The sequence below is a fragment of the Pavona decussata genome, unplaced genomic scaffold (assembly GCF_977016875.1).
Source record: "Pavona decussata unplaced genomic scaffold, jaPavDecu1.1 SCAFFOLD_107, whole genome shotgun sequence".
Classification (NCBI taxonomy): Eukaryota; Metazoa; Cnidaria; class Anthozoa; order Scleractinia; family Agariciidae; genus Pavona; species Pavona decussata.
In genome coordinates, this window is record NW_028145521.1 from 1,050,298 (window position 1) to 1,185,000 (window position 134,703).

A 134,703-nucleotide genomic window follows, 5' to 3' on the forward strand; every position below is an offset into this window, starting at 1 on the left:
CCTGTTCATAAATCATTTTCAATGTGAAATCTGTTTGAAAACTATTCCTACTACTACTGAGATATTCAACAAAATAATCTAATTCGTTACCTCTGAAGTTGGCAAACGATATTGTGGTTAGAAATCTGAAAAAGGAAAATGGGTTCACCGGGTTGGTTTTGCAGATATTTTACAAAGCAGTGGTAAATCGAGCTTCCAAACTGGTTTTCTCCGCGAAGAGACTGGGTCGAGTCTTATGAAAACACCTTAATTTCCGCGCAAAATGCAAATTAAGAATTTTCATGTTAGATGCAAGTCAGATTGAGTGATACTCAGTAGTTAACTAGAAATGGGCGTAATTTTTTTTCTTTTGCCATTGTGCGCAGTACAGTTGCGCACTGCAAAACAGGGACATGACCTTAAATGCAGGCATTTTACAGTCCATTGTAAACCTGTGTCATTGCGAAGATCGTACCACCAAGGGAAGGGCACCAAACCTATCGAGGGGTCTGGAGTGAGGAGAGAAAAGCTTAGGTTACTAGTTCCACGTCCCACACCCTACACCCTATACAACCCGACGAGGGGCCCCCTCAGTAGGTAATTGGCGGTCTATCCAAGCCGTGTTCGGTATTATTAAAAAACCAAGATGGTTGGCGTTCGCAATCCGCCTACTAAGGAATTCATTTCATGGAGTTCGACTTCAGGAGAGGGGGAAGAACAGACGATGTCGCGTGCCACGCGCAGACCAACTTTCATGCAAGCTTGCGTGTTCCTTTTACGAATAGCCCTAAGCCAAAAAAGGGACTCAGTGCTGCAGATTGTTGAGATAGACATCCACAAAGAGGGACGGGTGACTCAGATGTAATAATCTTCTTCTTGGGTCCTTTCAATAGACGTTTGTTCATACGTAATATTATAAATCACATCAAAATGTTTCCTCTCTTGTTTTGGTTCTTGATATTGCAACATTGCAGGCTTCTCCACTTTCCCTGGCACATGCAAAGAGCCCTGAGGGCCAGTTGTGCGCTGATACGAGGCATGTGCGTCAATGGATGGTAAATCAATATTTTGTCTGGCACCGGTTCACTAAAAACACGTCAACAAAATACTTACTCTTAAAAAGGTGAGAACACACCGAACTTCGTTCATATCATCACATCAGAGGTAAACGTTCTTGTGTTTATCAAACCATGGCAAGGTACTCTGTAGCTTTGTTGGTTCTCTGTTTATTAGTGGGCACACAGGCCACCACTACGAAACCTCAACAACAGGAAACCGCCGCTTCGAAAGACTTGTGTGAGGTGAGTACACGGGTATTAAAGTTTTCTTATTTGATTGCAACGGGGCGGTCGACCCGCTCTAAGACTATTTGGGATATGAAGATGTAATAAAAATCAGGGCGCTCAGTAAATCGGAAACAACAAGGCTAGTTTGCATTACATCTTAGGCCGTCAAGCATGGGAATTTGTTTTCTTAGATAATTATTATGTTCTCATAAATATTACCTTTCCAGTAGCTAATCTTAAATATCGGTATGTCCTCATTTCCACGAGGTAAATCTTAACTAGTGTTAGGCTGCTAGGATTGCCTCAGTGTTCGAACGTTAAACTGCGATCGCGGAGTATTGACTTAAAATGTTAGGTTTGCTGAGGGGTTTACTGATAATTGCGCGCCATGCAAGACTATACTTCTTTTGCCACCGGAAGCTGAAAAGGAAGACGCCTAGACGCGCCCATTTTAATGACGCCGAGTCGGAATATGTACGGTTAACAGTGCTTCAGAAGCGTAATGACCTTTTTTTCGAAGAGTGGCAAATTTTGAGATTCAGAAAGTAAATGCTGAAGAAATTAAAACTCGTTTTACAGTAGAAATGAAACATCTATGTTGTCTGCGGCCGGTACCGAGAAGATGCTACAATGCTAGATTTGCGCAATACTTAAGGATGCTTTCTTAAGACTCTGCTTTTAAGACACCTGACAAAAAATGTAATGTATCTTCAAGCTACTCAAACTGAAATGTGACAACACAAAATCATCCTCGTTTATTGTTTTCGTTGTGTGACCAATTTTCTAAATGCTAGGTAGGCGTCGCGAAATGCTTAAATTTTAGCTGCTTCTCAAACTTCATTGCAATTTGGTAGGCTGAGCAGACCTTCCCTTTGAAACTTTTATCACATAATTTACATTTTTAAGTCAGGCAGTTTCCTGAGATAAAGCTTGGTTCAAAAGGTTATCTTCGCTGAAAGAGCCATCTTTCAGAAGACCAAGACATAATTAGAAGCTCACTTTGATTACTTAGACACTAAATTGCTTGTTTAATTTTTCTTTATAAGTTGTTCAGTTTACCGCGACAAAGCCAGGTTCATAAGGTTATCTCCGTGAGCAGAACCACCTCAATCACATTGACCATTGATTTAAATTAACACATAATTGAAAACTAATGGATTTTACTAAGATTATCTAACTGAAACTTTACGAGAGCTGCTAAATTGCACGGTTTTTCTTGAAGGTAATTAAGTGGGCGCCGAGGAATACTGAATCTTTGGCTGCTATCTCAAACTATATCACTGTTTACTGGCTCCCTGGAAGCTTTAACACATATTTTACATTCTTAAGTCATCGTGTTTCCTGAGATTGAGCCAAGCTCATAAGGTTATCTTTGTTCATTAAGCCATCTCAATTAATCGCGCTGACCCATAGACCGGCTAAAATTGATTTATTGAACAGATATTAGAGCGTAATTGGAAGCAGCTTGTTTTTTCTATTAAGGTGTCCAGAAACGATTAATCTTTGGCTGCTTCTTAAAATCTATTATAATGCCTGGTATTAGTTGCACAGAATAAAATAAGAAAAATTAACCGCTTCCCCAAAATGAATTCGCCCACAAAGCAAAACGCGCCATTTTTCCATCATTGAAATGGGAGGAGTGGTGCATGTCTCAATTTTTCATTTCATTTTTCCAAGATTGTAGCTGCAAGCCTTAAGACATATTTTACATCTGTTTCCTGCAATCGAGCCTGGTTCAAAAGGTTATCTTCATTGACAAATCCATTTAAATTAACACATAATTGAAAACTAATGGATTTTACTAAGATTATCTAACTGAAACTTTACGAGAGCTGCTAGATTACCCGATTTTATTAAAGGTAATTCATTAGTAGGGGTCGAAGAATACTGAATCTCTGGTTGATATATCAAACTTTATTACTGTTTGCTGACTCCCTAAAAGCTTTGACAAATATTTTACATTCTTAAATCATCGTGTTTCCTGGGATTGAGCCAAGCTAATAAGGTTATCTTTGTTTATTAAGCCATCTCAATTAATCGCCCTGGCCCATTGACCGGCTAAAATTAATGAATTTATTGAAGAGATAACTACATAATAGGAAACAGCTTTTGATTTTTAAGATGTCCGGCAATGATTAATCTTTGGTTGGTTCTCAAAATCTATTATAATGCTTGGTATTAGTTGCACATAATAGAAAAAAGAAAAATAAATGAACTCGCCAGAATTCGCCCGGAAAGCAAAACGTGCTATTTTTCCATCATTGAAATGGGAGGAGTGGTGCAGGTCTCTATTTTTCATTTCAATTTTCCAAGATGGTAGCTGCGCATCTGGAAGCTTCAGACATATTTTACATCTTTTTCCTGCAATTAACTCTGGTTCATAAGGTTATCTTCATTGACAGAGCCATCGAAATCGCACTGATCCTTGATTAATTAAAATTAGTTTTTTATAAAGATTACCGTATAATTAGAAGTTTTGTATTTATTAAGAGCAAGTTAGAGAGGAACCTTCTCTTGCATCTGCATCTAATAATTAGAAATATGGTGTAGAAAATTAGCTTGCAGAAAAATACTCCACATCTCCACCTTAGAGGATCAGACGATGCGCGATCACATCAAGGTGGCATATTTATCTTATGGTTCGTCGAATTTAGGGCCATCTAACGCGCAAATTAGATTGGCGGGAAAACGAAAACCTTTAGAAAGCTACTTTTTCCGTTTCCGTTCGTTTCTGATGGTCGATGTTTAGCCAGGTTCCTGGAAAGATCAGAGGATTTTTCGCTTCCAATTAACTGAGTGTTTCTACAGACGGCAAGTTTCTAGTCAGAAAGACTTCATTACTAAACGACAATAGACAGCGGATAGAAATTGGCCTTTTACTATACTGTTGAAAGATTGCCGCTTTAAAACCGAGGAATTCGATTAAAGCTACCGTCGCTTAACCTAATTAATTTTAACACCTCTACAACGCTTCTCGTATTTTCATGTCATTGACTGTATCTATACCGAATTTATTGTCTGTCTTCAATTGCCGGGAGGAGGAGATTGGGCGGAATCCGATCTTTATACATAACTCTAAGAATAATAAAGCTATAGCTATGACGCTGACCCTAAGAGGAGAAATAGTTTGTCCAAAGAGGTTTCCTTTGAAGTAATGATTTGCTCATATTGGACTATTCACGAATGATCCAATTCTGAATTTTGAAACGTGTCTGTCGAGATTTGGTTGCCATGTCAACGTTCAATGTACACTTACCCACCACACCAGATTTTGTACAGAGACTTTCCCGAAAAAGTCACAAAGTTAAGTGGCATTTGCTCAAATATTAAGATAGTCATAACTGTGGAAAGCTCGCACTAGCCGAGTTCGCCCACGCATAGATGTTTGACAGATTATAATAGAAGAACATTAATAGCACTTACGATTCATTATTTTTGGCCTTACTCTCTTGTTCTGAGTGTTGCTATCTTATGAACACTATATTTTAATCCTAGAAAGCCATGATTGGCCATGGCTTCCCAGGCATACCAGGATCTAATGGCATGCCGGGAATGCCAGGTGTCCCAGGGTCGCAAGGGCCACAGGGAAGAGAAGGAGCTAAAGGACAAGTTGGTAACAAGGGCGCTCAAGGAATGATGGGTCCAAAAGGGGACAGAGGTACCGAAGGGCCTCGTGGGAAGAGTGGGCTACCAGGAATGACGGGAATGAAAGGAGAGCGGGGAGTGATGGGAACTCAAGGAAGAAAAGGAGACAAAGGAGAAAAAGGAGAAAGTGTGAAAGGAAGTCCAGCAAGTGGACTGCCACAAACAAACTGGAAACAGTGCGTGTGGAGAAACGGCAACGACGACACTGATAACGGGAAGATTAAGGTAACTAAACACGCTAAAATCGATAGTGAAGACGCGCCTTAAATAAGACGCGAACTGTACCGTTTATACGATCGCGTCCTGCGTAAGACATGAAAATCACGTATAAACGATCCGCGTCTTATTTTTGATACAGCCTCGTTTACATGCGACGTTACCATTAGCAACCATGCTAATTAGCAATGATTTGCGACAACTTTTCATCTGTACCAATTGCGAAAGGATAAACGTTGAATGTAAACAAGAGTGACAACAGAAGTAACTTACACCGGCGCCTGTAACACAATTGTCCAGCTCTTCGGCAATTGCCCTCTCTTTGCAAATAAGCAGAAACTCCTTCTCTTCCGTGGTAGTCCACGTATTTCTTTTTTTGCTGCCGGTGTTGCTGGTGTTTTTGAACACTGCAAAGCGGACTGTGAACACTGCGAAGCCATTTTGCAGAACTGAGAGCGGTCAGTGACGTGTGTCATGACGCGTCACTCGCTCTTACGCATGCTCATTTGTAGTTCACGTCTTATTTAAGACGCGTGTACTATTTATACGAGGAAGTTCACGTCTTATTTAAGACGCGACCAAGACAAGAACAGCTCAAGCTCCTGTTCCAGAGTTAGACGCGTCTTATTTTAGTCGCGTCTAAAATAAGACACGAACGCTTATTTTGTGCCGTTTATACGATCAGCTCGCGTCTTATTTGAGACGCGTCTTGGATAAGACGCGTCTTATTTTTCCCCGTATAAATGGCCCTAATATGACATGTTCACATTATTATATCAAATGAATGTAAGTTTACTTATAATTGACGAGCAGGTTCGCGCTGATTTACGTAGATTTATTTTAAGTTGGTGTAAATTGTACGTGCCCTTTTCGTAGAAAATCATTGCTTTGTTTTTTATATGGTTGTTCAACAGTGATACTTTTTTAATTATTGAATATTAGATTGTTATTAACGTATTTTAAGGCTAGTGCTTTGCACGATTTATGGAACCATTCTTGTTTATGATCGTTTTTCATTTTTTTTTTCTGACTCTGTTTATTTTCGAGTGCGGACTATTTCCCGCTGCAGTTTATTGCTAACGGTAACATTTATGTTTGTTTTGTTTTGCGAGTTCGTTTGTATTTGTTTGTGTCAACATCCGATATACGAGCGTAATGCACAACTTATTTTGAACACAGGCAGCCCAAGCTCGCGTTACTAGAGAGCGCGTAATAATTGCGTTTGACGTTAGGTGAACACATACTATTCGTGTCGGTTCTTTCTAGATGCTATGCGATTTCAGGGCTTGGGCACAATCTTGGACTGGCTGACCACTTGCCTCGATTTCATGCGAGAGCTTTGAATCCCGCTGGCTAAGTGAAGTCCCGCGGGTTGATTCACTTCGGTGTGGATGCCATGCAATTTTCAATATAAAAAATATATTACTTCACTACAGATCGAACGCACTTTATTAATACATGATTATACTAGTTAATAACTGGTGGGTCGATCACCTTTGAGCGGACGCGGTATTGGGTTACAGGTGGGAATTTAAACTCGTCATCAATAAGACTTTCTATGGGGAATAAAATATTGTCGATTCCAAACTTTAAACAATGTTAAATTTTAATAACTTTCGTTCAATAAAATGAAATAACCTGACTCACCTCTGGTATATTCTTATGCGTTTTGGAGGTTACTTTACCGTTTTGGACATTCTTTATAATCACTGTTATTCCCTTCATAAGACGTAATCAAGGCTGCACATTTGTATTTCGACCGTAATCTGCTCAGTGGTGTTTGCGCCTCGAAAGTCCATGCAAATGGCGATTTTTTTCATCTCAGTTTAAGCCTCGTGATTTGCTTGGTCGTTAAAAATCCCGACGCACTTGGCTGGAAATAACTATTTTTTTTTTTTTTTTTTTTTTTTTTTTTTTTTTGCTTCCGATTCCGCGATCGCTTATTTCTGCGAGTGACGGTAAATTTGAAACTGGACACGGGGCTTTGGTCCAGGTCAAACTAGCTCTCTACCCGAATCAGCTCAGTCATTTTTCATGTGAAGTACTTACTCCATCAAAGCGGTATATCAATCAATCAATCAATCAATCAATTATTATAATATTAACAAAAAGTTGAGGGACAGTACAGTTCCCTCCCGAAAGTAGCGTAGCTCCACTGTCCCGTGTCACCAATGGCATTGTGATGCGACAGACAGGAGGTCAACAGACGGCAACATTTTTTAATATTCTGCGAAGTTCTTAGCGAGCTCCTAAATTATGTTATCAGATGTAAAGGGACCAGTCGAAAATGAACATGGTTCCGTTCCGAAAGGGACTAAACACCGCAATGGTCCTAGATATACGCCGTAATAGAAAAAAAACCTCAGTTGACTTGACAAAAATGTATTTTTTTGATGTAGTGCGAAGAGTCACCGCAAATGAGCTAAAATAAGCAACATAGGATTAATTGTTGAGAATAAAATTTAGCTCTACCTTCATTGCATGTTTTTTTTATTATCTTTATCTTTATCGAGCTCTAGTATTTCGAGTTTTCGCACCGGACAATGGAGCTGGCAGAGAGACCGCTGTGGGGATGGGGCAAGTATTTAAAGTTCACAATCGACAATATTTTTTTCCCCAAACAAAGTCTTATAACGTATTAAAAATTAAATTCCAAACAGCTTCCTGTAACCCAATACCGCATGCACTGAAAGGTCATCGACCCACCAGTAATTAACTCTTAAACACTCTACACACTCTAGTGACACGATCTTGGGCTGCCTGTAGTTTGAACATTCAATCCATATCTCTTTTTGCATTTATCTACTGGGTGGTATGCCCTGAAACATTTGAACCGGATTGTGATGTGTCCAGATGTAAACGTTCAGAGTTACAAATTATTGGGTCAAAAGACGAGGTTCAGTATTCAGACGTAAACTTGATCGTAGGGTGAAAATTGCTATCTTGCACCATTAAGGAAGCTCGCAGCAGTTTTTCTGGCCTTAAGGTGGAAGTTTTAAAATTGCAATCTCGCATAGAAGATAAACTTCGATCTCCCTCATACTAGATCATCATTTCAACCTATGGTCAAAGTTAATTTTCTCATCGGTTTCCAAGCAACAGTAGCGCACCTCGTCTCATTTGAAACATTGTCGATTATCTCGAAATCTAGTCAGACACTTTGCAACGAAACTTTAGGGATTTAAACTACTCAATTTAGACAAATTGTAGGCGAAATTAGAAAAAAATCTGTAAGAGAGTTTTCGAGAAAATAGTGAATCAATTTCTACGGGGTGATTTGGTTTATTGCCGCATTTTCACCAATATAACTGGAAAAATAAAACTTGACACTTTGTCCAAGTTTCTGTTAAAAGGTCTTTCCTCATAGAAAAAATATTCTAAACGTGTATTGAGCTTCATGGGTGTCTCGATTTTACGATATTTATGTTTAAAAACAGTTAAAATAAAGTGCAAATGAATGAAAAAGTTCCTACTTTGCATAAACCGAGATATCTTGAAAATGCGTTATAGATTTTTCTGTTAAATTACAAGCGGTTAGGGTAATAATTCTGTTCGATATCCACGCAAGTTCTATGCTCAAGAACCGAAACTGGTGTTAAACAAGAAGGCTGAATCTTGGTCAAGTTCCAGTCGTTATTTACTTTCTTCGAATAAGAGTTTCATTTTGTTTGTCCGTATCTTTTTCACTGCTGTTCACATCCCGTGAATATTTATGATTACGTGAAGTCGTGCAAAAGGTACAATTTACATAAATATATGTTTAATTTCTGCTTCTCAAGTCTGCCCAAAATGCCAATTTTTCGGCCAAATAACAACACCAAAAATTACACTTTTTTATCGTCAAATTTTAATCCAAATAATTTGTTCAAAAATGAAAAGTCTGCATTTACAGCAAACGTCAAGACCAGACCTTGGTATCTGACTGGAAGTTTTCCTCTCAACGCTTTCCGAGGGCTATACTCCGAGGATACTTTCCGAGGACACCCTAAGTCCAGTAAAACTGCAGTGAGTCTCCTTAACAGCTCAATTTCCTATTTCCCTTTATTATTATTATTATTATTATTATTATTATTATTATTATTATTATTATTATTATTATTATTATTATTATTATTATTATTATTATTATATTTTTTTTTTTTTTTTGAAAACTGAGTCTTAATGAAGAGAAGCCATTTTGCGATTTAATGAGGGGAAAAATTGCTGTAATAACCTTTCGAATTACAACACAGTTGCACTGAATTTTATTGTAATTTAAGTGTTGTGTCAACCAGTGACATGAGCGATAACTTTATTATGTGCTGTTGGATCTTTTTTCCAGGACTGCTCTTTGAACAAGCTCCAATCTGACACAGCACTGAAAGTCTCTTTCCAGGGAAACATGAGAGTATCTGGCTCAAGTGATAAGTGCAACCGCTGGTTTTTCAAGTTTAATGGTAACGAATGCAGTGGACCAATGACGATTGAAGCTGTTGTGTACAACTATTGGCCATCAGGGAATCCCAATCTGCTTCATCACCGATCATTTGAGGGCTACTGTGTGAACATCCCACAAGGCGCGGTAACAGTGCAGTTATGGGTAGGAACGTGTAGTGGATATTCGGCCGTGGTGGGTGATGCTTACACTGGATGGAATTCAGTGTCCCGGATAATCATCGAAGAAGTATCTAGGCCCCAGTCCTAAAGGACAACTGCTGAAACTATTCTTGTTAAGCTAATGTTTTCAGTGGTAAAAGTAATCTTCAGTTGGTCAATAAAACTGTTGTCTGCAACATGCTGCATTAAAGGATTTTCTCTCTTGTAGAATTGAAGAGCAGATCCAATTAGGTGAGCAATTTGTAAAGAATAAAGGAAGCTGGCAATGTCATACCTGCATCTTTAATTATTAGACAGTAATACGTGTAATCAACAAATATTCCACGAGTGGGCGTTGGATATGAGATCATAGATAGGCAACGAGGAACGTAGAGCCGAGTCGGCTATAATCGTCTCATATCCAACAAGCGTGAGAGAAATAATTGTTTTATTAAAAACAATAAAAAATTATTGCAAGATCTTGCTTATTCGCTTTTCCAAAAAAACAACCAGAAGACAATTTAATGGTCTCTATTTCTTGGGCGCATGTTGAAATGGCTCATATACCAGGGCCGCTAAGCCAATCAAATCCCTGGAATTGCCTTATACAATGATCCAGTTTTGAATAATTAACAATTATTCACCGAAGTGGAGGTGAATAGTGGTGGATATTTACCACTTTCACCGGCCCCGAGGTGAATAATTGTTTTAGTATATACCACACAAGCTGAATAACTAGCGGGCCAAAATTCCTATATTTGTGAGTGTATACCAACAAATGGTGGGAATTTTTAAAAACTCGCGCGCCGCGCGGTAAGCGATTTCTTGTTGTGATTTCTTGTTACGAACAATTATTAAAAACTGGATAATTGTATAATGCAATTCCAGGGATTTGATTGGCTTAGCGGCCATGGTATATGAGCTATTATACCATACCCGAGAATAGGGATCATTAAAATGGTCTTATGGTTGTTCTTGCTAAGCAAAACCAGCCATAACTTACATTATTATATAAACACCAATGAATACCAGGTGAGCTTTCGCGCGAAAACGTGATATCTTCACACGTGAAAATAACATGTTATCTTCCCACGTGAAAAGATCACCGCTGATATGGTTACATAATAAATCGCGCGTTTTGCAATCGATTTCGTATTTCATTGGTGTTTATATAATAAACAGAACATTACATGGCCGCTTGGTGGTACGAAATTTCTCTTCTTGTGATGAAAAATATTTCACTCGTTCGCTGCGATCACACGTGAAATATTTTTCAGCACTCGAAGAGAAATTTCGTATCTCCGCGCGGTCATGTAATATCTTCTATATATTTCTTTAATGTTTTTAATAAAACAATTATTCCACTCGCGCTCGTTGGATATGAGATGATTTTAGCCAACTCGGCGCCTCGGGCCTCGTTGGCTATCTATCATCTCATATCCAACGCTCGTGGAATAATTGTTAAATAGCTGATATTCCATGGCCTTTACGCCAATAAAAACTCTGGAATTACATTATTTAATGATGCATTACATTTTAATGGTAACGAATGCAGTTGATTAACTGTTATTATAAAAACCTGGCCATGGATCTTTGGAGAATGCAATTCCAGGGATTTGATTGGCTAAGCGGCCATGGTATATCAGCCATTATACCATGGCTGAGAAATAGCGACCATTAAATTATTTTACTCTACTTGCGTTTGTTGGATATGATATGATTATAGCTTAGCAGGAGTATCGAATGGCCCATTGAAATCATCTTGTGCTCGCAAAATTTGGCCTTTGCTCGATTTGCTCGCAAAATTTAGCCAAATATTCGCAATTGCTCGCATGCTCCTGCTTTAATTTGTAGGTTTTTTGGTAGAAAAATACATCTATCTCTACGTGAACTTCTATGAATCTGGCTGTCAAGGTCAGTTGAAAGTACACGACAAAAACACAAGTTAACATATACTATCCTTAAGGTGTAAAAGTGTTGTGTATTATGAAGGTGTCACTCAGCCTACAAGGCGTATTCTAATAAAAACAACAACAACAACGTGCGAAATAAAAAAATGCCACAAAAGGAAAATTTTCGTGTTTTTTTCTAAAATGCTAGCTGCTCGCACTGACAAGTTTGATCACTGCTCGTGCTCGCAATAAAAACCACAATGCTTGCGTGCTCGCGAATGCTTGCAAAGACCACTCGATACCCCTCTTAGCCAGCTCAGCGCTGCGCGCGTCGTTGGCCTCAAGTCATCTATCGACTCATATCCAACGCGCGCTCGGGGAAAAAATTGTCATTAACTAACAGAAAAAATATCAGACATCATAGCAATTATTTTAGAAAACCGTGTTGTCTAAGTAACTGATTGAAGTAAAAAAAAAATAAAGTCCCAGTTCTAGTATAAATTCGACTGTTACGGCCTCTCTCTTAGTATGGACATCCCGTTATTACGGAGCGAAAATTTAACGCAAAAGGCGATTGATCCACGAAATGTAGTCACTATAGTAATTATAGTTAACTTTATGTGTCCAAGGGATAACGATTTTCTGATTGTGTGAGAGGTTTCTGACACCGGGAAACAACTGTGTAAACGTAGTTATCAAAATTTCCCGTTTTTATAGGTTATTTGTTTGTAAACAATAAGCAAGGGACCGCAAACGAAAATGCTGCAAATATACGCAAGATCTGTAAAAGATCAAAAATATAAATGACTCAAATTTCTGCAAGGCTAATCGGACTGCGTAAAAAACTCAACACATGTCTGAATTTGGGCCCATCCGAAACCACTACCACGTGCATTTGGTAGACCACTGGACTCGCGTTGGTAGTTCTACTTTTTGCTGTGCTTCACCGGGCTGAGGAGAGCCAACCAGATCGAAACAGCTGTCTATGGTTGCCGCATTCTGTTGATTCTCGAATGAACTCTATCATGTCACTGTCGTGTTAAGGTTTCTACGCAGTCCGATCAGCCTTGCAGAAATTTGAGTTGTTTAATTAAATGGTTTCTAAATCTTTAGAAATGTTTACCGACTGGAAATTTCCATTTTGAATCCACATGAAAGACCTCTTTTAGCTGGAGTTTGGTTCAAACAGTATTTTTTGTTGATGTTTAAAGTTTCAAGAGGAGCTACCCTAGGCAGTGAACGGAGTTTGAGATTACTTTAAATAACAGGTTGCACTCGATTTCCACGATAATGATAAAGAGAGCAACTTGATAAACAGCAGCAACAGTATTTAACACAGTTTTTCCGAAATACAGGGCTTAGAAGGGCATATACGGTGGGATTTAAACACGAACTTGATGCCTGCGCTATGAAACACAAGATTTGTTATATGAGATTGTTTTCACTAGAAAGATTGTCAAGAACTCCGAACACTCGGATCAAATCCACAATAAAATATAATCCCTAGCATACGGCAAAGACAAGGAGCGTCATGACCATCAAGCGAATTGTTCTTACTTTAAACTTAGCAACAGCGCCACGAATTTCTCCAGTCTTGCTTCTTTTCCATAAACTAGCTGCACTTTTTATGTAAGTTACCAACATGTACATGAAAGGAACAAGAAAAGCCGTGATGAAAAAAAACGTTTTTGACATCCGTGTTTTCCAGGTCGAAGACCAGTGACAGGAAGTGTATTTACGACACTTTTCGGTTGCCGCGTTGTTCTCTTTCCAGCATATTTCTTGAGAATTTGATTCAAAGCTGAAAATAAAAGGCATAGCGGTCACGAAAGCTTACAACCAAACACTCGCAATTAAAAGAAGGTAGGCTTTCAAATACTGAGGCGCAAGACTCTTGAAAGGTTGTGAACTGTTTCTGTGTTGATCCCAAGCAATGGCGACCAAACTGCTGAAAATTTCAGCGGCACATGAAAGTTCAATGAACACGAAGGCTTTGCATGATGATTGTGGCGAATCGTCCAATCCGATTATTCTCAACAATGGTACTCCCACATGATAAAGAACATGAGTCAGCGATAAATGAAAGATTAGAAAACTTGAAATACTTGTCCGTATCTTTCGGCTTCGTAGCATAACGTAGATGACGAGAAGATTGAGTAAGTCTTCACAGCCAATCAGAACATAGTAAGTTATATTCCACAAAAACACGAAGTTTCCTAAGGACACGTCCAGGTCCAAAGAGGAAGCGTTTGTGGTACTGTCGTTTGTCCAATTTCCTTATATTTCGCTCATTTTTACGTACACAATGCTTCAGCGGACACCTTCTCTGCATGAGAGTAGTAAGTAGGTTGACTAAGTTGACTTTAAGGACCCTTGAGCCATTGAGCCAAGTGCAGTACTGATGTGACTCTACCATTGAGTTTGTCAGTCAAATCCTGAATAGTCACCGTTCAACTACGGTTACTGAGCAGCACTTTCCTGTGGTGCTGTTTATTATGTTTTACAAGGTGTTGTATCTTTTGAGCCAGTGAGCGAGCACCAACTTTCTGTCCTGCTGTTTGCCTCGCAACATTCTGCGGAATTTTAGAATTTGGAGTTGAGCGAGCCGAAATCTTACCGAGCCGTTTTGGTCTCGTAAAATTTCATTTAATTCGCAGAGCCGAAGAGCAAGGGTGTTTATGTACATTGAGAAGTAATTAATTTCTAGCACCGCAAAGTAATTGGCAAAACAGCTAAGTAAATACAGTCGACTCCCGATAACTCGAATCCTCGCTAACTCGAACCTTGCGCTAACTCGAACCAGTTTTTATTTCTCGTCAGGTCATTTTCTATATAATTTTACCCTCGATAACTTGAACTCCCGATAACTCGAACCTTTTTCAATTTCCCTTGAAGGTTTGAGTTATCGGGAGTCGACTGTAGAGACAACTTCAAACAGTGAAAGACAGGAACCAAAGTGGAGGGCTTAGCTTAAACGCAAGGACGAGCGTTTAATCTAGCAGAAGAAAAAAAGTAATTTAAATGTCGCGGAGGCTTTTTTTTGCCCTACAGCAAAAGAAATAGAAACAGATCTGATAAAAGTTTCTTAAATAAGTCAACCGCGGATATTGTTGTTATTTTTGTGCTAAAAACAGAAATTGTAGTTAATGTATAAAACAAGGCCAGCCCTTTTTTTTTTTTTCATTAAAAAGTAGAAAGATTTTAATTATTTCTGAAATACCTGCCTGTCAACAGTTGTTGCCATGGTAACATGAAATTAATGAGTCATGATCACAATAATGACTAACCAGCTATAATTAACTCCTGAAAGTTTTACGGCATTTACACAAATGTTGAGAAAAAAAAGTTCTTAACGTTCAACGTTAGTGCGAGCAGAACCCACTTCCCTCCCTCCGCTTTTTATGAGGTTACAGTACTCTTTACATCCTGTACCTGTAGCTATAGATCGCCCAAAATGAGAGCTATTTTTATTTTATTTCATTATTATTATTATTATTATTATTATTATTATTATTATTATTGTTATTGTTATTGTTATTGTTATTGTTATTGTTATTATTATTATTATTATTATTATTATTATTATTATTATTATTATTATTATTTTAATCCTGGCTCATTGAAGACGGTATGAGGTGTTCTGGTGAAGCATAAAATTGTCAAGCGAACGCAAAAATAGCTCCGTGTTATAAAAAAATAGCATATCAAGGAAACAGCGAAAAGATAAGAGTATGTAAATAACCTAGTAGGTGACTAGCAGCCCCGTTTTCCGCTCGTGAAGTGGATTCCCCATACAACAAAGTACCAAGGGCCTGGGAATATATGTTTGTGATATTGGTTTCAAATCCCGTTGTAAAAGATTTGTGGGGAGACGGGTAAAATCGATATTATACTGCGTATCGTTTCGACTAAGAAGGAAAGCGAAAACAATAGGCCTAATTAACGAGCTGCGTCACGTTTCATCTCTTAGGGAGATGGAATTAGCAGCAGCGCATATGTTATCATGATGTCCTCTTGTAGCATATGTTGAGCTGAATTTCAATCCCTTTTGATTTGTTTCCCGTTCAACATCAGTCATTAATGACATTTTTACGTTATAGCGGGATAAATTTTGCATGGTAGAAGTTACTGGTTCTGGGTTGTGTTCGTTATAACAGAGATTTCATTGTACCGAATTTCCTTAGATGTAGGCATTTTACAGTCCTTTTTAACCCCGTGTCATTAGGAAAATCGTATTTGCTCGAATTAATATTACATGTACCATCATAAAAAAGCACCAAACCTACTGAGGGGGTCCTGAGTGAGAAGAGAAACTTCATTTTACCCGCCTGGCCTCCCCTACGCTCTACAACCCGACGAGAGGCCGAAGTTTTGGCGGTCTTCGCGATCTCTACTATGACACGGGAAAATAGGGGGCTGTAAACAGTTCACTTTAAATCGGAGCTTCGTTCCATACTTCAATGTAAATTTTGCTGGGCTGAAGAATATTTAACAATTAGGCGGCGAGCTCGAGGTTTCTATCGGCTGATAGTTGGCGAAGGGCGAAGCCCCGAGCCAACTATCAAAGGCGATAGAAACCGAGAGCGAGCCGTCTAATTGTTTTAGCATACCTCAGTGATCTATATATCAGGCCAAAAAATATTTTTATTTCATAAATTTTGATACATTTGTGCAATGATGCATGTTAAATCCCGCGCGCTCTGACAAACTGGCGCATTTGCAAAGTTCATTCATCAAAGTTCATTCATCAATTAAAACAAAGCTACACACTGATCTCGCCATACATTGCGCAGTCTCAGAAACTTGCAAACCGTAGAAGAAAAAATGATGTTAAGCTCAAACTAAGCTTAATTTTAAAGTCCTTTTCATTTTCAAATTCTGGAAAAGAGTTGACAAACATTTTGCCGTCTGCTTCGTCGATGTTGTCGTTTACGCCGCCTTGATGGTTTTGTGTTGACAAAACCGCCCCTGGAAACTCTTCGCAGCTCAAAATATCGTCTACGCTGGGGTGTTTGGCGGATTATAAACATCTTTGGAGTGAGATTGCGTTGGTTTTCTTTTCCTCTCCTCCCAAAATACAGGTATGTGTGAAACTGTAATTGTTTAGGATCTTTTGTATCTGCATTTCCCAGTTGACTACTTTCAAAAAGCTTTTGCAATTGCTCGCTTGTGATGGGAGTTTTATGAACAACTGGACGAACTTTTCCCTCTTTCATCAGATTTTTACAGACTGCATTTTATAGCGTATCATTTGCCTTCTTAAATTCATAATCACCGACGATAGATCCCGGCTTGTTAATAGGTGCTTGCTTCAAACATAGTTAGTAGAACTGTGCTTCAAAAATCTATCAGTGGCCGCTCGGATGGCTTTAAGTGAAGAAACTTTAAACGGTTCACCATTTGTTCACGGTCTCACTGACACATAAAACCTCTGCGAACACCTGTTTAATTCGGCTTTGGTTTGTTGTTCAATGGGTGTTGTAATTTCTTTTTGGGTTGCAAACCAGTCTAAAACAAAACAAGAACCTCAATTGTTACTTTTCTTTGACCACGTTGTTTTGTTTACTTACGAACTTAAATTTGTTTTTGGTTTTAAATAAAGCATTTTATTTCGGAAATTGCTCTGCACTTACCTTTAAAAATCTTTATTCCATACTTTGTAACTTTTTTTTTTTTTTTCTGGAATCGCACTTTGCAAAACGTTTTGTACATCTTCACAAACTTCACGAAAACGCGAAGGGGAAGCCATTTTCAACAGCTCCAGGTGCCGTCTATCGATCGATAGACGGCACATGTGTAGCCAATCAGATTGCGCGTTTACGTGACAGTCGGTCACTGAGGTATGCTAATGTTCGTTATACCAGGGACTTTGTTACAAAGGAGTTCATTGCATGGGTGTTTCACTTCAGTAGAGCGGGAAGAACAAGCATGCGTGTTCAGTCCTATAACGAGTAGCCCTGAGCCAAAGGAGGGACTCAGCAGACTGCTGAGCTGAGATGGATATCCGCAGGGAGGGACGGGTGACTTAGATATACCAATCTCCTTGTTGAGTCCTTTCAATAGATGCTTGTCCATACGTGATTTGTTATACCTCACACAGAAAAGGTTTCTTTATTTCTTTGTTTTGGTTCTTGATATTAGAGCATTACAGGCCCGGGGGGGGGGGGGGGGGAGAGGGGGTACTTCAGCGAATTTTGGATAGGGGTGTGCCGCAAAGTTTCTTGAAGCCTAACCCTATTTAAGGACTGCGAAGGCGAAAACTGATACTCTTTTTAAGGCCCAAACCCGGAAAATGACACCCTATTACGCGGGCGTTTTCACACTCCATTTTTAGAAAATACAATTTTGCTACGCTATCAAAGAACCACACCAGGAAAACCGTAACAAAAGGGTAAGAAAAGATACTCTATGTAAGGACCAAGAACCTCAAAACCATGCCCTATTCCGAGGCGCGTACCTATATAGCCCATATATGGGAATGCCCCCCCCCCCCCCCCTGGATTACAGGTTTTTCCACTTTCCCTGGCACAGACCCTGAGGTCTTGATCTGCGCTGATATGAAACATGTGTGTCAATGGATGGTAAATTAATATTTTGTCTGGCACCGGTTCACTAAACAAAAGACTTACTCTTAAAAGGTGAGAACACACCCAGCTTCGTTCATATCATCACAGCAGAGGTAAAGGTCTTGTGCTTTTCACATCATGGCAAGGTACTCCGTAGCTTTGTTGATTCTCTGTTTATTAGTGGGCACACACGCCACCACTACGAAACCTCAACAACAGGAAACGGCCGCCTCGAAAGACTTGTGTGAGGTGAGTACATGGGTATTACAGTTTTCTTATTTGATTGCAACGGGGCGGTCGGATCGCTCTAAGACTAGTGTGAAATTTTGGTTGGGATCTGAAGATATAATAAAAATTAGGGCGCTCAGTAAATCGGAAACAACAAGGTTAGTTTGCAGTTAATCTTAGGACATATTTGTTTTCTTAGAAAAGTATTGTGATCCTCATAAATATTAACATTCCAGGCGGATAATCTTAAATATCAGTATGCCCTAATTTCTACGAGGTATATCTCAACTAGTGTTAAGCTGCTAGGATTGTCTCAGTGTTCGTAGGTTAAACTGCGATAGCGTAGTATTGTCTTAAAATGTAAGCTTTGCTGAGGGTTCCACTGATAATTGCGTGCCATGCAAGACTATACTTTTATTTTGCCACTGAAGTTGAAAAGGAAGACGCGCCCATTTTAATGACGCCGCGTCGGAATTAATTCATTCTAATTAGTACGGTAAACACTGTTTCAGAAGCGAAATGACCTTTTTTTCGACTAGAAGAGTGGCGCATTTTGAGATTGAGAAAGCAAATGCTGAAGAAACTAAAACTGTTCTTACAGTAAAAATAAAACTTGTTGTCTGCGGGTACCGAGAAGGTGCTACAATGCTAGATTTCCCCAATGCTAAACGATGCTTTCTACAGACTGTGCGATCCAAAGAACCTGACAAAAAAAAATGTAATGTAACTTCAAGCCCCTCAAACTGAAATATGGCAACACAAAATCAGCGTTGTTTATTGTTTTCGTTGCTTGACTAATTTACTGAATGGTATGTAAGCGTCGCAAAAAGGAACAAACTTTAGCTGCTTCTCAAACTCCATTTTAATGCTATCTGCTACCTTCGTAGACCTTCCCTTTGAATTTAGCACATATTTTACATTTTTAAGTCTGACAGTTTCCTGAGATAAAGCTAAGTTCAAAAGGTTATCTTCGCTGAAGAAGTCGCATCTTTCAGAAGAGATCAAGACATAATTAGAAGCTCACTGTGTTTACTGAAGTTTCTTGGACCTAAGCCATTGTCCTCCTAAACATTGCCTTGTAATTTATGAGAGGTGCTAGTAATGTTGAATGTTTGTCTGGTTAACAAATTTATTTATAATACTTGTTTAATTTTCCTTTTTAAGTTATTCAGTTTACCGTGACAAAGCCAGGTTCATGAGGTTATCTCCGTTAACAGAGCCACCTCAATCGCACTGACCATTGATTTAAATTAACACATAATTGAAAACTAATGGATTTTACTAAGATTATCTAACTGAAACTTTACGAGAGCTGCTACTTTAGACAATTAAGAAGGCAACGAGGAATACTGAATCTTTGGCTGCTGTATTACTGTTTGCTGGCAATTCCTAGACGCTTTAACGCATATTTCACATTCTTAAGTCATCGTGTTTCCTGGGATTGATCCAAGCTCACAATTAAGGTTATCTTTGTCCATTAAGCCATCTCAATTGATCGCGCTGACCCATTCACCGGCTAAAATTAATTTATTAAAGAGATAACTACATAAAAGGAAACAGCTTCTGATTTCTAATTAAGGTGTCCGGAAATGATGAATCTTTGGCTGGTTCTCAAAATCTATTATAATTCTTGGTATTAGTTGCACAGAATAAAATAAGAAAAATTAACCTCCTCCCAAAAATGAATTCGCCCACAAAGGAAAACGCGCCATTTTTTCATCATTGTGCAGGTCTCAATTTTTTATTTCGATTTTCCAAGATTATAGCTGCACATCTGGAAGGCTTTTAGACATATTTTACATCTGTTTCCTGCAACTAAGCCTGGTTCATAAGGTTATCTTCAAAGACAGAGCCATCTTAATAGCACTGATCATTGATTAAATAACAATTATTCCATGAGACCGCGATGGATATGAAGTGATGAATAACCAACGAGCGCGTAGCGCGAGTGGGTTATGATCACTTCATATCCAACAAGGTCGAATGGAATAATTGTTTTAGTATATTCTCAAATCGGGTTTTTCCCGCCAATTTTTATGTCAACAATTTTACAAAGCGGTCAAAAGAGCATACAACTTCCGGTCACACGCGCTCCGTGGTCACCTGATTACTACATCACTGGATGAGCTGAATGAAATTTGACAGCTACACAAACGACAAACTTTGGTCAACTGTTAACGAAAATCAACCTTGAAATATTCAACCGTTCATACAAGGAAAAAAGACGGCTTCGGAAGCTTTCAAGTGGTTAAGTGGCACTTTCCCTAAGAACGGTCCTCTGCGTTTCGGGTCGAAAAAAAGTTTGCCTTCAAACTTTGTCCACTAAATCATCTTGGGTCATAAGTAAATGAAATGACTTTAGTTTTCGGAAATACGTTAAAATATATTTTTTACAGGCCACAACAGTCAGAGCGTTCGAGGACCTAAATTTGAGCGTGGCGAAAGTAGGAAGTTGCATAAAATTGAAGAGCTCGCTGCTCGAAAACCAGGAAACGCCACAAAAATTCATTATAATTCCTAAGTCAAGTGTTCCTTCAAAGGTAGGAAATGCATGTTTATTTTGATTTGTTTTAATTTTTACAGTCACAAAAACTAAGATTATTAACCCTCGTTAGAACGCTTCCTGAAAACCGGTGAAAGTACCCTGTCTTTCGGTGAGGGTAAAAGGGGGAAAGAGTTTGCGGAATGGTATGTGGAATGGCGTGCGGAATGGCATAATTATGCGAAATACGATTTACGCGGGAAATAAATTAACTGAAGAGCGCGTCATGTTTTCGCGCCAATTTTATAAGAGCAGCAGCTTTTTTGATGCTGCGGACTCTTACTAAATATTAACAACAATTCGAGGATTTGATCGTCTGATTGTTGATTTGGAAGAAGTGAGGGTAAAGAAAGCGATGAAAACTGTTTATAGTTTTCGCATTCAAGGAACTATGAGTAAATCCGTAGTAAATTAAATTTCATGTTCACTTTACTCCATGCGACTTCGGTTGACAAAAATAACGTGGCAGCGTGAAGTCTTCTCAGGAAAAAGATTGATCCTTTACTGAGGGCAAATAATAAACCTTTTTTTCTTTTTTTTGTTAAACCCTCGGTAAAAGATCAATTCTCATACCCTGTATGCTCGATGATTCATTTATCATGAGCGGGAAAATGAACAACAATTTGACCAAAATGCATTTGTGATAAGAATAGTTTCACAACCTTTCAAAGAACCAGTGTCGATAATTAGACACCATACTTGTCATCTGCTGTTTTGCTCTAGGGCTTTTTCGCTTTACTGAAAGACCTTAATTAAAGACGGATATGTTTAGTTCGATAACGCGTAACTGAACTATAGCTACCTGAATCGCCGTATTAAATAGCTAGGTAGCTAGCTCAGCAGCTCAACAGTGACTCAGTTGCGTACTCGTCGCTCGATGAAAATGTAAGGTGAGAAAAAGTACTTAGAACCTATTTTTCCCATGAGTTGTACAAATTGTAACCGTCAAAGAGTCTGATAAAATGACCGAGTTTAAATTTAAAATTTCTCACATAATAGTTTTGGCCTTAGACTGATGTTATTTCTCCAGTCTGGTGTTGCTTTTTGTCTAGGCTACTCGCTGCCACGTTCTTTTTGTCAACTAGAAATTTAATTTATTCTTAGTTCCTTGAATGCGAAACTTCATCGATTTCCTCACTGTCACTTCCTAACCAGCGATCAGACATGTTCTATCCCAGGCGTATATTTTCTAATCCTCGATCTGTTGTTTGGTTGTTTAATAGTCCGCAACATCGAGAAAACTGCTGCTCTTATAAAATTGGCGCGAAAACAGGATGCGCTCTTCAGTTAATTTATTCCCCACGTAAATCGTATTTCGCATAATTATGCCATTCCGCACGCCATTCCACATACCATTCCGCAAACTCTTTCCGCCTCTTACCCTCACCGCCTGTCTTTGCCGGCATTTATTTCACAAGTCCAGACCGACCCATTCTAAATTCCATTTGAACTTTGCTAAACAGATGTTAGGAAGCATAGAAAAATAAAAATACGTTGCGCTTTTTATCTTCCTTGACCACAGCGACTTCGCACTAATTTGGTGCTTTTTCGAATGTGAAACCCGCATTATGCAAATGAGGTTGTCGATCAAATCCAAATTGTTGTAAATCAAAACATTCTTAATCGCTAAACTTCACCATTCTAAATTCACTACACCAAAAAGCACACAAATATAAATGCAAAAACGGTTTTACCCGTTTAAAAATGCCTAAAACCTGATGAATTATTAAGTCCTGATCTCTGAATGCTATGCAGAAAAAATTGTAAACATTGAATATGCTAATTGCGTTGTGTGGGACACTTTTTAGTCCTATATAAAGAAATCTTTCTTCTCGCTGTTTTCTACTGTCGATTTTCATTTTTTTGAAAAGTGCTATTGAAAATTTGTACACGTTTTTAGTATCAAAAACTTGAAGAAATAATTCAGCTTTAAATGAATGAGCACACACTGTGACATGGCCTGCATTGAAATCGACAACACGAGACTTTTTTTTAAATCAATGTTGTGTTACACTCTTGGTTATTTCTTGATTGCCTTTTTATTTGGTAAATGGCTACTAAAAGGACAATGCTAACAAGACCATATTATTTTTCCCTGATCTACGACCAACGTACAGAATGATTTGATGAAGAAAGTTTTGTTTTGCCGGATATGGCATTTTAACGACATAACTCCCGCACTGAAGTAGGTCATAGGTCAAGGTCTTTTGAACTTCTCAGTTTACTTCCTAATTTTCTCTAAAATGATTCCATTCACCTCCGCTATGAATACATTGTTACGTTTATATTCTCATACAAAACAAGCAATATTCAACACCTTACAATCTAAGCTTACTGGCGTGTAACTACTAACTTCTGGAATCTGAGATCTGAATTTGACTTGCTCAATTTACATGAGCAATGACGCCGCCCAACAATAACACCATCCTACCTTGTAACAGTGAAAAAGCGAGAGATACAAGGAAATAAAATATCTTGGTTTCTGTTCTTGTCGAGTTTAAAATATGGACATCCAATGAAGTAGATGGCTTTTTCGGTATTTTTGGTCTCAAATTACCTCATTAATGAGAAGTTGTTCTCTTTCACTTTCGAAGCTTTATTTATGAACAGCCATATTGATAGTCAATTTATATTTGGCCTGGCGAATACAAGGACCTACAAACTTGGACAAAATAAAGGAAAATTTAGTCCCCCATCCTCCCCTCTAAATCAATCAGTACGAATTCGCGTTCAAAGCAAAACGCGTCGTGTTTCCATCACTGAAAAAAAAGGGGAGAAAGGCTGGTTGTCCAAGATTGTAGCTATCAATATGTTTGTTGAGACTCGCAATGCGTGCCAAACAAAAACCACCAAAAGCAGACACTGAAAATGCCGCTCAATTTGATGCAATAGCCATTTTTTTTAACGCGATAGCCATTTATACACAGACCGGCGTAAATGGGGCCTGCAGTATGGAGTAAAAGATTCTTGACACAATGGCAGGGCCGTCCGTCATGTTGTTATTATGATTTATCTTATGACGAATATCATCAGACATGGTAATGTTCATCATATTGCGGTGATTGCTTTCCTGTAACAAATTATAAACCAGGTTGAAATCATAATTATCAGGATTTTAATAGGTGCGCGCGCCAAGTTCTTTTCTCTATACGAAAGGTTAAAAACGATCTTATAGACCGGTCTTGCTCTATATACCTACATTTGTTGGTGGATATTTCACAAAATAACTCACCTCGCACCTGGATTGGATATTTGTACAGATTCCTTTTCCGAAGTTGCATGTAAGATCTAAGGCGTATCTTTCACAGAAGCAAATATCGTATTTGGTCAAAAAGAAAGTCAAATTACTCAAGGAAAGTTCTAGCCTGCCACGCAGTCGTTTTTAGGGGACTCGTATTACCTCCTCCCCTTCTTCTCCCCTTTTCCCCCTCCTCCTCCTCCTTCGAGTCCCCTAAAAACGACTGCGTGGAGGCTAGGACAGTTCTAGAACTGACTTATTTCTCATGTTCGGGCTACTGCGCTACGCAATCTAAGTAGCATATGTGAAAATACCTCATGAAAAGTCTTATCGGGGGATTTTGCAGTACAATTTCGTTTTGATACGCAATTTTTTTTAGGGGGGGGGGGAGGTGGCCTTAGCCCCCCTAAGACGATAAAATTGGACATTTTTTATTATAATCACAGAGAACTTCGCGTATTCGAGAGGGAGCACTTATTTGAGGATTTATGGCATTTTAGTGGACTGCCTGTCAACTAGCTTGGAGTAGTTTTAAAATTACACTTACACAAAAACAACACAGCAACAATATACTTTACTGATGCTCCTTAATGCATGTGGGATTTGATTCTCCTTCACTAGGGGGAGAGCTCGTGTTGAATTTCCAGTAATAATGACTTTAAAATAATTACAGAAACAATGAGGCATTACACTAGAAATATCATCTACAACAAAAAGTGCAAGTTAGAAGCTTTAGCATTTGCGGCAAAGGGCCTGGAGTGAAACTCTCAGAGCAAGCTCTACCTATGACCCGAGTCCACCGGGGTTGCAACCGGAACGCATCGCGACGGACGGATTCTCCTTCCCTCGCTTCCTATATAATCTTTCTTTTTCTGTACAGTTTTTTCCTTCCGACTTTCATGCGCAAGTTCCTATCAATTCACTTTGAGCAACATATTGATAATGCCCAGCTTAAGAAAATTAATATATCACATGTTTTACAAAAGCGAATTCAAGTTTTTCATATTACTACATGGGATTTTTCTTTCGTTCTGTATTAAAATAACAACTTGCACTTCAACAGATAAATGGCTCAAACAACTTCTAGTCGACCAATCATTTTTTTCGTGGTTCAGTAGTTTATATTATCTATGTATTGAGAAAGGCACTTTATGTAGACGGATGTACAGGCATCCTCCTTCTAGTCGGCTTGTGAATTTCAGTGTTTTGTGATTTCAGATGGCAGTATGCCAAACTCAGCGAAATATTTTATTATTTAAAGGACCTTCAAGCTATGAATACCAACTGAATGGCGTCAGCAAAGCAGGGAAATGTAATAATAAACGAAAAATTTAGTAATGAAAATAGGTCTCTTAAAACCTAAATACTGTTTGGCAGACTGAGACTAATTTGCACAAAAATTCCCCGCAAAGTATCTCAAAATCGGGACCGAACAAGTTTTAGGCACTTTAAAACTATTAAAACCGTTTATCCGTTTTATTCTGTGTGATTTTCGGTGTAGTTAATTTAGAATGGTGAAGTTTAGCGATTAAGGATGTTTTGATTCGTAACTGAATGAAATCATTTTAGAGAAAATTAGGAAGTAAACTGAGAAGTTTAAAAGACCTTGACCTATGACCTACTTCAGTGCGGGAGTTATGTCGTTAAAATGCCATATCCGGCAAAACAAAACTTTCTTCATCAAATCATTCTCTATGTTGGTCGTAGATCAGGGAAGAATAATATGGTCTTGTTAGCATTATCCTTTTAGTAGCCATTTACCAAATAAAAAGGCAATCAAGAAATAACCAAGAGTGTAACACAACATTGATTTAAAAAAGTCTCGTGTTGTCGATTTCAATGCAGGTCATGTCACAGTGTGTGCTCATCCATTTAAAGCTGAATTATTTCTTCAAGTTTTTGATACTAAAACTCCCAGATACGTACCATTAAATATGTTCATGCCGGACTTTGTGGCTCTCTTCGTTTTTTCTAGAACAGCATTGTCTAGTATCTCTTGAAGTTTAGTGGCAGACAGCTCTTGAAACCTGCCAGTATCGGCCACTATGGAGAGCTGAAGTTAAAAACTTCGTGCGGAAAATTTTTAAACTTGGCGCACTATTTTCCATATTAGGTAAAACTCCGACTAATGGCTCATAGTCGGAGTTTTTGAGCCAATTAGAGAGCTAGAAATGCAATAGTCGGAGCTGAGAATATACTAAATAACAATTATTCCATGAGACCGCGTTGGATATGAAGTGATGAATAACCAACGAGCGCGTAGCGCGAGTGGGTTATGATCACTTCATATCCAACAAGGTCGAATGGAATAATTGTTTTTGTATATTCTCAAATCGGGTTTTTGTCGCCAATTTTTATTTCAACAATTTTACAAAGCGGTCAAAAGAGCATACAACTTTCGGTCACATGCGCGCCGTCGTCACCTGATTATTACATCACTGGATGAGCTGAATGAAATTTGACAGCTACGCAAACGACAAACTGTGGTCAACTGTTAACGAAAATCAACCTTGAAATATTCAACCGTTCAAATGCAAGGAAAAAAGACGGCTTCGGAAGCTTTCAAGTGGTTAAATAGTGTTCAAAGTTCAGGAAGATTTTCCTAATTCTCCGCTTCCGTAATAGTTGTGAACTTGGACATTGCAGTTGAAGAAAACTTGTGGAAAGCTTCTTCGCTCGCTTTGCCGAACCTCAGTATTTACGAGCATTCCAGGGTTCAACTGCCGCAGATTTTCTCTTCCTCGTCGTCCGAAGAAAAGGGTGAGATAAAGCCATGCCGTTCTCTGCAGTTGGGCTGGATTTTGACTGTCGGCCGGCCCAAGTTCGCCGCTTTCAAAGAGCCTCTGGATTTGATCTTTTGACACTGCTTTCTTGTGGACAATTCCAGCTATTTTACACGTCTTTCTGAGATCCTTTACAAAGGCATCGAAAATTTTATTGCCTCAGTTCGGTAAACACAGCGTCGGAGATGATAGAAAAAGACCTGTTGTTTGGTGGCGAGCGAAGAAAGCGATCTATGGCGGCTCGAATGGACTTCATGGATGTGTTTTGTAATACGTGCCGTCTTTCTTCCTTGCGGAGGTGTAGATTCATTTAGCTCCTCTTTGGACATGTCTTCAATTCGTTTCGAAAATTTTGAGGCAACAGGACTTGACAGCCATTCTGTAAATAACAAGGTGAGAATTTTGTCGTTGTTGCGCAGTTATAAAATTATCAAAATATCGACAGTGAACGTAAACAATTGTTGCTAGTTTTTAAGTAAAACTCCCAGATACGTACCATTAAATATGTTCATGCCGAACTTGGTGGCTTTCTTCGTTTTTTCTGGAACAGCATTGTCTAGTATTTCTTGAAGTTTAGTGGGAGACAGCTCCTGAAACCTGCCAGTATCGGTCATTATGGAGAGCTGAAGTTAAAAACTTCGTGCGGAAAATTTTTAAACTTGGCGCACTATTTTCCACATTAGGTAAAACTCCGACTAATGGCTCATAGTCGGAGTTTTTGAGCCAATTAGAGAGCTAGAAATGCAATAGTCGGAGCTGAGAATATTCTAAATAAAATTAGTTTATTGAAGAGATCATCACATAATCAGAAACTGTTTGTACATGCTTAAAATTAGTTTCTTGAAGAGATTACCGCATAATTAAAATTTTTTGTACTTAGTAAGGTGAGCTGGCAAGTGTTCTTCTAAACATTTCCATAAGATTGATAAAGAGAGTTGATAAAATTCTTGATTCCCTGCAAACAAATCAGGTAGGTGTCGTAAAATGCTGAAGGTTTGTCTCCTTCTCTTAATTATTAAATTATGACGCTTTTATTATTTGCTACATAAGCAAACTTTTTAACACTTGTCATACACTATAATATCAATTAGTTTACAGTGATAGAGCTGATTTCAGAACGTTATCATTGTTAACGGAAACATATTAATCCTGATGACCACTAATTTAGTTCCTTGAAGATCTTAGGAAAAAAAAACTTCTTGTGCTCCGATAAAAAAGAGATGGACTACAAAAAACAAAATGAGGAACATAATTACGTGAATGTCGTCTTGCTTTATGTAGTAGAAAATAAATTTGATGTTTCCAAATATAACACACCAAATTTACACGAAAGAATGTTGACAACCTGTATGAAAGCGTTGGGGAAAACTTTCAATTTTCAATTTGTTAATACCTTGGGACGCGACCTATAATTTTGTTATCATATTAGCCTGCAAACTAGTATTTAACCCCCGGTCCTCTTTTTAAGGCGAATCACGAAAATATATACACACTTACAAAATAACATGCAAAACACACCAGGCGTTTTATTAATGGAAACTCTCAGTTTAGAGTGACTTAGCTTCCAACCGGCTGAGGGGAAATTAGCTGAGAATAATAAGGTAAATTTCCAAAGGAAGAAACTCAAAAGAAACCCGGTTGAAAAGTTTCGCTCACCGTAGCGCCAACAGCCAGAAAACACACCGAAACGAATCCAGCACTCGATACACGTAACTTTTGTTCAAAGGCAGAGAGAGAAAGTGAACAATACACATTGGCTTATATAACGTGGCAGAACTTTCTACAATCACAACCTGCCAAACTGCTTTAACCGGTAATTTCCCGCCTTGAGAACATCACAGTACGCTCACAATAGCTTCTGGAAACTTCTGGAAACCTAGACAGCTCATGAAAGCGTAAATAGTCTCTAAACAGTGTCCAAATCCATTGAGGAAGAACGTACATGTATTTCCAACATTAGTATGTTTAAATTTATGACCACCTTTGGTGATCGTTCTTTTATGTGCATAAGTAGCACCTAAGCTGTGGAAATCGTTGCTGTTATCAATTAGAAGTTCCGAGTCAGGTCGGTTAAGCCTAATGTCTCATCTTTTCACTTTGATGACATCCAGCATCAATCAGTTAAATTAACTTAATTGACAAAGTTGTAATTAGTTAATTGGTTGATTAAGTGGCACTTTTCTGATAACTTCATTAGCTGGAGATTGTAATATTCTATTTAGTATTTTTACGCGCATTTGAGCATCAGTTCTCAAGGAATTTGCGCAATATAAATTACTAATTGATTGTTCACGCCTAAACGATTGCCTTTCTTACAAGATTTACTTTCTTGCAGCCAGTGGCAAATAGATGTCCGCCTTTGATCTATAGAAAAACGGAAACAAAATTTTGTTTCAGAATGTTCTTACTGACAGAAAATTTATCAAAATTTTCTCAGTTAAATTCCCAGCCGTGCAAGTTGCTTGAGGTTTCCTTTGAAACCAATCATGATTGGATCAACGATATTGGACTATTCAGGAATGATCCAATTCTGAATTTGAAACGTGTCTGTCGAAATTTGATTGCCATGTCAACATTCATTGTACACTAACCCACCACACCACACCAGCGGCATTTGCTCAAATGTTAAGATAGTCATAACTGTGAAAAGCTCGAGCGGGCCGAATTCGCCCACTTACAGATGTTTGACAGATCCTAATGGAGGAACATAAGTAGCACTAAAGATTCTTTATTTTTGGCCTTACTCTCTTGTTCTGAGTGTAGCTATCTTATGAACACTATACTTTAATCCTAGAAAGCCATGATTGGCCATGGTTTCCCAGGCATACCAGGATCAAATGGCCTGCCGGGAATGCCAGGTGTCCCAGGGTCTCAAGGGCCACAGGGAAGAGAGGGAGCTAAAGGACGAATTGGTAACAAGGGCGCTCAAGGAATGATGGGTCCAAAAGGGCACAGAGGCACTGAAGGGCCTCGTGGAAAGAGTGGGCTTCCAGGAATGACGGGAATGAAAGGAGAGCAGGGAGTGATGGGAACTCAAGGAAGAAAAGGAGACAAGGGTGAGAAAGGAGAAAGTGTGAAAGGAAGTCCAGCAAGTGGAGTGCCACAAACAAACTGGAAACAGTGCGTGTGGAAACACGGCGACAACAGAGATACCGGGAAGATTAAGGTAGTTAAAAAGCAAGCTGAATGAGTGAGTAGAAATATATGACGTGTTCACTTTATTATATCAAATGAATGTAATTGAACTTATTATTGACGGCAGGTTTGCAAGGATTTACGTAAATTTTATTTCCAAGTTTTGTGTAAACTTTATTTACCTTTTCGTAGGAAATATAATTGCTTTCTTATATATGGTTGCTCAAAAGGGTTACTTTTTTTGATTATTAAATATCAAATTGTTATTAAATTAAGGCTAGTGCTTTGCACGATTTATGGAACCATCCTTGTTTAAGATCGTTTTTCATCTTTTTTCTGTATCTGTTTATTTTCGAGTGCGGACTATTTTCCGCTGCAGTTTACTTCTAACGGTAACATTTGTATTTTTTGTTTTGTTTTGTTGGTTCGTTTGTTTGCCTTTGTGTCTACATCCGATATCCGAGGGTAATGCGTAACTAAGTTTGAACACAGGCAGCCCGAGCTTGCGTCACTAAAGAGCGCGTAATAATTGCGTTCGACGCTAGGAGAACGCATACTATTCGTGTCGCCTCTTTCTGTGTGCTGTGCGATTTCAGGGTTTGGACGCCATCTTGGACTGGCTGACCACTCGCCTCAATTTCAAACGGGAGCTTTGAATCCTGCTGGCTAAGTGAAGTCCCGTGGATTGACTCGCTTCAGTCTGGATGCAGGATGCCGTGCGATTTTCAAAAAAAATATTACTTTTCTAGAGATCGAACGCACTTAACTAATACATAATTATTCTAGATAATTAACAATTATTGCATGAGCGCGCGTTGGATATGAGATGGTAAATAGCCAACGAGGCGCGAAGCGCCGAGTTGGCTATAACTAATCTCTTATTTCATGAATCACACATTTTCTTTTGTTATTCAACATCCTTTATTTAACTTACACACTTCATGAATATTAAACTAACTGAAACGAGGGATTTATACAGATAAATCCCTCATTTACTGTATAAATCCCTCATTTACATTAGCAGTACTGCAAGAAACGCACACATCAGGTTGCTTCTATTGTTCTCCGTTTCTCACTAAGTGTGACGGTACTAATTAGCCGGCGTTTGTCCCCTTGAACAAAGGAATAATTTCATGAAATAAGTCAGATAAATACCTCGAACATCGGTATTAATCCATATACATCCCGAGGGCCGTTGGGCCTCGGGATGTATATAGATTAATACCTCCGTTCGAGGTATTTATCTCTTACATATCCAACAAGCGCGAATGGAAAAATTGTTTTATTAAATTCTCCGAGTTTGGACATTGCTGTTGAAGTTTACTGAATTTTTACATTTTAAGAAAAAATTTCTTTCAAATTTAAACGACCGGATGTTGAGGCAACCTCCGACCAAAGCGCGCGAAACGTAATGATCGCATGACACGCGCAGCGCTTTGCAAACGGAGTTGAACGAAAAATCGAAAGCGAAGAAAATCGGACATAGTCGGACACCTAAAATTCAAGAAACGTTTAACTGTACGAATTATAACCTTTCTGAGACTAGCATTCAAGTGCTTTTGAAGTTCCAGCTCATCGAGAAGCGTAATAGTTGTGCACATTTAAGCAAATGTTCTGCTGTGTGGTGCCGAGCGAAGGAAGAGATCAAGGCAAGGACGGCTTTTTTCATGCTGAACTGAATTCCTAGCGGACAATTTAAAACTTCAGGCAAGTCAAAGTGTACGAGGTACAACCTCACTGAGACAAGCATTCAGTGCAAGTTTTTAAACTTCAAGCTTATTTCAGAAGCCTAAGAGCTGTGCACATTAGTGCAAATGTTTTGCTGAGTGGTGCCGAGCGACGGAAACGAACATTATGGCCGCTGTTCGTACGGATTTCATAGATGAACCATCTGAAGTCTTCATAAATTCGTAAAAACATAAAGGCAGGCATGAAGCTCTTCCTGAGAAATTTCTTCAATTAGCTTTAACCTCTTCCCGTCAGGATTTGCAAGCCATCCTGAAATTTTTGAAGGTAGCCGGCTGTTATTGTTGTAATTGTTTTGTGATCTAAAAAATCGTAAAATCTTGCAATTTTGAAGATTTTAAATGAAACTTCATTAAATAATGTCATTACGAACTTTGTGGCTTTTATTGATGTTATATTGAGATGGCATTGTTTGGTATTTCTTTCTTTTCCTTTTTTTTTCCCACATTTTTCCGAAGAAACTTTTGCTTCCCGCCGAAAAAAAATTTAGCTTAGCGACACCTGGGGCTTTCGTTTTCCATATAAGGTCAAACTACGGTATATGAGCGGATAACCGAGATTTAGTGAACCAATCAGAACGCTGGAAATGCAATATCCGAGGCTGAGAATTTAAGAGTGCCTGACCGTAACTTTCGAGAATCGCTGGCCAAGCTTGAAAATTCGAAACTCCTGATAATTTGCCTGAAGTTTACTTTTGGGGAACTATCTTCGAAAATATTATTTGAATGTTCTGGAAATTTAAAGTTTTCGAGAATTTTGGAGAAAACGAAATTACTGGTTTTACCTCATTAATTATGCAAAAATCTCATTCAAAATTAGCCAAGTTCAATACGCTTGTGTTGAAACAGTACGCAACGCTAGAAAACGAGGTCGGTTTTGAGTAAGAGCATTACTCACCTACTTTCTACCAATGGGACCTATATAAACTTTTGTTGAACTTTGGAGGGTCTTATGGCTCTTTGAAAAATTGACATTTTGAGGACTTCGCGTTGAGGTGAAAATTGAGTAAGTTTGAAGGTTTAAAATGCATCTTGGTATGTCAGGTATCGACTCGAGAGGAGCATTCTGATGAAGCTTGGGTCTTCGTCTTTAATAATACGAAATAAAAAATCTGGGCAATCAATGCACGCGCTGACGAAAACCAAAGGTAGTGAGGCTTCGTTAACAAATTTGCATAATTCGCAACTGTTGAGAAAATGCTTTGTCGTAGTGACTCGGTGAAAACATTTACCCAAGCTATCTTCAAATGGTCATTTTATCTCATATTGCATTTGTCTGTTTCTCTTACTTGTTTAATAACGTGGTAGAAAATATCTGGACAAAAAAATGGTGTGTGATCGGAAAAGAAAATATTCGCCAAATTGTGGTGGGAAATTTGCATAATGCAAATCTCCCAATAAATCTTTCTGCGAAGGAATCTAATCGGGAAGGTTTCGTTAAGAGTCTATTATAAAAGGAGTCAAAACAACGTTTAATTATCTGATTTCAACAAATAATTGTCGAATCTTAACCTTTAAATTTATATAGTGCCAAACTGATGCTCGCTATTGCGTTACCTGCGTCACGTCAATAGCTGTCGATATTGCCCACAAACTTTTTTAACTTGTGCTGCAAAATTGCCATTAACAACAATTACAGCAATTAGGAAAAAGACCTTTATTTACTGGCATATAAGCGGTTTTGCTAAAAATTCAACGTTCACATGAAACTGGAATCACGTTTAAAAAATAAATACTTGTCAAATGAGTGCGAAAGTTAGACATAGAGTCCGTCAAAGTGAATATTATTAATTAAATCAAGTTTGTTTACTGGAATTCTTTTTCAAATAGCTTGTCCAACCTTTTTCGGTGGCCTTCCAAATAATAATCACCCAGAAGCGGGTCAGTAAAAAAAACCCCTCTCTGTTCGTGCTGTTTGATACTGAAAAACAATGTCGGCACGCCATATTTTAACGTAATTACTGGTATGAAGTAACGCACATGTACGGATACACGCTTGAAAACCTGTGTGCCAGTTTCCGTTTAACAAAATAACACTCATTTCTTCCTACAGTCCACATTGGCCGTAGGGCATGCATTTATCTTTGTCGAATGCCAACAACAGAAACACGGCAATCTCAGTGACACTGTATACACGCAAAGTCTACTGCGTACATCACTGGTAGTCCAAGCTCTATGAGCGTTCAAGAGACCTTTGTTTGACCTTTGTATTGTCACGTTGTAATTCGAGTGTCTCGATGAGTGTTACACAATGGCGTAAATTATAAGGGTTTGTATGGGAATTTACGAGAGTGTTTTGGAGTCGAAAATAAAGGGCATAAATGTCTCGGCTAGTGTTTGTGTGCCATATTAAAGGTTTGCTGAACATTTTCCTCAATCTATATCCTGCTCTATATGTTCCCAAAAGGTTGGTCACTTCAGTAGCAATAGTGTTTGAAATGATTGCAACGGAACAAGGAGGACAGTATAAAAGACTGAAGAGTCGCGGACAAAGGACTGCGGACCGCGGACTGGGTATAGGTGGACTATGGACTACGGGGGTTTAAAGGAGAACTGAAGTATGACAATCATATCTTTCTTGTATTCATTTTCATTAAGTTTAAGATGTATAAAATCAAGTTTCGGTAGTTCATTTTGTCCCTTTATTGTTGTTTTTGAGAAACAAAACAAGGACTGGGAATAAAATAGTGAGGATCGACAGTGCAAAGATAAAATCTTGCTTTATCTCAGCGAAACAGCTGGATTTTTAATACGCGCTGAAGAGAGTCCGGCATTTTAGTTTTTTAGCATTCATCTCAGGGTTCGATATGATGAAAACTTGCTCTTGCAGTGCAGATTAAATGCGCAAAAGGATGTTTGATGATCATTGACCGTGATCAACCAATGAGTCCACTTGCACAATCATGTAGATGTCGTACATAGACATTTATGACCCATATATGCAGTAGACATTGCTGAGATACCCGTATTTCTGTTATTGACATTCGACAAAGATAAATGCATGCCCTACAGCCAATGTGCACTGTAGGGCATGCAGTCAGTCCATAGTCCGTAGTCCATAGTCCCCCTACGTTAGTACCTCTCTAATACCCAGTCCGTGGTCCACAGTTCTTCGTCTTTATACCGACCACGTTTTTAACGTTGCAATTTATTTCAAAGAATACTATTGCTACCGAGGTGACCAAGATTTTGGGGGAATATATATATAGTAGGATACCGTATAGAGAGAGGAAAATTTTCAGCGAACCTAAAACCCACTGGAATCGTACTGAAATGACCAAAATATGGCACACAATACCTGGCAAGATATACCAAGGAGACAAGGTAAGCCATTTTTGTTCAATTCATGCCCTTTACTTTTGGACTCCAAAACACGTTCGTAAATTCCCATACGAACCCTTATAATTTACGCCATTGTGTAACACTCATCGTGACATGACGATACAAAGGTCAAACAAAGGTCATAGACCTTGTGATGTATGCAGTAGACATTGCGCATATACAGTGTCACTGAGATACCCGTGTTTCTGTTGTTGACATTCGTCAAAGATAAATACATGCCCTACAGCCAATGTGAACTATAGGTATAAACTGAGTTATTATTTTGTGAAACGGAAACACAGGTTTTGAAGCTCTGATATTTTATACCAGTAATTACGTTAAAATATGGCGTGCCGGCTGACATTGTTTTTCAGTCGCTTGCCAAAGTACAGTATCAAACAGCACGAACGATAGTTTTTTTTACTGACCCGCTTCTGGGTGATTATTATTTGGAAGGCCACTGAAAAAGGTTGGACAAGCTATTTGAAAAAGCATTCCAGTAAACAAACTTGATTTAATTAATAATATTCACTTTGACCGACTCTATGTCTAACTTTCGCACTCATTTGACAAGCGTGTATTTTTTAAAGGTGATTCCAGTGTCATGTGAACGTTTAATTTTTAGCAAAACCGCTTATATGCCAGTAAATAAAGCCAGGTGAGGTCTTTTTTCTAGTTGTTGTAAATGGCAATTTTGCAGCACAAGTTAGTTTGTGGGCACTATCGACAGCTATTGACGTGACGCAGGTAACGCAATAGCGAGCATCAGTTTGGCACTATTATTTAAAAGTTTTGATTCGACAATTATTTGTGAAATCGGATTATTAAACGTTGTTTTGGCTTCTTTTATATGGAGGGTTTTGCTCAAATAGACTCTTAACGAAACCTTCCCAATCAGATTCCTTTGCAGAAAGATTTATTGGGAGATTTGCATTATGCAAATTTCCCACCACAATTTGGCGAATATTTTCTTTTCCGATCACACACTTTTTTTGTCCAGACCTTTTCTACCACGTTATTAAACAAGAAAGAGTAACAGACAAACGCAATATGAGATAAAATGACCATTTGAAGATAGCTTGGGTAAATGTTTTCACCGAGTCGCCACAACAAAGCATTTTCTCAACAGTTGCGAATTATGCAAATTTGTTAACGAAGCCTCACTACCTTTGGTTTTCGTCAGCGCGTGCATTGATTGCCCAGATTTTTTATTTCGTATTATTAAAGACGAAGACCCGAGCTTCATCGCAATGTTCCTCTCGAGTCGATATCTGACATACCAAGATGCATTTTAAACCTTCAAACTTACTCATTTTTCACCTCATCGCGAAGTCCTCAAAATGTCAATTTTTCAAAGAGCCACAAGACCCTCCAAAGTTCAACAAAAGTTTACATAGGTCCCATTGGTAGAAAGTAGGTGAGTAATGCTCTTACTCAAAACCGACCTCGTTTTCTAGCGTTGCGTACTGTTTTAACACAAGCGTATTGAACTTGGCTAATTTTGAATGAGATTTTTGCATAATTAATGAGGCAAAACCAGTAATTTCGTTTTCTCCAAAATTCTCGAAAACTATAAATTTCCAGAACATTCAAATAATATTTTCGAAGATAGTTCCCCAAAAGTAAACTTCAGGCAAATTATCAGGAGTTTCGATTTTTCAAGCTTGGCCAGCGATTCTCGAAAGTTACAGTCAGGCACTCTTAATAATGACTGTTAGTGCGAATAGTCACCGGAAATGAGCTATTGATTATTGCGAATACAATTTAGAGCTACACTTATTGGTCGTTATTGCAACGTTTTTACTGTCTTCATCTTTATAGTGCTTTAGTACTGATTCGAGTTTTCTTTCGCACGGGAAAATGGAGCTGGCGGAGATACCGCTGCGGGGATGGGGTAAGTATTTAAAGATCGGAATCGACAACATTTTATTCCCCATACAAAGTCTTATAACGAGCTAAGAAATTAAATTCCAAACGGTCGCTTGTAACCCAATACTGCTTGCACTCAAAGGTCATTGATCCACCAGCAGTTAATTATTTCACGCTCTCTGGTGACGAGGAGCTTGGGCTGTCTGTGGTCTGAACATTCAATTCAAATCTCTTCCTGCGTTTAGTGGGTGGCGTACCCGGCTAAGAGGTTTAATTTGAGACGGATTGTGATGTGTGCAGATGTGAATTCATTATTGAAATGTTCAGCGTTACAAATTATTGTGTCAAGAGACGTAGTTTAGTGCTCACACATAAACTTGATCTAGGGTGAAAATTGTCATCATTTACCATTAACAGCCGGCATTTTTTTTTTTTTGAAACTTATAATTAGTCTTAGTGAAGACAAACCATTTAGCGATTTAATGAGGGGCAAACATTGCTGGAAGAACCCGCTTTCGAATTACAACATTAATAACTTAGTCAACCCCAACCAGAAAAAATCAAAACTGTACATGTGTCGGCTCTTACGGTATCTTGCGAGTAGAAGAACCAGATCAATTGCTGTATAAGTAGGAACATTTGACAGCCCCATCAAATGAAGATCTATGAAGACCTTCCAAGGCCCTTTTGAAAAAGGAATTGTTTAACATTGTTCCAAAAACCTTGTGTTATGTAACAGTGCAGAAAAAGATGAATAATAGTTTCTGTTTCTTGTTCACAGAAGCAGCATTTATCTGATTGAACAAGGTTGATTTTCTTTAGAAAATCATTCGTTGCAATCCTTCGATGTAAGAACTTAAAATGGAAGGTTCTTAATTTGGTAGAAAGCGTACAGTTAAAGGCAATTGTGTATGCTATCTTCCAATTAACATCACAGTCATTATGACCACGCAGGTCTCTGCGCCACTTTTCTTGGCTCCGGATGGGTGGGGGAGTTTTTTTCCTTCAAAAGAGAAGTATGGATAAAATTATTGACCTTACGTTCAGTTAAAGTCACTCCTTTCACAGTTTCATTGGCAGGCATTGGAGTACTATGAAGCTTCCTCATAAATGTTTTTACAGATGATAGAACTCCATAGAATTCTAATCATTTCAGTTCTTGAGAAGCGGTCCTCAATTCGTCATACCTAAGGAGGGTACCATTCTCGGCTTGTAAGTGAGAAATTTTGCTGATGCCTTGGCTTGACCAATGGTTATAGAAAACGGGCCGGTCATTTATTCGAATTAGGGAATTGTACCAGATGATCTGATCACCAATGTTTCATTATTAATAGTCGCGACGTCAGAGAAATGTAGCTCCGCCGAGGTTTCTAGGACCTCACGGACAAATGGGTTACTTATCCCTAATATAGGGATGTCTTCTTTATGGATGTTATATGAGAAAATTGCCTCACCTCCATGTTCAGTTTCTTTACACTGTCATCAAAAATAAATTTCCCTTTTCTCTTATTTGTCTGATCAAGGTTGTTTGATCCAGGAGACTTTAAGAGATTGATTGAACACGTTAATATCGATCATCTTCAGGCCACCCTTAACGTAGTCCTTGGTTATGACAGTTCTTTCAATCTTGTCGCCTTTACCGTTCCAAAGAAAATCGAAAAGGAGTTTATTGACCTTTCGTAATGCCTCCGTGGAGGTGGGTAGAGGTGTTAGAATATAGACAAATTGGGAAACCAGAAGACTTTTAATGAGAGTTATTCTGCCAATCAAAGTAAGCCTTCTGAACTGCCATAATTCGTTTAGAATTAGTGATTATATTAGTGATCAAGTGTATCCAAACTCCTTCTTCTTCGATCCTGTCACTTCTTTTGAAATTGAATCTGAGGTATTATCATCACCTCTGAACAAAGCATATGGGCTTGTACTCTTGCCCTATTCGTATTTTAAAAGGTGCCAAACACATCTTATCTGACATCCTAGCTACTATAATAAACTTGTCGGTGCAAACCGGTGATTATCCTTCCAAATTAAAGCATGCGAAAATAATTCCAGTGTTCAAGACAGGTGACGAAACTGAGCCAGGCAATTATCGGCTGATCTCATTACTCTCTGTGTTTAATCGTCTATTTCAAAGACTCATGCATAAGCGACTCACGTCTTTCATTGAAAAACACCACATCTTATTCAAATCACAGTATGGTTTCCGAGAAAATTTCTCTACCCAACATGCAATCCTCCATATTGTCAGTAAGATACAAAACATTATGGACAAAGGATTGTATTCGTGTGGCGTCTCTGTTGATTTAAAAAAGGCCTTTGACACCCTTGATCACAGCATTTTATTGTGCAGATTGCATCACTATGGTATACGCGGGATTATCAATGACTGGTTTTCTTCGTATCTATCTGATAGGACTCAGACAACTCAAATTGGTTCTGATATTTCTGGCAAAGATAAAATATTATTTGGAGTTTCTCAAGGCTCTGTCCTAGGGCCACTGATTACTTTTCCTCATTTATATAAATGACATTTATCAAGCTTCTCATGAACTCAACTTTTACTTATCCGCTGATGATACTAATCTTTTATACGCAGATAAAAATCTTAGATTACTTGAGCTAGTCGTTAATGCTGAATTGATTAAAGTTTGCGAGTGGCTTAACGCAAATAAACTATCGCTAAACACTGGCAAATCCAACTTTGTTATTTTTCACCCTTATCAACGCAAGGTTGATTACGACGCAAACTTAATATTATCTGATAACGATTTAAAGAAAAGGACCTCTCTCGAACATAAAAACTACGTAAAATATTTAGGTATTCTGGTTGACAGTAACCTCTCCTGGCGATACTACATGGACTATATTTCATCGAAAATAAGTCAAGGTGTTGGGATCATTTCGAGGCTTAGGCATTTTCTGCCTACAAGTACCCTTTTCAGAATCTATCGTTTCTTAATTGAACCTTACATCTCTTATGAATTAGCTGCCTGGGGACAAGCTGCCGCTTCTCATCTAAACAAATTTCTTCTGCTGCAAAAACGAGCCCTTCGTCTGATGTACTTTTCTGATAGTAGAACTCACGCCATCCCTCTGTTTGTCAGTTCCGGTCTTTTGCCTCTGAATATGCTCTATTTTAAACATATTGCTACTCTAATGCATGATATTTTTAGCCATTGGGCTCCTCCAAATATCTCTGAACTGTTCACTCGTTCTGACCAGATCCATTCTCACTACACTAGATTTTCAGCGTCGCGTAATTTTCATGTCCAACTTTCAAGACTCAACCAACAGCTGCTGATTGGAACGAGAATTTGGAATAAAATTCCTCCTCAACTACGTGAGTTACGTAAAACACTTTTCAAGCGTAAACTGCATGAATTGCTCTTAAAGGTTTTGGAGACTGAGGAGGTGTATGTTGATATAAACGCTGTTACTCGTATCAATCTTATGTCACTACTCAGGTAGCTTACATTTAACTTTCTAAATAATAATTAGTCATTTAGGTGATTTATTTATTCATGTATTTTCCTATTTAATTCTTTTTCTCTTTGTTTAATGAATCTATTTTGTGTCGTTAACCCACCTGGAATAGCCCTTGCTAATTGTGGGTAACTAATATTGTAAAAAGTGTCTTCTCTTATAATAAATTGTTGTTGTTTCAGTTGTTGTTGTTGTTGTTGTTGTACAACACAGTTACACTGTATTTTATTGTAATTTAAGTGTTATGTCAACCAGTGACATGAGGGATAACTTTACTATGTGCTGTTGGATCTTAATTCCAGGACTGCTCTTTTAACAAGCTACAATCTGACTCAGCACTGAAAGTCTCATTCCAGGGAAACATAAGAGTTTATAACTCTGGTTCTAAGTGCAACCGCTGGTTTTTCAAGTTTAATGGTAACGAATGCAGTGGACCAATGACGATTGAAGCTGTCGTGCACAACAGCTGGCCATCATCTGTTGGGAGTCCTAATCTGCTTCATCACTGTTCATTTGAGGGCTATTGTGTGAACATCCCACAGGGCGCGGTAACAGTGCAGTTATGGGTAGGAAAGTGTAGTGGTGAAACCTTGGGTGATGCTTACACTGGATGGAATTCAGTGTCCCGGATAATCATCGAAGAAGTATCTAGGCCCCAGTCCTAAAGGACAACTGTTGAAACTATTCTTGTTAAACTAGTGTTCTCAGTGGTAGAAGTGATCGTCAGTTGGTCAGTAAAACTATTGTCTGTAAAAAGCTGCATTAAAAGATTGCATATTTGTCTCTCTTTTGTAGAATTGAAGAGTGGATCCAATTAGGTGGGCAATTTGTAAGCTGGCAATGTCATACTAGGATCTTAAATTATTAGACAGTTATAAGTGTAATTGCAGATTTAACTGTATTCGTTACCAATAAAATGTAATGTATCATTGGATAATGTAATTACACTGAGAGTTTTTATTGATATAGCGGTTACACCAAGTTGTTACCGATATAGCGGCCACAGAATAGTCAGCTATTATTAAAAACTGTTTTGTAATTCAATTCCAGGGATTTGATCAGTGGCTTATCCGCCATGATATATCGAGCCATTATACCATGCTCTAAAAACGCGACCATTAAATTGTCGAAACCAGTAAGGTCTACAAATATTTTTTTATTGCTTTTAATAAAACAATTACGCCACTCGCGCTTGTTGGATATGAGCCTCTTTGGCTATCTATCATCTCATATCCAACATGTACATGCGGAGGAAGCAAGGACCCTTGAGCCAATTGCTGTACTGATGTGACTCTACCATTGAGTCTGCCAGTCAAATCCTGAAGAGTCCCGTTCAACTAAAAGTTACTGAGCATTCCTTTCCTGTGGTGCTACATAAACAATAGCCGGCCGCCATTTGGCGCGAAAATATGCTCAGATATTTGTGCGCGGACATTATCTATTCCGAGAAGCGAACAGTTTTCCGACGCGGAGCGAAGCTCGAGGAAAACTGTGAGCTTCGAGGAGCAGATAATGTCCAAGGACAAATATCTGAGCATATTTTTAAAGCCAAATGGAGGCCATTGTGGTTATTATCCTTCAAATATTTTTCGCAAAATGTAGCAGCCTGCTTGAGTATTTGAATATTTCGTTTAAGAACAGTTTACCGTCAAAAACGTTTAGAGCGTATGCTGTTTTCTGATACTGCTTTATCGACCATCAGGTTTATCTTTCCTTCTGTCACAAAAGCAAACCGTTCTCCCATCTTGACATTAGTTTTAATTGTAAACAAGACGCGCCTTGAAGTTTTTGAAATTGGGGAATATCACTTGGGGAATATCATCGGATATTCCCCAGTTTTAGCTGGGGTATATTCGGTCACGTGAGGCGTTTAGACCAATCACGCGCGAGCGAAAATATTTGATGGATTATAAGTATTATTATTCGGTACAACGTGTTGGAACTTTTGAGCCAGTGAGTGAACACCATCTTTATGTCCTGTTGTTTACTTCGCAATATTCTGCGGTATTTTAGAGTTCGGAGTTGAACGAATCGAAGTACCGAGCCGTTTTGGTCTCGTAGAATTTCATTTAATTCGCAGAGCCGAAGAGCAAGGGTTTTTTATGTAAATTGCGAAGTAATTAATTTCTAGCCGGCATCCCAAAGCATTGGCAAAACAGCAAAGTCATATCAAGCTTATCTCCCACGAACGTGAACATTTGCTTAAATTTGCGTCCAGTCTGGCGCGGCCAAAATTTTTCGGTATTGCGCAAGCGCAAGAGGTTAGATGAAGACAAATAACATGGCAGCGATGGCGGCAGGGAGAGTTAAGAGGGAGATCATAGCATCAAAACGATACGCGGAATAAGTCTTTTCATCAGAGCTTTACCGGAAAAAGACAAGAGAAAAAACAAGCGACCGTAAACTACATGTACTATATTCTGTGGACAAAGTCGGGAAGCGAAATTGCGTTGGCTACAATGAACGCTACGACAGTGGCGAGCATGTGAATCTGAAGACAACAATCTTTTCCAGCGGATGGAACTTCGTGTTCGTTTCTTCCCTCGCAAATCCTGATTTTTCTTTTCAATAACGTATTTGTCAAGTTCGTGGCAAAATACTATCACCTCATATTAAAGTTTGGTCACGCCATTTGCTTATGATCCTTTTGACAACGAAACCTTCACTTTTCTTCTTAACTCTTTTGAGCTCGGCACACAGAGACCCAATCTTTTTTCGAAAGGCATTTATGATTCGGTTGTTCACAACAACACTGCGAATGCCCTTTTCTTGAAAGACTTTCTCCACGATTGCAGCGAAGGCAGACTCGCCACTACCATCTTCATTCAATTTTGGCAATTGTGTAGAGGAGATAGCTGAAAGTTAGATAAAAACGACCGGGATAAGAAATATGCGAGACTATCAGCAATGAAAATTTAATTCATTATTTCGTGTCCAAAAAAAATCGAGACAGTTGATTTATTTAAGTTCTTATGAATAGCTCACTTGTAGATACTGCATGTAGGTGGCGGATAGCTCGCAAATCCATTATTTTGATCGTCCGATCCATCTTCCACAGCATTCACGGATCCGCAGAACGAAAATAATAGGAACAGCGGAAGTCCTCCAACTTTAACGGCGATTTGATCCACCCAAAATAGTCGAAAACAAGCCGAATTATATACCAAAATAAAGGAAATTTTTCGATCGAAGCATGCGTAGAAGAGTACGGACCCATTGTTTTCACACTGGCGTGAAATGACCTTTGATCGTCTTTAAATATATTTCGCAAACTCGATTTCTAAACTTGGATTTTGACCCATTAAATCTTAAGATTTTGTATTTCAAAACGTGTTATACAATAGCTTTAATATTTTTTATTTTTAAAATTCGTTGGTAAAACTGATCGCCGTTAAAATGTTTTTGAGCAATCTTGTAAAATGTTTCAAATCTTAGGTGTTCTTGAGTCAGACACTGGTGGGGGCGTGATCGCCGGAACTTGATATAAGCTTTTGTTAACACTGAGTTCGATATGAAACGGGCAACTTCAAACAATGAAAGACAGGAACTAAAGAGGAGGGTTTTAGCTTAAACACAAGGACTAGCGTTTTATCTAGCAGAAGGAAAAATTAATTTAAATGTTGCGGAGACTTTTTCTTGACCTACTGTATAGCAAAAGAAAAACAAACAGATCTGATAAAAGTTGTGTAAATTTATAAGTCAACCGCGGATAAGTTGCCATTATTTTTGTGCTATTATTTCTGAAATACCTGCCATGGTAACATTAAATTCAAGAAATAATGAGTCCTAATCACAATAATGACTAACCAGCTCAAATTAATTAAGTTTTATGGTACTTTTATGCCACTTATTGAGAAAAAAAAAACTGAATGTTCAACGTGGGTGTGAGCAGAACCCACTTCCCCTCGCTCTTTACGAGGTTAGAGTACTTTCTACATCCTGTACCTGTAGCTAAGGATAGCCCGAACTGTTGGGGAAAATAATTAATAATTTCCCAAAACTTGACGCCATTGTGTTATTTTATTTTTTAATTCAGGCTCAGTGTAGATGGTCTGAGCATGATGTTCCGGTTAAGCCTAAAAATATCAAGCGAACGCAAAAATAACCCCAGTTTATAAAGGAAATAGCGAAAAGATAAGAGTATGTAAATAACCTAGTATTTGGCTAGCAGCCCCGTTTTCCGACAAAAATACGTGCAGTGATACCTGGATATAACGAAGTACCAAGGGACTGGAGCAAATGTGTTCGTGATAAATGGTTTCAAATCCCGATATCACAGAGTGGTGGGGAGAGGACCAAAATCGTGCGGAGGAGGGAGCCAAACTATCGAGGGTCCCGAGTGAGGAGAGAAAAGCTCAATTTTACCGGCCCGGATTCCCCCACGCAATACAACCTGACGAGGGGCCCCCTCAGTAGTTTTGGAGGTTTCTTAAAGCTGCGCTCGCCATTGCAAATCAAGATGGCAGCAGTTCGCGATCTGTACAATGAAACGGGAAAATAGGGGACAATAAAGAGTCTGCTTTAAATCTGGGATGAAAAGTATTGTTTTTTATTTTGGGGACTTCGTTGCAAAGGAGTTTATTTATCCTTATTTATCCTTTAGTAGGGGGGAGGGGAGAAGAGCAGACGAGGTTGCGTTCTACGTGGAAATTGATTTTTATGCAAGCTTGCGTGTTCCTGAGACAAGAACGGTACTTGCCGCAGACTACTGAGATGAACATCCGCGGGGAGTGACGGGTGACTCAGATACACAAATCTCTTTGTTGATTCCTTTCAATAGATGCTTCTCCATACGTAATGTTATATCCAAAATCCAACCGTTTCATTTCTCTTTGGTTTGGTTCTTGATATTAAAGCATTACATGCCAATCCACTTTCACTGGCACAGAGCCCTGAGGTCTTGTGCGCTGATATGAAACATGTATGTCAATGGGTATTTTGTCTGGCAGCGGTGCAATAAAAAGAAAGTCATCAAAAGACTTACTCTTAAAAGGTGACAACACACCCAGCCTCTTTCATCTTATCAAAGTAGCAGCAAAGTTCTTGAATCTGTTTTTCATAACATGGCGAAGTATTTCGCAGCTTTGTTGGTTCTCTGTTTATTAGTGGGCTCACACGGCACCACTACGAAACCTCAACAACAGGAAACGGCCGCTTCGAAAGACTTGTGTGAGGTAAGTACATGGGTATTACAGGTTTCTTATTTGGCTTGGGGCGGTCGACCCGGTATAAGACCACGGTGAAATTTTGTTTGGGATCTGGAGATATAATAAGAAAGTCAGGGCGCTAAGTAAAATATTCCACAGAAACATCAAGGCTACTTTGCAGTTAATCAAAGGGCATTTAAAAACACGAAGATTTGTTTTCGTTAATAGAATCGTGATCCTCATAAATATTAATATTATATCGACTAATGTTCAGTTGCTAGGATTGACAAGCAGTTTTCGTCCTTTAAAGCGATCGGAGAGCCGAATAAATTAAAATGTAGGTTTTTCTGAGTGATCTGTAAATTGTCTTGGCGTGCAAGACTATACTTTCTCTACCCGAGCTGATCGGCAAGAGGCACCCATTTTAGACACTCTTTATTGACTCCGAGTCTGAATTAGTTCATTTCAATTAGTGCCGTTAAAGTGCTACTACGATCAAATTTTCGAATACCTTTTATTTGCGGTTGATTGGTAGTTTATGTCCTAAAGTACATGATCTCCAAGTTATATCCTCATAAGATGAGGGAAAGTGCGATTTTTTTGCGCTCAAACTCCACGAATTTTCATCCGCCATTGAACCGCCATGTTCCTGCGGCCTGGTTACCAAAGGCAGATGGTGTCCAATGACAACAGAGGCCGGGTCACCCGGGAAAAACAAGTGACGTCAGACTCTCAACTCGAAGCCCAGGCAAGCCTTACGAGGCTAACTTCTCATACGGTTTCGAACACGTTTTCGAAAAATGTTTCGTTCTTTCAATGGTGGGAAGTCGCTGTGTTGTTCAGTGGTATAACAACTGCTCTAATCGAGCGGCAGGAATTGCGCTGCATGCGAGTCCGGCCGACAGAACGAGAGATGTGTGGGTCCAGTTTGTTGTCTTGCACGTTTTGCTATTTTCTCGGTTTAGTTCGAGGGACACTTGGGCATTCCACCCAAGTCAGTGAACACAAATTAAACCTGATCTTTTGAAAAGGGTAAGCGATCAGGAGATCGTGAACCTGAAAAAAATCTCCGAAGGGGAAGGCGCGGCAAAAGATAAGCTTATGTAGAGTGGGCGAAATGTGTGAATATTGTTTTTTATCTTTGGTGATTCCTCGATACCTTGTGCAGCACCCATACAAATAGCAGTCACAAATTTTTATACACATTTTATATTGCGTTTCTAAAGTACGAAACTTTGATTGAACGAGTAAATAATGTAAGTGCAACTAGCTCCCGAAACTAGCTTTTCCCTCCGAAGCATTTCCAAAACATCTCAGTGCGATAAGAGTAAGCTTGTGTTTACTTTGCTTGTGCAAAAGCTTGTGGCAAAAACTGTGCAAACAAACGCGAAGAAAACCACTTTAATTATCCATTTTCACTCAGCTTTCGATAAGGTGGTCTTTGGCGTTTACAAAAGGGTTCCTTCTTTCTTTTAAGTGGTTTTCTTGAAGAAATAGTTTGAATTTTTAATTTAAGAAAGGTTTTAAGAAAACCTCACATTCAGTTGTTTCTTATCAATTAGATTCAACTGGTAATGTATTTTAAATTTTGATTTATTTTTCAGACGCTGAGTTGCAACAACGTCAAAACCCAGCTCTTACTATTAAATACAGGCCAAAACAAGCCTTGCCGAGCACAACACGTGAAAAATGTGGACAGCCAAGAAAAGGCCAGTGCTCCTCTTTAAAGTGCCCTTAACCCTTCAATTTGTTTTCTTTTGGTAGATTTGCATTTCTGTGAAGAACTCATTTTCGAAAATTTTTTTCAGAAATATTGAATCCTTTTTTTTTTACGAGCGCTTAAAGTTACTAAAATTTTTAAATGTTTGCGCGCTTTAAGCCCCGCTGGACAAATTTTTGTCTCGTGGGCTCATTAGGAACCAGCCAATGAGAAGCGACACTTTCTTCGCTGTGACGTAAGAAAAGGCCTCGGATCGTTATCAGAAGGAATCTTATGCATGCTGATTCCTTTCTCTACATTTCGAGAGTTGCTGCATCCAAAAACCACACATTTTCCAACCATTTTCTCTGTTTACAATTGAAGCAGTACCGCGAATCTTCGGATATTTTTGCACGATGTCCTTTTCTTACGTCACGTTCCATATTTGGCCGAGTGGGGGACTAATGCGAACGATAGGTGAAAATATCGACAAGACTGCCTTTACTTCAAGCGCTTGTAAAAACAGAAGGATTCAATATTTCTCAAATTTTTTTTTCGAAAATGAGTTCTTAAAAAGTTATGGAAATCTACCGAAAGAAAACAAATTGAAGGGTTAGGGGCACTTTAAACTAGCAGTTGAAGAGCACTGACCTTTCTCAAGGGCTTTTCTTGATCTTTTGTCATCAACCACCAGTTGACAAATAGAATCAATAAAAGAACTGTTTTCTTTTCATTCATCATGCCTCCTCATTGTAACTCTTTCCATTACATAGGCTTCTGTTTTAGGGAATGGTCAGAAATTAGTGGGGAGGGGGGGGGGGGGGGGGGAGTGAGGTAGAGATTTTGCAAATGAAATTTCATGACCCTCCCCCTGAACAGGTAATACAATGTAGCTCAAATACCAGAAAAAGAAAACAAGAATGGATGCAAACTGTAAGTTACTTACTGGAACCATTTTGCCCCAACATAATTCAAATCATCTATAGAGCCCATTGGCATCACATAACTCCGTTATGCTACACATTTCCTTTACATTAATATTTTAATACTTGCTTTTGTTAAATAATGACTTAAATTAACAAATTTTATTTTGTCTTTTGTATATAACTCGCTCTCCCTGTCATACTATAAATTATGATTGCAAGAGCATAAATTTATGTGACCCTCTGTTTTCACTGCTTATTCTTTCATGACACTCCACCTCCCCCCCTCCCCACCCCCTGCTCCCTGCTAATAGGGAGCTGAAGTACAGACATTCCTGAGCCATGTATAGCAACAAGAACACAAATGTTTTCTCTTTTGGTGTGGTTTTAAATAAATACTAATTTGAATATAAACAATATTAATATGATAGCCATTTTGGAATAAGGTTTATGGTTCATTGTCTGCAGTACATTAATAATTTTATTTTTATGTTCATTTGAAAAAGAGTGCCAGAATCTTGTTTCACCAATAAATTTGTTGTTGTACAAATGAAATTGAATCTACATTTTCTAAGAATAACCACTGATCAAGAAGAACAACCTTGAGAAAAAAATCAAAGGTGGCTCACAACAGTCTCGACTTTACTTCATTTTGGTAGCATGCATTTGCCCATCTCTCACCGCACCAAAAGTGAAAGTAACGAGAACTGTTACCACAGCAACAATGTATCAGACTCATCAACACTTGCTTGGGGGTTTGCCCTTAGACATGTAGGACAAAGGATGTTTGTTGTGAGGTTGATTTGACCCTTCATTAGAATAAGCAAAAAAATTTCAATTAATACCTGAATCACAAACTTTAACTCCCAAGATTATTGTTTTCAATGTATATTTGCAAAATTCCTACTTTTCCTCCCCTCATTTGCCTAGGTAGATGCTTGTTACCAGAAAGCATGCCTTAATACATTTTCATTTATAAACCTAGTCATTTCTTCAGTGCGTTAAAGCATCCAGTGCAGTGGTGTTTAACCTGATGTGAGCCACCTTAAAAAAATATATATGTGCACAGAAAAGACTGTTAATACTATTACATTGTTCATGATGGTGCAAGGGAAGAAAACAAATCATTGCAAATTGTTGTTGCCTTGCAAATTTATTTGTTTATTGATTACTGTACTTATTCAAATCTGGATACAATGATGTCCATGCAGCACCAGCACTCTCCAGGCTTGGTAAGTCGCTCAAGGGAGCAATTTGAACATTTGCACCTGAGAAAATATTGAACCAAGAGGAAACTTAGCATCAATTACAAGGGAACGATCAGCTTAAATTCAAGCCATTGTACAGAGCTTTTCACTTCAATATATATTCTTTTTCCATGGTAAAAAAGTGCAAAAACAGTAAGCTTACTCGGAACCGAAACTTAACTGTGCACTCTAATTTAACACCAAGGCAAACTTTCGAAAGCAAAGCTAAAAACCTAAACTTGACTTCGATTTCAATTCAACTGAGTCTCCGGTAGCCTCCCTCCGGGGAATGAACTGGCTAGTAGTCAAGAGAAATTGTTGAGGATTCCCAGGCACTACACTTTTAAAGCTTGCCTGTTTTGTTAATACAGCGAATAACACATCTAAATATCAATCTCTATCTCTAATATCTTACCCGAGAGATGAACGACTCAGCAAAGTCTGCTCTTCCTTCTCTTGTAGCAAAAGCGCTAGCTGCTGAACTTATTCGGCTGCCTCTTCTTCAGACGGAACTAGCTCTACAGAGTCAAGACTTCTTCATTTCCATTGCCTATATCATGCGAAGACGATCCAGGAGAGCTTTCTGTGGTCAAAACAGCTCTGAAATTCGTCGCCAGAAGGAGGACTACAGTACTCGCTCGATCAGTGAGTTGAGAGTATTACGTCACGACAAAAACACGATAGGTTTGAATAAAAATACCGCAACTCCAATCACTTTCATACCGCGGGCTCACTGGAACATAAATTCATAATGGCGGACTCGAAAACACCAGTTTTCAAGGCTCAATATTTTCAATTTACGGGGCCCAAACTTCATTTCAGTGACCAAGACAGGTACAGCCACATCGGATAAGCTGTAAAGAACGTATTTTTGTTTCATACGTGACATGAAGTTTTGATCGTAGAAGCACTTTAACACTATTTTATGAGGCGAAATAACTTTTATATTCGAAGAGAGGCATATTTTAGGTTCAGAAAGTTAACGCTCACTGAAGAAATTTCTCGGTAACGTTCAACTTGCTGTTGGAATAATATTTGTTGTCTAGGAAGTTGAAGGATACTTTCTACAACTAAAACAGTGTTGTCGGAGTATCCCATAAAAATATAATGTGCTTTTAAACCACTGCTTCTGAAATGGGAAAACAAAAATTGCCCTCATAAACTTTCTATGTAAATTTCCATTTGCTAAATTTTTCAGTCTCTATGTACCTAGAGTTCGTAACTAACAGCTTGCTTGGTTTTCACTTCAAGCCTGGGCGCACCGAGCCGTTTTTGTTGTTTGACGGATTTCCTGAATGCTAGGTAAGCGTCGTGAAGTATTTAAAACTTTGGTTGCTTTAATGCCGTTTGCTAACTGCGCAGACCTTTCCTTTGAAACTCTAACACGTATTTTGCATTTTTATGTCAGTCACTTTCCTGAGAATTAAACCCATGTTCCGACCTCGTCCACTGAGTCATCTTTCTGAAGAGATCACGAAATAATTGGAAACTCATGGTGTTTACCAACGTTTCCTGCACTTAAGCCAGTTGTTTTCTTAAAAATTGCCTTGCGACTTACTGTGAGAGTTTCTGGTAATTTGGATTCTTTGGCTGCTTCTCAAACTTTTCTATAATGCTTTGTTTTATTGCTTGCAGCCTGCGCAGGTCTCTGACTCAAGCTCTAGAAGCTTGAAAACATATATTCTACTTTAATCTACTGCGACAGAACCAGGTTCATAAGCTTATCTCCGTTCACAGAGCCATCTTAATCCTTCCGACCAGACTTTTGTAATTAAAATTAGTTTGTGAAAGAGATTAACACATTATTAATTAAGTCATTATGTTTCCTGCGATAGAGCCAGGCTTATAAGGTTATGTTTTGCTCACAGACCAAAATAATCGTGCTGCCCATTGGCAAAATTAGTTTCTTGAAGAGATAACCACATAATTGGAACACCTTAAGGTGTCTCAATTGAGGCAATTAGGTTGACGTCTTCACATCATTGCATGCTTGAATCGAGAAATGAACTTCCCTCCTCTCCCCCCCCCCCCCCTTCCCCCTCCACACGCACACACCTTTCCTCCCCTCTTCTCAAATTAATTCGGGTGCAAAGCAAAAGCACTATTTTCCATCATTGAAAAGAAGGTCGTGGCTGTCTCAATTTTTCATTTCAATTTTGCAAGATAATGTAGCTGCGTATCTGGAGGCTTTAAGGCATATTTTAAAGCTGTTTCCTGCACTAGAGCTGGCAAATAAGGTCATTTTCACTGACAGAGCCATGTTAATAACACTCAATTCCTTGATTTAATTTAGTTAAAATTAGTTTCTTTAAGAAAATACCACATAATTAGAAACTGTTTGTAATTACTTAAATTCTTGCAGATGGCAACTGTTCTTTTAAGCATTGCCATAAAATTTTAATAAGAGCTAATAGAATGCCTAATTTCCTGAAAGCTGATTGGTAGGCGTCGTGGAATCCTGAAACTTTAGCCCCTTCTCCCACTTTACTACGGCGTTTGGTATTATAATTTCCTACCTGTATAAATCTCTTAATACATATTCTATATTATACAATCAATTAGTTCACTGTTCTGAGAGCGGAGTTCAGAAGGCGGAACCATCTTAATCGCGTTGATCATTAATTAATTTTCTTAATTAATTTTCTTAAAGATATTAGCGAATCAACGGCAAAAGGGAAAATAAGCCCCGATAAATGAGATAGATGACAACAAAAACAATCTTTAGTTTAAACCCAGAGGCTAAGGGTTAATAGATTGATGCCTTCAAAATCAAATGATACTTTTACGATAGTCACCCTCAAAAGCAGACTATTGTACAAAAGACTATTTTAGAATTTAAGAACATTATGATCGTAATTTATATGCCAGATACAGGTGTTCCCCTATCCTCAGCACGCTCCAACCAATTTTTAGCTGGCTACGTCTGCCAAAAAAAGAAGAAGCGAGATTTGACTTGCTGTAAAATAACATTGGGTGGGATAATCATAGATAATGTCAATAGTAGTATAGTTAAATTTTTGTTCATTGCATTAGTTGTCTTTTGTCAGAAATTGTCGCGATTGTAATTCAGTGTCCTCTATGCTGTAAAGTATTTCTATTGTATTATGCCACAAAATACTAGTATTATCCCGGCATAATGCTCGATGTTCCTTTATTGACTGTCTGCCAGGCCTTTTGTAGGAGTTCATACATTACGATGGCAAAATTTCAAGTTTAATCAAACCACCAATATGGGTTTGCAACACAACATTATATACAAGGAAACCGGTAAACGGGTGAGAAATGAACCAATCACAGGGTACATAATAACTGACACCCCGTGCATAGTAATGTGGCAGTGAACTGATTTGAAAAAGGTTTTGGTTTGTGTTCTTTTTGGTTGGTTTTGGTTTTTTGGAATTTGTGTTTTTGTTTTATTTTCATTTTGCTTCTTTCTTAATCTCGATCAGTATGGACTCTGGAATGCGTTTGTAAAAGATCCGTTTTCAGTTATCGTTAGTGTCGTTCTAGTGCGTATGGAGGTACATGCTTCGAATTCTCCTGGTACAAATGCTAATGTCACTGAAATGCTCGTTAGCCGCTGAACTCAGACCAGTCACGAACCGAGATTTTCAAAATTTTCGCTTCATTCGAAGGAATGACGGAAGGGATCGACAAAAGTAAACATATTGATTAACATTCAACGTATTTTCAAGGTTGATAGCAGCAAACTTATGCTCGGGTTTTTGAGAGCGAAAATTTCACTTCAGCCGGTGAGACTGATTGAGAACTGAAATGAAATTCCGCATAAAAATCGATTATCCGTTGACTGAGGCCAACAATCCTAGACAACCCTTGCAACAAAAGCCTGGTAAAAAGACTGGTAAGCCTGGTGAAGTCTGGTTCAACCAGGCTTACCAGGCTTTTGGTTTGAACTCAAGTCTGGTTAAGAGCCTGGTATGCCTGGTTTTACCAGACTTTCCTGGTTAGCTTGGTCAAAAGTTACCTAAAAAGCCTGGTAAAGCTGGTTTCGGCGCGCAAACTAGAACCTGAAAAGCCAGGTAACCTTGGTTTTACCAGGCTTTCAGGGTGAGTGTGGTTAAAACACCGTACCTGAAAAGCAGGGTTAGACGGGTTTTCCCAGACTTTCAGGGTAAGTGTGGTGGGAAAGCATAACCTGGAAAGCCAGGTTGGCCTGGTTTCCCCAGGCTTTCAGGTTAGGTATGGTTGGCAAATATTACCTGGAAAGCAAGGTTTAGCCTGGTTTTCTCAGTAAAACGGTGCATACTCAGCTGTAGTAGGAAAACAAACTAGAAAAACAGAGTAACCTAGCTTATCCAGGCGTTTTTTCACGTTTGCTTTGGCTATGGTTTTACTTTACTACGTTCTGTGATTGGGTAGCAAAATGTACGCAAATTTCTCAACCAATCAGAAACAAAATCATAAATCACAATAATAACAAAATTCCCATTCAAGTTCAGGTAGATTGTAACAACTTTTATTGCAAACTCTTGTGCAATTTGTTACACTTTCCTTGGAATTTAAAATGGAGAATGTACATGTACACATGCTGAGAAGATAAATTCTTGACAGCTACAACCATAAACTTTGTAAAGAAATTGATGTACAACTTTCTGAAAAAAAAATCCTTTTTACAACAATGCCTCATTGGTGTCAGGAAAATAATACATGTATCATAAATGATCTGATGTTTACTTCATTGAAATTGCACATGTTGCATTATACAACTCTTATCTGATTTTGATGTCAATGATTGCTCTGTTTCTGCTGCTTGGAAATTTATTTTTCTTCTTCAGGAATGGACCTGGAAAAAAGGTGAGGAAATACATGTGCAAATATTAATTTAAAGTTACACAATTATTCAGTGGCTCTTAGAGGATGGGAGAGCCTACAAAAAAAGTTTAAAATGCATTAAAATACAACTGTAGTTACTTGCACCTTCATTTTCATGATCTCAAACTTAATGGCATTTGAGCATGATTACAAACTGCATAATACACAAAATTTGGTTCAAAGTTTTTTTTTTTTTAACGGTATTTCTTTCCCCAAGGTTCAATGCTTCATAACTTGCAATTCACAACAAAGTTGAATACAATGTTCTAACAATACAGTGTATAATGATAGGTACATGTATTTTCAATCACTAAAATAAATTGTAACAAGGCGGATAAGGACTTGTTACCCACCCCAATGGTTAAAATGCCTGTTTTGCCTACATATACATATTGCTAACAAGAAAGAAAAATTTTCTCCACCAACAATGTCAATAGTTGTCAAGCAAAACAAGGGAAACAGTTAAATAAATATTAATTAAATTGACATTAAAATTATAGCTGAACTGGTCTGCACTGAAAAGGAGCCATCTGATTGGCTCCCTGAGTGGTGCAAATTTGTCTATACACACCAATAAGATGGGCCACTTTTGGTACAATGTATGTTTGAAAGGAACAAAGTGTTTCAATTTTGACAAAAATGTTCTATCTATTCTAAGCTTATGAAATACAAACTGTTGAAACTGTCATGTCACAGTATTATTACAACATAAAAGCAAAACATTTCATCATCCAGACAAAGAACATAAACAAGTTCCGTGCAGACTTGAAAGCAACAACGGGAAAGCATAAAAAATAAAACCTTACTAATTAACTGCATGTAACTTGTTCGGTCGGTATTGGAAAGATAACGGTCTCATCCTTTTTTCACTTGACCAATACATGTATTTTCCCAGAACAGACCTCATGCTAGCTCTAGTTTTGTGACTATGCTTCTTACACCACATAAATGTACTGTAGGTTTGCTTTGGCCCATTAAATATGTGATATTTCTTTTAGCCAATGTAGAACAACTCAAGAATTACTGTGTATTAACTCCTGCCAGCATACTGCACTCAGTTTGTCTATGTTGACACTGAACGTCAGTGTAGGGGCCACTTCATTAAACATTGCCAAAGTAAACTTCTGAATTACCCCACTACAGTATGTCTCTTGGTTGACAGGGAAACAACTGACCAGAACATCACCACATGTGAAATCCAGCACTCAGATGACTGTGTCTCGTGAATAAGGTTTACCGGTAAGTTACATTGTACATTGAATTTACATGCATATGGGGTTATTGATTTTGTGTCACCAACTGTGTGTCAAGAGGGTGAAGAAACAGACCTCGAATTCACATACAGTACAATAACTTGCGTCGAAGTTATTGAGCTACAGCTGTACAATCCATTCCTTTATGCAAAGTGCAATACAGTAGATGGTACATGTAATTCTAAGTTTTGGCCCGGAGGGTATACATCGGGTATGCTTCATGTAAAAGTCCTTTTAAAGTGTGTACGTACATGTATACATTCAAGAATATATTTCGATATATACAATCTAGGACAGCTTCACGTACGTTGAAGTTACAAAGTGGCAAGAGAAGGGGGCACTCATAAAATTATTAATACCCATGACTCAACATAGCAAATGTTTTCTCTCTGTGACAGAGCCATAGCCAGACTTTTAGGAAAGGTGAGGTGAGCATTGAAAATGAAAAAGACTTGAGCTTCAAGGGGGAATTTGGGGGTACACGTATGCTCCCCCAGAAAAGAGTGAAATGCAGAAGCTCTGGAATGCTATTTAGAGCTCTTCTTCATGGATACAATGTTCAAAAAAATATTCTTGTTCAAATGTGAAATAGCAACTTTTTGGTTTCTTGCAAGTCAACATTATTATTTTAGCATTGCTCCTGGCATGGCCCCTATATATGGGACAAGTGTCACGAGGAGATAGTTTACTTTATAAATGGTATAAGGCCTGCGTGTCTTAGACTTTCTTTACATGTATATTGGCTGCTTCTCCTCACCATTTCTTGACTAGTTTAGTTTCCTGTGTACATTCATAGCTCAAAGGTCATATCTTTGTAATGCGTTCTGCACATGGCTTTTGCCTAATCTCTATATTTTGTAAATTTACTTATTGTTTTGTCTGTTTTGTGACTATGCTTCTTACATCACATACATGTAGATTTGGTTTGGCCCATTAAATATATCTTTCAGCCAATGTGCATGAATAGCCTTTCTTGTAAGCTGAGAATGATGAATTATTCCAGAAAGTGACACAGGCATACACTGTACTCAGAAAAAAGAAATCTGAGTGCTCCTATCAGGAGTCCAACCTACATGTAAGACCTTCCGATTATTAGTTCGGATGCTCTACCACTGAGCTACAGGAGACTCGTGGGAGCTGAGGCCATGACACTACGTGTAGGTTCATGGGACAAACATCCTGCATGCTGCTAGGATTTCAATAATCGAACGCGTTATCTTGGAACGCACTGTATTTTGTAATAGTGGCTGTCTTTTCCATCACCTTGCCTTGCTTTGTTTGTTTCACAGGAGTTTAACACCTTGCCATCTTTTTACCATAAAATTATGCGAGTCACTGACTGTGCTTTGAGTACGCATGATATGAAGAGGCAGGACAAAACTTTAGATTATCCTTTGAAGATCTCATCCCTTTCCGGGATGAGTTGCTCTTAATGCAATGATCTCATGATTCTTGCAGGATAAGAAGCATAGTGGCAAAACAAACTGAATTATGGTAGACATTAAATTCAAAATAACGAGAAAGCCAAAGCCACAGAATTCATAGGAAAGAAACGACCTTTGCACTCCTATAAATTTGAAACAAGTGAACACAGGGCTTTGTTCAGTCAGTATCAAATCCTCTCCGTACATTGTATAATGGTAAGCGCACTTTAAGTGTACACAAAAAAGTTAATTAATCAGAAGGCAGAGAGTAAAAGTGGCCATCCCACCAGAGAAATCAGAAGTTTTGGCTGTTATTTAACATGCATAACAAAGCAAATTGTGACTTTACCAGGGCCAGTTTTGGATGTCTGCAAACTCACCATTCAGTCGCATTGGATGAATTTGTGATGACTCTCACTTGTAATTTTGAACAAATTGCCCTCTAGAATCAGTGGAGTTTTACCTAAGCTTGATAAGCTTATGAGGGTTAATCCCGGGGATTAAGCTTTGAGGATGCAATCTAAAATGCTTATTGGGGAACTGATTACTTTTCAACTTCAATGTAATAGTAGTTTTTCTACTTCGAAAGGCAAGGCAAGTGCCTCTCGATCGTTCGTCTTGCTCATGTTAGCTAGGCCCTGCCTAGATGTAAACAAATAATTTGTATTATATCAATATGAGACATCAGCGAACTGGCTTAGCCGTTAGTTGCCTGGCCGTTGGAGAAACAACTCGTAGGCGCGAATTGAAACGACACGTTACCGTTTTGCTTTTAAGCTTATGTAGAGTTACAGCCGGCCTCACAGAGGAAATAAAGATTTGTGACCTGTTTCTCGTGGAGTCAAAACGTCAAACTTGCTTAAATTCAAACCAACAGCTTTCAATGCCGAATATTGCATTGAGGGCAGAAATCAGTTAAGTTTGAGCTTACATGTACATGAAAATTTCAAACAAAATGGCCGCCAAAGCAAAGTTATATTACATCGCGTACAGTTGAGTTCATGAAATTAAAGATCACTACTGCATCTTACCGTTATAGCGTCATTTGGACCACACCTCCTTGGAATCCTGAAGCTGAAATTAGGCTGCTCAGAGTTTCCACAGCAATCATTCACAGACAACTTTACATTCCTCTACATTCCGACGAATCGATATTATTTTTGTTTACGCCAGCCAGCAGATGTCAGAGTCACATGACTTTAGGAGGCGCGGTCCCACGGCTGGAGCAACAGGCGGTCATTTTGAAGAAAGAGGTACCAGTTACTGGTTGGTAACCGTTTTCTCGGCAAACGAACTCGCTCTCATCGTGTGCAAAAATAGCCTATATGGTAACGGATGAAAATATAGACTATTTTTGCTAACGATAACTAAGGTCAAGGCTTTATCGTGCTCGAAGATGACTGTGAGACGATCATTTGTAGTAAGCGGAGCGATCAAAGGACGTGGTGATTTCAATGCAAGGTCAGTAACATATCGATATGCTCCTTCCCTTCTTGGCTGGTTACATTTCATGACGTTTCCATTTATTACAGAGTATTATCACCTTCTTAACATACGTTACATACATCTTATTTCGTGAAATCTCGAAGTGAATTTGGAACAGAGGCCATTTCATTTGTTTAACTTCAGTCGATTGCGGCATGTCTTGTATCGATCGGTTAAAAATTAATGGGCTTGGAAGGCCCGAACGAAACCACATCAGCCAACTTTTCATCGGATTTTCGACAAAATGTACTTTTTTTTCTGTAGTACGTTAACTTCATTTTAGAGGAGGCTCGATTGCAACTCAATCGAGCCCTTTTCCGGCGCATGTTTCTCATTTTGATCTCAAAAGTAATTTCTGTGCTAAAATGCCATAGTGCTCATAACACAGAAGTGACCTTTGAGACTGCATGGCTTAAAACAGGGCTCTATTACAAACAAGATACTACTATGCACAATGTAATCTGGTCACAGAAGACTTAAACAAAAGGTGGCAAACATGAGGATTAGTTTGCATGTACTGTAGTTTTTAAGTCGAGCCTGTATTACACTGCACTGCACTGTCACCCTCTGGCGGTCAATTGTCAAAATCCAAAATTTCTTTCCTTTATAACTGTAACATTTTGACCTTTTTTAAATGGTCACCTCTTTTAAGCGGTAGTGGTCATCCTTTACTAAATCCCAACAAGCTGTTTTTATACTGTGTTGACCTGTTTTAAACTGTCACTTAATAAAAGGAATCCACTCCAATATTGCAACAAATGGCATTCCAGGCAATTGAATTTGTTGCAACCTACCTGAATGCTGGCTATAGGATCTTGGCATTAATGTTTTATTAAACCATGTTTTTATTTGTCAAAGCATTTTATTGCTGCAGTTTTTTTCTGAGCAACCAAGTGATTTGTACATGGGTGGTGGTGATGTGGGATGGTATAAGACAGCAAGACATGGCTGTACAGTGTAAATTTTGTGAGGGGATTCGGGTGGCCTGATTTTTACTGGGTCTTTTTGGACTCATACAATATGATTCCCAGAAGTAATAATTATTGTTTATGTTTCATGTTCAGTCTAAAGCAATTGGTTGAGATTTAGGTGACTTATGCCTATTGCTCTAGGTTGCACTGACTGTAATGCTGGCAAAATTAAGTGTCTGTGCTTGACACTGATTTGCAGGTGATTTCGTGCCATCAACAGTGTTATAATATGAACATTTCACATACCGTCTGTAAAGTCTGGTAAACTGCTAAACCCACTACATGTAGATGCAAAATGCAACCTGATAAAACTCAGCCTCACAGATTGTGTATTGCTTTGTATTTTTTTCTTTGTACATGGAAATTTGCGGTCACATGTACATGTACTTAATCTGACTAACAATAAAATTGTTTGTAATTTTTTTTTACAGATTACCATCTTCATGTATTCCCATGTTGGGAACACCATTCTTGATCAGGTACAATACATGCAAGCTATATTTCAGTGTAAATGAAATCATGTTGTGGTTTTTGTTTGAAATACATGTACACTGTAGTTTAAAGCCATTTAATTCTAATAGTTTAATTGTTCCAGCTCAGTCAACATTAGGTTTTTGTTTAATTTCCTGCCCATTTGAGTTTCCTGGACTCGCGGGCCAGTTTTTCAAATTAAGTAATGTTCAAGGTCCATTGCTGAACTGCGGAAATTTTTGAAAGTATGAATACACTGTAGTGTATTTTGTTTTTCCTGGCGCAGTCATTTACATACATTTATCCCATGCCATAGAGAATACAGCCAATCAGAAAGTTAGAAACCCATTGCATATTTTGTGGTATGCAACTGAAAAAATCCTGGTGTTCCTCGCAGCCTAAAAATTTTTCCCGCCAAAAGATTGATTGAAGAGCCTTTGACAACTCAAAATTTTCATTCAGAAAAAAATACTGCCAACGCCGACTAAAACATGGAAGAAGAATACCCCAGTTTTGACCTTAATTTTGAATTCCTGGAACCAGACGTGAAACAGGAAAGTTACAGTGCAGATCAGAAATAAGCGAACCAAAATATGCCCCTAAAATGCATGTAATGCCCGTATGCATATATACGCATACGCGTATTGACATGTCATTACTGTAAATGAGTGGCATGGGATAAATTACTGTAGTTATGCAGTGCTTTCTCGTGGTACATGTAAATCAAGTCACTCATAGGATAATTCACGGTACTTGTATACCACTCGAAAGCATTGCATAACCAGCATGTAATAATGGGAACTGACTTACAGTACATGTACAGTGTTACATGTACATATTAATCACTAAAATGATATACATGTAGCAGTTCTTGAACTGACTGCAGTGTGCACTGTACATGTACTGTAGGTGTGAATGCTCTATTACAGTATACCAATCTTCATCAATTCATCAAAAAATAATTCCTATTTGGTAAGCCTAAGTGAACGGGTATTGTTGCCCGCTTCTGTTCATTTACCCGGTCTCCCCATGAAAGCTGCATCTGAGTAATAACCACAGAAATTATGTAATGTCATGATGTAATTTCTACATATACCAGGATCTGGGTGGTTAATCTGATTGGTTGAAGAAAATTTCCTAAAGGAACTTGCCCATGGCTTTTTGTTGTGGTGTGTCAAACTGCTAGAAAAATATAATTTGAAGATAAGAATATTATTTTGAATTGTCCTCCAATCTACAGTGTACTAAGTGAAAGGTTTTTTACCATTTTAAGGTGTGTCAATGTTTGAGTTTGAAAAAGGCCTGCAGGGAACTTGCCAGCAATATTTCTTATAGTTCTTCTAGTTTGTCTACCAAATTGCTATTTTCCAACAATGCAGTGTACAAATAAAAAAATTAAGATTCTGTTTCTTCCTGTTTTCTTGTTTGTGGAGATGATACTAATTGTCTTGTTGGTGTTGAACTATACCGTAAACACCATGCCAAGAGCAAATTATCTTTATTCAAAAATAAAGACTGACTCATTGAACCGACAAAAAGCTTTAATTCAGTAAACAAGAGGGTACATGTATTTTACTGATTCCAATCTTTGGAGTTTAATTGTTTTAGCAGCCATTTAGTGGCAAGGCTCAACATACATTTGTAAAGATGTGGCTGATTTTGTTTCGGTGATCTTGAAAACTGACATGATGGTTATAATTATTGATTCTGTGGTGCCTGATCTGCCATACTGGCCTTTTTAATTTTCTGCTCTTGTGGAGCAACCGCTGCAACGTCTGTAATTGATCTTTCCTTGAGACACACTACATGTATAAATCATTTTCTTGAAACTATAAAAAACATAGCCTGTGAACAGGTTGCCAAGTGGGGTATAGGGCGAAGACAAAAATGGTGCTTGGAGAGGGAGTAATAAAGGAGGGGAGTGAGCTTCTGGACATTCTTGTCATGCCATGGAAACAAAGCAGCTGAATTCTACTGGAAGTTAATGGTCAAAGGCTGTCAAATCATACTTTCTGTAAACTTGGAGCTTTACAAGGTTAATGGTTTTGAAACCTCTCTTTAGCCATTGGCAGTCAGTAGGTTTACTTTACAGCTGTATGTCTCATTTCTTTGCCAATTACATGTACTACAAAATTCCACAGCTTTGAACTGTTTTGATACCATTCAGAAGAATGGGAGCTATTCTCTGCTACACTGTAGGCATGTGATACTGAAGAAGGGCTATAACGTTTTGACTCCTTGCATGTCGAAAAAAAGGTTTCACGTGTAGCTTTTCTCTGCTAGGCATGTAATATTGATAAAGGGCTTTAAGGTTTTGACTGCTTGTATGTCAAAAAATGGTGCACCTGAAGCTACATGTACATGTACATGTTTTCTCTGCTTGGCATGTAATATTAATAAGGACTTTAGTGGTTTGTCTGCTGGCTAGTTTTGCTTTGAATAGTGTCCTTTAATGGTTTTCAATTTAGTGCTGAAAACCTGAGAGTGTATTATTATTCTGACCATTCATACCAGACATAGACAGCATTTGGTTTGGCTTCCCATTGTTGAAGAACAATAATAATTGTCAGTGATGTGAACTTTGCCACCAAATCATAGAGCACAGCTGGTGTAAAGCAAAATCAAGGCAAACATGAAATTGCTTTGGACACTCACTTGAAAACTGCTAGAAAAATATTGCCTGTATTCATATGTCACTTGTCACTAGGACCAAAGAGCACAACCTGTGGGTGCATCAAGCCAAAAACAAACTCTGAACCCTCCACAATCCATACATGTATAAAGTACATGTAATCCCAGAAGTTAAACTCTCTTGTTTATTATTACTAGATACTCCATGGTACAGGTACATGAACAAAGCAAATGGAAGTTGAAGTGAAAAGGCAGGTGAAAAAGAGCACCACAAGCAGATAAGTCAATGCTGTATAATGTAATGTTAAAGGGACACAGTCACCTTTGTGACCACGCTGACCTGGACACTAGTTTTGTCAGTTTGAAAAGCGTCTACCTCAACCGTCTGCGTCGACTAAAATAACAAGAGAAATCAATCGAAAACATTGGAGAGCAAATCACCATGATATACATGTATATTTGGAAAATCGCATTTTCTCAACCTGACGAAAGGTTCGTGCGGAGAGAATCTTCGTAAATGATTCGAACTTCGCGTCATGACTGCATGGTTTGGAGCTCTGACGAAGACAAGCTTCGGTACACAGTCGATTATCTCCTCGACAAGGACAACCTGTAGTAGAGCCTTGTTTTCTACGGGTCAAGCAAGCGTTCTTGCAATGACATGGGTTTGGTTCCTAAATTTATATAGTGGAGAAGCTGTCAAAACGAAATTATAAAAGCAAAATATATGATTGAAAGCAGAAATAAAGCTTACCGGTCGTTTCGCTACAAAGTAGTTTTGTTACACTGCAGTTCAGTTGATTCGCTACATTTTAAAATTGACATATTCTGTAATGTTTGAAGTCAACTTGCTTGTCATGCAAAAACATAGAAACAGCTACATGTAAGATAATTTTTCACACAACTGGATACCGAAATAACAATTAAATGATTCTTTGACTTTAGAGGTATTCATTGACTTTTTGCTTTCCCTAGACAAGTCCATCAGTAAATTATTCCATGGTATCAAAGAAATGAGTTTCCTAATAATTATGACATTAGGTCTATAATCACTATAATAATTTTGACTGGCAAATACTTCGACTCAACAAGATTTGACTGTTTCAATTTTTCAAGGGATGCGTTTCTCAGCACAAGGACTTACCAGGGTTACCAGGGTTAGCCCGGTTGACCAAGACTTCTGGGAGCCTGGTTATACCCAGGTAACCCTGGTTATTTGCAAGACCAGGGTTACCAGACTTACCTGGAATACCAGGGTTAACCAGACTTTTTGCACGTAGGGTTCAAGCCTGGTAAGTCTGGTTCACGAACCAGGATACCCCGGTTTTTTTACCAGGCTTGAACCAGGGTATAACCCTGGTTTTACCAGGCTTTTGTTGCCAGGGAAAAGAAAAAGCAACCTGCTCTTCCAGTTTCGCAAACATTCTGTCACCAAGTTTGCCCAGATTTGCGAAGCATTGTTAACGGGAGTTTGACAATGAAATTAACTTTCCTCGTTAATCATTCAGCTTAAGGCCAATCGAGGAACGAAATGAGCGGAAAATTTCGTGTAAAAGCCCATCGTTGTCTGAAGCCATTTCGGAAGGAGATGAAACAATAGGGCCATTTATACGGGAGAAAATAAGACGCTTCTTTTTTAAGACGCGAACGCGAACTGTACCGTTTATACCGTGATCGCGTCCTCAATAAGACGCGAAAATCACGTATAAACGAACCGCGTCTTATTTTTCACATAGCCTCGTTTACATGCGACGTTACCATTAGCAACCATGCTAATTAGCAACGATTTGCAACAATCCAAGATGACGTGCAGTAGCAAAAGACAAAAGCGTTCGGTGATTTCAAGAAGGAGGAGGCTTTTTCAGAAATTTTGTTTCAATTTTGAGAAGTATGTAACCAGTTACGTCCCCTGATCACGAAGGAAGAAACTTTTGTAGCGCTGAGAGCGGTCAGTGACGCGTGTCGTGACGCATCACTCGTTCTTATGCATGCGCATTTGTAGTTCACGTCTTATTTAAGACGCGTGTACCATTTATACGAGAAAGTTCATGTCTTTTTTAAGATGCAACCAAGACAAGAACAGATCCAGATTCTGTTCCAGAGTTAGCCGCGTCTTATTTTAGTCGCGTCTAAAGTAAGACACGAACACTTATTTTGTGCCGTGTATACGATCAGCTCGCGTCTTATTTTCTCCCGTATAAATGGCTCTAATAAGTTAGTCAGATGTCAGACGGTGTGTACAACTTATTTTTCTTTTTAGTTTCTTGCGTACCCAGAATAGGTTGTTCATCCTATATGTTTCCATGACTTAATGGGTTGTCCGTAGCGTAATTGTTTGTGAAATTTCCTGTACCGAAACCTTTCACATAAACTCTTACCGATGTTTCACCCTCGATTTTGAACTGAGCTTCAGTTAACATTGATATCGTAAAGACGCTGCATTGGCTTAGCATAATTCTGAACTGCTCAGTTTTGGCGGCTTCTTCAACCAAAGCTAAGTAAATGTTCTCCTCATAGGCTTTGAAATGACCGGAGAAAAGAAGATGCGGTCCGAAATTTATCAGGACATGCGGGTGAATACAATGAATTAAAACGGGAAACATGGATTTCCTTCATTCTAAGACCATCACACTCACCGCATACGCAACGTCAGCAACTGCGGAAAGCTTGAAATAGTGTTTTCAAACTTATAAATAATTCAAAAGCCAAAGACAAAGAGAAATTATGCACCGTGACGTGTTTGGATATCTGATGAAAAACAACTCGTATTTGCATCCTTGATTTCCCCTTCAAAATCAGCTTGTTTGAGAAGTTATATCAAACACTCGTCACAGTGTTTCATCACAATATCAAAAACCTCGAAGATCGTCAAAAATATTCCGCTACGCGTCGTATTTTCAACTCTCTACTCGGTGTTTGATATGTGGAGTGAAACACTGTGTCTCGTGTTTGACATATTACTTCAGGCTTTAAGGCATTCAAACCCATGACCTCGGCGATATGTATGCAATGTCCAATCGACTTAACTATTAAGCCATGTAGGTGCTCCTCGTTTTGTGAAAAGGAAGCCACGCATGGATGTTTGATACATCCTAATGGATGAACATAAAGAAAAACTTCTAGATTTTTTGTTTGGCTTTACACTTTGGCTTCGTGCGTAGTTACCTACTTCATCATACTTCCTTCCTAGAAAGCCATAATTGGTCATGGTTTCCCAGGCATACCAGGATCAAATGGCATGCCAGGAATGCCTGGTATTCCAGGACCGCAAGGTCCACAGGGAAGAGAAGGAGTTAAAGGACAAATTGGTAACAAGGGCGCTCAAAGAATCATAGGTCCAAAAGGGGACAAAGGTCTCGAAGGGCCTCGCGGGAAGAGTGGGCTACAAGGAATGATGGGAATGAAAGGAGAGCGGGGAGTGATGGGAACTGAGGGAAGAAAAGGAGACAAGGGAGAGAAAGGAGAAAGTGTGAAAGGAAGTCCAGCAAGTGGAGTGCCACAAACAAACTGGAAACAGTGCGTGTGGAAAAGCAACATCGAAACCGACAACGGAAAGATTAAGGTGAGTTAAATTAAAGTGAGAAGAATAACTGGTTTTCGATTAAAACAAATCCAAGAAAACAAGACATCCCGGGGAAAACCTAAGCACCTTGGCTTACACCAGTCATCTCTCGATTTGCACGTTACTGATTTGTAAATGCAGCTGACTCGTATCAATTGTCCTCGGGAAAATAAGAACATGTGTATTGGATTAACCACCAGCTATATGATTAGTCACGTTATATGTACCGTATTAGTATCCTCGGTATTGAACTGAACTAGCTCGTATACTAGCCTCCAGTTCAATACCGAGAATACGAATGTGGTCTGTTATAAAGAAAGAGGAAGTCGATCAGAAACGGATACATTCAAAAAGGTTGAAGACACTGTAGCTGCACAGTGCAGAATATTATATGTAGGATTCAGACGAAATTGTTTACTAAGGTTAACAACTCCACTGAGTGAACGAGAAAAAATGCTGTTCCAAAAATATAGTTATGTAGTAAACAACCTACATTCACAACAACAGGTTTCAGATTTCTTACCACGAAAGGATTTAATACCGTTCACTGCAAAGAATGTCAATTTACATTACGGATTTTCGTTTGCGTTGCTTGAGATAGCTAACGCCTTTCCAGGCAATTGTTTTACCTATGAAAGAAAAGCTGTTTTGAAAGCGTCTGTTCTCACAGGCTGTTTACATTGACAAATCATAAACACAGCACCACAAACGACAAAATCTCGCCTAGGCTTAATGTATGTTTAAATAAAACAACTTGGATGACAATATTTAGGCCAGCCATTACAAAAACAACAAGCTTAAGCTTCTGGGGTCGTGTCCCTTCCTACCCTACCCTCATCTATAACTCCAAGACGATTAAAACTATGTCAAGAACACTTGAAGAATTGGTATAGTACGTCAAAAGATATCCTTTTTGATTTAGAACGGCAAGGTCTATGACTTAGGACATTTATCATGGTTGCCAAATCATTTATTATGGTTGCCATCTTAGATACTCTATCTTCAAAATTAATTAATTAATTAACAATTAATTTTGTTCACTAAAAAAGAGGAAAATTCCGCTTTTTAAAAAAGTGAAAGTCAAAATTCGGTTGTTTCGATCGGTTGTTTTACTGTTCAGTTCGAAGAGCAAAGTGTTTGCACTGATGAATGAGGGCGTGATATTTGATCGCCGCAAAATCATGCCAGCTTTTGGTGTTTATTCCACAATTTTAAACGCTAGTTGTAATAAATAAAGCTACAAGAAAAGTGTCAAAAAATAGTGATATCTACATGACGGCAATTCCTTTATTTAGATTAGCAAGGTCAGCGTTTGTGAAATTCTTTTAATCGTTGTCTAAAGCGGATGCAAAATTGGCCGCTTTAGGAAATGAATTAAACAAGTTCAGTAAAAGAAACACATACAAACGTACCGTTCGTTAAATGGACCAGAACAGGTCCATTTCAACCATTCCATGTATTAATAACGATTTGCTTTTAACAATGTCGGAATATCTTCGTGGCGTAGCTCTACTACAAAGCGATTTTTAGTATTATTTGGCTCAAACAATTTTGGAGCCAATCTGAGTACACTAAGAGGGGGAATTTTTCCTCATCTCAGTTGTACGCTGACGCGTTCATTGGCCATATTTGGCCGCCATTGGACAACAAACCTCGGAGCAAGGGTATTGGTAAAATGGAACATTTTAGGCAACTGGTTAGGTATGCTTGAGGCTGAACGATTTTCTTTAAGAATCATTTGAGCCTTTGAGAGCAACTGTGAAATTGTAAGGAAAATCCATTACCATCTGATATACCATCAAACCATTATAACTACTGGAAGCACGCACCGTCTACAAAAGTCAGAGGATTGCTGGCAAATGAATGTAAGCTGACTACCCCACTCGATCTAACCACAAATAACGAATAAACAAGATTTCCTTTCTGTTTTTCTCTTGTCGAAAATAGTAAGCCACCGATATTAAATTGCACGTCCAATCTTCTACCGCGAGACGCGTTTGGTTCAATGAAAGCGTGCGACATAATTAAGCGACGGGTCAAGGCGACGATCATGCTGTGTTTCACCTACGAAAGAGCTGTACATCCAGTCACAGTATTCCTAATCTTGTATTATTTCGTTGCCTTGTTATGTGTATTATCTCTATTGATTACTTGAATTTTAATTTATTGCAGGACTGCTCTTTCAACAAGCTGCAATCTGATACAGCACTCAAAGTGTCATTCCAGGGAGTTATGAGAGTTCATGGCAGTAGCAGCAAGTGCAACCGATGGTTTTTTAAGTTTAATGGCAATGAATGCAGTGGGCCAATGACGATTGAAGCTGTCATGTACACCAATTGGCCATCATCTGCTGGGAGTCCCAATCTGCTTCATCACCGATCATTTGAGGGGTACTGTGTGAACATCCCACAAGGCGCGGTAACAGTGGCATTATGGGTAGGAAAGTGTGCAAGCTTTACCTTGGGTAATGCCAACACTGGTTGGATTTATGTGTCCCGGATAATCATCGAAGAAGTGGCTAGACCCCAGTCTTAAAACGGCACTCTTCAAACTTTTCTTTTTTCTCATATATGGCAGTGGCAATTTTATTCAGTTTCAATTTTTTGTAGACATTTGCAGATAACTTTCAAGCAGATAGACCTATTCGGCTGACGCAATGTTGTACCCAATTCAAACCCTTTCGGCATAAAATGTTTTGTTCTAAGTATTTCCATATCATTTAAATGTGAATGCTACATTATAACGCAGATGCAATAAACAAAGAATCTTAACCCCGGGGGGTCTGAATTGGGTACAACATTGGGTTAGCCGAATAGGTCTATTGATCATTAATTGTTAGAACACAGTGCTGCCTGTGATTTCATGTATACTTAATAAACTATATAGCAGTGTTTAGGTGAGCTACAAGTTATAGATAGGTAAATAAATAAATAAATAAATAAATAAAAAAATAAATAAAAATAAATAAATAAAATAAATAAATAAATAAAACATTTACCTCACTTCCAGTCCTATGGAGTTACTATGAACCTTTATCACGGTATTTGATATGATATGATGATATGATATGATAATCTTTATTTACCGTGGATAAATAAAGATTATCATATCATATCATCATATCATATCATTTTTAATTTTGAAGTTGGCCAGGAAATCCCAAACAACTGACCCTGCTAGAAAAGGAACCTTAAAATCAGTAAAAAGGCAAAGTTTGAGAGTCTTGAAAAATATATCTATTTATAAAATTTTATAAATTCATGAATTTATGAAGACCTTTATATAAAGACGGAAAAACTTGCCTTTTTCTGTACAGTTGGGTTCGATTTCCTGAGCAGTTTTGTCCGCCTGTGTTCCTCCCCACGGCAGTAGGTTTTGATTTGTAACTGAGAATACTGCAAGGAAACGGAAATTAATTTAAAATACAATCACCATTGAGTCTCCTTTTTTTTTTCAGAACTCTCAGTAGATAAGCTGGACTGCGATAGTCGTTTTTCACAACGCTTGCATTCCTCGCATTGAAAACTTGCAACAGGGGGTCTACCTATTATTGCTGCAACCTCTAATTGTTATTTCTATTCAACAGCGTGGTACGTCAAGTATGCCCAGTTCATATTTTGTGCCATTTTCGTGTCGAAAGCAATTGGATTAATCTTGATTGTAGCACGACCGTTGATTCAAATACCAAACGATAGAAGGTTCAAAAGGGTTTTTCGGTCGCAGGAAACCTTTCTTTTATGTCGAAATTTTGCCGGTGGCCTTTCTTGTGTTTTTGCATGCATGCAACATTCAGTATGCCACTTCAAATAGAAACGTTTGGGAGAAAGTCATCAAGAAGAATTTTCTATAAATGAAAAAAATGCCTATTTGAAATAACACAGGATCCTTTCCCTAATAATGTACTAAGTATTTCTTTAAAGAGAATACACGAACCGTGGCCACTGATTTCGAACTTTCTGAAAAAAAAAAAAACTGGCTGTCTTAAAATGTTGCCATGGTAACACCGAATATCAATGAAAAAGAGACTTACGAGTTCAAATTAATCCCAGATACATTTTTGAAAGGTTGATTACGTTTCCTCAAATATTAAAAAAAAAGTTGTAAACTTTCAAAGTCGGCACGGGCAGAATCCGCCTCCTTCCCTTCGCTGTTAATAGGGTTAAACCACTCTTTACATCCTGTATATAACCGTTTCCCGAAATATAGGGACTAAGGATTTTACCGCTTGTTTAATTTCCTAAAAGCTTATAGCCTTTGCTTTTGTTTTGTTTTAAGTCGGGCTTAAGGATTGCCTGAGGTGTTCAGGTTAACAATTTCACAGTGGCTTTGCGTGGTTCAGGGGAAGTGTTGCCAGGCATCCTGTAGAAATACACACTGTGACTGCAAGCTAAAGTGTAAAGCCGCCGTTACACGTTGAAACTTTTAGCTGAAACTTGTGTGCAACGGCGCTGCGAAACAAGTTTCAGCAGGCCTTGTACCGTGTAACATGGTCGGTTTTTTTGACACTTTTTCGAACTTCGTTGCGAGACAAGTTTCACGAAAAGTGAAACGGTTTTCTACTTCTGCAACCGCTCGCAACGGTTGCCGTGGTGAAAAAAAGAAGAGTTTCACCGTGTAACACCACGTCGTGAAACTGGTCCCGTTGGTCGTTGCACACAAGTTTCACCCAGCTAAAAGTTTCAACGTGTAACGGCGGCTTAACTGCTATGCGCTAATTAGAATTCTGGTTAAGCAGCAAGACCAGCTACCCTGTCTAAAAGGAACGATTGTGGTTGATCATATCGCTAAGTTTGTGGAAGTAACAAAAGTTGCTGCTGTTCCTCTACAGTGCATTGTGCAAAAGTGCATGTTGGTAGCAACTTCAAACGAAAGTTCTGTTTACCATTTGGCAAACTGAATTGAAAGAGAACTAAAAATCCACCGCACCGAAAAGGATGGCGACTGGTACATTTACCCACAATTCCTAGCGAACGAAAACCCTAAAAACGTTCACGAATACCCAAAGAAAAGTTCTACAGATTTCGAACCTAGCAAAAACAGTGTTGTTTGTTTTGGGACGTATTTCGCAAAAAAATATTTGGCTATGTACATATTGGTTGTGTTAGCTTTGCAAGGTATTGGGGTAAAATGTACAGCCGCCATGTTTTTCGTACAGTGGATTAACCCAAGCACAGTTTGAAAAAAAAAAGAGATTATTTAATTACAAAGCAGCGAAAACAAATGATTTTCTACATCATCCATTATGAGACCAACAGCCCCCATCCTCCGCTCAAAGATAGGTGAGGTTTTGTTAAATACTAGACTTTTTCCAGTCCCTTATTTTCCCAAGACGGTTGTCAAGTTCGTATGCTTCGATCGAACTGCCGCCATCTTGGTTTGTAGCGGCGAGCACAACCTGGGCATGTTAGTGTCCATATTTTCCCGCCCCACTACTCCAACGTTATACAATCAGACACGAGAGGGCCCCACAGTAGTTTTCCCGCTCTCCACGGGTTGCGCTCGAAAATACAAACTATGATGTCGGCATATCTGTTTTAATTATTTTACCACACGAAGAAATTACAAAGAATAAACAACAAAAAATTAAATTAAGTTATAAAGAAAAAAGTGGTGGGGTGAAACTAAAAAGCTTATGCGTAATTCGGCCTCCCCAATTCAACTAAATCAGTTGGCTTCAAATATAAAATCAAGTTAGTTACATGGCGTACGGACGTTGAACAGTTAAAAGCAATAACCTAGTGATTGTTGTTCATAGTTTTTAGTAATGGAATTCTTAAGGTCTTTCTAAAAATAGCAGATTGAATTAGAGGTGATGATTTCGTTGTTAAGCGAGTTATACAATTTGGGTCCTTGAAAAAACACAGACAATTTCTTAATATTTGTACGACAGTAAGGGTGTCAGTAAAACGCGGGGTCAGGGTCGGGGTCGGGGTCGGAGTCATTTTTTTTTCCCTTTCTTTTTTTCTTTTTTTTTTTTTTTTCAACATCACAGGTCATTTGTGGGTCAAATAAGGATTAAAGCCAATATAAAAAAGTTAAGTCTCTAAAGCTTACTAGCTTAGGATAGGTCATCGGTGACAACGGCTCGATACATTTCCGTATTCTAGCGGACATTGAGTTCCGTGAATTGACTACCTTTTATTCTTCCAAGAAACGAAATGAGGCAATAAATACAAGGTACGAGACGATATATTTCCTTGAACTAACAAATTCGTGAACTAGAATGTGCATGAACTTCCTATGAACACCCCCGCCGCCTTCCATGATCGTGCTCGTTTGTTACAGTCAACCCTTGTCACGCGTGACTATTATTTCCGAGAATTCCCACAAATGACCTGTGATGTTGAAAAAAAAAAAGGAAAAAAAATGACCCCGACCCCGACCCCGACCCCGCGTTTTACTGACACCCCGACAGTAAGGTAGATGTAAGGCATGGGAGTTTCTAGAAGTTTCTAGGTGTGAAATTGATTGTTTTGCAGGAAATTGTTACAAGATCTTGGTGGTAAGGTAAGGTCTTGAACATCATTATGAAAGCGAGGCTAAGTGCAAAGCTTTTATTATGAAAATTAGATTTCATTCATATGCAAACAAAATTAATTTTCATATGAAAAGCTTTGCACTTAGCCTCGGTTTCATAATGAGATTCACAGCAACTCGGAAATGGTCTATTGTAGCAAGTGGATGTCATTGAATTTTAATATACCCTCAAGGAAGTTCTTTAAAGATTAGATCAGGTTGTATGAGCACCAAAGCTTGATTTGTTTATGATTCTAAAAGCACGTCTTTGAAAAACAAGAATACGGCGGATTAAATTTTATCATGCAGATCAATAAGTGCGAGTGAGGTAGAATGATCTTTAATGTTCTGAAACGGTATTATCACAGAGGATATTGAAACTTGTCAGGTATTTGTATTAAGCGATTATAGACAATTCTTTCCAAAAATTTTGAAAAGCTAGGAAGTACGGAGACAGGTGGGTAATTGGTGAACAGCAACTGATCATCGGATTTAAATACACTGAGGTATCACACGAGCTATTTTTTATTTCATCAGTTCGAAATCAGTTTGATAAAAGAATACGATATCTCCTATCGCACATGAAATTAGGGGATTGTCAACAGTGATTTTCTACACCTTTCACTACAAAATTTCCCGGGCCTGAAGAATATCTTCCGTTATACCGGGGACTTCGTTAAAAAGGCCAGGGGTTCGTTTTATCGGGGAAGGTCGCGTTCCACATTAGTGAGTGATTTTATCTGAAGCTTGCGTGTCCCTAAAACTAATACCCCTGAGTCGAAAGAAGGACTGGGCGCCGACTACAGATTAGACCCTTGTAGGAAGATGTCGATCTAGAGACGAGTGGCTCAGAGATAGTAACCTCCTAGTAGCTAGCGATCTTTCCTTAGATGCTTAGTAGCCAGACGTAATGTTTAACTTAACACTTATTATTTACCTCTCTCTTTGGCCACTCCACTTTCCTTGGCACAGAGCCCTGGAGTCCCATAATGACCCCTCTCGACTCTGATATAAAATCTGTGCGGCCATAGATTGTAAATCAATAATTTTTTTTTGGCACATCAATCAAGTTACGTCAATAAAAGAGTTACTTTTAAAAGGCAAGAACACACCCAGCTTCATTCATACAAAAGTTCTTGTGTATTTCACATTATGGCGCAGTACTTCAAAGCGTTATTGGTTCTCTGTTTATCAGCTTTCGCACGCGGGACCACCACTAAACCTCAACAACAGGAAACGGTCGCTTCGAAAGACTTGTGTGAGGTGAGTACATGGGTATTACAGTTTTGCTAATTTATTGTAACGAGACAGTCGAACCGTTCAAAGGCAAGGAAGGCATATTGCTGGGATCTGGAGATATAGTGGAAGACGACGACCCACAGTACTTTTTTTTGGAAAAGTGAATGACAAGACCAAATTGATGGGACATCGAACATGGACGATTTGTATTCTTAGAAAAGTGTTGTGATCCCCATTAATACGAAATATCTATGGGAAAAACAAGCAGTCGATAAGACCCAGATTTCGTACGTGGTATACCTCAATCAGTGTATTTCTAGGGTTTCCTCCCATGTTGGTATATCATATTGTTCGTCCGTCAACGCGATTATGGAGTATTGACCTAAAATGTAGGCTCTGCTAAATTGTGCGTAATTACGTGGTATGCAGGACTACTCGTTTTAAGCAGTGACCCTGATAAGAACTTACCATGAAAGTGAGTCATTTCTGGCCTCCGCATCAAGCAATGCATCACAAGCGAACTGACCTTTTTCTGAAAAGGATTCCGGTAAGTCAGACGTGCTGAGCAACAACGCTCATATTTATTCTTTAAAAGCCTAAAACCGCGCTAACTTTATGAGAAGCAAGAACAAAACATAGTCAATCTAAAAAGGAGATTTTTTTTTTCAAATCGGTATGTCGGATGACTTGATACCTCTTCGAGACAGATTTTGTAGTCTTTCAGTTTCACTGTCCATCTTCGATGGGTTTTAGCCTTACAGCTAATGTTTCCGTTTTAAGAATTACGTGAAACATATACGAAAGCTACTGGAATGACTAGTTACATCAAAGCTAATCAATAAAAATGAGAACGAGGAACGTTGAATCTTTCTCTGCTTCCACTATAGTATGTTTGGTATTAATGCGCTTTAATACGTATTCCACATTTTTAAGACAGTTCAATTACTGCAACAGAACCAGGTTCACAAGATTATCTTTCTTAACAGATCCGTCTAAACCGCGCTGATTATTGATTGAAATTAGTGTCTTAAAGAGATTACCACATAATTGGGAGTCACTTGAGAGTACTAATAAAAGGTGTCTCATTGAGCAAGTTGTTTTCTTAAGCATCGCCCTAAAAGTTTAGAGCAGATACAGAAAACTCTGCACGAGTGCTAGCCAGGTGCTATCTGAAAAAATGCCAAATATTTTTGCGTAACTATTTTCAAGAGCCAAAGTGGATTACCTTTGTCAACAAATTTCTTTTACAAGTTGAGAGTTAAGTTATTTACGCCTGCAAAATTTCTCGGCTATTTTTTTTTCTAAAACCTAAGTGAGTAGGCGTCCATAACTTTCTCAAATGCTTCGTCACAATCCTGGGAACATTCCTTCACATACTTTTGCACTTTAAAGTCAGTCAGTTTACTGCAGTGGAGAAGGGTTCGGAAGAGAAGAGAAGGTTATCTTTGTTCATTGGACATTGCTCTGGTTTACTTGGGAGTTTTCAACTGGCTACTGTTCTCAGAGGATACATCCAGAGCTGCTACATTTCTGTTGCCAAATTGTTCGGGACAGAGGCATCACGCAGGCCAATAAAGACATGTACAATCATGACCAGTTGAGATGGGGACACTTGATCCTTTTCGGATTTTTTTCCCCTTAACTTTGCCTCAACATCATCGATTCGTCTTTCAGCTCATCAACGTTGTAAGAGGAGGGGGTAGTGGGTAGGGGAGGGGGGGGGGGGGTGAAGCCATCATTGTGTTATTTTCTCAAAGCTAATTGGGTATACGTCTTGGAATGTTGAAACGTTGGCCCATTGTCAGACTATTATGATGCTTGGTGCTACCATTTTCCAGCTGCGTAAATCTTCTTGTAGAGGCTTTTAAAGACACATTTTACATTTTTAAATTATTTAATGTCTTTCATAGAGCCGAGTTCAAAAGGTTATCACCGTTAATGGAGTCATCCTTATCGCGCTGACCATTAGTTTCTTGAAGATATTACAAAGAAAATAGAAACCGCTTGTGTTTATTAAGGTCCGCAATAAACTTGCGAATGAAAGAGAAAATAGGCTGCCATTAAAGGAAATGTACGCCAACAAAATAGTCGGTTTCCAAATGTGGAACATTTACGCGTATGTGGGTCTTGCTTTATGTAGTAGAAAATTTATTTGATGATTCAGAAGATACTACACACCAAATTCAAAGGAAAGAATGCTGAATACTTGTATAAAAGGTTAAACTGCATGTGTGGGACATTTGTAACACTCTCTTCTTTTCAAAATTTACAAATTTCTTAATACCAGACCAGCTGGAAACAGGAATTTTCAAGTCTAAGTAGCGTGCAGGTATTTAACCTTCGATCTTCTTTATAGGGTGAATCACGGAGATAAACACAATTATAAATTGACACGTCACAAATTGACTTCATGCTTCAAATTGGCGTAAGTGGAAAAGTGATCTTTTGTGACAGAACCATTAGCCAGAATATTGGGATAAGGAACCCTATAAATTATTAGGTCATTTAGCGGAGTAGTTAATTGTGTAGGATGTGCAATCTCTGTGAACAAGACTCTAGCACAGTCGAAAGCTTAGAATTATACTTTCAATACGTTGCGCGTCAAACATTTATAAATTCAACCAAAAATGCTTGCAAAATTTCAAGCTTATTAAATTACCAATAGAGACACAATTTACCGATCAAATTGAAGCCTCAACATCCCCCAGGGGCAGCTCCCCGGGCATTTGAATTTTGGGGTTACTCTATTATCAAATCCCCACCCCTCCTCCCCGAGCCAAGAGACCATTCAAATGCTCCTTCCTTCATAGGTCCATTTCAGGTGATCAAATGCCCGACCACTGCCGAGGGATTTAAAGTGCTTTTCACCCTTACCCAATTCCTTTCATTCTCAAAAGTAGACGTAGAAAGTAAGCCGAAACAAACAAAATAATAAGCTTTGAAGTTATTCTCGTTTTTTAAAACGCGATCGAAATCAAAATTTCAGAAGTAAAAACCGCGCCATTAGAGGACTGGCACTAGTGAGTTGCGACGTCGACCCGGTATCTTGATGACAAGCACACAACAAAACAGCAGTAAGCACTCAAAACAGCAGTGAATCAGAGTGAATTCTACGCGAGCTGTTTGGTTTTCTGGCCGATCTTTTAGCCCTAAAGCCGAACTCTTACTCCGAATCCGAGCAAAGCTACAACTCAGATGATTCAGAATTTAACTACAACCCCAGCTACGTCAGGGGCACCCAACGGATCGTTTCGGTAAATTATCTGTTCGGAAGGCCCTTAATCCCCTACAATTTTCTGAAGGGAATTTTTACCTCGAACTTTCGTCTTATGGGAAATTCAAGGCCTAGTGTTTTCAGATTGATAAAAATGTCGAAAAAAGGTCAGCTAAGATTTTCGGAAAGGAAATAAGACCTAAGGTTTTCGGGAAATGGACAAATATGCCCTAGTAATTTCGAAAAGACTAGAATGACCGAACAAATAAAAATATGCGCGAACCTAAAATAAACTTACAGAGCTTAAAAGGCACTCCAGATTGCCTAAAATAGCGTTTCAAAGGATCTGAGAGAAAACTGTCGTTGGGTGCCCCTGGCTACGTGATTGACGCGACGATCAAGCACGTAAAATAGGAATGGAAGGCCTACACAAATCCTACGCGCATGTTCAGCGCTTCCTATCCCAGTCTTTTGATCAATTTAGCTTCTTCTATATCTACAGCAAGTTGGCATGACGATTTGAAGGATTTGTATAATAATCACTGAACAAAGCCATGTGCTTAATTATAGCATGTTTTGTATTTTGATCCCAAAGGATCTTTCTGGGTTTTGAGTTCTGCGTTTAACTTAGGATTTAAACCGTGTGATAATCTTAAACCTCCGAAAGGGACCACTATTGTTGCGCTATCTTTGTTAGGATTTGAACTGTGTAATTATATAAACTAAATTCGATTGTGAGACGGCAATACGACTTTCTAATGATGGCTAGTTGGGACAAAATCGAATTTAGTTTTTTTATCGCGATACTGACATTTTGTCGGAGAGAATAAACGGATAAAGTACAAATCGTGCGCTGATTGAAAGAGAAATTCTTACTTCCGTCAAACTGTAGCCATGGTAATATTCCGTGCGCTAACTTTTTTCTCGGGGCGAGTTATTTGAATTTTTGGCTTTAATTTTTACGTCAAAACAAAGAAAATGCAAAAATTTACAGTCCATAAAGCACCTACCATTGATGAAATAGACGAGCTAATAGGTTTGAACATTTTACCAGTAAATTTTATTGAAAATTTGTTACCGCCCAGATATATTAAACAACAACATGAAAACAGTGATGAATAAACCTCACAACCAGAAGCAAGAATAAAAAGAGCAACCATACTAGTACCCAAAAACGAAAACATAGGATTGTTATCCTAGCTTAGATGCCATGGAGATTTAAAAATTTGAAAGAGACCAAGCGGCGAAGAATACTGTAAAAATTACCGAGTCTGCCGTTCGGCGCTACGACAAGAAGATCAAATTGACAGACTTGAGCCATGAAAGAGAACGTAGCAGAGCTCTTGGAGCAATGTTTTCTAGAGATAAGAGACATCAGAAAAGAAACAGATCCTTTTGCTTTGAAAATGCCATAATTTATTGGAATTTAAGCTCATTGTTATTTACCGTGGCCGCTTTCACACTCAAGAAAGTCTTTTAAGTAAATTTCTCTTCATCGAATTTATAATCACTCTTTTTCGCTTACCTTCAAGGAAAAAGTTGTATCCGCTGTATCATGGTACATGTTCACCGCAAAAAAAAAAAAAAGATATTATCAGTGGTCCTTGAACAGTGTCAGAATCTTTGTAAACTCAAATGAAAAGAAATTATACAACACCATCCAACGTCGCATGTTCATTCTTTATCTTACAGTTTTTGTATTGCCGGGGCCAGGCCGTTTGTTGTGGCAAGATGTTGTGTCTCTGATCATTGCTATTTGTCTTTTGATCCTTTCTTTAGCATTGTAGATTTCTTCGAGAGCTATGCAATGCGTGAAATTGAGGGCTTAAGTCTATTTAGTTACGGCTTCGATTTTTCATCGCCTCGCCGGCCTCACTCTGCTCCTCTCTGTTGCGGGAGCCTGCTATTTTCTAAATATTTGAAATATTTCTGTTTTAAAGAATATTTTACGGCGGCGGAGGGAAGTGTAAATAAGCAAGATTTTTTTCTATGAACTAGAGCTTACCTTTAGTCAACGAAACATGCGGACCACCAAGGAAACAGCTGTTAGGATTGCATTTTTCGTGGCGTAAATAAACTCGGCTTGTTCAGTTGATATTTCTATCATCTATAAATTGTTTATAAGCTGAATTTGGTCTGGTAGCAAGAGGAATAAAACTGCACAACGTTTGAAAAGCCGTTGCGTGTTTTTTTTTTTTTTTTTTTTTTTAATATTTTGACTTCCAGGTACTAAAAGCCGACCTTTTGAAGCAGTATATCGAACATGTCAATCGACCGACATGTTCGATCGACTCTTAGCCTCGTTCTTCACAGGCAAATTCAAGAATGAAGCTTTTTTAAAAAGAATGATCCATTCTTCTTGGAAAACCTACTCCCAAATTTATACATGAGGAACTGAGAAAGAAAAAGAATTAGTTTTATTATGTCACTGTGGCCCTTCATCCGCCCGCCAACAGACAGCAGTCTCAGAAGTAATTAAAAGACTCCATTCGCCTCTTCGCATTCTTGAGAGTCTAGATCAATTATAAATTAAAATAAGTTTACTATTTCAGTAGGTTTGTTTTGGCTACACCTAAAAGCTTAAATAAAATAAATGGAAACATTTCTTACCGCTCGTTCGCGGCGATGTTTGGCACTAGTTGAAATCAGTACACCTGGACTTGTGGTCACCGCTTTAGAATGGACAGTTGGCGTCACATTTACACCGATATCATCTCGTTTCAGTCTTGGGATGATTGGCCTGTTACTTACTTCATCAATAAATCAGAATCGACGCATGCAGTCGTCGTTCGTAAAGTGCTTGGAGCGTATTGACAAGTTTCCGGGTCAACTCCCATTTGGCCCGCTTTTGATTCATGAAATCGATCTACTTCTTTCTGCATTTCCTTGCTTCGTCATTATCGAACAGTATAGCGTGCAGAACTATACCGTTCTACATTTCTGAGAAGGCAGAACATTCACCTACCACATACGTATACCTTCCTGGCACATTCCAAGTTCAGTACAGAGAATTTAGTGACAAATGAGCAAATGCTTTAGCCTGTGGCCGAGATATCGGGTCGACGTCACAAGCTTGTTAGTTCCCAGTCTCTCAACTGCTCTTTTTTTATTCAATATGGCGGAAAACGGCCTATTTTGGGGGATTTTGTCTTCTGATAAAAACAAAACGAAACATGGAATATGATTTCTTTCTTCGCAAAACGTCTTAGACATGCATAAATTTTCGAAATTCATTAAAACTGTGTAAGGGTGACAGACACTTTAATAAGTGCCAATATTACTCTTTAAATGACCTAGCCTTCTAATGCGCTTAGACCCGAATCAGCAGACAAGTTTAAATATACAACCAACTCAGTTTTTATTCTGCATTAAACCGCTTAATGTAAAGAGAACCAATCAAGCTCAAAATAATAAAATGTTAAAGAATTTTGATTACGAGTGTTGACCAGTTTTACATTAATCACAAACATCAGAATTTAAAGAAATCACATGTTTTGTTGATCTGGGTCAATACGTATATACTGTGTAATACAAATGTAATGAAAGTTTGTGTAATTTATAAAACGAACATAAACTATTTATCTCTTTTTCATCTCTGTCTTTCATGTGTTTCATAATGAATAGTTTTGTACTGACTGCTTCTTTTTTGTTCCCGTTTGTTCCTGGCTTTTGTTTGCCAGTGGCCTTCTCAAATGCCGGAACTTGCACGCGTTATTTGTTTCTTTTGAAAATGGTTAAGCCAAATCTCCATTTCCTCCACAGAAGGACAGCACTTTTTAGCCACAGCGATTGTGCCATTTCCTCTAATCCCTTTCTCAGTGAATGTCTCTTCAATTATACCTGACTAACTCAGTGGTTAGAGTTGCTTCTGCAATGTTCTATTTTTTAGCCAATCAATGACAAAGTAAACCTTCCCTTTAAAATCTTCCAACCTAATGTCCGCCTCTGCCATTATTAACCCCACGTTCAAATTTTACCGCGCCTATGTGTATACGTAGTGATCAAATTCACCACTCCCGAGAAGATTACAGGATGATCAAATCCCCTACCCCCGGGAAAGGCAAAGGTAAAAGGTCAAATGCCTGAGATATAAAGAATTATTGTTCAAGCTTCGATTTGAGGGGTACATCACATTTTATAGACATAAACCGGAAAACGGTCGGAAAATGAACCATGTCCAGGACACGTAATAACCGAAACCCCGTGAACACTAGTCTGGATGAATTGGAAACCGTCTTTTTTAAATTTGTGTTTGTTTGTTTGTTTGTTTGTTTGTTTGTTTGGTTTTCTTTTTTTGCTATTTTATTTTATTTTCAGTTTTTTTTTTTCAATGTAGTTTTTTTCTTAATCCAGATCCGTATGAAGGGGGCCATTTCCACTCTAGAATGTTTTATAAGATCCGTTTTAGGTGAAAGAAAATGCCGTTTTCGTGCGCATAGCCGTTGAAAAGCCGGCCATGTTTCAAATTCTCTTGCCACTAACACCACTGCCAAGCACGGAAATGCTCATCAAGCCGCTGAATTCAGATCGCTCACGAACCTGGAATTTCGCTTCATTCGAGGCCAGAGATGAAACATATCACCAACAGATCGATGAAATCAAAGATCAACATGTTTACTAACATTCAACTTATATTTGTGGTTGATAATGGCAAACTTATAAAAAAGCACGTATCTGGCGAATGAGGCCAATTATCCTGGACAAAACAAAAAAAAAAAAGAAACATTTTCCTCCGGTTTCGTAAACATTTTGGCACCAAGTCTGCTAAGATTTGCGAAGCATTTTCGTGGAAAACTTGGCGATGAAGTTATACAACTTTCGACATAAACCTGACTATTTAGTTCGAGGCCAATCTAGGAATGAAATGATCGAAAAACTTAATCTAAAGGGCCATCGCTGTCTCAGAACAGTTCGAAAGGAAATTAAACAACAAGTCTACCTGTAGAACTTACTTTTTCTTTTTGTTTCGTGCTTACTGACAGTTAGTAGTTCATCCTATATATTCCCATGACCTTGTTTGAGCTCTAGCTACAGTTTGTGTAATTTTATGTACCAAATTCTTCCAAATACACTCTTAACTGTTTTGACTGTCAACTTCGAACTGAATTACAATTGTAGCGACAAGGCGTTAGATTGGTTTGGCATTCTTCTGATCTTCCCATTAGCTTGTTTGTCCAAAGCTGAGCAAATGTTCTCATCGAAGAGAAGAGGCTTTGATATGACCCGATGAAGGCAGCTGCATTTAGAAATTGATCCGGATCAGTGTAAAGAATAATGATGAATATCATATATTAAAACGGGTTTGCATGGAATTGAAAAGATCAATTTCCTTTATTCTTAGACTTCCTAGTGATTCAAACCCATGACCTTGGCGGTATTTGTGCAGTATTCAACCAACTTAAAGGGGAAGTATCACGAAAATTTGCTGTCATTTCAACACCCAAAAATGTTTGTCTGCCAGCAGAAACAACGAAACAATTGTTAAGTTTGTTATGAATTATCACCACAGTGCAATAAAACTGTTGATCAGTGCCTCTGGCCAGACACAGAGTAGGCCGGTATGGATTTAAACTTGAAAAATATAAGGCTAATGTTTTTCAAGTTCTCGCATTTTTCTTTCCAAAATGCGCTAGAACAGATGACGAGTTTTTCCTTTCAAGAATTGAATTGATTTCTTTCCTCTCATCATTCTAGAATTATTTGGCAGCTGATTGAAGGTCTTATTTCATCATTTTTAACAAAAGATTTCAAAACCCCATGATACTTCCCCTTTAACTATCAATCCATCTTGGAGCTCATCAGGTCGTGAAGAGCAACCACGCTTGGATGTTAATTCAACAGATCTTAATAGATGAAAATAAGTAACACTTTACATTTTTTGTTTGGTTTCACACTTGTTCTTTTTTTTTTTTTTTTTTTTTTTTGTTATCTGATTAATTCACGTCATATTTCTTTTCCAGAAATCCGTACTTGGTCACGGTTTTCCAGGCATTCCAGGATCAAATGGCATGCCGGGAATGCCAGGTGTCCCAGGGTCGCACGGACCACAGGGAAGAGAAGGAGCTAAGGGAGAGATTGGCAACAAGGGAGCTCAAGGAATGATGGGTCCAAAAGGAGAGAGAGGTCTCGAAGGGCCTCGTGGTAAGAGTGGGCTACCAGGGATGATGGGAATAAAAGGAGAGCGAGGAATTATGGGACACCAAGGCAGAAAAGGAGACAAAGGAGAGAAAGGAGAAAGTGTGAAAGGAAGTCCAGCAAGTGGAGTGCCACAAACAAACTGGAAACAGTGCGTGTGGAAAAGCTCAATCGGAACATCTAACGGAAAGATCAAAGTAAGAGTTGATAAACAACAATTGAACAACAAAAATCCGTGAATAAAGGTATAGATAAATAGATCAAGCTCGTTTAACGGGGGTGACAGTTAACTGTCTGTCACGACAGACAACTCTGTGGCCCTCAAATTCCGGATCGAATTGGAATTTGGAAATGTTGGTTTTTGAGAAGACAGGGGAAATTCGAGTACCGAGAGAAAACACTAGAAGCAACAACAAACTAAACCCACATATAACTCCGAGTCCGGGAATTGAACCTGGGGCACATCACTGTTAGGCGAGCGCTCTCACCACTATGGACTAATAGCGGCTGCCAGTGGCGTGTTTACATGCTGACGCTCGATCTTACCCCACAGAAGAATTGCAAACCACCATAATACTATGTGATACGTACGTTTATTGTAGAAAAGACCAAAGTGTCATAACATTGCTAGTAAAAAAAACACATTTCCTTTCTATTTTTTTCACGTTGAAACAAAATAAATAAACGACGGATATAAAATAAGACGTTCTCTACCTGGTATCACGTGACTCTTTTGGTTCGATGAAAACGTGCGAAATTAAGCGACGGGTTTTAAGAGCCGACGATCCTGCTGTGTTTCATCGATGTAAGAGTTGCACATCCAGTTACAGTGTTGTTATAACCTTGTGTTCGGAAGGTCTTAGGTTCCACTCCTGATAGCAGCGCTCGGATTCCCTTTTTTCCGAGACCCACTGAATAATACATCATTCTTAACCTTGTATTATTTCGTTATCTTTATCATGATACTTGTATCCAGGTCAATTGATTTACTTGATTTAATTTTGCTTTATTACAGGATTGCTCTTTCAACAAGCTGCAATCTGATACAGCACTCAAAGTCTCATTCCAGGGAAATATGAGAGTTTATGGCACTAGCAGCAAGTGCAACCGATGGTTTTTCAAGTTTAATGGTAACGAATGCAGTGGGCCAATGACGATTGAAGCTGTCGTGTACAACAACTGGCCATCTGGAAGTCCCAATCTGCTTCATCACAGATCATTTGAGGGCTACTGTGAGAACATCCCACAGGGCGCAGTAACAGTGCAGTTATGGGTAGGAAAGTGTGGAAGCTATACCTTGGGCGATGCCAACACTGGTTGGATTGCAGTGTCCCGGATAATCATCGAAGAAGTGTCTAGACCCCAGTCTTAAGCGGAACCCTTGAAACTGTTTTAATTTTTGTGAGTAACTGAAATAACTGCAAGTTTTGACTTTGTCATCCGCGGAGACCCAGGCCATAGCTAGTCGGGTGGAAGGGATTTTCGTGGGCGAAAGTTTACCATGCATAAGTTCTTTTTGTAAACTTTCGTCTTCGCAAATCCCTTCCACCCGACTAGCTATGGCCTGGTTCTCCGAGGATGTGGCTTTGTAGACAATTGCAGCTAGTTTGCAGCTTGATTGACGTCTCACTAGGAACACAGTGCTGTCTGTAATTTCATGTATGGTTTCTTCTGCAATTTTATATAGCAGTTTTTTTGTTAAGGTCAGCGACAAATGATGAAAAAATAAATGCATAAATGAAATAACTACTTAGGTTTCAGTCCTAAAGAGTTACTATAGACCTAATTACAGTAATTTAAAATTTTGATCGAGATAGCTCTGCAAATTCTGAAGAAGTTCTTTTCTGTACAGCCGTGTAGAAAATTTTCAGACTATACAGAACCATATCTCCGCTATTTTCAAGAGAAGACTTTCAGTGTCAACTATTTTGCACTAGTATTTTGAAATGAGTGTAATGAGATCAAATGGAAACTGTTCTTGATGCACTAATGATCCCATTGTTAGTTTTATTGGTTAAGGAGCCGAATAAAAGTACTGCATTAAAATACAACGCTACGAATGTTTACATGTTCCTTTCTTTTCTTGAATTGATAGCCAGTTCTTGATTTATCAAGTAGCAACGTACTGTGAGGAATCGAAAATTATCTTAAAATACCATGACAGTTTTTTCATAACTTTGAGTTGATAAGTGGGACTGCGATAGCAAAGCTTGCATTTCTCACATTAAAACTTCAGTTTAATGCGTGGTTCAATTCTACTTGTTACCATCCCCCTCCCGGGAACACCCCCGGACATTTGTGTACTTGACGTCCTATTCCCCACCCCCGGGACTCATGAACTGGACTAAAAATAAACTGCTTCGTTTTGATGATTTATTTCTTTATTTAAACAAAACCAGGAACCTGAAAAATCCTAAACTTTTAGAACAATTAACTCCCTTCCGAAGCAAAGCGAATATTATAAAACTCGACACACACAATAATACACAAGGAGGACGTTTCAACCAAACTGCCCTAAAAAATTGAAATGTATCTCTACAAAACAACTCTTAAATTCCTAGAATCAATGTGGAATAACGTCTTTTGTATTTTCAGTGCAAATAAATTGCTTTTCTACAAGAAGATCCAAATGTTTAACTCAGTATATTTAATTACAACATTAAAACTGCGCCTGAAACAAGCCGAAGCCAGTGAATTCCATTAAAACAAAACCATTATTAATTTTTCTTCTGGAAGAAATCCTTTCCCCTTTTATGTTTTGAACTTAGTTACTTTTTGTTTTCTTTCATCAGGTCTACTTCAGCTCTCTGACTGGCGGAAATGTGCAAATATAGCCGTTTATAATAACATTTGTTTGAAATTTACGAAACGCAATACTTATTTAGCTCAAATGAAAGAGCGATTTTCTTTTGACCTTGAAATGATATATTTTTTACGCCATGCAGAACACAAGCAAACTGAAATTAAAGGAACTGCAGGCAAATGTGCACGACTTTCAGTTGGTGTATGACATCGCACACGAAAAGCAAAGCGAACGGATTGCGAGCTATATAAAGAAGAAGCTTTTGTGTCACCCCATAACTCCTTCCGCGAGTAGTTATTTCGATTTGACCTGCCCCCCTACCCCCGGGCAAGATCGCTTGATGAAATTCCCGACCCCCAGGCCAGACAGGCCGGGCTTTCCTGGCGGTGTGCCCGGGGGGGGGGGGGGGGGGTGGTAACAGGTAGAATTGAAGCACGCATAAGTTGTACTACTGCTAAGCCAGGGGTTTGCTTGTTATTGCTGCAACCCAGTGTGTTAGACCGGTGGTTAAAATGTCGTACAATTTTCGTGTCGAATGCAATAGAATTGTAATCTCGACCGTAGGACGAAAGTTGATTCAAATGCTGAACTTAATTCATTCGTGCTAAACAAAAATTATAACATTATGACAATGCATACATTAACATTAATATCAGAATGTTTGTATCGGATCATATTAGTTCCGCAGAAGTTTAGCATCAACTTCGCAGTATAAAAAGTCGCTTACCTGTCAGGGTGAAAGAGTTTGTCGTGCATAATTACTTAGTAATGATAGTAAGCAGGAATTGTGACTAAGGTTTATTTCTCCATTGAAACCAGAATAATAGCAAAGAGAGGGCAAATATTTACCGAGGTACCGCTTACTATTTTCCGGAAAACTCAACACGGTGTCAACCTACAAACTGGACATTTTTCACAAACATAGAAAAACAACTCACCTTTCGGCCCATAAAAAATCTTTTTTGGCCCAAGAAACGTGATTTCTGACACTTTGCTGACGAACTTGCACTAACCCGGCCCGGAAGGCAAATTGAAGGACGTATGATGCACACGTGTGAGAATTGGTGACCTCGCCTTCCATACAAGATGGCGTCGTTAACCACGCCAAGGCCCGGGACAATTCTCGTACCCAGAATCCTTTGGTCAACGGGTGGGCGCAAGGAGCGACATTGCTGGGGACATCGATAAAATTTAAATTTTTTGATTGGCTGTTCCGTAACGGTTTCCATTGTTTTACCGCCGAAATCCTGCGGTATAAAAATTTGATGTCCTCAGAGTCTCTCCTGGCGACTAACCGCTGGCCAGGGAGCCTGAGGACTCTGAGTACGAGATTGGCCCGGGACCGACCTCGGTTAAGGGTACTTCCTGGGTTCGATAGGGTAAAAAAGGGAGAAAACATTTTTTCGACCAAATAGAATTTGGAGATTTTATCTAACATTTACTGAAAAAAAATTGAAAATTAAAAAGCGCGCGAGATATTTAGGAAAACGTATTTCCATCTAAAAGTAAATAAATAAAAAAAGGTGTCATAATATGTAATTTGTGATAAGCATTGGCATAAATTAATATTTTGCCGACACGGAACAGAGAACTGGGTGCAAGTGTAGCGCGTGAGGTTTCATGGTTAGGGGATTTGAAATAGAGTCCGTTGTGTAACTTGTGACATTCTACGGTCAGCCTCCATCGGCATTGCATCAGTTTGTTTGATTTCAGTCGTTTTCCATTATCGTTTTGTCCCTTTCACCATGGATGAAGCAGCTGTGAAGCAAGCTATCGCGGAGAATAATAGTGGCCTTCTCATGCAGATTCAGGAACTCGTTAAGTCCTCGGTTTCTGATCTCAAGCGCTCTAACGAGTCCATTGCCTCTAAACAAATGTCTGAGATTAAGCGAATCAAGCGCGATTCAGTTCCCCACTTCAAAAAGAAGAGCAACGAGGATCAGTTTAACGCTATCAAAGCGGTTAAAGAGGCCGTCGAGGACGCTCAGTCCGCTCTTGAGGCGAAAGATTTCCTGAAAACGAAGGAGGCACTTGAGAAAGGTATGGAACGTCAGAAATTGATCTTGCTTGCGGATAAATCTCCCTACGGCTGGAAAACAGTCCTCGAATACAAGCATCATGATCTCGCGGATGATGAAGAGGATGAGAAAAAGATTTATCGGGCTGAATCTAGAGCGGCAAGGTCGACAAAGCGTTTTGCTCCCCGGTCGGGCCTGCAAAAGAGGCTTGCTCCATCAGTCTCCGCTACAACTCCGCAGCTGTCGGCTTCCCAGTTGCCCAGTTTGTTTTCGCGAGTTCGTCCACAAAGTTTATCCCAAAGATCTGCTTCTGGCGTGTGTTTTGCCTGCGGCAAGCCTGGCCACTGGAAGGTTTGTTGCCCTTATTTGCAGCAGCCTGGCCCTTCTGGTGTTAATCAGCAGTCCAAATGACTTTATTCCGAGCCTGATTTGGATCAGTTTTCTGTTTATGAAGGGTAGAGTAATCTCACCGATGATTTATTTTTTCTTCGTGCTAATGGCGATTCTTGGGTGCTGAAATCTGGTGTTGGCTCTTTGTCTGTCAGAGGGAGACTTCGTCGAGCTCTCAAATTCTGGATTGACATTGGGGCGCCTCGATTTGTTTTGGATGTTATTGAATTTGGCTACAAATTGCCGTTTTTTCAAATTCCTCTGCCTTTTTTCGCTGTGAATAATTCTTCTGCTTTGTCTGAATCAGCTTTTGTCGACAGCGCCATTAATGACCTTATTGTTCAAGGATGTGTCACCGAGGTTTTTGAAGCTCCTGTCATCATTAACCCTTTGTCCGTTTCTGTTCAGAAATCTGGCAAAAAGCGGCTAATTTTGGTCCTTCGTCGTGTTAATCTATTCCTTTTTAAGAGCAGATTCAGGTGTGAGGATTTGTGTGTAGCTAAAGAGATTCTAAACCCTGGCGATTCTTTGTTTTCGTTTGATTTGAAGTCCAGATATCATCACGTTGACATTTTTCCGGATCATAGGAAGTATTTATCATTTGCGTGGACGTTTCCTTCTGGTTGCACTAGGTTTTGTTCAATTTTCTGTTTTGCCTTTCGGGCTCAGTTCTGCGCCGTATTTATTTACGAAGTTGCTCAAGCCCTTAGTCACGAAATGGAGATCCGAAGCGAAAGCGATTGTTGTTTTTCTGGATGATGGTCTTGGAGCTGCCGCCGATAGTAACAAAGCCAAGATTGCGAGTTTGCAAGTCCATGCTGATTTACTTAAATCTGGTTTTCTACCCAACGAAGACAAATGTGTTTGGGAGCCCACTCAGGTTATCACGTGGCTTGGAACTGTTCTTAACATGTCTTCTTCAGTAATTTCTGCTACCGATAAGCGTATTAGTTCTTTACAAGAAGATTTGGCGTTCCTGTTGGCTACTTCTTTATCCTCTCATCCTGTTCGTAAGCTTGCTAGTGTTTGCGGAAAGATTATATCCCTTGGCAACTGTGTCGGCAATTTTTCTAGGCTTATGTCTAGGAATATTTTTGCAGTGATCAACTCTGCGCCGTCTTGGAACTCTTATGTTGTTCTGTCGCCTGAAGCCTTGGCTGAGTTAAATTTCTGGAAAGACAATGTGTCGAGTCTTAATGGGATTCCCATTTGGCCGGTTAAGCAGAAGCCTTCCAAAATTGTTTACTCAGATGCTTCCGCTTCAGCTTGTGCTAGTTTCATTGAATTCGAGGGCAAGATGTTTCATCAAAATTGGTCGGACTTTGAGAAGGAGCAGAGTTCTACCTTTAGAGAGTTGCTAGCTGTTTCCTATTCCATTAAAGCCTTTACTGATTGCTCGAAATCTCAGTCAGTTGCGTGGTACACCGATAATCAGAACGTTGTCCGGATTGTTAGCACTGGTTCCAAAGTTCCTGCGCTTCAACAGCTTGCATTGGATATCCATCAAAGTTGCTTGCACAATGGCATTCTTATTGATATGCAATGGATTCCTAGAGACCTTAATACTGCTGCTGATGATCTAAGCAAATTTGTTGATTATGATGACTACACGATTAACGATGTGGTGTTTAACTCCCTTGACGAGCTATGGGGACCTCACACTTGCGATAGATTCGCTTGTTCATACAACGCTAAAGTTAAGCTGTTTAATTCCAAGTTCTATCAGCCCGGTTCTAGTGGCGTCAATGCATTTGCCCAGGACTGGTCCCATCATAATAATTGGCTGTGTCCTCCTGTGTTTTTAACGTGTAAAGTTATCAAGCATTTGAAGCTTTGCGGTGCTAAAGGAACGTTGATTGTTCCTCTTTGGAAGTCTGCCCACTTCTGGCCAATCCTGTCTTCTGACGGTCTGCATTGGAGTCCGTTCATCCATGACTGGGTTATCCTACCTAATTTTCCTAATCTTTTCATTAGAGGGAAAGTTAAGAATTCAATTTTTGGGGGTAGGCCCTTGTCTTTTGTGACATTGGCCCTCCGTATTGACTTTAGTATCAGCCCTAGGTTTGATTCCATTTCGTCTCGTGTCAGTTTTCGAGTTCCCTGTTTCTGACTGCGCAGTCCATCATTTTGTACCATAAGCCAGGGTGCCTTAACTAGTTAACTTTATTTGTTACACGTGTTTATTGCGGTTGTTTATGACCGTTTTCACCCTAGATTGGTACGGTGTTGTTTGTTACATGGCCCTTGAGGGGTCTGTTTATGTTAGGCATATGATGCTGTTTATGAATGTGCTCATCCTAGATGGGTGTTGTTTGTTACATGGCCCTCGATGGGCGTCGTTATGATAGTCTTATGATTTTGTTTATGAGCGTTTTCACTCTAGATGAGTGTTGTTTGTTACGTGGCCCTTGAGGGGTTTTGTTATGTTAGACATATGATGCTGTTTATGAATGTGCTCACCCTGGATGGGTGTTGTTTGTTACATGGCCCTCCATGGGCGTTCTTATAACAGTCATATGGTGTTATTTATGAACATTTTCACCCTAGATGGGTGTTATTTGTTACATGGCCCTTGATGGGTTTTGTTATGTTAGACTTATGATGCTGTTTATTAATGTGCTCACTCTAGAGAGATGTCGTTTGTTACATGGCCCTCTATGGGCGTTGTTACGATAGTCATATTATGTTTTTTGCCTATAGCCTTAACTTTTTTATTCATGCTGTTTTTCACCCTTGATGGGTGGCTTAGGCTTTTGTTGCATGCTTAGTGTGTATCTTTCCCTGGATGGTGGTGTTTACCCTAGAGGGGTGTCGATAGCTGTGTTAGTTTATCTTTGTTTTTGTTTAAGAGCGGTTGTTTGCTTGTATTTATTACAGGGCATATTCAATAAAACCTTTATTTTTGTGGCATTCATAGTTTTTTCTCTCATCTGTCCTCTTCTTTATTTTTGCTCTAGATATCTTCGTTTCCGGTTTCTGGTCTTCAGATAGCCAGGACACTGATAGAGTGCGTCAGTTAAGAGAGAATCTCAAATCGACCGTGCTGGCCTCCAGGGCGTCTGGTACCTCTCTGAGTTATTTAAGGGCGTTCAATAGATGGAAAGTATTTGCCAGAGATGTCCTGGGCACATCCCAGTTTCCAGTGAGGCCTACTGATTGTGCTCTTTATTTGCAGCATATTCTCGAGTCCTCCAATTCTGTTTCCGCTATCAATTGTGCGTTTTATGCTTTCAAGTGGGTCCATCTCCTGGCCGGAGTTGACTCCCCTACCTTGCATTCTACTGTTGTCGCAGTAAAAGATGGAGCTGTTCGCCTTGCAAGTCGTCCAGCCACCAACAGGAAGGAGCCCCTGGATGTGAATCATCTCAAGATTCTTGCTTCAGAGTGCGTTCAAGAAGATCTCTTGCAATTAAGAAATTTAGTCATGTTTGTTATAGCCTTTTCTGGGTTTCTTAGAAGCTCTGAGTTGTGTTTCATTCGCAGTAGGGACGTGGAGTTTAATGAAGGTTTTGTTACTATCAATATCGCAAAAAGTAAGACGGATCAGTTGAGGGAGGGGAAATCCATTGTAATTGCTGAGTCTGGTTCTTGCACTTGTACTTGTACCCTACTTAAGTCATATATGCTGAAGGCTGGTATTATTGATGGCTCCGATGAGTTTGTGTTTAGGCCTATTACGTCTTCAGGCTGTCGTAAGCGCCTTATTTCTGTTAATAAGCCTATTAGTTATTCTTCTTACAGGCAGTCTTTCAAGAAGTAATTTGCAAGTATTGTTCCTGACATTTCTAAGTTTAGCACACATTCAGAAGGATCGGGCGGTGCTACCTTGGCTGCTAGTTCCGGTGTGTCAGAGAGGAATCTTCAGCGTCATGGCCGTTGGGCTACTTCTACAGCTAAAAACATTTATGTTAAGGATTCGTTAGCTAGCAGGCTTGAAGTGTCAAAGTCTCTGTCTCTGTAGGCTCTAGCCCTTTCTTTAGATTTCTACCATGGGCTGGCTGACCGATGTGCCCATTGCCTCACAAGTTTGTGTGTGTTCGGTTGTGTAGTGAAGGCAAAATATGTAATTTGTGATAAGCATTGGCATAAATTAATATTTTGCCGACACGGAACAGAGAACTGAGTGCTAGTGTAGCGCGTGAGGTTTTATGGTTAGGGGATTTGAAATAGAGTCCGTTGTGTAACTTGTGACATTCTACGGTCAGCCTCCATCGGCGTTGCATCAGTTTGTTTGATTTCAGTTTGTATTTTCTGTTTTCAGTGTTTTATTGTTATTTCGCCAGACCATAATTTGTTATTCAGTTTCTTATTTGGTGTTTTATTGTAATTTCTTAACCTTAAAACCCCAAAGGTTGCGCCATAGCATTGGTCGGGGGTACACGGTCCCTATTTTCCCTACGGGGTTTTCGGGTTTACGTGTCCGGCTATGGTGCTTGTAACAGCTTGTATTTTGTATATCTTATTTTATTGATGTGTCAATAAAACCATGGGCTGGCTGACCGATGCGCCCATTGCCTCACAAGTTTGTGTGTGTTCGGTTGTGTAGTGAAGGCAAAATCTTCTTAGTGCGAGACGCCCCAGAGGAATTTTCGCGGCAAACGCTTCATCCGGGAGCTCTTATTTCAGAAATAAGCATATTTTGTTTACATCTCGCCTGCAGAAAATTTCTTACTTCGAATTTTATATTCTTTGCCGGCGCTTCCCACATGGAAAAGTCATCAAAAAACGAAAAGAGCCTGTGGATAAAATCCGGGAAGAAGCCAGGGCCTAAGAAAAAGGGAAAGATAGGTTTCAGCGAAGATCGAAAACGTGATCTTGCAGAGAGCAACAAAGGCTCTTGGTTCGACCAAGAACTCTAGTCGACGTTGAAGGTTCTGTCGAAGGTGATCACGAAGAACTGGAGCAGCGGCCTTCAAATTAATCCACTGTTATTGGATCAAGTACACAGAGGTCGATTGCCATGCAAAAGTCCTGCAGGATAACTTTGCAAGCGTCCTGTGAAAATATCAAATATCATATTCTGCATCCTCTGGGCCGATTTCTTTCTTCTGCAGCGAGATAAAACCAAATAACGTTTTACTGCGCGTTTGTAATGAAACATTGGCATAAAATCAGCAAGAATTAGACCGATGAAATAGAACTCACCAGAAGCGCATGAGCCCACGTGTAATACGTTTTGCTCCGCTCTCGCTATCTTGAAGATTTCTTACGAAGAAATCACCATCGTACCTAAATAACAGTAAAAATGCGATTATACATTTCCTTTGAAACGAAATGAATAATTGCTTTAGCTTGAAGCGTAAATTACATTACACGCAATCAAAACGAACAACCTACCCAATAGATTTCATCTCTGATATCAGTGCACTCCTCAAACTCTCCGCTGACGCGCTTTCGGTTTCGTTAGCCTTGGTTTTCCCCCGTTTTCCTGGTTGATTTTTACGTTTTCCTTTCGCCACTTTCCCCATCTCGCTCGATCACAACAGCGGAGTCTAAAACGTGTCTGCAGCGCGATACTTTTTCCGCGAAATTCTGTGCTATTGTTTTTGACTACATGGGGTCCTGTTGCTCGATTGGCTCGCCACGTAATGAGGTGTCATAATCTCCTGTGGAGGCTTGTTTTTCCTGCAAACCTTTATCGAGCGAAAATTCGCACTTGAATTTTGGCAGAGTATGTCAACTTTGAACGAATTAATAGGGTATGTAGTTTTGACGGATTGTCGTGAAATTTGGCCAGAAGATTTGAGGAATAGTGACAAACAAAAAGATGTCAGGGAATTTTGATTTTCAAAATATTTTTCCCGTGGCGACTGTTTACGCAACACGCCTAAAACATTTTTTGCTACTCAAACTTTAGACGTGGATATCTAAATAGCCAATCAGAATTTCGTAAAAGCCTGGCACCTTTTTGTTGATTGATGCCTTGTGAATAACACTGTGCAGCGATTTTGTTCTTCGCGCGGCGTTCGATAACCGATTCATTCAATGGAACGACCATCGGTCGATTCGAGGTTCTACTGGCTCCTGGCAATAAAGCGAAGGGGGGGGGGGGGGGGGTACAGCAAGAGCATGCTACACAACCGTGGGATAACTTGAAAGCACTAACAACCAAAGCCATATACATAAAAGTTTCGTGAAACATATATTTGAAGAACCCACCGCAAAACAACGCCTTATTGCCAATGGGTTAAAACCGGACCAAATAAGCAAATACCTCAATTTACCTTTCTCCATCACTATAGAAATCAAGTTAACTATGTTCCAGTACAAAACCTTACATGACATGATAGTTTTTACTAAAAGCAAATTATTTAAAGCTAAACTGGTGAGCAGTGATCTTAGCTATTTATGCTCAATAACAAAACAAGGTCTAAAACATATGCTTGTTTCATGTCCGGTGGTATCAGAGTTCTGGAAGATCTTTCTGGAATGGTATGAGACTCATAAAACCACAAAACTAGAATTTTCAACCGCAAAAATCTTATATAGTATCATAGATAAAGATCACCTTTGTAATTTAACTAATCACCTCCTACTAATTGCGAAATACTCTATATATTGTTGCATTATTAATGAAGAACCTTTGTTTTTAGTACTTATCTAACAATAGTGATAAGCAAGGCCAAAATGGAAAAAAATATCAACAAAGGCTAATTCAAATGAACGTTATTACAATAAATAGAAAACTTTAATTGACAAGAAGTTTGTAACCTAGAGCTGTATATTACTTTTCTTTGTAAGAGATAACGGATATAAGCAAGCCATAGTAGTAAATGTAACTGTACTCTTCTTATCCTTTGTAGTATTCTAGTTTATTGTAAGTATTATTTGTACGCATTGTAAAGGTAATATAGATATTGTAAAAAAAAAATAAATAAAATAAAAGAAACAAAAGGTCATTGACCCACCAGTAATTAATTCTTACACACTCTCAAGTAACACGAGCTTGGGCTGCCTGTGGTTTGAACGTTCAATCCATATTTCCTTTTTGCATTTATCTAATGGGTGGCATGCCCTGAAAGGTTTGAGACGGATTGTGATGTGTGCGGATGTGAATTCATCAGTTGAAACGTTACACATCACAAATTATTGGCTCAAGAGACGTCACTTTAGTCCTTAGACGTAAACTGTTATCTTGTACCATTAGTAGCTTAAAGTGCACCTAACCCCCAAATGCTTTTTTTCCCCGTAAATAAATCTTTGCACCTATTCGAAACATATTGCGCTATTTAGCGCCTTTTTCAACCAAATCTTGACTTTTTAAAGGCTGTAAAAGTTACGAAATCAAGCCATCATCTGTCCCATGACCGAGCTAGTAAGGGGCATGGGTATATTCCTTACTTGACGTCACAAACTGACTTGCATTGTATTAAGTCTTTGTGAAAATGCATGCAAAGCAGTTTGTGACGTCATGTAAGAAATAGACCCATGCCCCTTACTGTTCGGTCATGTAACAGATGATGGCTAGATTTTGTAACTTTTACAGCCTAAAACAAGTCAAGATTTGGTTGAAAAAAGACGCAAAAAGGCTCAATGCGTTTCGAACAGGTGCTAAGATTTATTTAAGCGAAAAAAAAATTGGGTTGCAAAAATTAGGTGCACTTTAATAATTTCCTTTTTTTTTTCGGAAACTGAGTGTTAGTGAAACGAACCGATTTTGGCGATTTAATGACGGGCAAAAATTGCTGGAATAACCTTTCCAACGAAAGTATATGATCGAATGATCGTTTATTCAACTTCCTCGTATTTTAGGCCCCTTCGATGATAAACAATAATGGTCCAACCAACCAGCTACAACCAGTGACATGAGTGATAACTTGACCATGTATTCTTGGATCTTTTTTTCCAGGACTGCTCATTTAACAAGCTACAAAATGACACAGCACTGAAAGTCTCATTCCAGGGAAACATGGGAGTTCAAAACTCCGGTATTAGATGTAACCGCTGGTTTTTCAAGTTTAATGGTAATGAATGCAGTGGACCAATGACGATTGAAGCTGTTTTGTACAACAATTGGCCATCATCTGCTGGGAGTCCCAAACTGCTTCATCACCGATCGTTTGAGGGGTACTGTGTGAACATCCCATCGGGCGCGGTAACAGTGCAGTTATGGGTAGGAACGTGTCGTGGATATGCCGTGGTGGGTGATGCTCGAACTGGATGGAATTCAGTGTCCCGGATAATCGTCGAAGAAGTTTCTAGGCCCCAGTCCTAAAGGACAACTGTTGAAACTATTTTTGTTAAACTAATGCTCTCAGTGGTAGAAGTAATCTTCAGTTGGTCAGTAAAACTATTGGCTCTAACATGCTGCATATTTGTCTCTCTTGTACAATTGAAGAGTAGATCCAGTTAGGTGGGTAATTTGCATTGTAAGGATTAAAGAAAGCTAGCAATGTCATACTAGAATCTCTAATTATTAGACAGTAACAAGTGTAATTGCAGCTATTATTAAAAACCTGATCGTTGTGTCAATTCGATTCAATTCAATTTGATTAGCTAATCGGCGACGATATATGAGCTATTATACCATGCCCAAAAAATGCGACCATTGAATTGTCTTTCTTGCAAACCGAAAACAGCAAGATCAAGCAATATTTCTTGATTGCTTTTAACAAAACAATCATGCCACGCGGACCTGTTGGATATGAGATGATTATATTAACTCGGCGCTAAGCGCCTCTTTGGCTATAATGTCATATCAAACGCGCATTCTTGAAATAATTGTTAATTATACTATGCCCCAGAAAAAAAAAACTGCTCGTTGGTTGGTTACTTTAAATCTGAAACAATTGCTGCAGTCGTGGTTGTACCCGCCTCGTTGACTATCTCATGGTGATCTAATGTCCAACGCACACTCGTGCATGGAATAATTTTTAACAAGATAACGGCAACAATACAAGAGATATCATAGCTGTTCAAGTAAGTCCCACTGAGAGTGTACCCTTTAGTATCTGTCTACAGATAGCTCTTAGGCTCACTTTGGCTACGGATATCCCGTTGTTGCGGAGAGAAGTTGCACTGCAGAAAACGATCAATCAAACTGCCACTACAACAATTATTTATTTATTTATTTAGTTTTTTATTTATTAATTTATTTATTTATCTATTTATCTACTTATTTATTTATTTATTTATTTATTTACAACAGTTATTTATTTATGTATTTATTTATTTATTTAGTTATTTATTTATTTATCTATTTATCTATTTATTTGTTTATTTATTTATTTATTTCTTTATTTCTTTATTTACTTATTTATTTATTTATTTATTTATTCAAAGAAAACGGTTTTTTACTCGAGTGGGATGTTTCAGGCACCAAGAAACCAAAAAAGAAAGTCCTCTTTATAGAGGTTAGAGATATTAACGGTATATTTTCACTTCAAAATCACAAGAAAGACTTGTTTTCTCTGGCTGACGTTTCAAAATTCTCTAGACGATGTTTAAAGGTAACTTAGCTGAGCTGCAAACGGAATTTAAGACCAGTTTAAAGAACAGATTGCACCCGATTTCGATGATAATGATAACGACCACGGATAAAAGAGCAACGTGGGAGACAGCAGCAACAATATTTGAAACAGCTTTTCCGAAATTCAGGACTTAGAAAAGCATATACGGTGGGATTTAAACACGAGCTTGAAGCCTGCGCTATGAAACATAACAGTTGTAACATGAGATTGTTCTCAACAACGTCGTAGACTCGGAGCAATTCCACAACAAAATTCAATCCCCAGCATACGGCAAAGACAAGAAGCGCCATGACCATCAAACGAATTGTTCTTACTTTACATTTAGCAATTGCGCCGTGAATTTCTCCAGTCTTGCTTCTTTTCCATAAACTAACTGCACTCTTTGTGTAAGCTACCAACATGTACGTAAAAGGAATAAGAAAAGCCGTGATGAAAAATAACGTTTTAGACAGCTGTGTTTTCAAGGTCGAAGACCAGGTACAGGAAGTGTATTTACTACACTTTTCGGTTGCTGCGTCATTCTCTTTCCAGCATATTTCTTGAGAATTTGATTCAACGCTGAAAATAAACGGCATAGCGGTCACGAAGGCGTACAACCAAACACTCGCAATTAAAAGAAGGTAGGTTTTCAAATACTGAGGCGCAAGACTCTTAAAGGGTTGTAAAATGTTTCTGTGTCGATCCCAAGCTATGGCGGCCAAACTGCTGAAAATTGCAGCGGCACATGAAAGTTCTATAAACACGACGGCTTTGCATGATGATTCTGGTGAATCCTCCAATCCGCTTATTCTCAACAATGGTACAACCACATGATAAAGAACATGAGTCAGCGATAAATGAAAGATCAGAAAACTTGAAATACTTGTCCGTATCTTTCGGCTTCGTAACATAACGTAGATGACGAGAAGATTGAGAAAGACTCCGCAGCCAATCAGAACATAGTAGGTTAAAGTCCACAAAAACATGAAGTTTCCTAAGCACAAGTGCAGCTCCAAAGAGGAAGCGTTCGTGGCACTATCGTTTGTCCGATTTGCTAATATTTCGCTCATTTTGACGCACACAACGCTTCTGCGGTCACCTTCTCTGCATGAGAGTACTAAGCAGGCTGACTAAGTTGACTTTAAGCTGTTTTCACGCGAACCAAGCAATTAAGGACCCTTGAGCCAAGTGCTGTACTGATGTGACTCTACCATTGAGTCTGTCAGTCAAATACTCAAGAGTCCCGTTCAACTAAAAGCTATATTCTGCAGTCCTTTCCTGTGGTGCCGTTTATTACACTGTACAAGGTGTTGGAACTTTTTAGCCAGTGAGTGAGCACAAACTTTATGTCATGTTGTTTGCCTCGTAATACCCTGCTAAATTTTAGACTTTGGAGTTGAACGAATCGAAATACCGAGCCGTTTTGGTCTCGTAAAATTTAATTTAATTCGCGGAGCCGAAGAGCAAGGGTTTTTTTTTTTATGTAAATTGAGAAGTAATTAATTCCTAGCACCGCAAAGGATTGGCAAAACAGCTAAGTAAATAGAGACAACTTAAAACAATGAAAGAAAGGAATCAAAGTGGAGAGTTTGGCCGAAACACAAGGACAAGCGTTTTATGTAGCAGAAGGAAAAGTTAATTTAAATGTCGCGGAGGCTTTTTCTTGACCTACAGTAAAAGAAAAACAAACAGATCTGATAAAAGTTGTGTAAATAACTTAAAATAAGTTAATCGCGGATAAGTTGTCATTATTTTTGTGCTAAAAACAGAAATTAAAGCTGATGTATAAAAAGAAGGCCAGCTTTTTTTTTTTCATTAAAAAGTAGAAAGATTTCAATTTTTTCTGAAATACCTACCTGTCAACAACTGTTACCATGGTAACATTAAATTCAAGAAATAATGAATCATGACCACAATAATGACTAGTCAGCTTAAATTAATTTCTGAAAGTTTTATGGCTCTATCTCAAATATAAAGGAAAAAATCTGAACGTTCAAAGTCGGCGCGAGCAGAACCCACTTCCCCTGGCTCTTTATCAGGTTAAAGTACTTTGATTCTAAATCCTGTACCTGTAGCTATAGATGAGGAAAATTAGGGCTATTTTTATTTTATTTCATTATTATTATCATTATTATTTTATTATTATTATTATTTTTTTAATTGAGGCTCATTGACGATGGTCTGAGGTGCTCCGGTGAAACCAAAAGTACTTTGTCAAACGAACGCAAAAATAGCCCCATGTTATAAAAATAGCATATCAAGGAAACAGCGAAAAGACAGTATGTAAATGACCTAGTAGGTGACTAGCAGCCCCGTTTTCCGCTCGTGAAGTGGATTTCCCATACAACGAAATACCAAGGGACTGGAAATATATGTTTGCGATAATTGGTTTTAAATCCCGTTGTAACAGATTTGTGGGGAGCCGAACAAAATCGACGTTATATTACGTATCGTTTCGACTGAGAAGGAAAGCGAAAACGATATGCCTGAATAACATGCTGCGTCACGTTTCATCTCTTAGGGAGATGGAATTGGCAGCAGCGCATATGTCATCATGATGTCCATTTGCAGCATATGATGAGCTGGATTTTACTCTGTTGATTTGTTTCCCGTTCAAAATCAGTCATCAATGACATCTTTGCGTTATAGCGGAGTAAATTTTGCGTGGTAGAAGTTAGTGGTTCTGGGTTGTGTTCTCTATAACGGGGATTTCGTTCTCTCGAATTTCCTTAAATGTAGGCATTTTACAGTCCTTTATAACCCCGTATCATTGTGAAAATAGTATTTGCTCAAAATAATATTACATGTACCACCATGGAAGGGCAAAAAGCCTATCGAGGGGGTCCTGAGTGAGTAGAGAAAGCTTATTTTATCCGCCTCGCTCCCCCACGCTTTACAACCCGACGAGGGTCCCCCTCAGTTAAAGTTTTGGTGGTCTTCGCGATCTCTACTATGACACGGGAATATAGGGGACAGTAAACAGTCCATTTCAATCGGATTTTTGTTTCCCTTTCGAACTTCACTGTAAATTTTGCTTGGCTGATGAATATTGTTCGTTATACCAGGGACTTCGTTACAAAGGAGTTCATTTTATGAGGTTTCCACTTCAGTAGAGTGGGAAGAACAGACGAGGTCACGTTCCACAAGGAGATTTATTTTTATGCAAGCCTGCGTGTTCAGCCCTATAACGAGTAGCCCTGAGCCAAGAAAGGGACTCAACAGACTGCTGGGCTGAGGGAGGGACGGGTGACTTAGATATAATATGCTCTTTGTTGAGTCCTTTCAATAGATGCTTGTCCATACGTAATTTATTATACCTCACACAGAAAAGTTTCCTCTTTCTTGGCTTTGGTTCTTGATATTAGAGCATAACAGGCCACACCACTCTCCCTGGCACAGAGCCCTTGGGTCCTGTTGTGCGCTGATATGAGACATGTGCGTCAATGGATGGTAAATCAATATTTTGTCTGGCACCGGCTCTCTAAAAAACCATTAACAAAAGACTTAGTCTTAAAAGGTGAGAACACACCCAGCGTCGTTCATATCATCACAGCAGATCGGAGGTAAAGTTCTTGTGCTTTTCTGATCATGGCAAGGTACTCCGTAGCTTTGTTGGTTCTCTGTTTATCAGTGGGCTCACACGCCACCACTACGAAACCTCAACAACAGGAAATGGCAGCTTCGAAAGACTTGTGTGAGGTGAGTACACGGGTATTACGGATTTCTTATTTGATTGCAACGGGGCGGTCGAACCGCTCTAAGAATAGTGTGAAATTTTGATTGGGATCTGAAGATATAATAAAAATCAGGGCGCTCAGTAAATCGGAAACAACAAGGCTAGTTTGCACTTAATCTTAGAACATCAAACTCTCAGGAAGTTTCCTGAGATAAAGTTCAGTTCAAAAGGTTATCTTTGCTGAAGAAGCCATCTTTCAGAAGAGATCAAGACATAATTAGAAGCTCACTGTGTTTACTGAAGTTTCTTGGACTTAAGCTATTGTCCTCCTAAACATTGCCTTGAAATTGAAGAGAGGTGCTAGTAATGTTGAATGTTTGTCTGGTTAATAATTTATTTATAATGCTTGTTTAATTTTTCTTTTTAAGTTATTTTTCTTAAAGATAATTAAGTAGGCGCCGAGGAATACTGGATCTTTGGCTGCTATCTCAAACTATGTTACTGTTTGCTGGCTCCCTGGAAGCTTTAACATATATTTTACATTCTTAAGTCATCGTGTTTGCTGAGATTGAGCCAAGCTCATAAGGTTATCATTGTTCATTAACCCATCTCAATTAATCGCGCTGACCCATTGACCAGCTAATATTGATTTATTGAACAGATATTAGAACATAATTGGAAACAGCTTGTGTTTTCTATTAAGGTGTCCAGAAACGATTAATCTTTGGCTGATTCTCAAAATCTATTATAATGCTTGGTATTAGTTGCACAGAATAAAATAAGAAAAATTAACAGCCTCCCAAAAATGAATTCGTCCACAAAGCAAAACGCGCCATTTTTCATCATTGAAATGGGAGGAGTGGTGCAGGTCTCAATTATACAATTCAATTTTACAAGATTGTAGATGCAAGCCTTAAGACATATTTTACATCTGTTTCCTGCAATTGAGCCTAGTTCATAAGGTTACCTTCATTGACAGAGCCATCTTAATCGCACTGACCATTGATTATAATTAACACATAATTGAAAACTAATGGATTTTACTACGATTATCTAACTAAAACTTTACGAAAGCTGCTAGATTGCCCGATTTTCTTAAAGATAATTCATCAGTAGGTGTCGAGGAATACTAAATCTTTGGCTGCTATATCAAACTATATTACTGTTAGCTGGCTCCCTGGAAGCTTTAACACATATTTTACATTCTTAAGTCATCGTGTTTCCTGGGATTGATCCAAGCTCACAAGGTTATCTTTGTTTATTAAGCCATCTCAATTAATCGCGCTGGCCCATTGACCGGCTAAAATTAATGAATTTATTGAAGAGATAACTACATAAAAGAAAACAGCTTGTGATTTCCTATTAAGGTGTCCGGAAATGATTAATCTTTGGTTGGTTCTCAAAATCTACTATAATGCTTGGTATTAGTTGCACAAAATAAAATAAGAAAAATAAATGAATTCGCCCGGAAAGCAAAACGCGCCATTTTTCCATCATTGAAATGGGAGGAGTGGTGCAGATCGTGGTGCAGGAGTGGTGCAGGTCTCTATTTCTGAATCAAGAGAACTTTGACAAAACAATCCAGTTTACGAATTGATAAACATTTCTATATTTTTCTAATAAACAACTCACAAGCTACACTGTTGCGTGACAACCATGAACTGGAAGTGTCTCCATAAAGATTTGTATGTTTCAATGTCTTCTTCTGCCATGATGATTTGAAATTGGGGATAAAGACGATTTTAAGAGACTAGTTTTCGTAACTAATGTCCGTTTGCTTCCATACTTTCGCACGCAAAATAAATACTCAGAAACGAGCACATTATATTCGAAGTCCAACAAAGCATTTTAAATGCCGTCAAATTTGGTCGGTATGTTAATTGTCCCCCTTAACTCATCCACACCTGATAAAGAGGAAACGACTTCTTTCTGGAGAGAAACGAAAAATAACTAAAACAGAACATTGTGTCAATGTCACGAAGAAGCAATAAGGACATGCTACGGCTCCTATACATTTGGTATTTCTGGGCGTTTTCCATTTACCAAGATACTCCGGAAATTCCGGTTGGGTTGTAAATTGAACATGCTTTTTTGGGTTCGTTCCACTGAAAAATTTCCGGAAAGAATGGAACTTGTGAAAGGTAGTCCTTTTCCCGTTGGAAACTTTTCCGATGGAACTGCGTGTTCCATTTATAAGTTTCACCAGGTTTGACTAGTTCCAGGCTGTTCACGACCATATCTTCGGTATTTCAATTTTCGAAGATTGTAGCTGCGCATGTGGAAGCTTCAGACATATTTTACATCTTTCTCCTGCAACTTACTCTGGTTCATAAGGTTATCTTCATTGACAGAGCCATCGAAATCGCACTGATCCTTGGTTAATTAAAAGTAGTTTCTTAAAAAGATTACCGGATAATTAGAAGTTTTGTATTTACTAAGAGCAAGTTAGAGAGGAACCGTCTCTTGCATCTGCATCTAACAATTAGAAATATGGTGTAGAAAATTAGCTTGCAGAAAAATACTCCTCATCTCCACCTTAGAGAATCAGACGATGCGCGATCACATCAAGACGGCATATTTATCTTATGGTTCGTCGAATTTAGCGCCATCTAACGCGCAAATTAGATTGGCGGGAAAACGAAAACCTTTAGAAAGCTACTTTTTCCTTTTCCGTTTGTTTCCTGACGGTCGATGTTTAGCCAGGTTCCTGGAAAGATCAGAGGATGTTTTCGTCTCCAATTGACTGTGTGTTTCCACGGAAGGCAAGCTTACTATTCAGAAAGACTTCATTACTAAACGACAATAGACAGGAGCTAACAATCGGCACTTTACTATACTGTTAATAGATTGCCGCTTTCAAACTCAGGAATTCGATCAAAGCAACCGTCACTCAACCTAATTAATTTTAACACCTCTACACGGCTCCTCGTATTGTCAAGGCATTAACTGTATCTAAACCGAATTTATTGTCTATTTTCAATTGCCGGGAGGAGGAGATTGGGCCATACATAACATACATAACTCTAAGAATGAAAAGCTATAGCTATGACAATGACACTGAGAGGAGAAATAGTTTGTCCAAAGAGGTTTCCTTTGAAGTCATGATTGGATCAACGATATTGGACTATTCAGGAATGATCCAATTCTGAATTTGAAACGTGTCTGTCGAAATTTGATTGCCATGTCAACATTCAATGTACACTAACCCACCACACCACACCAGCGGCATTTGCTCAAATATTAAGATAGTCATAACTGTGGAAAGCTCGAGCTGGCTGAATTCGCCCACTTATAGATGTTTGACAGATCCTAATGGAGGAACATAAGTGGCACTAAAGATTCTTTATTTTTGGCCTTACTCTGTTGTTCTGAGTGTAGCTATCTTATGAACATTATACTTTAATCCTAGAAAGCCATGATTGGCCATGGTTTCCCAGGCATACCAGGATCAAATGGCATGCCGGGAATGCCAGGTGTCCCAGGGTCTCAAGGGCCACAGGGAAGAGAAGGAGCTAAAGGACAAATTGGTAACAAGGGCGCTCAAGGAATGATGGGTTCAAAAGGGGACAGAGGCACCGAAGGGCCTCGTGGAAAGAGTGGGCTTCCAGGAATGACGGGAATGAAAGGAGAGCGGGGAGTGATGGGAACTCAAGGAAGAAAAGGAGACAAAGGAGAGAAAGGAGAAAATGTGAAAGGAAGTCCAGCAAGTGGAGTGCCACAAACAAACTGGAAACAGTGCGTGTGGAAAAGCTACGACAACAGAGATACCGGGAAGATTAAGGTAACTAAAAACACGCTGAATTAGAGAGTAGAAATATATGACGTGTTCACTTTATTGTATCAAATGAATGTAATTGAACTTATTATTGACGGCAGGTTTGCAAGGATTTACGTAAATTTTATTTCCAAGTTTTGTGTAAACTTTATTTACCTTTTCGTAGGAAATATAATTGCTTTCTTATATATGGTTGCTCAACAGGGTTACTTTTTTTGATTATTAAATATCAAATTGTTATTAAATTAAAGCTAGTGCTTTGCACGATTTATGAAAACATCCTTGTTTAAGATCATTTTTCATCTTTTTTCTGTCTCTATTTATTTTCGAGTGCGGACTATTTTCTGCTGCAGTTTACTTCTAACGGTAACATTTATATTTTTTGTCTTGTTTTGTTAGTTCGTTTGTTTGCCTTTGTGTCTACATCCGATATCCGAGGGTAATGCGTAACTAAGTTTGAACACAGGCAGCCCGAGCTTGCGTCACTAAAGAGCGTCTAACAATTGCGTTCGACGCTAGGAGAAGGCATACTATTCGTGTCGCTTCTTTCTGGGTGCTGTGCGATTTCAGGGTTTGGACGCCATCTTGCACTGGCTGATCACTCGCCTCAATTTCAAGCGAGAGCTTTGAATCCTGCTGGCTAAATGAAGTCCTGCGGATTGACTCGCTTCAGTCTGGATGCAGGATGCCGTGCGATTTTCAAAAAAATATATTACTTTACTAGAGATCGAACGCACTTAACTAATACATACGTATACTAGTTAATTACAATTATTGCATGAGCGCGCGTTGGATATGAGATGGTAAATAGCAAACGAGGCGCGAAGCGCCGAGTTGGCTATAACTAATCTCATATCCAACAAGCGCGAATGGAATAATTGTTTTATTAAATTCTCCGCGTTTGGACATTGCAGTTGAAGTTAACTGAATTTTTATATTTTAAGAAAAAATTTCTTTGAAATTTAAACGACCGGATGTTGAGGCAACCTCCGACCAAAGCGCGCGAAACCCAATGATCACATAACACGCGCAGCGCTTTGCAAACGGAGTTGAATGAAAAAGCGAAAGCGAAGAAAATCGGACATAGTCGGACATCTAAAATTCAAGAAACGTTTAACTGTACGAATTATAACCTTTCCGAGACTAGCATTCAAGTGCTTTTGAAGTTCCAGCTCATCGAGAAGCGTAATAGTTGTGCACATTTGAGCAAATGTTCTGCTGTGTGGTGCCGAGCGAAGGAAGAGATCAGGGCAAGGACGGCTTTTTTCATGCTGAGCTGAATTCCTCGCGAACGATTTAAAACACTTCAGGCAAGTTCAAGTGTACGAGGTACAACCTCACTGAGACAAGCATTCAGTGCAAGTTTTTAAACTTCAAGCTTATTTGAGAAGCGTAAGAGCTGTGCACATTAGTGCAAATGTTTTGCTAAGTGGTGCCGAGCGACGGAAACGAACATTATGGCCGCCGCTCGTACAGATTTCATAGATGAACCATCTGAAGTCCTCGTAAATTCGTAAAGACATAAAGGCAGGCATGAAGCTCTTCCTGAGAAATTTCTTCAATTAACTTTAACCTCTTACCGTCAGGATTTGCAAGCCATCCTGAAATTTTTGAAGGTAGCCGGTTGTTATTGTTGTTGTTATGTGATCTAAAAAATCGTAAAATCTTGCAATTTTGAAGATTTTAAATGAAACTTCATTAAATAGTGTCATACCAAACTTTGTGGCTTTTTTTGTTGTTATATGGAGATGGCATTGTTTGGTACTTCTTTCTTTTCCTTTTATTTTTCTACATTTTTCCGAAGAAACTTTTGCTTCCCGCCGAAAAACAATTTAGCTTGGCGACACCTGGGGCTTTCGTTTTCCATATAAGGTCAAACTACGGTATATGAGCTGATAACCGAGATTTAGTGAACCAATCAGAACGCTAGAGATGTAATATCCGAGGCTGAGAATTTAATAATGACTGTTAGTGCGAATAGTCACCGGAAATGAGCTATTGATTATTGCGAATACAATTTAGATCTACACTTATTGGTCATTATTGCAACGTTTTCACTGTCTTCATCTTTATAGTGATTTAGTACTGATTCGAGTTTTCTTTCGCACGGGAAAATGGAGCTGGCGGAGATACCGCTGCGGAGATGGGGTAAGTATTTAAAGATCGAAATCGACAACATTTTATTCCCCATACAAAGTCTTAATAACGAGCTAAGAAATTAAATTCCAAACGGTCGCTTGTAACCCAATACTGCTTGCACTCAAAGGTCATTGACCCACCAGCAGTTAATTATTTCACGCTCTCTAGTGACGAGGAGCTTGGGCTGTCTGCGGTCTGAACATTCAATTCAAATCTCTTCCTGCGTTTAGTGGGTGGCATACCCGGCTGAGAGGTTTAATTTGAGACGGATTGTGATGTGTGCAGATGTGAATTCATTATTGAAATGTTAAGCATTACAAATTATTGTGTCAAGAGACGTAGTTTAGTGCTCAGACGTAAACTTGATCTAGGGTGAAAATTGTCATATTCTACCATAAACAGCCGGCATTTTTTTTTTTTTTGGAAACTTAGTCTTAGTGAAGACAAACCATTTGGCGATTTAATGAGGGGCAAAAATTGCTGGAAGAACCCGCTTTCGAATTACAACATTAATAACTTAATCAGCCCCAATCAGAAAAAATCAAAACTGTACATGTGTCGGCTCTTACGGTATCTTGCGAGTAGAAGAACCAGATCAATTGCTGTATAAGTAGGAACATTTGACAGCCCCATCAAATGGAGATCTGTGAAGACAAAGTCACTTCCAAGGCCCTTTTGAAAAAGGAATTGTTTAACATCGTTCCAAAAACCTTGTGTTATGTAACAGTGCAGAAAAAGATGAATAATAGTTTCTGTTTCTTGTTCACAGAAGCAACATTTATCTGATTGAACAAGGTTGATTTTCTTTAGAAAATCATTCGTTGCAATCCTTCGATGTAAGAACTTAAAATGGAAGGTTCTTAATAAGGTAGAAAGCGTACAGTTAAAGGCAATTGTGTATGCTATCTTCCAATTACCATCACAGTCATTATGACCACGCAGGTCTCTGCGCCACTTTTCTTGGCTCCGGATGGGTGGGGGATTTTTTTTCTTCAAAAGAGAAGTATAGATAAAATTATTGACCTTACGTTCAGTGAAAGTCACTCCTTTCACAGTTTCATTGGCACGCATCGGAGTACTATGAAGCTTCCTCATAAAGGTTTTTACAGATGATAGATCTCCAGAGAATTCTAATCATTTCAGTTCTTGAGAAGCGGTCCTCAATTCGTCATACCTAAAGAGGGTACCATTCTCGGCTTGTAAGTGAGAAATTTTGCTGATACCGTGGCTTGACCAATGCTTATAGAAAACGGGCCGGTCATTTATTTGAATTAGGGAATTGTACCAGATGATCTGATCACCAATGTTTCACTATTAATAGTCGCGACGTCAGAGAAATGTAGCTCCGCCCAGGTTTCTAGGACCTCACGGACAAATGGGTTACTTATCCCTAATATAGGGATGTCTTCTTTATGGAGGTTATATGAGAAAATTGCCTCACCTCCATGTTTCTTTTAACTGTCATCAAAGATAAATTTCCCTTTTCCCCTGTTTGTCTGATCAAGGTTGTTTGATCCAGGAGACTTTAAGAGATTGATTGAACACGTTAATATCGGTCATCTTCAGGCCACCCTTATCGTAGTCCTTGGCTATGACAGTTCTTTCAATCTTGTCGCCTTTACCGTTCCAAAGAAAATCGAAAAGGAGTTTATTGACCTTTCGTAATGCCTCCTTGGAGGTGGGTAGAGGTGTTCGAATATAGACAAATTGGGAAACCAGAAGACTTTTAATGAGAGTTATTTTGCCAATCAAAGTAAGCCTTCTGAACTGCCATAATTCGTTTACAATTAGTGATTATATTAGTGATCAAGTGTATCCAAACTCCTTCTTCTTCGATCCTGTCACTTCTTTTGAAATTGAATTTGAGGTATCAGTTATCATCACCTCTGAACAAAGGATATGGGCTTGTACTCTTGCCCTATTCGTATTTTAAAAGGTGCCAAACACATTTTATCTGACATCCTAGCTAATATAATAAATTTGTCGGTGCAAACCGGTGATTATCCCTCCAAATTAAAGCATGCGAAAATAATTCCAGTGTTCAAGACAGGTGACGAAACTGAGCCAGGCAACTACTGACCGATCTCATTACTCTCTGTGTTCAATTGATTACGACGTAAACTTAATATTATCTGATAACAACTTGAAGAAAAAGACCTCTCTCGAACATAAAAACTACGTAAAATATTTAGGTATTCTGGTTGGCAGTAACCTCTCCTGGCGATACTACATAGACTTTATTTCATCGAAAATAAGTCAAGGTGTTGGGATCATTTCGAGGCTTAGGCATTTTCTGCCTACAAGTACCCTTTTCATAATCTATCGTTCCTTAATTGAACCTTACATCTCTTATGGATTAGCTGCCTGGGGACAAGCTACCGCTTCTCATCTAAACAAAATTCTTCTGCTGCAAAAACGAGCCCTTCGTCTGATGTACTTTTCTGATAGTAGAACTCACGCCATCCCTCTGTTTGTCAGTTCAAGTCTTTTGTCTCTGATTATGCTCTATTTTAAACATATTGCTACTCTAATGCATGATATTTTTAGCCATTGTGCTCCTCCAAAAATCTCTGAACTGTTCACTCGTTCTGACCAGATCCATTCTCACTACACTAGATTTTCAGCGTCGCGTAATTTTCATGTTCAACTTTCAAGACTCAACCAACAGCTGCTGTCCTTTTCTAGAATTGGAACGAGAATTTGGAATAAAATTCCTCCTCAACTACGTGAGTTACGTAAAACACTTTTCAAGCGTAAACTGCATGAATTGCTCTTAAAGGTTTTGGAGACTGAGGAGGTGTATGTTGATATAAACGCTGTTACTCGAATCAATCTTATGTCACTACTCAGTTAGCTTACATTTAACTTTCTAAATAACAATTAGTCATTTAGGTGATTTATTTATTCATTTATTTTCCTATTTAATTCTTTTTCTCTTTGTTTAATGAATCTATTTTGTGTCGTTAATATTTTTGTTTTTCCTTTTGAGCATGTTAACAACTATCAATGCTACCCACCTCGAATAGCCCTTGATAATGGTGGATAACTAATATTGTAAAAAGTGTCTTCTCTTATAATAAATTGTTGTTGTTGTTGTTGTTGTTGTTATTGTTGTTGTTGTACAACACATTTACACTGTATTTTATTCTAATTTAAGTGTTATGTCAACCAGTGACATGAGGGATAACTTTACTATGTGCTGTTGGATCTTAATTCCAGGACTGCTCATTTAACAAGCTCCAAGCTGACACAGCACTGAAAGTCTCATTCCAGGGAAACATGGGAGTCTATAACGCTGGTTATAAGTGCAACCGCTGGTTTTTCAAGTTTAATGGTAGCGAATGCAGTGGACCAATGACGATTGAAGCTATCGTGTACAACGATTGGCCATCCTCTGCTGGGAATCCCCAACTGCTTCATCACAAATCATTTGAGGGCTACTGTGAGAACATCCCACAGGGCGCAGCTAGAGTGGAATTATGGGTAGGAAAGTGTGGTGGTGTAACCTTGGGTGATGCCGACACTGGATGGAATTCAGTATCCCGGATAATCATCGAAGAAGTTTCTACGCCCCAGTCCTAAAGGACAACTGTTGAAACTATTCTTGTTAAACTAGTGTTCTCAGTGGTAAAAGTAATCTTCAGTTGGTCAGTAAAACTGTTGTCTGCAACAAGCTGCATTAAAAGATTCCATATTTGTCTCTCTTGTAGAATTGAAGAGTAATTCCAATTAGGTGGGCAATTTGCATTGTAAGGATTAAAGAAAGCTAGTAATGTCATACTAACATCTCTTCTTATCAGACAGTAATAATTGTAATTGCTGATTTAACTGTATTCGTTACCATTAAAATGTAATGGATCATTGGATAATGTAATTCCACTGAGAATTTTACTGATATAGCGGCCATGGAATATCAGCTATTATTAAAAACTGGATCGCTGTGTCAATTCAAGGGATTTGATTCGCTTATTATATCGGCCACGATATATATACCATGCCCGAAAAATGCGACCATTAAATTGTCTTCTGTTTTTACTTGCAAAGCAAAATCAGCAAGAATCTAGTAATATTTCTTGATTGCTTTTAATAAAACAATTATTTCATATGAGATGATGATACCAACTCGCGCGGCACAACGCGCCTCTTTGGATAGCTATCATCTCATATCCAACGCGCACTCTTGGAATAATTGTTAATTATACCATGCCTCTCCAGCCCCCCTCCCCCCCCCCCCCCCCCAAATGTGGTTATTAAACTGCCTCCTAGTAGTTCTTGTGACGAGAAATCAGCAGAACTAGCAATATAGTTAGTTGCTATTAATTCAGAACAACTGTTGCAGTTCTGCTTGTACCCGCTTCCTTTGGTACCTCATTGTAAGTAAGTAAGTAAGTAAGTAAGTAAAGTAAGTAAGTTTATTAACGTGACTAAACACTTAGCTAACCAGCTACTTTACAGGAATAGTCACAAAATAAAATAGTAATAATAATAATAAAAGGAAAAAGTAATGAAAATGATAAATGAAAATACTGAAAAAGATGAGAAAGATACTATTTACAATGTTTCTAAGATTATTGAATATATAGTATAAAATTGTATAAAATGTTTTAAAATATATCAGCATTTGATTACAACATGTAGCGGCCGGCCAAATCCGTATCTAATATCTGTTTCTTGAACAGTTTGTAAGAGTCCGCTTTTCGGTATTCATTCGGTAGTTTATTCCACAGGTTGGCTCCTTCGTATCTGAGTGATTTGTACGTGATAAAGGTCCAACATAATTTTTAACAAGCTAACAGCAACAGTACAAGAGATATCATAGCAGTTATTTCAGAAGCCGAGTCGTTTAAGGAACTGACGGTATATTGCAAAATTAAGAGCGACTCTCTATAGGGACCGAGTGAGATTGAAAAAATGTGGCACAAGGTTGGAAAAATGGACCCCTTGATATTTCGTCCAGAGATAACCTATGGTATGCTAAGAATCGTGATATAAGTTTTAGGTTCTACAGTTTTTACCTTTTTGAGAAAATTACGAAAAACTGTCGACAACCAATTTCATGATCAGATAATTGAACTCGCGTGAAGGCGCATAGCAAATTATGGTTTTCCTTAGTTTATAATTTTATTTAGAAGGTATTGCTAAGCTGCTTTGATGACATTTTAGACTTAAAATTATAATTCCGAATTCCTGGAGAACAACGAAGAGAACCGAAATTTCTAGACTTTGAAAATTAAAAATCCCATACCGTTTTCAAACATCTCAAAACGTACTCGGTATTATGTAGAATTCTTTCAAAATTCAATTCTAGCAAGTAAAGGAGCTGTTTTTGAACGTGATATAATTTTTTTCTTGGCAAAAGTTATTTCTGAGACGAGCGGCCCCATGCAAGTTGACCCAATTTGACCTTTCGAAAAGATTTTGTTTAACCAAGAAATGTAAACAACATTCGACTAGCCTTAGCTCGCTTTCTGAGCAAACCACTGAGAAACCCTGCCATTTCCCATTAAAACTACCCAGTAAACCTGAGATAATACTTCGATGCCAGCTTACCTTCCAAATGGGTGTTTGAAGGCAAATAATTTTGACGCTCTCAGTTAATTTTTCTATTGCTTTCTTGTTGCCGCGCTTTATAATTTAGGGTCATATCTTGACATCGAGCTTGTACGCCGCTTCCAGGCTATGCTTGTGCAACAATTTTCCGGAAAATCAATCCATATAATCCAATATCTACCTCTCAGTGAGCAACTTCTTGATATTCGTTACGTTTCTTGTATAATAAAAAAAATTCCTAAGCGCAAGACGTAAATCTCGGTCTAGTGAGTGTCACGCAATCTTGTCTTCGTCACTTCTGGACCAGGTGATTATTTTTTTTTCTGACGGGGGAGGGGGAAAGACGTTTTCCTATGCAAACAATTTCTTTCTCTTGTTAATGTTGCACACAATGCATTTAACGGTTCATTACATGGCCACTACAACAATTTAATTAACATTTTCCATCATGATATCGATATAAACATACACAAGACCTTTTCATGTCTTTTGTTCCAAATATTTAATACAGTAATTCACTCAATTGCTTTCGCTCAATATACGTTTTTCTTTCAAGTTAAAACGGGACAACTTCCCGTTTTTGTCCTTCGTGCACTCACCTATTGCTCAGCTCAGTGGGTAGTAGAAAATAGCTCGTAACCACACCCTGTTCACTCTCCGTCTCCCCCTAGTCCCCTAACCCACCCTTGTGCTAACTTAGAATTTAAAGTAAGTGAAAACAAATGTATTTGGGGTAAAGGACGGCCCTTCTCATTTTTTTTTTTATTAACGGGAGGGGGGTGGGGACTGGAAGATTTTGAAAACAACATTGCGCGGGCGCAAGTGGGAAAACAAATTTCCTGCAGAGCGCAAACTTATATAAATCCCCCACAGCATCTTAGTGACATGGATTCTAAGAAGAAAGTCTATATGACAGTGCTCCCACAATTGACGTACGCTTAGGTTAGGGCTTGGCGTGGTATTTGGGTCGTGATACTGAAGAACGTATCCCTATAATTACCTTCCTCCCATCCCCCTACCCCACCCTCGTGCTAACTTTGGTCTTTACTTATCCGCTTTGCAGAGGCATATTTGACAGTAGTCTTCAATTTTGTCTGCATAGGGCTGTTTACGTCTGATGAATACATCAACAGCAATGTCAATCCCGGCGCAAATGTCTCTTAGTTTTGCAACCGATAACTTGGTCGTGTTGAGTTTTCCTCCTGAGGTCATTTCGCATAGATTATATTTATCCCACATGATGGGGTGTCCTGGCAAAAGTTCCCGAGAAACCTCATTCGTCAATTCTTCGATGGTCGCCTCCTGGGTGGCACATTCAATCTCCTCTACAAGATCATCATCGTTAGAGAGAGACTTCTTTGCCGCAAGTCTGGAGAAGAAGCCATCGACCTGAGATGCAGTCAGAAACTTTTCACTACTGAACATCCGTTTCTTCTCCGGGTCCACGGCAGACATCATAGAGCGTGCAACTGATGCCGGATCACTTTTTCGTCCTGACCACTCACCTTGTTAAAATTTCTCAGTCAGGTACTTCTTTTGCTTGCACGTAAATCTACTTCTACGGGAAGCACTTGACTTGAGCGCCCAACCCTTTGGTAGAAAGTTGTGAGAAGATGGTGGTTCTGCAACTGCGTCCAGCTCGGGAACAGCTTGGCATTGCCCCTCAAGCCTTTGAGCATATCCAACAGCAGCCCTATCCAGTAGAGTATATCGCTCAAGAACACGTTGGTGTTTTCCACAGTCGAAATGCCGCTGCATTGATGAATATCCCACAAATGTTTTTACACAACCCTCCTCAGGACAACTGAAGATCGCCGCGTTACTGTCTTTCTCTTCGATATTCACAGGTGGATCTGGATCTCGAACTGATGCTTTTATGCGCCTCTCCTTGACAGATGTAAATACGCTTGAGTAAGAGCGGGTAACTCCGGTAAGGGTCGGTAGGTCAGATGGGGATGGGCAATGCAATTTGTCTGTAGGGATGAGTTTACCATCGCCGATACCATACGCCCTCCAAACTAGTAGCCCCTCTTCCTTGTACTCGACATTACTGAGCTGACTAATACCCTCTATCTTTGAGGATAGCACCTTCGGGACTTGGACAGTCTCACACAATGCTGCGTTAACACCAGGAACTCCACCAGAAGAGAGTATCGCGTCTCTCATTTGCTCAGGCGTCTCGATATCATTTCCAGCGTTAAGATAAATCCTCATATGTGACTTTATAGTCGCAGCCTTCCGATCACATGCCGCCTTGCCCCCTTGTGGATCAGAAAAATCTAGACGCCTGATCTTGACACCTTCTTCATGGCCAAGGGCTGCTGCACAGACGAGAATGGTTCTGCAGTGGTAGCAGCCGGCATTATCCTGCCGATAACAGACGGTCTTGAGCCCGGGCATGGCGATCTTGAGTTGCCGAATAACATCGGCCATAACGGCAAGGACTGCGCAGCTGTCTTGAGTACAGGACTTGAAAATGTGTGCAAACGTTAGCATCTGCAACTCTTCTCCCTCTCATCTTGTGGCAACCGTTAAATGCCATGGGATCCCGCGTTTACCGAACCAGTCGGTCTGACTTTCTCTATACTTTCGGGGAAGATATTTCATTGCCCAATCTTGAACAATTAAAACAGACGATTCATCAATCGATTCCAAAAGCTGTACTCTGGCGCCATCCTGATTGACGGAACGGAGGAGATGAAACTTCCACGCCAATATAGCGGTTTTTGTATTCTTGACTCGGAAAACAAGTTCTTCCTTCGTGTTGGATGTCATGTTTTGACTTTGCGCAATCAAACCTTCCTCGATATCATTTAGAGTTGACGCCAATGTAGCGCAGCGCTCACACACGTCACTGTGATCGTGATCACAACTGGCCTGGAACGAAGGCTCCTTCGGGTCGCTTAAAGCGTATGACCTGCAGTGATCGGCTACTGTAGAACTCTGGGAAACGTGGACCTGCAATAAACATTTGAAAAAAGTTAAAATTAAGAAGCGCTGCTTTAAAGAGAACTAAGTAGAAAGATTGAGAAGATTTCACATGACTGTCAGACTTGCGTCCACTTCATTTTCCTATTGATTGAGGGTCTTGGTCTGTTGTCAGTGAGCCAATCAAATGGCGAACTAAACCCAAACGCACGTTTACTCATGTCACTGCTAAACGCAAGTCAGACATACTTCGCCTCCTCATTGATTTGTTGTTTAATGGGTTCCGCTCCTGGTTGGCTTAGGAATTTTATTTGCGGTTAGTTCTACAACGGTCAAGTGAAATCCGCTCTAACATTTTGTTATCATATGTTCCTTCACACACATAAGTTAAGTTAGTTAGTTTAATTTTATATGTAAAATTGGATTTGATTTTCCTATTGTTATTATTCATTAGTATTATATACAGGTACATATGTAAGGCGCATTTGAAAACTGTATAGTTGAATTTGCGCCATATAAATAAATATTATTATTATTATTATTATTATTATTATTATTATTATTATTATTATTCCGTATGGAACGATTGGCACGCCCATTGAGTTAGTCCTTCATAGTAATCAGCCTTGGAGTGTCGGACAGTAGAAGCATGAAACTGACAAATATTTAGCGGTAAATAGCGCCAACTGAACAAAATAAAACAATAGAAATGATGCTATTTAATGGTATTTCGATTGAACTGCTAGCAGGTGGTAGAGGGTGTTTTTATATCGCGGAAAAACCAGGAGTGTGTAATCGCAGACGCCATATTGGAAGCACAAGACAAAGATCTGGGGCGAGTGACATATCAAGGTGGAGGGATCTGCCTTGCGCGGGTCACACCCACCTTAAAGTCGCTTTTAAGGTACCGTTTGCTTGCGCGTAGATTATTTTCCTGCTGTTTCGCCCATCCCATGTCTTGTCCTACATCTCCAAGGGTTTCAACAACATCACACAGATCGTCAAATGCTTCCGCACCTGCAGAACTAACATAATCGAGGCCTTGAACCGATGCCCGAACAGACGCAGCGCACGTGCTCAAAATCCGCAGAAGGGTAGCGCGGCTTAGTGGAGTGAACCCAGACTCTTGGCAGTAAGTCATATACTGGATGACAATTCGCTCTGGGATAATCATCCGTATGACGTTTGGAACCTTGATAGTCTCCTTCGTCGATAACATGAGTATCCTTTCGCCAAAAGGCAAATCTTGGATAATATGGGGACTAGTGATGAACGCTATGAAGTGGTCGATTTGAGCAGTGGATACTCTCATCCTTGGCGTCGGAACTGCTAGCACTGGTGCCCCCCTTCAATATACTAAGCAGTGGCGTCTGGCCTCAGTGAAACGATACTGAGATAAATCGGGTATCCAGTGTTGGAGCTGATTCAGTGTCAACTTATCAGCCATAATGGACAGGACCTGTCGACGCGTCTCCCAGCTGTCGGCTGCGCGGTAGCACTCGGCGAGTGCGCTCATCATGGTTTCGTCGACTGAGCTGCTTGTGGCTTCCTCTCCGTTACATTGTAAGGTTCTTTGTATGACACCAGAGGAAGAGACTGCCCTGAAGAGAGAACCACTATCACTTGGAGCTATGTCTTGTAGAAGTGTAGATAGACCTTGACCTGCCTTCCGCACGTAGTAGCGTCGTGTTCTTTCACTTGCTTCTTCCCAAGGCCGCTGTAGCCGAGAACGAATGGGACTGATTCCTCGAGTGCGCAAATAATCATTGAGTGGGTCAGTGGTCTTGGACTTTGGTTCCCGCTTTGTTGTAGCTGGTGTGCTGTCAAAGGAGATCTCCTCAGAGGAGGACGAGTCGTCGCTAGGTGGCAAATAGAAGCTTCCTCCTGGGGTAGCTGGGGTACTGTCTTGACCGCATTGGCCACCAACTAGCCGCTGAAACGAGCAATTTCTCTCCATCTTCCAATTTTTTAACCGATGACGCAGAGCAAATGACTCAATTTCGGCAGAAGTAAACACATGCGTCCTTATTACTCGGGATGCCGAATTGTAAATAATGGCCAATAATGTTTGATTTCAAAGTGTTTTTTTTTTTTTTTGACAAAGTGAGCGCTCAAGGTTATACAATACACTTCAAAAGACCTAAACTCATTTTCCTGTACATTTCTTTGTAAAGATTTTAATCCAGTGGACTTTGTCCACGTAATAAAGTTTGCCGAATTTAAGAGAAAAGTTAGGAGCCTCGCACGAGCTAGCTTCGCTTATCGGGCGATCGATCGAAGATCACGGCTCGAACGCGGTGAGAATTCTATATTTAGAACTTTTTTAGAGGTAAACAAACCGCGTTTGCCATAGATCTATTTGCGTTTGGTAATAATCTGTTTTAAACTTAGATCTCTCTCGATGACAACTCTGAAAACAGTTTACAGTACGTGCTCTTTGCTCGTACGAAAAGAAACATGTCTTGTGCAAACCCAAAAGCAAATCATGTTCAGTTTCCAAAAGAATAGTTTTCGACAATCATATTAAAGCGTGCTTCTACTTCTGCATCAAAAGGTATCTTGTTGAACATTATTCCTAGTAAAAAGTTAGATGAGCCACGAAGGGGACCTATTTGCGTGTTCACCTGCCATGGGCAAATTGTTAAATACAATTACTACAAATTACAAAAACTCGCTTTGCCGTCAGTATAAACTAGCCCTCTTTCAGATATATATTACTATTCCTTTTTAACTAGCTTTAGGATATCATTAGCAAGGGACCTGCCCAGGCATTTTGATTTGGAGGTAAATCTAGATGGGATTTCTAGTTTGTTGCACTGTCACTGGAAAATGGGAAAAGTAAATGTGTTGCGTGTATATACACCGATTCAAAGTATTGCATACAAAGAACTGTCCTTCAAAATAGGCTTGTGATTACAATTAATGTATGCTAGTAAGGAAGAAAATGAATAAATGAGCAAGAGCGAGACAAAAATATCCACGCGGATGTATTTGCGGCACGCGATCACAGAGATGTAAAGATTGCGTGACATCGATCTGCGTCTATTTTTCAGTTCAATTAGTTCCTTCACGTGTTGCCTCTTTTCATTAGATATATTCAATACAAAACTCAATAGATACCCAGAGGATGCTTTATATACAGGACATGGATCCAGGTCCTGCAAAAATATTGCACAAGCCAGTGAAAGGTGACACATAGAAAAATCCGCAGCGGTATGAAAAGGCCGGTGGCTGAGAACGGCAGCAAGACACAGGAAAATTCGCGAAGAACATCAAAATTATTTGTCTTCAAACACCCATTTGGAAGGTAAGCTGGCATCGAAGTATTATCTCAGGTTTACTGGGTAGTTTTAATGGGAAATAGCAGGGTTTTTCTATGGTTTGCGCGGAAAGCGAGCTAAGGCTTATCGAATTGTTTACATTTCTTGGTTAAACAAAATCTCTTCGAAAGGTCAAATTGGGTCAACTTGCATGGGGCCGCTCGTCTCAGAAATAACTTTTGCCAAGAAAAAAATTATATCACGTTCAAAAACAGCTCTTGTACTTACTGCAAATGAATTTTGAAAGAATTCTACATAATACCGAGTACGTTTTGAGATGTTTGAAAACGGTATGGAATTTTTGATTTTCAAAGTCTAGAAATTTCGGTTCTCTTCGCTTGTTCTCCAGGAATTCGTAATTATAATTGTCTAAAAGTCTAAAATGTCATCTAAGCAGTTTAGCAATACCTCCTAAATAAAATTATAAACTAAGGAAAACCATAATTTGCTATGCGCCTTCACGCGAGTTCGATTATCTGATCATGAAATTTGACCTCATTTCTGTGATTTTCGGCTTCACGGGTTGTCGACGGTTTTACGTAATTTTCTCAAAAAGGTAAAAACTGTAGAACCTAAAACTTATATCACGATTCTTAACATACCATAGGTTATCTCTGGACGAAATATCAAGGGGTTCATTTTTCCGACCTTGTGCCGCCCCTCACGCGGTGGTTAGGGAAAGTTGCTATTAAGTCCCAGTGAAAGTGTACCGTTTGATAAGACAACTTAAAAGAACAGGTTGGAATCGATTTCTATGATAGTGAAAACGACCACGGATAAAAGAGCAACGAGGAAAACAGCAGCAACAATTTTTGAAAGAGTTTATCCGAAATTCAGGGCTTAGAAAGGCATATATACGCGGTGGGATTTAAACACGAGCTTGATGCCTGCGTTATGAAACACAACCTTTGTAACATGAGATTGTTTTCATTTGACGTCGTAGACTCGGAGGAATTCCACAACAAAATTCCATCCCCAGCATACGGCAAAGAAGCGCCATGACAATGAAACGAATTGTTCTTACCTTACATTTAGCAACAGCGCCGTGAATTTCCTCAGTCTTGCCTGTTTTCCATAACTTAACTGCACTCTTTGTGAAGGTTACCAACATGTACGTGAAAGGAATAAGAAAAGCCATGATGAAAAATAACGTTTTTGACATCTGTGTTTTCCAAGTCGAAGACCAGTTACAGGAAGTGTATTTACGACACTTTTCGGTTGCTGCGTTTTTCTCTTTCCAGCATACTTCTTGAGAATTTAAACGGCATAGCGGTCACGAAGGCGTACAACCAAACACTCTCAATTAAAAGTAGGTAGGTTTTCAAATACTGAGGCGCAAGACTTTTAAAGGGTTGTGAAATGTTTTTGTGTCGATTCCAAGCAATGGCGGCAAAACTGCTGAAAACTACAGCGGCACATAAAAGTTCTATGAACACGAAGGCTTTGCATGATGACTGTGGAGAATCCTCCAATCCGCTTATTGTCAACAATGGTACTCCCACATGATAAAGAACATGAGTCAGCGATAAATGAAAGATCAGAAAACTTGAAATGCTTGTCCGTATCTTTCGGCTTCGTAACATAACGTAGATGACGAGAAGATTGAGAAGGACTCCACAGCCAATCAGAACATAGTAAGTTATAGCCCACGAAAAAAGGGGAAACGTTCGTGGCACTATCGTTTGTCCAATTTGCTAGTACTTCGCTCATTTTGACGCACACAATGCTTCAGTGGACACCTTCTCTGCATGAGAGTAGTAAGCAGGTTGATTAAGTTGACTTTAAGCTGTTTTCGCTCGGAGCAATGCAAGCAATTAAGGACCCTTGAGCCAAGTGCTGTACTGATGTGACTCTATCATTGAGTCTTGTGGGTCAAATCCTGAAGAGTTCCGTTCAACTAAAAGCCACTGAGCCGTACTTTCCTGTGGTGCTGGTTATTATTATCCAGTACAGGGTGTTGGAACTTTTGAGCCAGTGAGTGAGCACCAACTTTATGTCCTTTTGTTTGCTGCACAATATTCTGCGAAATTTTAGAGTTTGGAGTTGAACGAATCAAAATACCGAGCCGTTTTGGTCTCGTAAAATTTCTTTTAATCCGTAGAGCCGAACAGCAAGGGCTTTTGTGTAAATTGAGAAGTAATTAATTACTAGCATCCCAAAGCATTGACAAAACAGCTACGTAAATAGAGACAACTTCAAACAATGAAAGACAGGAACCAAAGCGGAGAGTTCAGCTCAAACACATGTGGACTAGCGTTTTATGTAGCAGAAGCAAAAATTAATTTTAATGTCGCGGAACCCCCCTTGCCCTATAGCAAAAGAAAAACAAACAGATCTGATAAAAGGTGCGTAAATAAGTCAAGCGCGGATAAGTTTATTATTAAAACAAGAGCAGTTTTTTTTTTTAAATAAAAAGTAGAAATATTTTAATTATTTCTGAAATACCTGCTTGTCAACAATTGTTGTCATAGTAACATGACATTCATGAAATTAATGTGTAATGAACACAAAAATGACAAGCAAGCTCAAATTAATCCCTGAAATTTTTATGGCACTTCCTCAAATGGTGAGGAAAAAAGTTCTTAAGGTTCAACGTCAGTGCGAGCAGAACCCACTTCCCCTCGCTCTTTACGAGGTTAAAGTACTTTCTACATCCTGTACCTGTAGCTATAGATAGCCCAAAATGAGGGCTATTTTGATTTTATTTTTATTATTTTTTAAATTCAGGCTCATAGAAGATGGTCTGAGGTGTTCCGAAGAACATAAGCTGACATAAAATTATCAAGCGCACGCAAAAATAGCCCCAGGTTATAAAAATACATATCAAGGAAGTAGCGAAAACATAAGATTATGTAAATGACCTAGTAGGTGACAAGCAGCCCCGCTTTCCGTTCAAAGATATGTGCAGTGGATTCCCCATACAACGAAGTACAAAGGGACTGGGAAAATATATATGTTAGTGATAACTGGTTTCAAAGCCGTTGGAACAGATTTGAGGGGAGACGACCAAAATCGTAATCATTAATTCGTTATAGCGGGATAAATTTTGCGCAGTACAAGTTAGTGGTTCTGGGTTGCGTTCGTTATGACGGGGATTTCGTTGTTTCGAATTTCCTTAAATGCAGGCATTTACAGTCCTTTATAATCCTGTGCCATTGGGAAAAGCGTACCACTAAGGGAGGGCACCAACCTACCGAGGGGGTCCGGAGTGAGGAGAAAAGCTTATGTTACGCGCACCACCTCCCCCACGCTACACGCTATACAGCCCTAAGGTCTTGTTGTGCGCTGTAATGCCGAACATGTGCGTCAATCGATGGTAAATCAATATTTTGTCTGGCAGCGGTTAGTCTCCCTCGCAGCCGTTTTTAGTGTCGTCGCGCAACGCTCCTCCCCGGAGCGTTGCGTGACGACACTAAAAACGGCTGCGAGGGAGACTAGGCAGTGGTGTAATAAAAAAAAAAAAACGTCATTAAAATAATTAATTTTAAAAAAAGGTGAGAACACACCCAGCTTCGTTCATATCATCACAGCAGAGGCAAATTTCTTGTGTATTTCACATCATGGCAACGCACTCCGTAGCTTTGTTGGTTCTCTGTTTTTTAGTGGGCTCACACGCCACCACTACGAAACCTCAACAACAGGAAACCGCCGCTTCGAAAGACATGTGTGAGGTGAGTACATGGGTATTACGGTTTTCTTATTTGATTGCAACGGGGCGGTCGACCTGTTCTAAGATTAGCGTGAAATTTTGGTTGGATCTGAAGATATAATAAACACCAGGGCGCTCAGTAAATTGAAAACAACAAGGCTAGTTGGCAGTTAATCTTAGGACATCAAACACGGAAATTTGTTTCTTAGAAAAGTATTGTTATTAAAATTCCAGTGGATAAGCTATAATATCGGTAAGCCCTTATTTCTACAAGGTATACCTCAACTAGTGTTCAGCTGCTAGGATTGTCGCAGTTTTTGTACGTTAATTAGTGATCGCGAAGTATTGACTTAAAATGTAAGTTATGTTGAGGGGTCTATAATTACGTACTATGCAAGACTATACTTTTTGCCACTGCAGAAACTAAAAGGGAAGACAAAACCATTTTAACGACGCCGAGTTGGAATTAGTTCATTCTAATTAGTACGGTAAACACTGTTTTAGAAGCAAAGTGACTTTTCTTTGGAAGAGTGGCATGTTTTGAGATTCAGACGGTAAAACTTTGCTAAAGTAATTAAAACTCATTTACAGTAGGAATAAAACTTGCTGCATGCGGGTACGGAGAAGATGCTACAATGCTAGGTTTCCGCAATGCTAAAAGATGCTTTTTATTGACTGTGCCTTCCAGGCACCTGATGAAAAAATGCAACGTACCTTCAAGCCACTCAAAGCGAAATATGACAACACAAAATCATCCTCGTTTATTGTTTTCGTTGCTTGAATGCTAGGTAAGCGTCGCGAAATGCTTAAATTTTGGCTGCTTCTTAAAATTCATTTTAATGCTATTTGTTAGCTACGCAGACTTTAGCACATACTTTAGATTTTTTAGTCAAGCAGTTTCCTGATATTTCAAAGTTAACCTCAAAAGGTTATTTTCGCTGAAGGAGCCATCTTTCAGAAGAGATCAAGACATAATTAGAAGCTCACTGTGTTTACGTAATATATCAAACACGAGACACAGTGTTTCATCACATATCAAACACCGAGAAGAGAGTTGAAAATACCACGCGTAGCGGAGTATTTTTGACGAACTTCGAGGTTTTTGATATTGTGATGACACACTGTAACGAGTGTTTGATATAACTCCTCAAACAAACTGATTTTGAAGGAGAAATTAAGGATGCAAAAACGAGGAGTTTTTCATTAGATATCCAAACACGTCACGGTGCATGATTTCCTTTGTCTTTGGCTTTTGAATTATTAATGAGTTTGAGAATTAGGTTTCCTGAACTCAAACCATTGCCCTCCTAAACATTGCCTTGAAATTTAATTGAGGTGCTAGACGTGTTGAATGTTTGTCTGCTTAACAAACTTACTTATAATGCTTGTTTCATTTTTATTTAGTTAGTCAGTTCACCGCAACAGAGCCAAGCTCACAAGGTTATCTTCGTTCAGAGAGCCACCTGAAAGGCAATTGAGTAGCTTCAAAGCATACTGAATCTTTGGAGCCTTGCTTTTCAAACTGAATTACTGTTTGCAAGCTCCTTAGCAGCTTTGACATATTTCATATTATGAAGTCATCATGTTTCCTCCTATACAGCCAAGCTCATGAGGTTATCTTTGTTCCATCTTCCTGACCATTGGCTAAAATTAGTTTCTTGAAGAGATAACTACATTATTGAAAACAGCTTCTGTTTCCTAAGATAACTGAGGCAATGGTATAGGTGTCGAGAAATGATGAAATGTTGGCTGCTTCTCAAACTGTACTTTACTTTTTTCGTATTACTTTTTGCTACAAGGTCGCTTGGACAGTTAAAAATAAGGAATTAACCGCCTCCTCCAAATGAATTCGCGCGCAAAGCAAAGCGCACCATATTTCCATCATTAAAATGAAAGGAGTGGTGGTCTCAATTTTTTATTTGCAATTTTCCAATATTATAGGTGCGCATCTGGAAGTTTCAAACATATTTTACATCTGTTTCCTGCAATATAGCCTGGTTCATAAGGTTATCTTCTTTGACAGAGCCATCTTAATCGCACTGATGCTTGATTTATTAAAATTAGTTTCTCAGTTGATGATATTACTACATAATTAGAATTTTTTGTACTTACTTAGGTGTCTGCAGTTGGCAACTGTTCTTTAAAGCATTGTCATAGAGATCTGATAAATATATTTCCTGATTTCCTGGAAGCTTATTGGGTGGGCGTCGTAAAATGTTGTCGATCGTTGCAAAACTTTTTAATACGTGTTCTAAATTATTAAATTAATTAGTTTACTGCAATAGCGCCGAGTTCGGAAGGTTATCATTGTTAATAGAATCATCTTAATCCCGCTAAAGTACTAATTTAGTTTCTTTTTGAAGATATTTGAAAAAAACAAAAAAAAAAAAAAAAAAAAAAACAAAACAAAAAGAAAAGAAAAGAAAAGAAAAGAAAAGGAAACTGCTTTAACCTGTGAACAGGCTCCCAAGTGGGGTATAGAGCGAAGACAAAAATCGAACTCTCCTGGCCCGCGCCCTATACCCCACTTTGAAGCCTGGCACAGGCTAAAACCCCTTGTGTTCCGATAGAAAGAGATGGACGACAAGAAAAGAGGTCAATTTCTGGATGAGAAACATTTATGTGAATGTCGTCTCGCTTTATGAGGTAGAAAATAAATTTGATGTTTCCAAATACAATACACCAAAATTATGGGGAAGAACGTTGACAACCCGTAAGTGTGCAGGACCGTTTGTGAAGCTCTTTTATTCAGTTGCCAATTTGTTAATACCTGGGGGAAGTGAACTATAATTTTATGATCTTATTAACATGCACATATTTAACCCTCGGTCCCCTTTTGAAAAAAATACGCCTGTACCTACAAAATAACATGTCATACACACCAGGTGCCTTATTAATGGCAACTGCCAGTTTAGAGTGAGTTCGACTCTAGCATGTTAAGGCATGGCTCAAGGCCACATCTGGATAAAAAAATAGCAACACTTATAACTCAGCAGAAATTTACTGAGAGTCCACCAAACTTGGTAGCGACATAGAACTTGATGACCTTAACTCAATTCTAACTCGGGTCTTGAAAATAAATGTCACATGACCGGTAATGATTTTTTCTTTGCCCAAACAGAAAATAGAAAATGGGGGGGCCGAGTTTACATATGATGAATATCGATTGGAACGTTTTTCTTACTGTATGGTTTTGCACTACATGAATCTGCCCTGAATGGTTGACTTCAATATTTAGTGAACGGAGTATTTAACAAAATAGGTCACGTGACTTATTAAACTTCCCAAAATTTTTTTAATAAAACGTAACCCCATTCCATTGCATGCCTTAAGGAATTTAAGGTCGATGTAATACGTCGGTTACAAACTTATGGCCATGCTGGGAATTTTAAAAACATAGATTTGAAAGATAGGTAGTTTTAAATTCAAGGGGGGTCTTAAGTAAAGAATAAGCCATGCCTTAACATGCTTGAGATCCAACCGGCTGAGGGGAAATTAGCTCAATCTTAAAGAAACCAATTAGAAAAATGAGGTAAATAACCAAAGGAAAAAACTTAACATGAATGTGTTCAGGTCTGGAGTTTCAGTGAATTAGTATTTTTATCGTAACATCTGCCTGTTAGACCAGCCTAATTTTAAACGTGAACTCTGTAGTAAATTAAATGGCACGTCCCATGCAACCGATGAGCGCAGAGTATGACATCACACAAGTGTGTTGGATGAATCTGGCCACGGATGTGACAGGCTTAATTAAATTACGGCTAAATCTGGCAACACCGCAACAGACGTAACCAGTTCAACTAAATCAACAAAAGAGGGGCGAAAAACAACGCCACCAAAAATTTACTAGTATACAAAGAAACAGTAATAACCCGTTGGCTGGCGAAAGGGGAAGGGGCGGGAAAAAAAAACTTGTCTCCTGATATGAACACTCTGATGGCAAGGGAAGGAAGGACGCAATTAACAAGAAATCTTGACTATAAAGCTAGTCAGAACAACCATGACACCTCATTGGTTAGGCTTTACGCAATCTTGGCACGAACTACCAATGAACTCAACGGTATATCACGTGGTCATCATGTTGGGACATAAATAGTATTATGGCTTTCAATGTTTGCCTTTTTTTTAATTTATGGCCACCTTGGATGATCGTTCTGCTACGTGCGTAACACCCAAGTTGTGGAAGCGTTGCCTAGCGCCGAGTCAGTCAATTGAGCTTAAGCTTAAGTCAGTAGATAGGAATTGGGGGTTGAGCGAACGGGAGGAGGGGAGGGTGAGTTAAACAATAGCCGGGGTGGATGAGTAAACAATAGCCTAGAGGATGACATCATCAAAAACGATGACATCATAAGCTAAAAATAGAGAAACCGGGGGGAACGGGAGGATGAGTAAACAATAGCCTAGAGGATGATGTCATAAGCTAAAAATAGAGACAAGGGGTGTAATTTCCTCCCCTCCCGGAAGATAAAGTAATAAGCTAAAAATAGAGAAACCGGGAGGTTAGGAAGGTAGAACGTCACAATAGCCCCCCCGGGTTGACATCATCAAAAAGCGATGACATCATCTAAAAATAGTATAGTGACATCATTGGGGTGGAGGAGTATTTTGCTCTCATTATAAAACGATGATCTCATAGTTAAAAAATACAATAGTCATAAAATAGTTATAGAACTTTCCCGCTATGAAGTAGGAAACACAAAATATGATGGTTCCAAGCAGTTATTTATCTTCAGTGAGTTTAAATCATTCGCTAAGCCTCGGTTGGTGGTTTGAAATTTTTTGCTCCACGGAAGGTGAAAGCCCTTTGGCCTTTCGCAACCTACACTTGGGTAGTGTGAGGTCATTATTTTGCCTGGTGTTCCTTTGGTGAATTTTTGAAGGGTGTTGAAATCGTTTTCAAAGATAACCGGGAGTTAGGTTGTTCAGTCATTTGTATACAGTAGTCTATTTTCATTCTCCGTAAACGTAAAAAAAGCGATTACTGCCAAGCACATTATTCACGAATTTGTGAGTTTCAGTAGTAATCATACATTTTGATAATATTTTGGATGAATTTGATCGAGATTATGTGATTTTGTTGGTTATAAGAGATGAAATCAGACATCAGACGCGTGTTTCGATTCACGCACCGTTACTAAAGCTATTATGTTAATTAAGTTGAGCTTTGTCCGGGATTAAACGGTAAAAACAGTCTTTTGTTGACTTTGTTTATGAATAAGAATATTATTACGGTTGATCGATTCCTGGCTGCTTAAATTAATTTGCATGTTATGTTTGGCGCGCACTGAAAAAAGTAAACACGGTCATAATTTACTGAAAATTCTTTATTTAAATCGTTCAACAATTCGAGTACAAAGCAAAGTTCTTATGACAGCGTTAATCATCTTTATCCTCGTCATCGCTAGGGGGATAGAATCTCATTTTTGATGTCCTTTCATCCTTGTGTGTGATTGCGCCACAATCATAACATCGACGGAGAGATTCTTTCGCGTGCTTTCGTTCAAGAGGAATCTTGTGATCACATATAGGGCAAACTTTACAGTTATCTTCCCAAAAGCACTTAGGACATTTCATGACTACGGTATCATATCCATGTGAACTGTTGCAGTGTCGGCAAGGATCATGAACTTTTGCCTGAACTATCGTTGAATTTTCAACTGAGTCGCTACTATTCTCGGCCTCTTCTTCCCAATCACTTTCCAGGTCGCTGTTATGAGACTCTTCAGGTTGGCTATTTTCAGAACTGCTTTCCTCCTCTTCACTGCTGTCCGACAAGTTTTCATCATTAGCCTCATTACCTGATTCGTCCTCTTTATCCTGGTATCCTCTTTCTTTTTCTAACAAATCGCTTAGAAGTTTTTTTATTTTTGATCAGTCGCTTATTCACTCCGAGCTCTGCTAGTCCATCTAGGAAAGTATTGAGCGCACGGGGTTTGGCGACATCTTCGTTATGAGGGAGTAACGCATACTCGACCAGCTCTGAGATGTTTGTTACTGGTATTGCGCGCTGGTTTCGGAGTAACAGTCCACTAGGTGTCCAGAACAAGATATTTTTAGAAGCAGCCATACTATGCAATAGTTCAGAAGCGTGCTTTCTGGAAACGGCGTTGGAAAGGTTGTTCAAGACATCTTTTATTCTTGGTTCTTCATTCTCGCTTTCATCATCAGAACTTTCGCTTTCTTCATGTTCACTCTCGTGTTCTTCTTCAACCAAATCTATCTTTCTCTTCATATTGATCAGCACTCGTTAAAAGAGAGACACAAATGACCAAATTTCAGAATCCACGGTCTCTTTTATAACATAAGATACCAAAAGCTACTAATTGCAGGGGTCAGTAATTCTTGTATAAACCCACTGCCCTCTTGCACAAGGATGTGTTTCTTTGTCTTGTAAGGAACATTTCGCTGAGCAAGATTTAGAAGAGCATCCTTATGCGAACGCAATATGGCCCTAACTTCTTCAGACACTGGTATGTTTTCTGTAAGTACGTTATAAATAACTTGCAATAACGCATGCAACTGTTGTGGACTAGCTGTTCTCAAGAGAAACTGACGCTGCTTGGAAGGGCAATCAGAAAGGAGCTGAAGGAAACCTCGGTTGTTCTTTACAACGCGAGACATGATCATGGAATGAGTTTAAGAAAGTAAGTTCCCCCTTTTATTGTGTAGGGTGTGGGAGAAGCAATAGACTTGAGGAGAAGGAAAACACTAGAAATAAGGAGGAGGAAAAACAATAGAAGGAGGAAGGAAGAGGAGGAGAAGGAGGAGGAGGAGGAGGAGGAAGAGGAGGAGGAGGAGGAGGAAGAGGAGGAGGAGGAGGAGGAGGAGGGGGAGGAGGGAAAATAACAGAATTGAGGAGGAGGAGGGAGAGGAGGAGGAAAAAACAACAGAATTGAGGAGGAGGAGGAGGAGGAGGAGGAGGAGGAGAAGGAGGAGGAGGAGGAGGAAGAGGAGGAGAAGGAGGAGGGAAAACAATAGGGGTTAATTCTATATAAATGTGACACATTCGATGTCTTTTTCAGTTCACGTTAAGTCTTCACTGAGTTGACATGAGTTGGTTCTGTTCTTTCTGCGAAAAATCCTTTAGTAGAAAAGATAACATGCAAAGACATATGTTTAATAAGCACAATGAGTCGCCGAGTTTCACACCATTCAGAGCTATGCCGTTTTCTCCAGAAAAATGTCAGCGGTTTCGCTTCCAGCATCCTTTTACTTCCATGATTGCCGGGATGACGGGGTCTGGAAAAACGGCCTGGGTTCGATCTCTATTGCAACAAGCTTCAGAGACAATTCACCCTCCCCCGGAGAGGATCGTTTGGTGTTATTCACAATGGCAGCCTGCGTACACAGAAATGCTAGTCCCCATGCCACATATTGAATTCGTCAAGGGCATTCCTAAGGCTTTGGAGCAGGATTCCTATTTTAATGTAAACACACGGAATTTGATCGTGTTTGATGATCAGATGATTGACGCCAGTAAAGACAAGCGAATTGTGAACCTCTTTACTCGTGGTTCTCATCATCGTAATCTCAGTGTGATTTATATCGTGCAGAATCTATTCCATCAGGGAAAAGGTAGCCGCAGCATAAGCCTTAACAGTCACTACTTAGTCCTTTTCAAGAACCCCCGGGATAAACTTCAAGTGCTGACCCTGGCGAAGCAAATGTATCCCGGCCAAACGGATTTCTTTTTAAATCAGTACGAAGAGGCTGTGAAAAGACCTTTTGGTTATCTGTTGATTGATCTGAAAACCACTACCCAAGACAACTGTAGATTGCGAACGAACGTTCTACCTAGCGAAGAACGATTTGATAACGTAGCGGTACCGGACAATATCTCGCAGGAACTACTACAGTACCTCAAACAACAGAACGTAATGACTCCCCCAGTAGTTCCAGTAATGAAGAAATTACAAGATTCAATGGATGGTCTTCTCTCACGATCAGACCTTGGAGATGACGAAAGAGCAAAGCATTACATGCAGCTGCAAAACAAGTATTTGACGTTTAAACAACAGTTGAATTCCAGACTCAAAGAATCAAATCTACCCTACTCTGAAGAACAGAGACAAATTTCTAGCAATCTAATGCCAGATCAAGAACCAGTGACTGTACAGGCGGCCGCTGTCCAAACGCCCATGGTTATACAGGCGACCGCTGCCCAAGAACCAATCGCAACACAAGCGACGCCCGCGGAAGCGTCACTTCCCTCGTCCATCTTAACACCCCCTCCCACAGTACCCTCACCTACGCAGAAAAAAAAAAAACCACCTCGAATTCGGTTTAAAAACTACCTGGATGATGATGATCGTCCCTCAAGAAGATCCCGGCGAACTCACAGAAATCATCCATATAAGGCTTCTCAAGAGGATGAATTTTAATTAAATTGTGGCGCAATCACACACAAGGATGAAAGGACATCAAAAATGAGATTCTATCCCCCTAGCGATGACGAGGATAAAGATGATTAACGCTGTCATAAGAACTTTGCTTTGTACTCGAATTGTTGAACGATTTAAATAAAGAATTTTCAGTAAATTATGACCGTGTTTACTTTTTTCAGTGCGCGCCAAACATAACATGCAAATTAATTTAAGCAGCCAGGAATCGATCAACCGTAATAATATTCTTATTCATAAACAAAGTCAACAAAAGACTGTTTTTACCGTTTAATCCCGGACAAAGCTCAACTTAATTAACATAATAGCTTTAGTAACGGTGCGTGAATCGAAACACGCGTCTGATGTCTGATTTCATCTCTTATAACCAACAAAATCACATAATCTCGATCAAATTCATCCAAAATATTATCAAAATGTATGATTACTACTGAAACTCACAAATTCGTGAATAATGTGCTTGGCAGTAATCGCTTTTTTTACGTTTACGGAGAATGAAAATAGACTACTGTATACAAATGACTGAACAACCTAACTCCCGGTTATCTTTGAAAACGATTTCAACACCCTTCAAAAATTCACCAAAGGAACACCAGGCAAAATAATGACCTCACACTACCCAAGTGTAGGTTGCGAAAGGCCAAAGGGCTTTCACCTTCCGTGGAGCAAAAAATTTCAAACCACCAACCGAGGCTTAGCGAATGATTTAAACTCACTGAAGATAAATAACTGCTTGGAACCATCATATTTTGTGTTTCCTACTTCATAGCGGGAAAGTTCTATAACTATTTTATGACTATTGTATTTTTTAACTATGAGATCATCGTTTTATAATGAGAGCAAAATACTCCTCCACCCCAATGATGTCACTATACTATTTTTAGATGATGTCATCGCTTTTTGATGATGTCAACCCGGGGGGGCTATTGTGACGTTCTACCTTCCTAACCTCCCGGTTTCTCTATTTTTAGCTTATTACTTTATCTTCCGGGAGGGGAGGAAATTACACCCCTTGTCTCTATTTTTAGCTTATGACATCATCCTCTAGGCTATTGTTTACTCATCCTCCCGTTCCCCCCGGTTTCTCTATTTTTAGCTTATGATGTCATCGTTTTTGATGATGTCATCCTCTAGGCTATTGTTTACTCATCCACCCCGGCTATTGTTTAACTCACCCTCCCCTCCTCCCGTACGCTCAACCCCCAATTCCTATCTACTTAAGTCTCATCTCTTAAGCTTAGGTCAGTAAAGCTTGCCTAATGGCTCATCTTTTCATCTTAATGTGATCGAGCATCATTTAAAAAAATTAACTTAATTGACAGAGCTGTAATTAGTTAAAAATTTCTAGCCGTGCAAGTTGCTTCACCTTCGGCAGGTTCCCTCCATGATGGCGAGTCGCATACCTTAGAAACCGAGATAATACACAAAAATTTCCGTGATCGCCACAAGACTCCTCTTGTTGAGAGCCACTTTTAAAAGAAGAAGCTGTTGACAGTGGAAAACCACAAATACACCGAGTATTACCCACGGAAATGCAAAGGTGACATACCCGTTTGCTCGTCCTTATCAGCCGGGCGACACACCCGAGAAAAGAACCGGCGCCGTGTTCAAAATCTCACTGTGAAGAGAATCAGTTACAATAGGTCAGAGTTCGCACACGAAGCAAAGGCAATGCACTCAAAAGAACAAGTCACCTAACGCTGTCTTTTATCTTTAATGGAACCGTAAAAATTTAGCCGCTGTTCCTTGGCATTATTGTTGCACTTAGAGTGGTGAACATTGATTGCCAGCCAACTCGATTTCAATTTTTCCTCTATTGCTTCGCTGCTATCTGAAATAATAAAATAGTAACGCAACGACACCAAAGAGGTTTTCTTTGAAGTCATGATTGGATCAACCATATTGGACTATTTAGGAATGATCCAATTCTGAATTTTGAAACGTGTCTATCGAAATTTGCTTTCATGTCAAAGTTCAATGTGGACTTAACCACCACACCAGATTCTGTGCAGAGAAATCTCCGAAAAAGTCACAAAGTTAAGTGGCATTTGCTAAAATATCAAGATATTAATAACTGTGGAAAGCTCGCACTGGCCAAAATCACCCACGTAAAAATGTTTGACAGATCCTAATGGAACATAAGAAGGACTCAAGATTCTTTATTTTTGGCCTTGCTATCTTGTTCTGAGTGTAGCTATCTTATGAACGCTATACTTTAATCCTAGAAAGCCATGATTGGCCATGGTTTCCCAGGCATACCAGGATCAAATGGCATGCCGGGAGTGCCTGGTATTCCAGGAACGCAAGGACCACAGGGAAGGGAAGGAGCAAAAGGACAGATTGGTAACAAGGGCGCCCAAGGAATGATGGGTTCAAAAGGGGACAGTGGTCCCGAAGGGCCTCGTGGGAAGAGTGGACTACCGGGGATGATGGGAATGAAAGGAGAGCGGGGAGTGATGGGGCATCAAGGAAGAAAAGGAGACAAGGGAGAGAAAGGAGAAAGTGTGAAAGGAAGTCCAGCAAGAGGAGTGCCACAAACAAACTGGAAACAGTGCGTGTGGAAAAACGGTAACGACGAAACAGATAACGGGAAGATAAAGGTAACTAAACACGCTGAATTAGATAGTGGAATAATATGACATGTTCACATTATTATATCAAATAGAAATAATTGAATTTATTATTGACGGCAGGTTCGCACTGATTTAGATAGATGTTATATTCAAGTTGTGTTTAAACTTTATTTGCCCTTTTTGTAGGGAACAATTACTTTGTTTTTTATTTGATTGTTCAACAGGGTTACTTTTCTTAATTATTAAATATCAGTTTGTTATTAACGTGTTTTAAGGCTAGTGCTTTGCGCGATTTATCGAATCAATTTTCTTTAAGATCGTTTTTCATTTTTGTTTTTCTGACTCTGTTTATATTGGATTGCTGACTATTTCCCGCTGCAGTTTACTTCTAACGGTAACATTTCTATTTATTTTGTTGGCTCGTTTGTTTTTGTTTGTGGAAACATCCGATATCCGAGGGTAATGCGTAACTAAAATTGTACACAGGAAGTTTGAAGTTTGAACGCATACTATTCGTGTCGTTTCTTTCTGGATGCTATGCTATTTCAGAATTTGGGCGCCATCTAGGACTGGCTGGCCACTTGCCTCGATTTTATGCTAGAGCTTTGAATCCTGCTGCCTAAGAGAAGTCCTGCGGGTTGACTCGCTTCGGTCTGGATGTGGTTTCCGCCTCGAAAATCCATGCTAGTGGCGATTACTTGGACAAGTTACTTGGACTTTTAAAACGCACGTGCCTAGTATTAAACGATGTCTCTGCTAGATGCTCACTTTATCTTGCACT

The 134,703-nt window shown here is 39.1% G+C and overlaps 7 protein-coding genes, 2 long non-coding RNA genes and 1 pseudogene across 14 annotated transcripts in view; 8 read left to right on the forward strand and 2 right to left on the reverse strand.

The window, feature by feature from the left end:
- The first annotated feature begins 1,123 nt into the window (after window positions 1-1,123).
- On the forward strand, window positions 1,124-10,096 carry LOC146471031 (uncharacterized). Its single transcript, XM_085121317.1, has 3 exons — window positions 1,124-1,280; window positions 4,761-5,135; window positions 9,448-10,096. Exons 1-3 carry the CDS (start codon window positions 1,170-1,172, stop codon window positions 9,808-9,810), a joined length of 849 nt encoding a protein of 282 aa, XP_084977443.1. The 5' UTR covers window positions 1,124-1,169; the 3' UTR covers window positions 9,811-10,096.
- Window positions 10,097-18,221: 8,125 nt separating this feature from the next.
- Window positions 18,222-97,018, forward strand: LOC146471032 (uncharacterized). 2 transcript variants are annotated; one of them, XM_085121319.1, is made up of 3 exons: window positions 18,222-18,408; window positions 29,745-30,116; window positions 96,314-97,018. In XM_085121319.1, exons 1-3 carry the CDS (start codon window positions 18,298-18,300, stop codon window positions 96,677-96,679), a joined length of 849 nt encoding a protein of 282 aa, XP_084977445.1. In that variant the 5' UTR covers window positions 18,222-18,297; the 3' UTR covers window positions 96,680-97,018. The 2 variants fall into 2 exon arrangements, with proteins under 2 accessions (XP_084977445.1, XP_084977446.1); XM_085121320.1 differs by lacking the exon at window positions 96,314-97,018 and adding an exon at window positions 40,806-41,286.
- LOC146471033 (uncharacterized) lies at window positions 45,508-68,782 on the forward strand. Its single transcript, XM_085121321.1, has 3 exons — window positions 45,508-45,677; window positions 65,778-66,149; window positions 68,322-68,782. Exons 1-3 carry the CDS (start codon window positions 45,567-45,569, stop codon window positions 68,682-68,684), a joined length of 846 nt encoding a protein of 281 aa, XP_084977447.1. The 5' UTR covers window positions 45,508-45,566; the 3' UTR covers window positions 68,685-68,782.
- Window positions 53,969-58,197, reverse strand: LOC146471034 (uncharacterized). The gene is made up of 2 exons (XR_014866899.1): window positions 58,061-58,197; window positions 53,969-54,323 (listed from the first exon to the last, which is right to left on the reverse strand). It is a non-coding gene; the product is annotated as an uncharacterized LOC146471034 (long non-coding RNA).
- On the forward strand, window positions 55,395-63,718 carry LOC146471035 (uncharacterized). 2 transcript variants are annotated; one of them, XR_014866898.1, is made up of 3 exons: window positions 55,395-55,591; window positions 59,917-59,964; window positions 62,786-63,425. It is a non-coding gene; the product is annotated as an uncharacterized LOC146471035 (long non-coding RNA). The 2 variants fall into 2 exon arrangements; XR_014866897.1 differs by lacking the exon at window positions 55,395-55,591 and adding an exon at window positions 58,496-59,684 and having other exon boundaries at window positions 62,786-63,718.
- On the forward strand, window positions 73,775-85,466 carry LOC146471036 (collagen triple helix repeat-containing protein 1-like). The gene is made up of 3 exons (XM_085121324.1): window positions 73,775-73,928; window positions 83,079-83,450; window positions 84,269-85,466. Exons 1-3 carry the CDS (start codon window positions 73,818-73,820, stop codon window positions 84,623-84,625), a joined length of 840 nt encoding a protein of 279 aa, XP_084977450.1. The 5' UTR covers window positions 73,775-73,817; the 3' UTR covers window positions 84,626-85,466.
- Window positions 87,924-88,979, forward strand: LOC146471037 (uncharacterized). Its single transcript, XM_085121330.1, has one exon. The coding sequence runs from the start codon at window positions 87,931-87,933 to the stop codon at window positions 88,483-88,485; it is 555 nt and encodes a 184-aa protein (XP_084977456.1). The 5' UTR covers window positions 87,924-87,930; the 3' UTR covers window positions 88,486-88,979.
- Window positions 97,019-101,328: 4,310 nt separating the features above from the next.
- LOC146471038 (uncharacterized) overlaps window positions 101,329-134,703 on the forward strand; it is a 73,444-nt gene continuing 40,069 nt past the window's right edge. For 2 of the 3 annotated variants that reach the window (XR_014866895.1, XR_014866896.1), the window contains exons 1-3: window positions 101,329-101,612; window positions 104,999-105,370; window positions 110,723-111,236. Coding sequence is in view for 1 of the 3 variants with exons in the window: in XM_085121322.1 (XP_084977448.1) it covers window positions 101,502-101,612; window positions 104,999-105,370; window positions 110,723-111,085 (846 nt within the window). In the remaining 2 variants the exon portion in view is untranslated. Of the gene's footprint in view, window positions 101,613-104,998; window positions 105,371-110,722; window positions 111,447-134,703 lie in introns of those variants that run through there. The other variant, XM_085121322.1, reaches the window with a different exon arrangement.
- LOC146471039 (uncharacterized) lies at window positions 113,814-117,874 on the reverse strand (annotated as a pseudogene). The gene is made up of 2 exons (XR_014866893.1): window positions 116,868-117,874; window positions 113,814-116,011 (listed from the first exon to the last, which is right to left on the reverse strand). The product of XR_014866893.1 is annotated as an uncharacterized LOC146471039 (transcript).
- LOC146471040 (uncharacterized) overlaps window positions 122,803-134,703 on the forward strand; it is a 14,454-nt gene continuing 2,553 nt past the window's right edge. Inside the window, exons 1-2 of the mRNA XM_085121323.1 lie at window positions 122,803-122,972; window positions 133,575-133,949. Of these exons, the coding sequence (XP_084977449.1) occupies window positions 122,862-122,972; window positions 133,575-133,949 (486 nt within the window). The 5' untranslated portion in view covers window positions 122,803-122,861. The remainder of the gene's footprint in view (window positions 122,973-133,574; window positions 133,950-134,703) is intronic.

What these genes read in the sequence shown, in the direction of transcription:
- LOC146471033 (XM_085121321.1), top strand. Translation starts at nt 45,567, where the DNA reads ATGGCGAAGTATTTCGCAGCTTTGTTGGTTCTCTGTTTATTAGTGGGC. An exon ending in CTTCGAAAGACTTGTGTGAG is followed by an intron (nt 45,678 to 65,777) that starts GTAAGTACATGG and finishes CTTCCTTCCTAG; the next exon opens with AAAGCCATAATTGGTCATGG. An exon ending in CCGACAACGGAAAGATTAAG is followed by an intron (nt 66,150 to 68,321) that starts GTGAGTTAAATT and finishes AATTTATTGCAG; the next exon opens with GACTGCTCTTTCAACAAGCT.
- LOC146471032 (XM_085121319.1), top strand. Translation starts at nt 18,298, where the DNA reads ATGGCAAGGTACTCCGTAGCTTTGTTGATTCTCTGTTTATTAGTGGGC. An exon ending in CCTCGAAAGACTTGTGTGAG is followed by an intron (nt 18,409 to 29,744) that starts GTGAGTACATGG and finishes CTTTAATCCTAG; the next exon opens with AAAGCCATGATTGGCCATGG. An exon ending in GAGATACCGGGAAGATTAAG is followed by an intron (nt 30,117 to 96,313) that starts GTAGTTAAAAAG and finishes CTTTTTTTCCAG; the next exon opens with GACTGCTCATTTAACAAGCT.
- LOC146471036 (XM_085121324.1), top strand. Translation starts at nt 73,818, where the DNA reads ATGGCGCAGTACTTCAAAGCGTTATTGGTTCTCTGTTTATCAGCTTTC. An exon ending in CTTCGAAAGACTTGTGTGAG is followed by an intron (nt 73,929 to 83,078) that starts GTGAGTACATGG and finishes TTTCTTTTCCAG; the next exon opens with AAATCCGTACTTGGTCACGG. An exon ending in CATCTAACGGAAAGATCAAA is followed by an intron (nt 83,451 to 84,268) that starts GTAAGAGTTGAT and finishes GCTTTATTACAG; the next exon opens with GATTGCTCTTTCAACAAGCT.
- LOC146471037 (XM_085121330.1), top strand. Translation starts at nt 87,931, where the DNA reads ATGTCTGAGATTAAGCGAATCAAGCGCGATTCAGTTCCCCACTTCAAA.
- LOC146471031 (XM_085121317.1), top strand. Translation starts at nt 1,170, where the DNA reads ATGGCAAGGTACTCTGTAGCTTTGTTGGTTCTCTGTTTATTAGTGGGC. An exon ending in CTTCGAAAGACTTGTGTGAG is followed by an intron (nt 1,281 to 4,760) that starts GTGAGTACACGG and finishes TTTTAATCCTAG; the next exon opens with AAAGCCATGATTGGCCATGG. An exon ending in CTGATAACGGGAAGATTAAG is followed by an intron (nt 5,136 to 9,447) that starts GTAACTAAACAC and finishes TCTTTTTTCCAG; the next exon opens with GACTGCTCTTTGAACAAGCT.